General features: G+C 38.3%; 4 protein-coding genes across 11 annotated transcripts; 2 read left to right on the top strand and 2 right to left on the bottom strand.

The window, feature by feature from the left end:
* Positions 1–6,400: 6,400 nt before the first annotated feature.
* On the bottom strand, positions 6,401–12,575 carry LOC121332590 (survival motor neuron protein-like). Of its 7 annotated transcripts, none has more exons than XM_041398170.1 (9): positions 12,524–12,575; positions 12,373–12,444; positions 12,158–12,283; positions 11,686–11,886; positions 11,161–11,313; positions 10,033–10,104; positions 9,408–9,518; positions 8,415–8,500; positions 6,401–6,480 (listed from the first exon to the last, which is right to left on the bottom strand). In XM_041398170.1, exons 1-8 carry the CDS (start codon positions 12,560–12,562, stop codon positions 8,444–8,446), a joined length of 831 nt encoding a protein of 276 aa, XP_041254104.1. In that variant the 5' UTR covers positions 12,563–12,575; the 3' UTR covers positions 6,401–6,480; positions 8,415–8,443. The 7 variants fall into 7 exon arrangements, with proteins under 7 accessions (XP_041254104.1, XP_041254102.1, XP_041254103.1 ...); XM_041398168.1 differs by lacking the exon at positions 6,401–6,480 and adding an exon at positions 7,646–7,797; XM_041398169.1 differs by lacking the exon at positions 6,401–6,480 and adding an exon at positions 7,646–7,793.
* A 1,648-nt stretch (positions 12,576–14,223) lies between these two features.
* Positions 14,224–18,891, bottom strand: LOC121332575 (small EDRK-rich factor 1-like). The gene is made up of 3 exons (XM_041398144.1): positions 18,499–18,891; positions 15,251–15,359; positions 14,224–14,729 (listed from the first exon to the last, which is right to left on the bottom strand). The coding sequence occupies exons 1-3, from the start codon at positions 18,503–18,505 to the stop codon at positions 14,657–14,659; spliced, it is 189 nt and encodes a 62-aa protein (XP_041254078.1). The 5' UTR covers positions 18,506–18,891; the 3' UTR covers positions 14,224–14,656.
* A 225-nt stretch (positions 18,892–19,116) lies between these two features.
* On the top strand, positions 19,117–70,483 carry BDP1 (B double prime 1, subunit of RNA polymerase III transcription initiation factor IIIB). Of its 2 annotated transcripts, none has more exons than XM_041398143.1 (42): positions 19,117–19,292; positions 23,884–24,418; positions 25,107–25,213; positions 26,174–26,233; positions 26,590–26,739; positions 27,576–27,709; positions 28,684–28,778; positions 29,357–29,411; positions 30,113–30,256; positions 31,809–32,093; positions 32,429–32,603; positions 33,664–33,823; positions 34,704–34,780; positions 35,921–36,065; positions 36,225–36,301; positions 36,868–37,027; positions 37,437–37,519; positions 38,683–38,914; positions 40,284–40,465; positions 41,095–41,308; positions 41,805–41,992; positions 42,554–42,725; positions 44,138–44,259; positions 44,912–45,131; positions 45,672–45,859; positions 48,928–49,120; positions 50,160–50,377; positions 51,304–51,694; positions 53,731–53,844; positions 54,114–54,150; positions 54,574–54,657; positions 55,299–55,518; positions 56,478–56,635; positions 57,273–57,414; positions 57,986–58,172; positions 59,447–59,507; positions 61,043–61,232; positions 62,615–62,828; positions 63,727–63,769; positions 64,641–64,935; positions 66,208–66,442; positions 66,804–70,483. In XM_041398143.1, exons 1-42 carry the CDS (start codon positions 19,117–19,119, stop codon positions 66,930–66,932), a joined length of 7,047 nt encoding a protein of 2,348 aa, XP_041254077.1. In that variant the 3' UTR covers positions 66,933–70,483. The 2 variants fall into 2 exon arrangements, with proteins under 2 accessions (XP_041254077.1, XP_041254076.1); XM_041398142.1 differs by having other exon boundaries at positions 62,555–62,828.
* Positions 70,484–71,037: 554 nt separating this feature from the next.
* On the top strand, positions 71,038–107,934 carry MCCC2 (methylcrotonyl-CoA carboxylase subunit 2). Its single transcript, XM_041398165.1, has 17 exons — positions 71,038–71,252; positions 74,568–74,634; positions 77,974–78,058; positions 78,318–78,419; positions 79,021–79,148; positions 81,424–81,536; positions 86,465–86,578; positions 92,314–92,378; positions 93,268–93,367; positions 94,279–94,374; positions 95,564–95,636; positions 95,835–95,911; positions 97,349–97,415; positions 97,690–97,846; positions 98,558–98,672; positions 99,939–100,024; positions 107,505–107,934. Exons 1-17 carry the CDS (start codon positions 71,121–71,123, stop codon positions 107,620–107,622), a joined length of 1,695 nt encoding a protein of 564 aa, XP_041254099.1. The 5' UTR covers positions 71,038–71,120; the 3' UTR covers positions 107,623–107,934.
* The last annotated feature ends 3,003 nt before the right edge of the window (positions 107,935–110,937 follow it).

Raw genomic sequence — 110,937 nt, 5'->3', positions numbered from 1 at the left:
TGCAGTTTTCCTCTGACAGTCCAGTGGTGGTGTAGATGGGCCTGTATACTTCTGGGAATTCAGAGGGAAAAGGCTGCTGTGGTGTTTGGGATCTCAGATGATATCCAGATAGTAATGCTTGGCTCCTTCCCCTGGGCCAAGCATCTCCCAATGGGATGATGGAATTCTATCAGTCATATGGTGAGACTCAATCACCCACTAACAGGATATTTCCTGGAGGGAGGATTGGTAGTGGAAGAGATAAAGAAAACTTCCCAATTAACAGAAGATAACTGCCCCACTTCTAGCAGATGGCAATAGAATACACACCCCCAGCCACATCTTGCATTTGCAACCTAAGACAAGATCAAAGTACTCTTTTGCAAGAATTTAAAAGATGTTTTTGAGCAATTAATTGATGGACATTTAATGTATTAGTTCCAAGTACTGAGTATTCACCTTGGCATTTGGTAAGGCAGCTCAAATACAGCTGTTACAAATGTGCTGAAAACATATTTTAGGTTGTAATGGTGCAAATCAAAGCTAACTTAATTCTATTACTCCTGTGTCTGCATTAAGTTCCAGGGTTTTTTTTTTTTTTTGGAGGGTATGATTGCTGAAAGGTAGTGAGCTTGGAAAAGGGCAATACCTGAATTAATACAAACTATTGTTTGGTGGACTCAGTATTGAAGACAAAAAGACACGCTGTTTGGTTCTGAAGCCACACTGAACTGACAGTACTGCACGACCTCTTCTCTCCTTGGCTAAACCCCTGGAGCAACAGACAGTAAGGTGGGTGCAGGAGAGGAAGTGTCCATCCTTACCTGTACTTTAGAGTAGAAATTGAGGCAAATGCAAGACTGCTATTTTGCAGTGTATGTTCAAAGTGTGTTTGCAGTTTGAACCTGTGAGAATTTTAATGTGCTACATCTCAGCAAAAGGAATTTACATGTGCAGTGTCTGAAGCAATACATCACAATGGGTTTTCTTGAGTCACCTTGTGATGATTGTAAATACAGTGAATGAGTTGCTCTGAGTGTGTATGACTTAATCTTTGAGCTTTGCTTTTTGTCAGATTAGAAATAGCAATACAGCAGCTGAAACTTAACACAGAAACAAGCAAGAAACCCAAACCTCTCCTCTTATGTTAGTTCAATTTTTCATGCTCACCTCATATAAATTATACATGCTACTTTTCATTTAGGCAGTTTTCATTAAATTGTTAGTAAGCTGTTTCTATGCTTTTTTCTACTGATAGGGCCTCCATGCTGGATAGAGTGCAGTCATTCTCTTGTGTTGTCAGAAAAATGACTGTTGAGCTTCTGCATAGCGTTTTGTCCTGAGTCAAACAATCCCTATAAACCCTTTGTGCTGTCAGGTGATTTCTTTGAAATGGAGGAATTAAGATTGAGCGGTGTATTGGTTCACTGAGGCCACTCTAGGTTTTTAAGCTACAGGTTGAAGTTCTTGGGATCTGCTAATTGCCTGTGTCATCTTGCTCAAATCTCACGTCTGTCTTGTCTAATGTTGACTTTCCCTCCATTTTTGTTGTAACACCTTCTTAATAGTTGCTATTGTCATTGTAAAGGCACCAGTCAATTGGAGTTCACAGCAATCTCAATTTGGCCAGTCAGATTTAATAATACACCTGTTGATACCATCTCTGCAGTTACCTTATCTCTTCTTAGTAAGCTAAAATCAACTTTTTATAACCTGTAGAAACCATGTTATTAAGGAAAGAGAGGTGATGATGAATATTTTCTAAAAGATACATATACTGTAACATAGTAGTCTTGTTTTTTTAAAAAATGTCAAAAAGATAACAATTAAATACATGAGCTGTATCTTTCTGCTTCACACTGATTCCCACATGTAGTCTTTGGTTTTCTCAAGTTAGGCCAATGCATGGAGACAGATTTCCAGGATGTCCATGCACAACTGCAGAAGAGTTAAAACTCTACTATAAAAAATGAATATGATAAAGTCCTTTTTGTCCTATACATCTCTTTCATCGTGGTCTTTGACAGAAATGGCAACTGCTGCTTTTTTTTCACATACCCTTCCTTGTTCAGTCTAGTGTGCAGTGTTTTTGCTGTGGGTTAGTTTTATTTACCATAATGGTTAGATGTACCCCATGTGAACAGTGCAAGAAATTCTGTCCCCCTTTTGAATGGTGGTTAGATGTACTCCATGTGAACAGCACAAGAAATGCTGTCCCCCATTTGAATTTGCCCTGAGCAAAAGTGTGGGTAATATTTCAAAGTATGATGTCCGTGTTCAGAGGTTGCAGAACCCAGCAGAAACACTTACAGGTATAGTGTGCAGGATGCAGTCCTGTGAGAGATGGCTGTTTTATGCCAGGAGAGCAAACCATGATTTACTTGCCAGAGCTGGGCTTTTCTTCACAGGTAATTGAAAGCAAAGCTGGGAGGCACTGTTGATTTATAGAATGGCACAAGTCTACTTACAGCACTTGAATGAGTACAATTTTATTTTCATGTATCATTTGGCAATACACTGTATCCTCCGTAAATGCTCTCATCCTCATGATGAAGAATACAGGCAACTCACTTGATCCTCAGGCAAAAACTGTTCTACTTTATCATTCTTGCTGTGTTTCCTGCACCTTGTCTTGTTCTAATGCAGTATTTTTTTGAGTTGAGGGCTCTTCTTTCAAATGCACTGTTTAAGATGTGGATCAGTTATGGGTTTTTACAGTGACATAATTATATTTTTTCTGTTTATTAGTCTGTAACAGATGCCAGGCTTACAGATACAATGTCTCTTCCTCTAGCCCAGAGGTGCAGACTGCTCTTGAAAAATGGGCAATATATTTTCCCCATTGAGCCATAATTGCTTTGATTTTGGATCTACCTTCTGCTATATGCTCTCCCCTTTTCTGATTTAGACAATGCGAATCTCCCTGAATTTGTATGGAGTAGACATTAATAAAATTATTCCAGAGAGTGTTACTTCAAATCCTCTGCAATTGTACTGTCCCTTTGGAAAGGTTCCTTTACAGCCTGGTTAGCAGATGGCTTTGCAAGCTCTCTTCACGGACTTTTTATTCCTGCTATCTGGAAGGTGGTTTAAATTACTTTAGCTGTTCTCATTTTATTTTTTTACCGAACCTGATTTTATTTTACTCACTTCATTTGCCAGGAGTTTTGAGCCTTTTTTCTTTGTTAGAAATGCTTCAGTTTTTTGAATGATGCTTTCTGTCATGGTCAGAATGGGAGTTTCAGACAAAGTTTATCACGGAGACCCTACCATTGAGACATGAAGTGCAAAAAGGACCTGCTTACCTTCTAAACTCCTTCTGAGAAAGAAGTTCAGGTGTGGCTGGATCCACCCTCAGCCCCAGATTTTGTTTGTTTTCCAGTAAGCCCAAGATGCTAGCAATCCAGTTCTGCCCCTGCTTTTGAGAATGTGACAGCAGGCCAATGATTTCCTAACTAATCAAGTATCTTCGATTGCAAAGGCAATCTCACCTTGAGCATCTTTGAGGATGGAGGAGTCTGACCAGCCTTTTTTAAAAAACTTGGCTTGCAGAAGCCCATGTGGAAGCCACTGCTCTTACTAAGTTTGAGCTGGATAGCTGTATTAACACAGGACAAGTAAAAGATTCACTTTCCAATGCAAGTGGGACAGAGGTTCAGTACAGTCCTGGTGCCTAGCTAAAATCTTGTCTTGGCTTTCCAGTAGGAGAGTAATGCAGCTGAAAAATGAGAATGGCTTTTGCATAAGTTGTGACAAGGAAATTGAAATGAAATTGCCCTAGCCCTCTCTGAGGTGAAAGTCAGAGCAAAGAGTGGCAAGGAGGGTATGTTTTTAGCAAGGATTTATCTGGACTCTTACTTATCTGCCTGGTGTTACTAGGAAAATACCACTGAATCAGGTCTCATAAAGCAGATGTGAGGAGGAGCCTGTGTTCAGGTCCTTCTGAGAGGGATGAGCTGAATGCATGTCCTCCACTAGAATCAGAGGTGCTCAGAACCTCTGAAAGCCAAACACGGTCCACCTGCAAAAAACATGTTTAGAGGGAACAGGGGAAGGATGAAATGGATTGCATTTTAAGAATGGAGGATTACCCTTTGTTTCTGCCCTGCCCCCCTCCCCTTCCTTTCCTGTGGGTTCCTTGAGTTTGTCAACAGAAAATTCCTTGTATCTCTCAAGTACTCATGAGACCTCTTACATCCTCTCTGGAGATGTAGTTTGTGTTTTCTGTTTATCACCTTTGTAAGCTACTGAGTTACAGAATAAACAACAACACCAGGGGCAGACCTGAGAAAGGAAAGCAAATAGTAACCTATTGCCCAAAATATAAATTTTAATGGATTTTTTTACTTGTGTCTGCTGCTGTCACTCCTTGGCACAATATTCAGGAAATATATAGTTGTTTAATCTTTAACAGGAAAGGTCATCTTGTCTCTGAAGCATAAAATTTTGCTGTTTTTCCTAATCTGAAGGAGCCATTCCTTCCTGCAGGGTAAAACAATAAAGTCTGCAGCCAAACTGATGGTTTAGCAGTGTCTACACCTCCTGTACCTCAGATGCTTCCCATTTATCCCGTGAGTGCAAGATAACAGCCTGTTAGAAGTAGGTGAATTTAAAGGAATTTCAAATGTAAAAAAGTGTCTGAGTAGAGAGGACACTGCTTCAGGATATATTAAACTTCTGTTTGTATACTTTACAACAATTGCAAATTGTCATTTTTAATAGGTATTACTTCTTCCTGTTTGTTTTATACACAACTCAAAATGTCTTGCTCCTCAAACTGTATTCAGCCTGCTTACATACTAGACTTTGCTGAGACCTCTATTGAAACGCCTTCTTAGTTCCCCTTCTACAAAGCAATGGAAATTACAAAGAAATAACCAGTGGAAAAATAGGCTGACTTAAAATAGTTTCGTAAATTTGTTTCTAGTTATATTAGCTTATATGCCCTAGCTGTTAAAACTCTTGTATTTTCCAATGTTTTTCGAATGTTATTCTTTTCTAGTATAGTCTTAAAACTACCATGTTATGCATAGGCCAGGGAAAATGTTTTGGGGTTTTTTTTCTGCAAACAAATGCCAAGTTTGTCATATTATCTTCCTTTATTTTTTACATACATTTCAGTATATATAGTGACTTAATTACAGGAGTCACATCTTGTAAGTAGGGTGACCATAATGCAAGGCTGGAAAGCTCATGTGATGGTACTCAGGCCTGAGATTGTTATGCTTGGTGTCTCAATCTCTGCAGAGCTGATCTGATGTCTGATCTCCAGTGGCTGCACAAGTGGGTGTTCTATTTGCTTTGTTCTGTAAGAGTGGTATTTGAACACTTGTAAACACACCAGTATCTTATTCTACTAGGCATTGGTATGCCTGCTAGAGTATCCTTTATCAGATAGTCTCCTCAGTTTGAGTATCACAGTGCTCAAATGTGTAGTGTTCAAAGCTGTACTATTTTTTTCAACCTAGCAGCAACAACCTTTATTTTTAATGTACCAGACCTCAGCTTCACTGCTTATTTGTTCATGTTTCATATAGCTTTAGAGCATCTTTAAATCCTTGATGCCTGTTTGATTTTGCAGTGAAAGTAGCAAACTATGGAGGCTTCCAGAAGCTTGGAAAGCTGTTAGCAAATCACTATATTACAGAAATTCCTTTAGAATACTTTGTAATATGTCTGCTTTAAAAGAAGTAGCCATTATCTTCTTTTGAAGATAATGGAGCACATCGGAGCACAGCCAGAGCAGCAGTAATGGTGGCTTTTCATCACTGCTCCTTGATTGTCCGGTCCTGTGACAATAGCAGTGGTGGGTTGGCTCCTTGACACATAGGCCCTTAAAATGTCTAGTATCATGATGGAGGATCCCTAGTGTAGGAGTTTAAAATTACCTTGGCAATGGGTTTTGCCCCTCTCACCGATTTTTCAAGCCTAGAAAAGTTTGAAAGTGTTAGGGTTTGGGTTTTTTTTCCCCTGTCTTCTTGTGTTATTAACTATACATCCCCATTGCAAATAACCATTGTCCTGGTTCCAGCCAGGATAGGGTTAATTTTTCCATCAGCCAGGAGAGGCCATGACTAGGAATCCGAGATTATTCTATACCACATCACATCTTTGATGGGGATGGGAGAAGGAACCTTTCCAGGAAACATCCTGGGAGTGGCCAGCTGTTGTTGGGAATTCTCAGTGTAGTCAGCACTCATGTGTGAATCACTTGCCTCTTTCTTGTACATACTTTTGTTAATATTCTATCCAGTTGTTTTGCTTGCAGTTAAATCAATTACATGAATAATTTGTTTAAAACATAAGCCCCTTTACTGAACTCAGAACTGCAGTAAAATTGTTGTATGCTAGATTTTACAAGTGTTTAAAACTAATGAAGGCCACTTTTTCTAACCATACCAGGCACCAAGACAACTGATTGAAGAGTTCTATCCTCTTCAGCAATCTGAAAAGATTATTTAGAACCTTTGCTTCAATGCAGTCAGTCTTAATTTACATCACCTAGACAATTAAAAAAAAAAAAAAAGCTTTCAGAGTAGCTTAGGTAAGTTATGAATAAGTCTGGTTTTGCTCAATTACTTGTGGGAAAACTGAATTTTTGACACATGACCACAGTAGGAAAAGGAAGTGAATGCAGTAAAGTTCACACCTGTATTTCACTAAAAAGCAAACCACTGGCTTTAACTAAATTACTGCCTGGTTTTGTGGCTGCAGCCTCTACTAAGAGTAGAGCAGAGTAAAATTCAGCCCTGCATTGTAAGGGCTGAAACCTACGTCCACACTTATTTCTCCACAGGCTTTCCCTATTTTGCTTTCAGTAATGGAACTCAGAAAAAGGCAACACATCAAGGTTTTCCGCTGTATTTCAGCCATTCATCCAACCAAGAGATGCCGATGGAAGCTCCAAACAAAAACCACCCCAAAACAAATTACATCCCTAAACTCAAAGTTTAAGAAGTAGAACTTTATTCACACATTTGAAACAAGACAACAGCCTTCCTGAAAAAAGCTGTCATATTTCATGGTTCTAATCAGACCTGTAAGATGTCCCTCCTACTATGACAGTACACTGTTTTCCATGCCAGTGCCACCAGTGGCCACTGTAACACACATTGCTGCCATAGCTCTCTCCTAAGAGGATACCATAATCAATTGTTCTGGTGCTGCCACTCAGACAAAGTCTGAGGAATGCAAAACATGTTGAGAGATATAAGAAATCTATCACATGGGGTCAAAAGAGTTAAATCTATCATGTGGTAAGAAGACTTAAAACTGACTCAGGGAAATAAAAAGTATTTTGTTGCTGCAGTGTCGCCCTGATTTTGTAAGACTTTGTTAAGCCTTCTGATGTTTACATTCTTTCAACAAACTTTCTCACACACAGTTCTGTAAATTACCTATGTTTTGCATTCTTTCATGGAGGTGGAGAGAATTGATGGACCCTTGGTCTGTCCAGTGGCATTGGAGAGGTGGCACTGTCACCCTCCAATCCACTGTCACCTTTGGAAAACTATAAATGTTGGAGTCAGAAAATAAAGTTTTTCTTTTTTGCTCCCCTCGAGAGCAGCAGTGTCTGTGTCATCATTTCGTGCCTTATCACAACACTGCAGTACTTTGAAATACATTTGACTAGAGGTCTTTAAGAAACAGCTCATTTAAATGCACATCTGATTGCTAGTCTGAAGTTATTTATTTGTTAACAGGGACAGGTCAGTGTTAAAAAAATTAATTAATTGTCTTGATAAAATTCAGTTCTTCACCATCAACCACCAATGCATAAGTGTTACACACCTCTCAGTGGAAAAGATCTGTACCTGGCTTTAAAAAAGAAGCAAAAATAAGTATAAAAGAGCCTTTTTGTTTTAAACACACAAAGAACTACTAAATTACACAGAAATTACATGTTGTCAGAGAAAATCAGAAAACAATTCCCCAGGAGAATATAGTTTTGTTTTATAAGGAAGTGAACAATACACTGGAGAATTCTGGACAAAACATTTCAAATAAAAGCATAGATACTGAAGTACTGAGAACAGAACTGCTCAACATTACCAAACTGAATTTGTCCTGAAAACAAAGTTTAGCTACAACCCTCCCATCTGTGTAAGGAAACACAGATGAAAAAACTGCATTTCACTTACAACCTTTTATTCCAAGAACAGCCCACTATGAACCATTAATAATTCAAATAAACTGCACTGTTAATTGTGATGTAGACAGATGCCGTAGTTAAAACTCTCATCAGAGCAATGAATACTTTCCTTCATTCTAGCTACAAAAATACAATTCCACAGCTGCAAAGAAGGGATTACTACTGGCAGAAGTAGTCTTTTCAGAGAGCCGTAAGAATGGATGAAGTCCCAAAGACAAGAGGTTTCTGAAGGGAGTTCAAAACTTGACTGTATCTTCATTTACCCCAAAGCCGCAATACTTACAATCCCTCAGAACAATGGTTCGTACGTGGTTACTTGGCATGTGTTTGTCTCTCCAGCGCTGCTTCCATCCGGCTTTGTTTTAAACCCTACAGGATACAAGTTAGTAAAATCTTGGTTTGGCCAACGTGTAAATAAAAGCTTTAGTTGCAGAACAAAAATATTTCTGGACAATCTTTTTCAGTCCTCTACAAATCACAAACAGTTTTAAACTTTCTTTGGAAATCAAAATGGGCAGTTTAGAAACAATAAAAGCCAAACAACATGCCCTCTTTATAAACAGAGGTTATAAAAAATAATTTCAAATATATACTTGTTCAATTGAAAGTAAATTAAAGCAATCCACAGTTATATGTAATCTGAAGCACAAAATCCTCCTTTTCCACCTTCCTCAGTGCAAAGAATTCATCACATCATTTTCTTTCTTCATAAGTGCACAGATGAAAATATGAATCAATAATACAAGTCACAGATTTTTCACAAGTACGGTGACAGTTTCTACTGGACCTTCACAATGACATGAAACAATTATTGATGAACAATGTCTGCAAAAGTGACAAATCTGATCTACCACCCATACTGAAAAAAAATATGTAGAAGACTACTGAAAAATAATTGTATTTACTCCATGTGTCTACAAAGACAGAATTGGTAGTTTTAGAATGGCTGTAAAACAGTGGCTATAAAAGTACCTGACATGACCCCTCCAGTTGAACAAAGCACTAAAACATCAACTAAATATATATATATATATATTAAACTATAACTATATATATATACATATATATAACTATATATATATAGTTATATATATATATGCTGGCTCATGTGAATTCTACTCAACTCAGTATTTACACAATACAAAACAACCTTAAATGTAGCAACAGTAAATCAGGATAAAAAAGCAACGCTCCCTGCATGGCTTCTTGCTGGAAACAGGAGCACCAGCAGCAGTGCAAAACTACCAAGACACTTCAAAACCACAGCAGCACATACCAGGTAATATCCAGTGTGGTAACCACTCATGTACCAGGATATCAGCATGCTCCCCAATGCTTCGTCGTCCTCAGCAGAGTCTGGCCTCATGGGTGGTGGAGGAGGAATCAACTAAGGAATCACAAAGGAAATGTCTGTGTTTCAATAGGGTATTTCCCAGATTAGAGAGCACCTAATTCTAAAAGATTAAAACATATAAATGAAAAATAGGAACATATGCTCAGTTTGTTCTCTGAATAGGAGTCAGAGATGCTGCTTCCTGAACACATGTAATTTCCAAAGCCTAGGAGAAACAAGACTCCTGTAGCTTCACAGGAGTACTGTACACAAAAAGTGTTACTACGGGAAAATACTATCTTCTTCAGTGAAATGTTGTTAACTTATAGTTTCTTTAAATAATTTATCCCTTGATATTCTTACCAACAGCTTCACCGTCACAGAAATGAGTGCAAAGCAGACCTTGTACGTTAGATTATCATTCTATTTGGAACTGAATGTGTCAACAAATACATGAAAAATACAGGCAAACAGAAAAATTGTGTTCTAAAACCACAGGGAATGAGCACATTCAGTGAGAAAACCTGAGATCACCAATACTCATCTTCCCTGTTATTTTGTCACTTACTGGTGGTCCTGCTGGGAAGGGCGGGGGCCAGCAAGATAAAAATGATGGAGGTGCCTTGAATTTTGATCCAGACTATGTAGAAAAAAAAAAAAAGAGGAAGAGTATAAATTAAAAGGGAATGTGGTGTATTAGCATTTTACTTAAGAGAATTATGTGAAACAATTCACGTCCTTGAACAACAGACAACACATCGCAGCAATTTAATGAAAATACAGACAAGTACATAATCACGAAAATAGCTATTTCTGAGGCACATTCCACAACTTGGGAAGTACAACTTAAGATTACTCATGTCACTCAGGTAAACACTGCTGAAACAGGGCTCTGGCTAGAAGCATTTCTAGAAGCATTTTCAAAAGGCTTTCCTAGGTGGAAGTCAATGGTCACACTCTCAACAGGAAGAAACAGATCAAACATTCACACAGGAAAATAGATAATGTCTCTGCTCCTATGCAGATGGGGCAAAAGTTGACTAAATTCCATTGTGCTAGTGAATGTCCTTAAATAAAGTCTAGACACGAATCTACTTACACAACAGAAAAAAGATAAAATAAAACCTTACAAAGAAATCTTGCACAAACAGTAATATTTAGAAAACATAATGCCATCTTTCAGAAAACAACTGCACTATTGTTTAGACTCCTACACAATAGGAAAACTGAAGGGTGTATCAATACCCCGTTCACTCCTAATTCAAGAGAGCAGCTACAGCTGAGAGGCTCTACGACACTGGACATCACCTTTAACGCCTTCAATGTCCTGTGAAGTGAAACATACCAATTGGCTAGAAAATGCAAAATCTTAAAACATCAACAGCACTGCCACTAATCTCACCACCAGGATCCAGGGAACAACATCCCTCTTTTAAGCTAAAAGGCAATTGGAAGCAAGTGTTAGCTAAGGACCAGAAGGTTCTTGTCACAGCAGCACTGCAGAAGGACTTCACTGTGGCCAGATAACTACAAGATGGCAGAGCAACAGATATTGACATGCATAATCTGTACATCCATTCTCAAAATGCTGCTAATTGAATTCTAGACAATGATAAATATCATATTGTCTCAGGATTCACAATAATACCACGCTTAGCAATGGTACATAAATTATTTCAATTAAGGTTGAGCTTACCCTTCCTAGGCCTGGGGCTGGTGGTGGTGGAGGTGGTGTGGGAAATCTCAAGCTTTGAGGGGAAAATCTTGCTTTTGTGCAGTTGTTTTTGTTTTGAGGTGACTGGGAAGATTTTTCACTTTCATCTGTTGAATATGGAGTCTCATTTTCATTCTAGAAGACAAAGACATTTTTATGACGTGCACGAAACAGGAGTCTACAAAAGCAATTTTAATAAGAAAAAGCTTGGAAAGTCTGATTCACATCCTTCCCTCTCTCCAGCCCTCCCAGTCCTACACAGGAATAACTTTATCTGCCCATTATTTTAGCCATGCTGTCTTTCACTGGTGGATTTCTTGTTGTCCACTTCCTTTCTTCCATGCTGAGTTCAAGAAGTAAAGAAGTTCCCTCCATCAACTTGTGTCTGTTTACAACAGAATTGTGCATCACTTCTCACTCTGAACACCAGCACTACCACCAGGCATACTACAAGAAGTTGATTCTCCCACCTTCCCAATTCTTTATAGAAGAGTAAAAGTCCCTCACCTCCCCAGAATGCCCCATCCCATTTACTGTTTCATCGCTGGCTGGAGGAAGTAAATCAGACAAGTTCTGCTCCTCCTGATTTCCATATCCTGTGTAAGTGACAACACAGGTGCCTCTCTTCTGGTTGATGGAGGCAATAGTTGCTAGATACAAATTACCATCCTCAGACCAAACAGCACTGCAGCTGTCACCAACTTTCCACTGCAACAGAAGCAAGAGAAGCATGTAAATACCTACACCGCTGGACAGAACCTATCTTTATCTAAGCTACTTTTTGTCCAGAAAGATGGATCCCACCTACAGTGTTTCCTTTGTATTTGCTGAAATTCCTCTATGTAACCTAAAGTTTATAATGTTATCACCCCACACCACCATCCCTAAATGTTACTCTCAAGGTGATGAAGCAGCAGCTTCTGAGTAGGGAAGTACAACACGCAGTACAAGCACCACTGGCATTTACAAGTGAGACGACCTGTTTCAAAGGCGTTGTATTGCTCTTGTTTCTATTTCTGTTCTTTTTATGGTTTTTTCTCTTTATCATCAGGCGCTGCTCCTGCTTGTCTGAAGGCTCCGAGCACTCCCCATTTTTTAAGGCATTCTTAGAGAAAAGAAAGGAGAAAACAAATAAATGCCGACCTCAGCGGCCTCGGCCCCAGCATCCAGGCACGGCCGCGCCGTACCCCTTACCTTGAAGGAGGCCACCGCCTTGTCGTACGCCTTGATGAGGGCCGTGTCGTCCCAGATGTCCGAGTCGTCGCTCTGCGGAGGCCACACACCCTTTAGCGCCATGGCAAGGCCCCGCTCCCGGCCCCGCTCCCGGCCCGCCCGCCGTTCCCACCTGCCCGGTGCCGCGCCGGAACAGCACCGCGTCCGCCATGGCCGCGCGCCCCCCGCCGCGCACGCGCCGGCCCCGCCGGGAAACCCGCCCCGCCGGGAAACCCGCCCCGGGCAGCTGCCGAACAGGAGCCAGCAGCGAGCCGGCCACAGGCGAGCGAAGGAATTGGTGCAGTGCTCAGTGCTGGGCTCCTCAGTCCCGGAAAGACAAGAAGCTGCTGGAGAGGGTCCAGCAAAGGGTCACAAAGATGTTTTGGAATCTCTCTTACGGTCAGAGACTGCAGGAGTTGGGCCTCCTCAGTCCAGGGAGAGGATCTCATCAAAACACACAAATATCTCGAAGGCAGGTGCCCAGAGAGGATGGTGGCAGACTCTTTTTGGTGGTGCTCAGTGACAGGGCAAGCAATAAAGGCCATAAACTGAAACACAACAAGTTCCACCTCAGTGGGAAAGAGAACTTCCTTACATTGGGGGTGGCAGAGCACTGGAACAGGCTGCCCAGGGAACTCATGGAGTCTCTGTCTCTGGAGTTATTCAAAACTCACTTGTGGCATGTGTTCCAGGTGATCCTGCCTTAGTAGGGGGCTTGGACTGGATGATCTCCACATCTCCAGTTAGATGGTCCCTTCCAACCCTAACAATTCTGTGATTCTGTGAATTTGCTTAACTTCTAACTACTGCAGGTGTTACATTGCCAGCACCAGCTACATCTTCCTTCCAGCTCTCCTCAAGCTGTGCCAAGGGCCTGTTACCAGTGAATGAATGTACTTAGACAGAACACAGTTTAAAAGGCAAAGGCTTCAAAATCTTTCTCTAGGGACTGGATCACTTGCAGAGGAACACATTCAGCGCAGGCAGTTTGGGGTGCAGCTGCAGTGGGAGCCCAAGGCTAGAGGCCAACCCACTGCACACCGAAGGGCACAGGCACTTGTGGCACCAGCTGGGGAACTGAGACACAGCAGGAGTCACCACCTACCCCTAGACTGTGAGGGTATAAAAGCCAGAGGTCCCTTTGTTTAGGTTCCCCTCTACAGAGGCACCAGGTGGAGGTGTGACTTTGTTATTGCATCAAGATTAAATTATATTGAACATCAGGATATATGACACTCTGCTATGGGAAACCTGGGGTTGAGATGGGAAGGAATCCTGGTCTGAATCTGAGTGTGAAGTGTGTAGCTGGAAGGGGCTTCATCCCCAGCTCAGGTGATGCGAATGTGGCCATCAGAGTGGCTCCTGGATGGTCAGACAGGAAGTTTCCTCAACAGTTTTCCCCTGGTCAGTATACAATATACTCAAGCATGGCTGTGAAGCAAGGGCCGAGTTTTTCCACACCAACTTTTATTCCTGAGGCAGGTTGAAGCAGTAATTTCAAATAATTTTAGGGGTGTGACAATTTCAAGATTTGCTTGCATTGGAACTCATTAACATCAAGCCTGCAGATTATTTAAGTTAGTATCAGGACTCGATTAAGTCACTTGTATACCAACAAAGTCTGCAAGTCAAGAGGTATTTTTTCCTATAGGGCAGACTTAAACTGTATGTAACAGTGCTTATAATATGCATTTCTTATAAACTTCACTTATACTTTTTATTGCACTTATGTTCTTATACTGCATTTCTCCACAAGATTATCCATTCCTTATGTTCTTGGTAACCTCTTAGAAATCAACTAATTATGAAGCATAACTTTCAGATTAGACAGTATTTCATGCAACATTTTATTGTAAAAATATTTTGAGATTTACAGTTCAGACCTCTGCAAGGTTAAGCACATTTTACAAGTGTGTTCCATTCTGAATGAAGCTGTACTTTCAAGAATTCAGGCAACCAAATCTGGTCTAACTGTAGATTCAGAAATTCTGTTACTGGAACCATTAAGTAAAACTAACAAATGCAGCAAAAGCTAGAATAAAGCTATTGCTTGGTACTTTTATTCACAGACATGCAGAAGAGTGTAGTCAGTTTTGAAAGAGCACTGTAGACAACTAGGCTTATAGTAACCAGAAAATACTCTAATGATAGTTGAACAACTCTGCATAATAAACGTTTAATCATTTAATGGCTGGACTCTTTTATGAATGATCTTCTAGGTCCTTCTGCTTCATCAGTGCACTCTTATCTTCTCCATAGCGGCAGCTCATTTTGCTCCTGCCTGCAGAGACTTCCTTTCATTAGCTGCTTTTTGCTTTTGCTGCATGATTTCAGTGTCCCTGTGAAGAAAAAACAGTTGGATATCAGATACTGGCTCACAATTTTTTTAAGCAGAATTCCTTCCCTGTAGTAACCCCCACCTGAAAAAGAAAAAAAGAATTTCTCAGTTAGTCACAAGCACAGTGTTTTGATTACTCTCTTTTTTTCAGTGCATGCATCACTCCATGAGGCAATTTACTTGATTAGTAGACCTCATGTAATTCTTTCGGTTTTGGAAGTAAAGGACATAATGGATCAAACATCTTCAAGAAAGCATTACACAATCTTTTCCTGTTTGCAGTAGGCAAAAAACTGGTCCAAAAAAAAAAAAAAAAAAGCTTTACAGGGTGTAATAAAAATACATCATCTTAATAGCAGATACAGCAAAATTTCATCAACAGTTTATGCTCTGGCAAGTGATTAGCCAATGGATAAAAACAAAGTATTCAAATGCTGTGTTAGCTAAGACACTGGATTCTTTCTGACCCATCTCGCTCTCCTTTTTCAGCCTAAACATTTACTCAACTTTACTAGATCTTACCTTTGTTTCCTCTGAGAAGCAGACAAGCTATCTTCTTTCCTCTTGCCTTTGAGGATCTCCTGAGTTTTCTTCAGGTTCTTTTGGCGAGCAAGTTCACGCTGGTTCCCACCTGCAAGACAATATACAGTTAAACAAGTACTACCACTTGTTTTTCCCCCACAGTGTACCTGTGCAAAAAGGTACACCTGCTATAAAGGCAGTACAGTCTGGCACAATGTGTAGAGGTGGTATGGTCATATCTTCTATATCAGCATCCTCTCCCAGCATACAACAGGAGAAATTAAAGTCTTATAGTAGTTACTTTTTCAATTCTATGCGTCATGTTCAAGAGATTACCAAAATCCTAATATTCCTTACAGAAACAAAATGTAGTTTGCCATAAAAGGCTGAAGGAAAGCCATCACACCAACAGGCTGAGCAAAATCATGTCAGTAACTCATCCAAAGAAGAATCATCCACTCTCAAACATATTCCAGCATTCAATATAGCTTACAAATTAATTTTAGACCAAAAGAACCGCATTGAAATTGACTGCACTCAAATACTATTGAAGAGATGACCTCAAAAGGTTTTTTAAAATTTGAAATAAAGTGCAGAATGTAAGCCTGGGCCTTAGCAACTCGGTGGCATTACTTCCAACAAAAGTGAAAAGAGTAACATTACTTTTATATGCATATAAAGACACAAACCCACATCACTGTCAGTAGAGAGGACACTTCTTAGGGGAACAGACAGCTTTCCCCACAACTATCAACACGACTGGAATGCAATCTCTTTGATCACACAAAGTTCCTGAGGGCCCAACATCAAAACTATCCATCTAAATATCAGGAGTCTTCCAGGCAATGGCCACAGACTGCAAACTCTTCTGCATTAGCTGGCAGTCTCTCCTCAGTATTCTCTTCCTTAGTTCTATTCTACTCCAACCTGCCAGACCTGGTTCACTGGCTTGGTACTTCTTGCTCTACTTCTTTTGGTCTGACAGTGTTCCAGATATGCTACGCATAATCATTTGTTTTGTTGAACTAACACAATCACATTATTTTATATTCAAAAATGACAATTCCATCTCTCCATAATTTCTGTTTTCTCTCTTTTTAGTCTCTCTACAGTTTTAAGACTGTCTATGCCTTCTTTCAGTCTCAATGCCAGAGATCTCAGTCTTGAGGTGCCTGTAAATTCTGGTCAACAAAAGCATCTTAGGACTAGGTCACTTTTAAACAACAACCTGCTGGTATGATCCACCACTTTGTACCCACACCATTTCTAAGCAAAGGTACCTGCCATGTCAACAAGTAGACAAGATCAACGCTGCAGAAGCAGAGGTTTGTGCATTCTTCACTACAGCCTATGGACTGCCTGGTAAGTAATGCCAGAAGCTCAAGTGAAAACAGCCCTGTATGACTGCTGCTTCCCAAGAGCTGCTCTTGTCTTGAAAGACAACTTTTGTCTGTGACAGGACATAAATACTACCTTTTGAAAAAGCTAAGAGAACTTATCATCCTCACTAGCATCCTGTCCCTGAAGTCCATCTAGAAGAAGGGCAGCTGTTCAGAGACTGAAGCAAATCAGCTGTCTCTGGCAGTACTAGTGTTGATTAGAACTTGATGACTCATGAGCAGATGACACATTCCAGGCCATAAATGGTTCCTGAGTTTTGTGGTGCTCAGGAGGCAAGAACGTTATATGAAGGACTGGGCAGCAATAAAAGAGCTCTTCTAAGGTGCTTTAAAAAACCCAAAAGGCCAAACCCAAAACCAGAAGTATCTTCTCTTATCATGAAGAAAACAGAGACAAAGTAAAAACGATCTGCTAAATCCAGAATTACCCTCCACCCCAAACCTCACTACTTCCTGATGAGCAGTTACTCTCCACCCTTGAACTCTGGTTCTTCCTTGTTTTCCAAGCAAACACTGAGCACGGGTTCTGCAGTTTTTCCATTCACATGGTAAGGTTTTAAATTTAGGAACAGAACTCAACTGTATCACTAAAAAGCAGCTGGCACAGCAAAGCAGAGAAGGCAGAAAAGCTGGGCAACACAGAATGCACACAAAGCATAGAACACCAAACAACAGTCTGAAGAAAAACTTACTTCTACCATCAGCGCTTCCAGGAAAACACTGTCAAGCACTATTTGGTCCCGTTACTTCATCTGGGATGCTGAATAAGTGTCCCCACCTTTAAGGGAACCACTGGTGTTGTCTACATTCTATAATATCAACCTAAATCTTCCATGAAATTGTCAACAGAAGACAATTCAGCTTCCTGAAATTCAAGCATGAGCTACCACAAAAAGAGCAGTACATGCTTCCTGGTTATACATTTCTATACATTCCTTCTCAAGCATCCCCATCCTGGCCTGCTTGTGCAAGACATACTCCTTGCTTCAACTTGTCCTTGCTCTTCCAACTCCAGGAGAAGAAAAATGCCAACAAAAAACCTACACGCGTTTCTTTATTATGTCTGTGCACAAACTGTTTACATGCCAGGTCTTCAGCTGCACTTCAGCAGCAGTGTGCCCTAGTAACTGTGTATTTTCGGGATGAATGTGAAAGCAGAGCCTCAAAACTGTGGGTTTTTTCGAGTGAGTGTGAAAGCACGGTCTCAATTAAACACAAGAAGTTTCTGTATCGCCAGACATAACAGGCACAAGGCACAGGAGCACTCCGAGCAGGCAGGGGAGCCGGAGCATCCTGGGTCCCGTTCAGGTCTCCGCCATTTTAGAGCGGCGGTACGAACACCGCTGCTCGTCAGCACGGTGACGATTTACCCAGTGCTCTCGCCCTTTCAACAACAGCCTCAACAACCACCGGTTTAACAGCATAGTAGTCAATGTTCAGCACTGATACAAAAGTCCTTTATTTCAGTCTGGGCGGCAGCTAGGACTGAAATGAAGTGTGGCTGTTGTTTCAGCCCATTATCACCTTAATTTCTCCCCCGGTGCCGCCACCACCGATACGCCAGAAGGCGGAGGAAGATGTTTTCGCCTACAGCTTCGGACGGCGGCAGGGCGTGGTAAAAAGCCTCCTCCCCACGCACTCACTGCAGACGAGATTTCGCTGGGGTGACGCAAAGTCCGTAAAGAGCCAGACGCGGCAGCGGCCACTCCCAGACCCCGGCCCAAGCATGACCCCCAGCCGGACTGCCCTCGGCGTCGCGCCCATGCCTGGAACCGACTAGGAGAGCGGCCCAAGTGTCACCACCCACTTCGCTACCCGACAGGCCCCAAGCAGCCCCCCGGTACTCACGAGTCATGGCGAGATGCCCAGGCCGCGCAGCACCGCTACGCCTCCCACCGCTACCGCCTACGAAGATACGCCAACCCCGCTCGCTCTCCCGGAACGCTTCGAGGCGCCGCCCGCCGCCCCTTATAGCGCCTCGCTCGCGCTGACGTCACGTCGCCGCGCGGATCCGATCCAATCAGCGGGACGCGCGCCGCTGACTTCCGCCCCGTGGGCGGGAGCCCTGGGACCTTCGTGCGGCGCGTCCGCCCGGCCCGGGTGTGAGCGGGAGGTGTTGGAATTTGCTGTAGCAGCCGGGGCTCGGGGGCAGAGCGGGCGCCTGGAGAGCTGCTGCGAGTCGCCTGAACCGGGGGCTGCGCGGCTGAGGAGCTGCTGGGGTCTTGCCGGCGGCTACGACGCCGTTATTTGTTACCCCGTAGAGGCCCCGCCTCCTGCCCCTCCTCTCCCGGTCTGCGCACGCTGATGACGTCGCAGGGCGCGCCGCCGGGGCGGCACGCCGTGAGCCGGCCGGGCTCGCGGCACCAGCGGGTCCCCGCCGCCACGCGCTGCTGACGCCGCCGAGCTCGCGGGCGGGCGCGCTTCTCCCGGGAGCGCCCGGCGCGCGCCTCTCCCGGTGGCGTCGCCATGTTCCGGCGGGCCCGTCTCACCGTGCGACCCAATGTGCGGCCCCCGGGCAGGGCCGCCGCCACCGGCGCTGGCGGCGTGGACCCGGACCCTCCGGAACCCCCAGGTTCGGACACCCCGGCGGCGGACGGAGCAGGGACCGCGGCGGGATCGGCGGACGCGCGGCGGGCAGAGAGGTGAGTCCCGTCGTGGCAGGGCAGTGTGTCGGGCCGCCGGCGGCACTGGGCCGCGGATCCCCGGGAGCCGGACGGGGCTGTACAGGGCGGGACCCGGCGGATCCCAGCAGGTGGCGGTGGCTCCGCGTAGCGCTGGCTGTCGTGGCCTGTCGCCGTCTGGTTGTCAGTGCTGTGATACGGCGCTGGCTCGTCCTGAAGACCTCGTGGAAAACGCGTGCGGTCCGTGCGCGGTGGCTGTGTGTCCGGGGATGTCACACAAGGACTTGTGGGTGTTCGGCGCGTCCGCAGCCTAAGATGAACCCGCGTTTCTTCACTGGCGTTCTGCAGTGCCTGGAATAACATTGCAATAACTGCCCGGGGAGTCACCATCCTTGGAGGTGGTTAAGGAAAGACTGGACGTGGTATTTAGTGCTGTGGTCTCGTAGACAAGATGGTGGTGTGGCATAGTTTGGGCTCGATGATCTCGAGGTGTTTTCCAGCCCAGTTGCTCGTGTGATTTTGTAAGTGAAGACTGCAAAGGAGGCGCCCAGTGTGGTCCGACACTAATTATTTCTGGCTCTACAGCAGCCAGGAACCCTGGTTTGCTCTGTGCAGCAAAAATTCTTTGTGCTTTGTAACCAGATGAGTTTGTCTTTGCATTCCTACAGCATTTGCATAAAGAAATATGTTCATTTCTTTATGCATTGGCAAGGGAGGACTTTCTCTCTTTTTGCAGGGTTTTGCCTATGCTTTAAGGTTTTTAAGGGCTTTTTATTAAAGCACGTGGTAAAGTTAGCCTTAGGACCGGCCCTCCCTGAGGACTTCCCTGTTGTAGGTTAAACCTGGCTGGTTGCCAAACCTGACACAGTTTGTTGATTGCTTCCCCACACCCCTGCCTCTCCCATCCTCATGGGATGGGCAGAAAATGAAAACGGCAAAAGTGCAAGAAAGGGTGTGTCAAGATAAAGATAGTTCAATAGATAAAGAAGTACCTGGGCACATAAGCAAAGCAGAATTGGGGATTCATTCACCACTACCCGCAGGTGTTTTTCTATCTCCAAGGAAGAGGGAATCGATGACTCATAACAGGTACTTGGGAAGGCAAACGCCATAACTCCAAATTCCCTTTCATTCTTCCTCCCCTGGCTTTTACTGAGGAGCATGATTCCACACATTGTGGGATAGCCCTTCAATCTTCTGAGATGAGCTGTCCTGGCTGCATCCCCTTCCAGCTTCTTGCTGATCCCCAGTGTGGTCAGCGATGGTGCAGTGTGAGAATTGACTCTGGTGCTGCATAATCATTGCTCAGCATTAGCTGAAAACATGGGTGTGCTGTCAGCAGTGTTGTGTCACCAATCTGAAACAGCACCATGTGAGCTACTGTGAAGGAAGTTAACTCTGTCCCCACCAAAGGCAGTACAGATCAGTGTTTCAGGACATGTCCTCAGTCTGATAATTGTTCTTCAGAACAATATTCACACTTCTTTTGTACAGTTGGGTTTGAATCTTTCATAAATACCTTTATTCTTTTAGTTGAAGCTTGCCCGTTATGACAGTATGATGAAACAGTGTTAGTGTCTTCTGTTTCAGTGTCTGGAAATTCAGGTATCAGACTAGTTGGCATGGCATGTCTTTAGGAAACCCATACTGCCTTTTATACAGCTTGTATCTTACATCTTTACTTGTTTTGCATTGTTCTTCAGAATTTCTTTCTTTCAAGTTGTATTTATAATTTTTTTTATGTTACAGGGATCACATTACTGGATCTTTTGCTATTTGATTTTTTTTAAATGAAAAAATTTTTGCTATTTTTCACTTAGATGCTACTGTTGCTGTTTCAGCAGATTTGTAAAAGACTTTTGTGTTTGTAATTTAACAGGTGCATCAGTGTAATATAATTTTAAGTTTCAAAACTAGGTATTGCTGTGACTCTGAAAGAGACTGTGATCTATTCTCATGACCTAAAACCAGGCCTTTGCCATATAGCCTTCTGACAGGGTAGCCCACCTAGATGATCACAGCAAGCCAGTTCATGTCATCTTTTTGGATTTCAGTAGAACTTTCCATACTGGCTCTCACACTATCCTTCTGGACAAAACATCCAGCACACACGTGGATGAACACGTCATGTGATGTGTGAGCAACTGGTTCATGGGTTGGGTTATAGTAAATGGGTGACATCAGACTGGTGACTGTCACTGGTGGGGTTCCACAGGGCTTCATCCTCAGCCCTGTGCTCTTCAACAGCTTCATAAATTAACCTGGACACAGGTTTCAAAGGTATATTAAGTAAGTTTGCACATGATACAAAATGGGAGGCCCTTGTTTGTGGAGTTTGGCGGGAGAAATGCGGCACGCAATATGAGTGATCAGCAAGTCTCAGAAATCTATTGAATAGGCACACATATTTATAACAGTGTTAATAAGGCTAATGCATATTGCAAAAAGCGAGCTCATTATTGGTTAGTTGTTTATCAGTCAACTACGCCTACGTTTACATTCTTGTGTCTACCTTGTTGTGGCTTTTCTTATCGTTTCTTCATTCTTGCTAGCTAACAAACCTCTCCCACAACCTCATATTTCGGCAAGGGCACAGTGACCTTGCCGCATTTGGACACTGATTCCCGACTCTCGTCTCCTTCTTGCTTAACTAACAGTATTATTCCAGCATGACCTTTGTGAGCTAGCTAACTGTCCACAAAACCCTTTACACTTGTTGACTCCCTGTTGACTCCCTTGAGGACAGGGAGGCCCTGCAGAGAGACCTCAAGGAATTTGAGGGCTGGGCAAATACCAGGCATATGAAGTTCAAAAAGGAAAAGTGCCAGATTCTGCACCTGGGGTGGGGCAGCCCTGATAGTATAGACAGACTGGGGAACAAGAGATTGGAGGAAAATGACCTGGGGGTCCTGGTCAGTGACCAGTTGAACAGGAGTCAGCAATGCCTTGGCACCCAGGAGGGCCACCCGTGTCCTGGGGTGCATCAGGCACAGCATCACAGCCAGGCGAGGGAGGGGATTGTCCTGCTCTGGTCTGCACTGGGGCAGCCTCACCTCCAGTGCTGGGAGCAGCTTTGGGTACTTTGGGTACCACAGTATAAGAAAGACATTGAGCTGTTAGAGAGCATCCAAAGAGGGGCAACAGACATGGTGAAGGGCCTTGACGTGAAGCCGAATGAGGAGTGGGTGAGGTCACTTGTTCTGTTCAGCCTGGAGACCTCATTGCAATCTACAACTTCTTCATGAGGGGAAGTGTAGGGGCAGACACTGATCTCTTCACTCACAGCTGCTCAAGTCTGTGTCTGTGGCATCAGTCACTTTACATTGTTTTGTTTTCTATATACTGAATAAATTTTGTTAATTATCAGGGAAGCGAAAATTTTGTAAGACAATTCTAATTTTTTAATATACTTCCTGTTAGATTATATTTAACTGTTCAGAAACCCAGTGCTGCACTATGATTAAAAACTCCACATAATATAGGTGGTATGGAGAAGGTGAATAAAGAATTACTTTCCTTGTCTCCTGCTGTACCAGGAACAGTGGATGTTGAGTGGAACTTGCAAGGATCTCATTCAAAACACCTAAATAGGCACCATGTAATAAGCCGTCTGAACTCTGCCCAAGGACGTTCCGTACTAAAAACGTGTATGAACTCAAGAGTGTGGGGCAGATTGAATCAGCCATTTAACAGAAGTTGCTAAATGCAAACATATCATCTGCAGCATTTGCCTGATTCACAGAAAGTAACTGGAGAGAATTTTGAAAAGTTTGACTGTGTGTTTATACTTTTGTATATTTCTTGCAAAGCATTTACTTTTGACCATTTTTAAAAATGTGTAAGTGTCACCTCCATGGATGTGTTTGTCCTTACATACAGAAACAAGGCATAGTTCCAATATAAAATTAAAAAAATTCTCTTTATGACACAGTTATAATTACACTGCAGTCTTACTATGAGCAACAGCCATGAAGCTAAACACTGGTGGAGTCAGCAGATTTGGGATGATCATAATGGTTGGCAATTTTACTTGTACTTTGAAAATTATTTCTGCATAAGTGATAGAAAAAGTACTTACATACAGAGTTTTCCAGGGAAGCTAAGAGCTATTGATGTGTTAAGTGTGAGCAGCAGTTTGACTGCTGAAGTTTTTCTGGAACTCACAGTTTACGTATCATCTACTTGCAAATGCTTAAAGAGGAATGCTCACTTTTGTTGTAATAAAAGTCATCAAACCACTGTTACATACAGCTTTGTTGAAATGTTTTTAATGTATCACCTATGTTATGTGGGTAGTTTTTTATAAAGCTTTATGGTACTGGTATTTTCAGCTGAGAGAGCTTTTCAAGAAAAGAGGTGGGGTGTGAGAATGTGACACTGTTGCAAGCTTGCAGATCAGTGATTAGTATTAGAAAATAATATGTCAGTTCTTAGAGCTGATTGTTTGATGAGGAAGTACCAGCTACATGTTGGTCCTCGCATAGCTTCTTGTGTATAGCTGCTTTCCTGTAGCCTAATGTTTATACTGGTTGGCCCATAAGCACATATTGAAAGTAAGAGTGACAAATCTATCACTGTAAAGAACTTCAGAATACTTTCTTAAATTTTCTAGTGATGACAAGGTGGACAATACAAGTGGCACTGGGAAAGCTAGTAAACCTTCAGAGATGCTTACACAGAGAAGAAAACGTATCTCCACCATGCCAAATCTTGTCAAACCCAGAGCTGGACCATCATCTGCTCAGTGTTCTGCACCAAAACCGCAGAGGCGAACATCACAGACTTCTGATGGCAGTGCTTCACTTCAGAAGGATTCCTCCCCATCAGAAAAGAGTAATGTTGAAAGCTCTGTAAAGTCTCCTATGCTTCCTGAGAAGAGAACACCTGTGCCACAAGTGCCACAGTTTTCACCACTAAAAAAGTCTGTGAACAAAGAGCAAACTGTTGGTGTAACTACTCAGAAAAATGATGATAGCTTGCAGAAGAATGTACCCGCTCCTCTCAAGGAGAGGCCAACACAGGAGGAAAAGCTACCTGTGAAACCTTCTCATGAGAAAGTCAAACGAGCATGTTCTGACCGTGAAAGGATCCTCAAAGCTCGTAAATTAAGAGAAATGCTTAAAGAAGAGCTGAAGAAAGAGCGGATGGTAAGGCCTCTGTGTTGAGCAATGCTTATGTGTGAAGGGCAAGAGATTTGATTCACTCTGCATACATTATCTCTTTGCAGTAATGTTTTCTGATGATTGTCAGCTGCTTACTGCTAGTCATCTGTCATACCTCATAACTCTCTATGTGTTTATTCTGTTTATAAGTGGTTGCAGCACTTTGTTCCCTAATTTTGTAACAGATTTTACAAGGAATTTCCCAAGTTTTTCTTTGATTAGACTACAAGTCTTTTTGGCATGACACCTGGTTTTATTTTGTAGTCAGCATTCCAGTTTTGAAAGTTTCACAGGTTGCAATACAGCAGGGAGATGTGCTGCAAAAAGCTTGGATTTGGGATATTTTTTTGGTGATATTTTTTCAAGCTGATCCTTGTCAGAGTTCTGTAATTTTGAATAACTTTTAACTTATTTGTGTCAGGTATTGAATGCTTCTGAATGGGTAAGTGGCTTAAGGGTCTGTAATGCCCTTGCTGAGAAAGGGACACTTTTAAGATAATTTTGTTTTGGTTCTTGGGAGTGGTGTGGGTGTGTGTGTGAAAAACAAAATTCCATGGATGGGGTACTTCATAAATAACCAAAAGTAGTAATAATTTGTGAAGTATAAAATATTTTCGGAGTGAATCTAAATGTTTATTGTTTTCTTTTGTTGTATTTTTGGTTTATATGAAAGAAGTTGAAACACAGGCCTCCAGTAATCGAAGGACGTTCTCCACCAGATCGTTCTAAAATGACCATGAGAGACTTAATATACTATCTGCCAGAAAACAATCCTATGAAGTAAGTATGACTTTTTGTCTCTCTCCTTATGTTAAATCACTTTTTGACCTCTATAATACTTAAATATGGTGTATTAGCACAGATGCAGTATTGTTGCAGTGGTAACAAAGGCTTCTAGACTAGCTTCTAGTTTTCTCATCTGCTTAATTCTAGTACAGAAGTGAGAATGGAGCTTAGTGTACTTGTTGAAATACACAAACGTGAGTCTGTCCCTAGTGTTGATTTATCTCTGCAGAAATACAGACTAGTAGAAATTTTTTTTTCCAACTCCCTGCTTGTGAAATTTTTAGTTGTGGCTGTTAGGGATGTTATAATTGCCCACCAGACCCAGGGGACTCAGGAAGCTAGGCATTTCTTCTTCTAGGTGCTGAAGTGCAAAATGCACTGCAAGACCCTAGAGGTGTTTAAATTCCTTGTGGATGAATGTAGCTGCTGCTGCTTCACTCACATATTTCACTAATGCAGCTGACTGTACAGACTGTCACAGACAGAGCAGAGCAAGGCCTTTTTCCTGCAACTACCAAAAGCAGTCACATGAATGGAAATTCAGTTATCCAAGTTCTGGCTTTCAGTAGTAGATGAGTTTTCTGGTATCATCTGTTATCACTTGCTTCTTAATGTTTGTGTGCTTGTGTGTTTTATTTATCACTTCCCTTATTTTTTCTTTTACACTGAATAGTCCCGAAGGAGGTAAAAAGCAAGATGCTGTCATGTTACCTGTATCCATACAATGGATTTCTGCTTGAAATATCTTTTTTTTTTGTCCTTTCTTGTACAAAAAAGGGCAAAATTTTACAAAATTTACTAAGCAGGTGGTTGTGTAATTCAATCTGGATACAAAGAACTGAAAAAAAAGCATTGTGTTTCTTTGTCCATTGCGCACTAAAAGCCAGTTTTGTGGAAGAAAGCAGAAATATATCTGTACAAACAATCATCTCTAGTTTTTTTATACCATTCTAGGTCTTCATTGGTAGAAGAAAGGAGAACAGAAAGAAGTTCTGCACTGAGTCAAATGAAAGAGTAAGTCTTGATGGTGAAGTATAGTCAGAAAGTTTTCTAGCTTAAAAAAACCTGCATTTCTGTGATAATACTAACAGTGGAGGTATATTTTTTTACTGTTCAAATATCACAGTCTAATTTCTAAAAATTGCAAATTTGGCTGGTATGGTGGTTAAAGAACATCTTGCTTTCAATGTTAAGTTTTGCATATTTTCATTTTACAGTAGAAGGAAAAGCAGGTTTCAAAGTTCATGCATTGACTGATTTCTTGATGTGTTGTATTGCTGGGTGGTTCATCTAATTGTTGAATGTCTATTGAATGAGGAACAATTCAAAACACTGAACAATATTTTTACATGCTGTCTTAAAAATTGTAGACAGGAAGAGAAAAGTACTCCTGATCATGAAGAAGAGGAGGAGGAGGAGGAAGAAGAAGAAGAGAATGGGGAAGAGAGTCAGGATGGCCCACTTCTCGTTCCTCGTGTGAAAGTAGCAGAAGATGGTTCAATCATTCTGGATGAAGAGAGGTGACAAATTCTGTGCCTGACTTATGGACAGTACTGCATTGCAGCTCAATTTGTAAATAGAGGACTACTTTGGACTGGGATGAGTATGAGTGTATTTATGTTTGAGAGTTGAGCTACAGTGACTTAGGAAACTGTGCAAGGATGTGGCAAAATACAAACAACAATAGACTGCATCTCTGTAGTGGCATACTTTATGAGAAATGTTTTTGGGGAAGGAGGTAGAGAGGAAGATGACATTTTATTACTGTGAATGAACACTGAAGATTTGTCAAACTTCCAAATGTCTTCTGTTTAGCTGACTCTCTTGCTTCTCATAGTTAACATGTATCTGCTGCCTGTTATTTTGATATCAATATGATTTGCTCTAGCTTTGCTTCTTGCCTGTTGCTGCTTTATTCTTCTGTTAGTGTTTTCAGTAACTTTGCTTAGAATATGATGTTTAAAAAGTAGATTAGAAAATTTCTGAGTTCCCCAAAGGTATTAACGTGAAATTTAGGCCAAGGTTTAAGCATAAAGGTGGCCTGGTAAAAGAATTTGAAAGTATTGTAGAAGGATATTGAGAGGCTGTCATGGTTTCACAAAGTAGATTTCTGAAATGTTAAAAAGTCTTGTTTTTTTTTTTTAAACAGAAAAAGGAAATTTATTTACAGAGGGTGAATAGGGTAGTGTTTTCTTGCTGCATTCTCCTATTAAAGTATGTGTTAGTATAATTATTAATTACACATTAGAAATGCTCACTTTTGGAAAAAAAATTGAATAGCTGTCTTATAAACATCTACTATATGGTTTCTTAGCAATATTTTGAGGTGAGTCTTCTTGTGTGTTTTCTTTCCCAGCTTAACTGTAGAAGTTCTAAGGACAAAAGGTCCATGTATTGTTGAAGAAAATGATCCCATCTTTGAGCGTGGCTCTACAACTACATATTCTAGCTTCAGGAAAAGTTTTTACACAAAACCATGGTCAAATAAAGGTGAATATATTTTTTGTTTCAAGCTTTGAGTCTGAAGAAAAGTTGTGGTTTTCACCTATGCTTTATACTTGACAGTTTTCATCCCCAATGGACTAAATGGATCTACTTACATGTCTCATGTAGTCTCAACCCTCCACACTCTTACAACAGGCAGAGCTGTGGTATTTACTGTGGAAACTGACATTTTTTAAAAAGCCAGTGCCTTTTAATGTGCAGGCTACCTGTGCTTTTTTTCTGCCATGGATGTTTAGATGCTGAGGAAATGCTAGTTTACTTTACCAAGAGCATAATTTTGGATTCTGGTTTACAAATATTTGAGTTCTATATGGTACTTAACTAGGTTCTTCCAGCATGGGCAAGAACAGATTGTATTTCTGTGTGCCCCGATTTCAGTGCAAGTGGACAGCTGTGTTCTTATGCGTGGGTGGGTTGGGTTCTTCTCTGCCCCTGCTGTGAATTGACTATTATCTCTAGGTTTACAACACTGTGCAAGACTTTTTACAATTGGAAATTACTTTTTATCGCTATAGATGGAAAAATTGGCTTCAGAATTCACTGTGGTCTCTTTGGAATGCTCTCTTTTCCTGTTGGTAATGGAGACAGTAGATTTACATTATGTTTTTCTGATTTCTGTTTGTGCTTGTGTCCATAGTAAAAATGGACATAGACAGTTTGGGGTTGGTTACCTTTGATTTACTAGCTTTAGAAAGCACACTCCACATTCTTCAGTTTTCCGATAGTTTAGACAATTCTTTCTGTTGATAGTTCATTCAGCAAATGTTATTAGAGGGACTTAGGTAAAATAACAAACATGCTCTATACATACTCCTCTGGACTTGCAGCTGCAGTAGGCATTCTCAAAGTTACTGATCTTATGACATTAAGTTTGCAAGTTGTTTTTATTTCTGATAGCAAGAAGGATGGCTTAGTAAATATTTAAGTGTGTGTAATTTTGTCTTTCTTTTCTCTTCTAGAAACAGACATGTTCTTTTTAGCTATCAGTATGGTAGGAACAGACTTCTCCTTGATTGGGCGGCTGTTTCCTCACAGAGCCAGAGCAGAAATTAAGGTAAAAATTAAAGCATTCAATAAAGAAATTAAACATCTGGATTTACTCTTCTTTTTCTTATTTGCATTCCTGTGCTTCCTCTACTAGTGTTGATAATTTTGGTGCAAATTTTCTCTACAGTAGTGCTTGTTTTCTGTTTCAAGAAGTTGTAAGTGTCTGAAACATTAAAATGCTGGTTGAATTTCAGTGAATGTATCTAGTAAATGTAGCATCCTTATACACACTTCGTTTAGTTAAAGAATGCTGATAAGCCTAAATGGCTGTTTGGCGAGGGGCTTCTGTGTTACCTTTTTTGTTGTACACAGCTGGGAAAGTCTTTGGTATTTCAAACCTTGCTCAGATTAAAAGTCAGGAAAAGGTGTAGAAAATAATAAAAAACGTATCACTGGTGATAAGCTGTGGTAACAGATTTTATATTTAAAAATTAGTTGCAAACTTGTGTTCTGTGGATATGCATGTGAATTTTAACAACTGTAGTTGGTTTGTTGCACTGAAGGCTTAGCTTGTGCTGCCATTTTGTACAACATATTGTTGCATTTCTTGCTTAATGATAAACACAACTGTGCATTTGCTTTTAGAACAAGTTCAAACGTGAGGAAAAAGCTAATGGATGGAGAATAGACAAAGCTTTCAGTAAGTAAATATTCCCTACCCTACAATGGGTCATTAAATGGTGGTCATCTATTCTGATGGTAATTTCTGTGCTTTGCCTTGTTTGAATTACTTACAAGAAAGTTTTTGCTCATAGATGAATCCAGAAGCTGTGAAATCTTAGGTTTTGATAACAAGCATAGTTCACAACAATGATCTTTAGGTTTGTTTTCTATCTTTTCTGGATGTCTGCTAAATGAGATTAATATTCTGCTAAATAAGATTAATGTAAACTTTCTTCTGTATATTCAGTGAAAGATAATTGTTCTTCTTAATGGGAATTTCTAGCACAGTTATTTATTGTAAACTGCTTTGAGACTCCTTAAAGACTTTCTTTGCTGGGGGAATGAGTTACATATGTCCTACAGCAAGTAGTATGTTCATATGTTATTTGGTACTATGGTATAGTTTGTGTATTTGTCAGTCCTTAAATTTGCTGAAGTACTTACTTACTTTTATAACTTGTTTTTTAAAACCAAACTACCATAGTCCAGTCACCTTTATGTCAACTTCAGCCCCTGCTTAGGTGATATAGAAAATACTTCCAAAAACTCTGTATTTAAATGTATATGACCTTTGCTTTTTATTATTATGTCATGTATCACTGATTATTTTACAAAGATGAAACTTGAAAAAATAATCAACTTTGAAATCTGTTCTATTTCTTTGCTTTAATCTTACAGAAGAAAAACGACCCTTTGATTTTGAATTCTTTGCCCAGCTTCTTGAGAAGGTCTTAGCTGATGAGGGAAAGAGGAAGCAAAAGACTGTTAAAAGCCAGAAGCCAAAAGAAAAAAAGTCTCCAAGGCCACAGAAGAAGTCAAAAGGTATATTAAAAATGTGCTTGAGATGGCATTACAGAGCAGTGGTCAGTAATGTGTTGCTAGCAGAGGAAAAATTACATAGGGCATCACATTTTCCTTCCCTGTTGTAGTCAGGACAAGAAGATCTTAGCTTCATGGTGGAACATTTTCAGGTGTAGTTTACTGATGTACAGGATGGTAGTAATTAGTAACAGAGCAGAAACATGATACCATGGTGAAAATTGTGTTCTTCCACAATCTGAAGTGCTGATACTCTCATTTACCAGTTGATAAGTATCTCCGTGAGTTGCTAATGAATCCACTTGTAGAATTTTTGGGCCAAAATCACATTTTTGGCAAACTCTTCTGTGATGAAAGTTTTCTTGCATTTTAAATCCTCTTCTTTTAAGGGTTCTGTTTCTCTTTTGGTAGTAGTTTAATTTCCTCAGTCTGAGCAGTATGATTATTTTCAGAGAACGATGTAAAAGTTGATTTATCTTTCTGGTCTGTTCAAAATAAAGATTATGTTTAATTACTGTTGATCACCACTGTGTTTTACTACCTCAGTATCTGGGAAAGGAGCTTTGACATATGTGCTTTAATTAAAAGCAGTTATACTGATACCATTTCATACATTTCTTGCTACTTTTGTGGCACTGTTCACTTGTTTGTTCCACAAGGACCTATCCTTTTGTAAGTGGTATTGTGAAACAAACAAGTGAACATCTTTTTAAAAGGGATGTTAGCTAGGAAACAAGATCTCTTAAAATTGAACTAGTTGCTGCTTTTCTATACCCTTGGTTTTGGATGTGACTAAGTAAAATATCCCATGTATTAGGACTCAAAACCATGTAGAGAAATCTTGTTTCTACACTTTAGTGGTAGATTAAAGGCATGCCTGCATAAAGCAATGTGAGTATGCTTTTCTACCTCTCTTGCATTTTGGAGTTCTTAATTACAGATAAATTAGTTCATTTCAGATGAATAAAAAGGGAATGAAAGGTTCTGGTGGTTAAATAGAGGATAAAGACAAAATGTCCTTAAAGTTGGGGGGAGGAAAATTCTACTAACTCATGAAACCCAGAAAATAACTTGTTAAATATTAGCTAGATAATATTTCAGCTTCCTTATGTAAGCTGGAAGGATCAATTCTTAAACATTTGTTTATGAAAAATTGCTTTTGTATGACATACATTCTGTTACCCTGATCACCTATTTCTGCAGACATAAAAAAATTCTTTACAGGAGTAGCAATGTCTTTTTTTCCTGAATCCAAATGTGGCTGCATCAACTGCAAAAAAGCACAGGGACAATAACGCTTACTAAATTTGCTTTACATCCCATATTGACTTTACCTTGTTGAAGTGTTGTTCCATGTGCAGAGTGCGTTTTGTATTAAATGCTGACGCTTTTCTGGCAAGTCAGTGACTGATGTTCCCCAGTCCTGCTCGTACAGCTGGCAGTGTATTGGCAGTGATACATGAGTACAGAAATGTTTTTAGTAGAAATGCCTTTGCTGTTTGTGGCTCCTAGTACTCTACCAGTCTATTGACCAAGAACCGTATTGTGTCATTAGCAAAAGCTGCCAGCACAGAAGCTGCTAATAATCAAGATGAACTTCAGGAAGCTGGAATTTCTGATGCAGAAACAGAAGCAGATGGTGTGACAGCTGAGAAAGAAAATGAGGAATCTTTGGGCATTTCTGAACAGGCAGAAGAAGAGGTTGCATTAGAGCCAGCATTAGCAAAAAAGAAGAGAAAGAGGAAGAGAAAAGGTGATCTTGAAGAGGAAGTGGAGAATATTCCTAAAGAAGTGCCTGTTCCTTCAAAAACTGCTGAAGAAGGGAAGTCCTCTAATAAAAGTAAGATGCAAAAATGCTCACTTTCAAATGTTCAAATAGAAATTTTATAGAAAGTCATTGCTAATGTTAAAGTCAGATTTTGGTCTTTGATTTATGTTGCCGGTCTGCCTTGTGGGAGGTTGTGGAGTGATGTATTTTAAAATCAGCTTTCATTCTAAATCTAAAGATACTTTGTTTTAAATGAGAATAGTTCTCTTAAATCTTAATACTTACACCATTTCTGGTGGGATTTTAGTCTTATATTAATTCTTCTTCACTGTAGATAGGATTTGATTACTGGAATTCCAGAATGTTCCCAGAATGTCCAAACTGATTTAATTCTTATTAATTATCAGGGAAAAAAGTGATACATGATGCAAGCAGTGATGGTGATATCACCTGTGGAGAAGAAGTGGATTGTGCTATTGAAGGAAAGCAAAGTGAGACTGCTGTTACAGAGGAAGAGAGATCAGAATCCTGTTCACCAGTGAATAACCAAATGGAGAGAGAAGGTGGTGTCAATTTATGCAGGTAATGCCTATAATGGAAAGCTTAGGCAAAAAAAAATAGCTTAAAGTTTTAATATTGGTTTTATTTATTCATGATTGCCACCATTTAACTGCCACAGAATATGCAAGTTTCTGAGAACTGTCCTGGGGTTTAGTAAGCTGTTTATGATTTATATACTCAAAATATTGGCTGCCCTAATTGGCTGCCCTTGCAAAATTAATGTACATAATTACTAAAGTAATTTCCAAAAGTTATATCATTTTTTAAGAGTGTTTAGGAAGACGATTGTTTATCCTAACTTCTAATATTTCTCTAGAAGCAGGGGTTGATAATGTTGCTAAGTTGAGTTACTATATGCTTGAAATTTTTATCTGTAATAAAATTATTCTTGTGGAAAAGGAATGATGCTTAGATTTTATTTATGGAGAATTTGGGTGAGATCCAAGCTGTTGGGTTCAATTTTGGGCATACTTTTACTAAAAAAGATTGTTTATTACTAAACGCTTGTTTATTAAACTCATTATATGTGAAAGTAGCGAATTGAAAAGTTCATTATGATACTGTGAGTGCTGCTTCAGAATTTTGTGTGTTAATTTGTTGTATTCAGTTGCATTGTAATGTTTGTTATTTTATACATATTCCCGAAACTTCCATTTTCTTTTGTAGTTCATTAGAAGCATAGGAAGGGACAGTAACTTGCCTTTGGACTCAACCTAGATTGTTATGAAAGATTATAGGAAAAAAACACTGGCATGCCGTTGTTTGTGTTAAAGTTTATTTTCTTAAAAACAATCAGTCTAGAATAATCAGATGAGATTTTTACATCATCTTATAATTGCAGTGCAAAAGTACAAAAGTTGTTTTAAAGCTCTGCGAGTATTATTATTCTGCAAAAATACAAAAAATTAGTCTGCAAAAATAGTCTGCAAATATTATTAAAATTTCATGACATTCTCTGAAACATGGGTAGTTATTTAGTGTCAAAATTGAGGCGTTTTTTGTGCAACTTCTCTGTCTGTAAGCAGAAACCGTTTTTTCCTACAAGTACACTAATATTCCTGTATGCTTTTATTTATTTCAGCCTTGAAGATAGCAATGATGTTATACTAGAAGCAGAACCTGCTAAATTGAGAACCAGAGATGCTAGAGATAATGCATCACAGGAAAGCCAGATTCCAGAGTTACCAGTTTCAAATATTAGAAGCAAGGAATCAGGATGTGTAGAAACTACAGAATCAAAGGTATTACTATTTTTCTGTGTAGTTCATCTCAAGATCTTGCCCTTGGTCATTAAAAGTGTTTTGTAAATCAAAGCCATTTTTGGATTGGTTTTGGGATATTTTCACCATCAAGTGAAAAACAATCAACAGGCCTGAGAAAACCATCAAAATTGAAATACTGTCATTTCTTGTGGACTTAATGGGCTGTCCCTTAACCTGAATGTATTCAAAGAGTATACTGTGCATGCCTGACTTACTTCATAGATAATTTACACAGCTGAACAGTTTAATCATTCAAAAGTGAATGACTGCTATATGAATAGCTAGGCCTAGGAGCAGGATTTTGCTGGCATGTGCTTACTGGTACAGTATTGGAAACTGATTTGAGTGGAACGCACATTGAGTTGTTTGTGCTGCTCCATGAATGATCTAGATAACGGAGCAGAGAACCTCATCAAGTTTACAGATTAGACAGATCTAGAAGGAATTGCTTCCCAAGGACAAGGCATGCAAAGGTTAATTCTTAAGGATTTATTTTACTTCTCATTATGCTGCTCTGATTTTTTTAGTAATAAATTCATGTTGTATTTCTAAGTTGAGCCTGTTTTGCCTCTGATGGTATTTAGTGAGTGATCTCTCTCCTGGTCCTTGTCTCGAGCTGTGAACCCTGCATTAAATTTTCTCTTGTCTGTCCAGCTGCAGAGAGGAGTGAGTGAGCAGCTTTGGTGGGCACCTGGCCCAGGTTAGCCCACTACACTTGATCGGGGGGTTGGACCAGCGGACATCTAGCAGACCCTTCCTCTCTCAACCACTGTGGCAATCTTGTTACTGCTTTTTGTTACATTACAGTAAAAGATCGTCTTAAGTTTATTGTTTCTTCTCTACAACATTTCTCCCTCAGAGTGAAGATACCCATCACTCACAAGAACCAGATGGAAAGCAGAGTGCATCAGAATGTGGTTCACAGTCTGAAATCATGTAAGTAGAATTATTTTACTTTGAGGTGGCACTTGAACTAAACCTGTATCTACTCAATTTGAAGATAATTCCAATTGACCATAGCAGGTTGAACCAGTCAGGAGATGGTGATGACTTTTTTCCATATTCAGTGAAGCTTTTTGGTAGAAATTTTGATTACTCAGTAGCAATGCATTAGCCAAGATCTGAATGGTAGATAGGAATAGGGAGAAAGACTTAGCTCAACTTTGAGGAAAAAACCCTAGCCTTTCTACAGCCAGCAAGAGCAAGAGAATTATGAAATTCTGCCACATTTTGGGTAAAGCTTGGCTGTGAAATTTAATTTTTGTTTTTTTAGTAAAAGGGCCTCATTGAATTCATAGACATTTGTGGTTGTCCATCAGAGATTATTAGCTGTACATGTCATGTGTATGGTGTATTTATTTTTTCCTATTTGGAAACTGTTCCTCTTAGGAACTTGGTGGAAGCTTCTAAGATAAAAGATACTCCAAAATGTCTGTCTTATCTGTACTCCTTTATGAAATTAATTTTGGTGACTGTTTCTTACACTGAGAAATGATATTTGAAGTAGTCTGTGCCTAAGATTTCCATTTTTGCATGATCATCACCTTCTTATTTCATGATACAGTTTTCTAAAGGTGATTTAGATATGGGGTACTAGTTAATGCTAAGTTGGTTTTCATACTTCTATCTTTCCCTTTTTGAAGGGCAGCTCACTCTTATTATAAAGACTGTCAAAGCTTTATTTATCCTGTTCTAGGGAGAATATAAGAAAAGGTAGTAGTTCCCAATCTGAAGATTATTATAAGATGTAGGGCTGTGTCAGTGTGTGAATCCCAGGACATGCCATTGCAGTGGTTAAGGACAAAGAAAGTGACGTACGTACCTTAAAGTATTTTGAAATAGATTCCACTGAAAGCCAGCAAAGTTAAGGTTTATTTGATGCTCTTTTCATAACTTTGTAGCATGTCTTTTAATATCAGAAAGATGCAATAGGGGTTTTTTTTCTGTTTATTGTCTTGCTACATGCAATGTCTTGACCCATGCGGTCTGTGATGCTCTTGAGGTACATCTTGAACCATATAAGACTTCAAGTTTCTCTTTGGTAATAATGTATACCACCTTTCTTTATATCTTAAGGAAAAGTGAAAAGTCATCAGACAGAAGGCGCTTGCAAAGACCTAAACCCAATTTAGTGAGGTCATCTGGAAGGAGGGAGACAGCAACACAAGACAAAATGGAAGCCAAAACTTGTTCTCCAGCCCTTGCAAATGCAGGTGAAAAGGTCAGAAAGAGGAGTGTTACTTATTATGTTGTTCTTGATGCTGCATCTCTTTTGCTCAATGGGGATACTGTGGGCCAGCCACAGAAATAATGTTTTAGGAACTGCTACTATGATACCTGCACACTTGTCTAAGACTAATATTCCTTGCCTCTATTCCAGTGCTCTGAAGAGGAGAGTAGAAGAAACAAAAATGAAGCCACAGAAGTAGAGAACAGCAATTTGGATACTGCATCTCAGTAAGTATTGAGATCACTTTTCCAGTCTCCTGGTATGAGCTGACTATAACTGTTAATCTATTCCATATAGTTCTCCTTGAAAAAGATAGCAATAGCTGTAAAGCTTTACTGTAAATTTCAAAATTGACTTTAGCATTTTTTTGGATGATATCAGGTGTTACTAAGATAGAAAGTATATACTTCGTTTCTGGAAAGCATTGAAGTACCAGCAATGCCTGTAATTTGAGAGGGGGAGGGTGATAACTGTGGCTTTGCTTTCCTGCCAGCCTCAGTTACCAGGTAATGGCTCTGCTTCTGGCACTTGCAGAAGCAGCTGTAGTATGAAATCTAGTTAAATTCCTCACCTGTGTGACAAATTAATCTCTTTTTAATACATAGATAAATTGAGTTTTCATGCATTGTAAGACTAAAAAAAAGCTCGTTTCTTGTACAGCAACTTGCATAAGTTTGGGCAAATCTTTCTGAATACAACCAAATTCAAGTAAAGAAATCTGTGCAAGATTGTGCGGTATTGATAGGCTTGAATATTATGTAATAAATGTCACTATTGTGAATCCTTTGTGCAGAGAATCTGAAAAAACTGCAATTGTAAAGACAATAGGTAGAGGATTTCGACAGAGATTTAAACCTAATGTTACAAGAGCATCTGGAAGGAAAGAAGAGCCTGAAAAAGATAAAGGAAATGATAAAATATCCCATCTACAGTCTAAGGGGGAAACTGAGAAGGTATTTAATAAAGTAACAACTGTAGATAATAAGCTGCTGGATACAACAGTAATGTTATCTTTTTTTTTTCTTTACTTTTTTTGCTCCTGAGCATGAACAGGAATTAGCCACTTACTTAACCTGCTTTCAGTGATAGCTTGGTATAGCTTAGTAACCTCAGCTATGGTGAGAGGTTGTTATACAAACAGTAGATACCAATAGTCTTTCATGTCCTGCAGCAAATACAACTTCAGGTGTTTGCTGTAGTTTTTACTGCACCTGTCTGACTGAGAAATTTATCCTGTAATTGTTTGTGTGTCATAAGCAATCTATTTTGTCTCCTCTTATGAACCGTTACTTGGTCAGTTAGGTGATGGTGTATTTAATGAATGTAAGACAGTTCATGTCATAATGCTCTGTTTTTGTTCAGAATAATGACCAAGGTAATAGATCTGATGGTACCAGTGAAGATACTGCAGAAAAAGATGACAAAGTCCTGGAGACAATGTCTCAGTAAGTATAAGAAAAATAAGAAGATAAGCACTGCTGTCCTGCAATTTACCATTCTTGTCACTTCTGGTAGTATTTTGTAGTGTGGTAATTATAGAAGTTTTTGAAGAAACTTCTGCACTACAGAAATTGAGGGGAAAATAGGAATCTTCATTAATTTATGAAACATATATTAAGCATTTTCATTTTTAAAGTTGTACTTTTAAATTATAAGTCAGTCATGGTAAATGTAGAAAAGCTGAAAATTTAGTCCCTCAAAAAATAAACAAGCCTTAGCTACTCACTTTTAATGCTAAAATGTATCCATTCCAGTGGTTAAGTATTTAAATAATAGAATTAAATGTTCTTAAAGTGTAGTTAAGTGTTAGATGTCAAATAAGAGAAGAAAAAACTCAATGTGTGGACAGTATAATGCATATGTTTATTAAGTGTTGTGTTTTTCTTCAGTGAAGTGGTGGCTGTAGTGTAAAAGGAATAATATGTTTTATAGAGGAGATTGTAAAAAATAAAAACTGGAAAAAGCCAACTTTCCCCCAAATACTCCCCAACAAAAAAAATCCCAAAACAACCAAAACGAGAAATAAAAATCCAAAACCTCAAGCTTGTCTTTTGAAGGGAGATAGTTGAAGAGGATTGGTGGGGATAAATTGGGTGTGATAATCTGCCAGAAAAAAATTTCAGTTACTGCTTTCATTAACCTGCTCTGTGACTTGATGCTCAGTGTAAAAAGTTGTAGAAGAATCTGACCATTCTAGTAACGCACTACTGATACTTTTACATTAATAAGATAAAAAAGTTACTTATGTAGTTTCTGAACTCACTAAAGAAAAACTCTGAATATTTACATATTTTTAAACTCCTTATTATATTAGGTCCATCTAGACTAGATAGGAATACAAAGAGGTCCATTATGGATCAGAAAGGTCTCTCTAGTGTGATACACTGTCACCAGTGGGAAGAGGAAAATAGCAGGGCACCATAAGTTTAAACTCTCAGTCCCTAGTAGATACATTTCCAATTTTATCCTTTCAGGAGCCTAGTAATACATTTTAGGTAAGTGTATGTTAATAACTATTTAAAAGAAAGGGGGAAAAAAGCACCTGTTCTCCAAGTCTTCCCACTTTCAGATGTGGTATGTACTTCAGGGATCATATATGTTTTTCCAGGTCTAATGAAACAGCTGGTTTAAAAGAAGATACCAAACGGATTGTGTTGAATCAAACAGCTCTAAAAAGAGGTAGAATACAGAGACCAAAACCAAATCTAGGAAGAACTGTTGCAAGGCGAAAAGAACTGATAGATGAAAAAGATCCTGAAGAGGAGACAACTGAAGGTGAAGAAGCAGTAAAAGGTGTCACACGCCATCAAGATGAAAACAATGATCCCTGCCTTAGAAGTGTAAGTTTCTTGAGCAACTGCTTATGCACGATGTCGCCTTGATTTTGTAAGACTTTGTTAAGCCTTCTGATGTTTGTATTCTTTCAACAAACTTTCTCACACACAGTTCTGTAAATAACCTATGTTTTGCATTCTTTCATGGAGGTGGAGAGAATTGATGGACCCTTGGTCTGTCCAGTGGCATTGGAGAGGCGGCACTGTCACCCTCCAATCCACTGTCACCTTTGGAAAACTATAAATGTTAGAGTCAGAAAATAAAGTTCTTCTTCTTCTTTTTGTTCCCCTCGAGAGCAGCAGTGTCTGTGTCATCATTTCGTGTCTTATCACAACACACGCTGTTTTGTTGGGTCCTTAATAGAAGCCTTGGTACAAAGACCTAGGTACATACTACATAATTTGTAGGGATAGGCTTTGCATGCTTTATTTATTATTTCAGAAAAAAATAAATTTACAGTAACAAAATTTCCTCATTTTTGCACTTGGGTTCTGTTTTCCATGGTGTTAGGTTTAAGCACAGTCAGCAACCAAGTACCAGCTCACTTGCTCACTGCCTCACCAGCAGTACTGGAGACAGAACTGGAAGGGTAAAAGCTGGAAAACAGGGGCTGAGATCCCCTGAGTGCTGGTTAACCCTGAATAAGGTTTAGTAGGGAAAGCAGAAGCTATACTCATGTGCAGAGCATAACCAGAAACTCTTCTACTACTTCCCATGAACAGGCAGGGTTCAGTCACCTCCAGGAGAGCTGGGCTTCATCACACTTAATGATTACTTGGAAGACAAAAGCCATTTCCCCCCACTTTGTATACTGAGCTACCTGTCCATGCCTCAGCAGGACATGGAATATCCCTTTGGTCAGTTTGGGTTACCTATCCTGACTGTGTCCCCACCCATCCTTCCATGCCCCTCCAGCTTCCTCTCCAGCTTGGCAATATGAAAAGCAGAAAAGGCCTTGGCTCTGTGTAAGCCCTGCTCAGCAATAATTAAAACATCTCTGTATTATCAGCCTTGTGTGCAGCATAAACCCAAACCACAGCCCCATACTTAACACTGTGAAGAAAGCTAACTGCCCTAGTCAAAACCAGCATACATGGAAATGGAATATATCTGACTTGGTTGTATTGTGATACCAGATCTGAAAAGAGAAATGCAAAGAAAGAATGCCTCAGAAGATGAACCACTTAAAAGAGAAAGTATAAATATATTTTACTTTTATAGTAGCCACTGATATTAGTTGGATGATAAGAAGAAAGAGAAATCTTAGTGTTTCTGTAGAAAATATTTAAACTTTCTCATTTTCCTCCTGCTCTACTAGAAGAGAGGTGGAGTAAATATTTCGTCTTAACAAAGTGGAACTTTTATTTGTTTTAGGATTTAACAGTTCTTGAAGCCACACAGCCACCCAGTGTGACATTAGAAGATGTTTCTGCAGATTCTGAGATGAACTCAAATACAAGACAGTGTTTCCAAGAAAAGTCCTCAGAAGCAGAAAGCAATGAAAGTGAAAAGGGATTGTCAGATGTCTCCAAACAGGTTTCAGATTCTAGTACAGGGTAAGGTTATTTCACTTCAGTTGAGACAAGGAATGGTTCAAAGCTATCAGTATCTTTATGTATTATACTATATTACATTCAACTCTGCCATTACAAACAAGTTTTAATCAAGACAATGCTAGACTTCAAGTAACAATGCCCCAAGATCTTGAAAGCATTAAAATTATATGCTCTTGGTTGTTAATTTGATCTTTGGACTATTGGCCTAGTTTTAAAAAAAATGCACTTTTCTAATGTTCAGTCCCTGTGATTGTCTTCTCCGTGGTGGTTTCCACTGTGCATTTTAGTGTGCTTATATAGATCCTTAAGTACAGAGTCTGGTTTCTAATTAAAGCGCCTCTTAAAAAAAATAAGTCAACCACAGGTATTCTGTAAGTCTTTTAAACATGATTAGAGGAAGGTATTTGTGAAATGTATGTATCTCAGTAAAATGTCTCAACTTGTCTTCCAGGTCTCAAGTGGAAGTGGCGGTTAACTTCTTTGCTTTCCTATTTATAAGATACAGAGACATTTAGTGGTGATTTTATATTGGATCTTTTTGATGTCACTAATGTTATTGTTCTGAGAGCTGTATACAAGTATGCCATATTGTCCCATGCCTTTGATTGTTCTTTTGCTTGTTTTTGCAGGGAATCTCGTCCTCAGAAGGAAGAGGAGAAAACTGTCGTATCATCAGCTTGGCTACTGAGGACGCGATTCCAGAGACCAAAGCCAAATTTAAGAGCAGCTAGTAGAAAGGAAGTTCTGGATGTAAATAATAAAGGTGCATCACAGAAAGATAGCAACAAGGAAGAAAGTTTGACACAGTGTGGTAGTCAATGTAGCATCCCTCCTGACACAGATGTAAGGCTTTTGTTTTTTTCCTTTAGTTATATGTGAGCTTTTCATTTTGTGAAATGAAGTACTGATGATTTTAAAAAATACTGAGTTAGCTTTTTGAAACATTTTTTTCACAAGCTTAAATTTTCTACCTTAAAACTTGTGTACTTTTAATTTGGTCATATGTGAGGAGAAGAAGATGACTCACATATGATGATATGATGAATCTCCTGTACATGTCCCGATGTCTTTCTGACCCAAAGTGGCATTATAGAGATGACAGGGAAGAAAAAAAAAGTATTAATAGAAGATGGCACAGATTTCAGGCTTTTTTGTCGTAAACAAAAAGGTGTGTATTTGTCCTGGAAAGACGGAGAAATCATTAGTGAGCAGTTTGTAGGAGAGTGCAAAAAACTCTGAATTTTTCAGAGAGTGGTGAGTACTAAACTTCATAGACATCATAGTCTCCTTTTGGTTTATTATTACAGCTTTTTCTGGTTCTTGTGTTTACATTTTTCAGAAAGCAGGAAAATGTGAAGTCTTAAATGCACTAGAATCCTTGGGAAAGGAGAAGTCACTTAGCTCTCAGGAAGTTTCTGAGAGGCCAAGTTGTAAGTCACCAAAAACATTTCCAAGATCAGAGGATGGTGAACTGGAGTTCTGCCTATTTGAAATTAGCCAAGATGACATTTCTACTACTATTGCTGGGTAAGGGCTCATCTACTTTTCATCCTTGACTGTAACAATGAAAGAATTTTACAAGGAAATCATTGTGCCAGTGGATTGCCATCTGGCAAAAATAGTCTAATGAAAATACTGCACAAAATTTCCATTGTCATAGTTCAACACAAGTAATACTACAATTTCAGTAGCTTCTATGCTAAGCATGACATTAATGAGCATTCGCTTTATAACTGTTTAATCATCTGAAAGAATGGATTAATTTCATTTAAGCAGGGAAATACTTACTTTGCTTATCAGAGAAACCATGTGAAAATTGCTTTGGTAGCAACAAATAGTCAGTAAGTCAATACCTTCAGTGAGTTAGTTAGTTCTGTTGTTGGAAGTAATTAGGAGACCGGTACTTCAAAATCTTCTCTGGAACAATTTGTTGTTTGTAATTTAAACTCAGCTGAACTTTTAGTTCACAAGATTTCTTCTCAAAACTCAGTGGTTTTTGCATGTAATACTAATGGACCTGTGTTTGTGTTTGTACTAAGTTTTGGATGATTTTTTTCTGTCTTAACTTTGCATTGATGACGCAAACAGCACTCAAGAAGAATGTCAATATGCACCTCTTCCACCTGTTCAGCTGGCATGGAACAAGAGATACAAGCCAAACTTGGTAACAACTGTTGGAAAGGAGTTACAAATATCAGAAAATGAGAGCAAGAAAATGCCTGAAGCAGAGCAAAAAGATGAGTTTGACAATACTGTCATGGTAAGCTTTAATAAGAGCAAGGCTTTGCCTTCAAAGTTGGTTTGAAGTGCATGTTCACTTTTATGAAGTGAAGTGAAAACACTGAAGTTGCATTGCCTGAAGCTGAGACAATATATTAAATTTTAAAATTTCCAAACCCTGGTAAGCTGAGGTAATGTAGGTATGAAATCAGTGAGGTCTACAACTTGAAGTATTAAGTATTTTTTTTTACAAAGGATCTACTTTTGATTGAAATGCAGGATAGGAAAAAATTATGCACATTTATACAAACTAGAATCAAAATGCATAAGAATTACCTTTTTTTTCTCATTTCATCTTTCCTGTTTGGATGAATCAAGTCTGTGTTGAGCAATCTAGTATAAGGTCTCAAGCAAAGGCCGAGGACAGCTATTTTTATGAAAAAAGGGTTTTTTTAAATTTGATAACTTTAACTGGCTTCATGAGTACCTGATACTCCTCTATTTCGTACAAGTAAATGACACTGTGTATCCCCACAGACACTTTACTAGGGACTTGAAAAGATGTGGAAATCCTCAAAAGTAATTTACAGTGTGATGTGTTCTCTGTAACTGTTTTGTGGGTTGCACATGAATCATGTCATGGATGTAGGGTTATCTGTGTAGACTTGCCTTGGATTTGAAATACGGCTAAAATTTGCAAGAGTGACTGATGTTTTGGAGTGGTGTTATAGCTGGTTTTGTTCTTGAGCCTATGAGAAGTACTTGTGTCCTGCATTCATCTCTCATCTCCCATCAGTGCCACAGTTGGCTCACCCCTAGTTGAGATAATTCCTTGTGGTTCAGCTTTGGCTTCTTTTGACCTGTGGCCTGTGAACCGTGCACATGCATCTGCTCTGTACTGGGCAAATCTGTAGAACCAGAGCAGGTCTGATGCTCTTCTTTACTAATCAAGCTGTCACAGGCCTGAAGTGTTGAAAGATATGTTTGAGGGGCTTCTTTGTGGAACCAGTGTGGCAAATACAGACATAAAGCTTATTAGGCCTTCTGGATCTTGAGGCTATGTTATTGTGGCTTGGGTATGTCTGTGCTGCCCTCTGCTGTGTCCAGTTTTCAAAGGTTTTCCATTTGCTGAAGTATCTTGTTCCACAGTGCTCCATGTATTAGGGAATTGATTGAATGCTAAATAGACAAGAGTTTCCCATAATGCTTGGGTGCACATAGTATTTAAGAACTTAACTCTAGTTATCCCAGGAGTATGCAGATTTCTGTTTCTTTTTGGGTATAAATTTAATTATGATAACATGATTCTTTCTTTTTGGGTATAAATTGAATTATGATAACATGATTATTACCTTTACTCCAATTGGGAAAATAGCATAGTTTCTATTTTTGTATTTTCTGTTTTAGAAACTCACATACTTTTATTTTTCTTCATGCTTCTTTTACTTTCAGTTAAAGGGTGAAAATGAAGTTGTATTGTGTCAAGCAGATGTATTGAGCAAAGAGGAACAGGAACAGCAAGAGGTGCCTCAGGTCCTCTCTATTTCTGAAACCTTATTGTCTGAACAAAGCAGGTGAGGTTTGAGTTTAGCAGAATAGCATTTGAAAAGCTTTTGTCTGTCATAATGAGACACCTTTTCAAATGTCAATTCTTCTGTTCCTTGTCTTTTGTCATCCTACAGTCTTAAATTTTCAGTGCCTACAAACAGCTTCTTCCAGTGTTTTCAGAGCACATTTTTTTTAGCTGCACTCTTTGTCATAATTTATCTGGTACCTACTTGATTTGTATGAGCTCATAGGTCTACTTGGTCTGTATTTGCTTAAGTAGCAATCACACGTATAAGATATGTAACAGAAATTTTGCAAAATGTTAGAGACTTGACTTTCATTTGTCCATCCATGTGCTCTTCTATTTTACTGCCACTCTTGTTAAAATAAGATCTTAAGTATGTGTTAAAGTGTTTATACTTTGATGTTGGTATGGTTAGCAACTCAAATAGTTTTTTATGTTAAGAATGCCTTGACAAAGACATTTTGATATTTCTGCTCCAAGGTTAACCATGAATGAGAAATATATTTGAAAATATAATTTTATTAATCTTAAACAAAGCAGTCTCTTGTGTAAGTGTTAATTCAAAACTTGACTGCAGAAGTGCTTTTTTTCCTCTCCCAACCAAAGTCAAGTGTGTATTTTCTGTTTTTGTTTGTTTGCTTTAAATTCACCAGTACTGAAAAACTTACCTCCCAAGAAGGCAAGCTGAGTGCTCTGAAACCAGGACAACTCGTAAGGATTGAGTCTCCAAGAGCTAGACCAAACCTAGAAAGAACATACAGCAAAAAAGGATCTCCAGTAGTACAAAAACTTGATGCCCCAGATGAAGAAGAAATGAATCATGGAGAGAATCTGCCTGTGGTAGAAGAATCTGAAAACCTTTTCTCCTCAAAAGTGAGATTCTATTTCTGACTACACTTACTCATGCTTGGTTCCACACTAGCTTTTTTTTAAGGCATCTAAATAAGCTGTTGTAAATGCATTAGTTAATTTCAGCCTAGTAAGAATTCCTGTTCAGTATTTGCATGCTATTACAGGGTTTTCCAAAATTCTGCCAGTGACACGTTGATAAGACATACAGAGACTTCACTTGAATTTTGACATTTCAGTCATATTCATGATACATGAATAGTTACCTGCATGTTGTATTTCTGTTGCTGGGTTTCTCCCGAGCTCCTTGATTGCTTCTCATAAAGGACTATATTGGTTTTAGTATCTGTTTTTATTAGCTAAATGCCTTCCTAGAGGAGCAAAGAGCAGTGATGGTGCCATAAACTACTTGTAAGTTTTTAAATGAAGTTTCATCTCAGGTTAGCAACATGATCATAATTTGCAATACTTTATTTTACAGGCGATACATTTTGTTACAATAATAAATAAAATATTTTATATACTTTGCTAATATTGTTGTTTTTTTTTTTTCTCAAATCCAAGGATGACATGAGGGAATTGTTGCTTGTGGGAAATTTGGCCGATAATGACAGTCTAGACATAAATTCAAGAAGCATGACATCAGGAACACTTTGTTCTTCTAAAAAATCACCAAATTACAACAGCAAAAGAGAGCAAGAAGAATGTCTATCTGCAGATGCTATAGGAGGCATTCAGGATACCACAGAAAGGTAAATTACCTGTTTCCAAAGTAAAAAATCTTTCATTTTGGTTTCAGCTGGGGTAGAGTTGATTTTCTTCTTAGTAGCTGGTACAGTGCTGCATTTTGGATTCAATATGAGAGTAATATTGGTAACACACTGACATTTTAGTTGTTGTTGAGCAGTGCTTACCCTAAGTTGAGAACTTTTCAGTGTCTCATGGTCTACCAGTGAGCAGGTGCATAAGCAGCTGAGAGGGAACACATCCAGAACAGCTGGTGTGAACTGGCCAAAAGGATATTGCATACCATGGAATATCATGCTCACTCCATAAACTGGAGGGACCTGGCCAGGAGCTGCTGAACACTTCTTGGGGATGGGCTGGGTGTCAGTCAGAAAGCAGTGAGCAGTTGTGCATCACTTGTTTCCTTGTGTTTTATTACCCTCTGTCTGTGTGTCTGCCTCTCCTTTTCATTATTTTATATTTTATTTTGTTATGATTATTAAACTGTTCATCTCTAAACCACAAGGTTTAACTTTTCTTTCCAATTCTCCTCCTCCCTGGGGTTTGGGGACTGACTGACTTCATGGCACTTACTTGTCTGCTGTGGTTAAGCTGCGACAGTACTTTAAAAATTTTGTGCATTTGTCCAGTTATTTTTATACAGCACTTGATTTTGGAAGCACAGGCTCTGTACTAGTTGTTATCTACTATGTGCTGTGCAAGTCACTAGGTGGCGTTCTTAAGTAATAGAACAGTTTTTAACAGGATTAGGGTTTTTTTCCAAGGCTGTTTTCCTTTTTAGAAGGTAGTTCATGGGTGAGAGTAGAAGCAAGTAATCAGGGTTTAGCTGTCAGAATTGCTCACTAATAAATGCTTATAACTGAGAACTGACAAGAAGACAGCAAGCTCACTTTATGTTTCTGTAATATATATTCTGAGTCTCTTCAATTTTTCTTTCCAGTAGTAGAACTCCTGTGATGATGCTTGTAATGTATGTGTAGTATGAGGCAGATAGTGCCACTTACATGCAACAGCTCTGGGTTATGTTATAAGCTACTTTTTGCTCTGTCTTTACTTACACAGAGCAGCCCCAAATTATTTTAAAATTTTGCTGTTTTCTGGAATTAACTTCTGGTTTGCATCTGTACCTAAAACTCACTAAAATCTCTTCCATAAATTATGCTAAAATCATGTCCCAGAGTCTTTGTGCTGACAAGACAAGGGCCTTACTTGACAATCTTCTTGTCTTCTATGATAGTGGACTTTCACAGACTCACAGAGTGGTTGAGGGTGGAAGGGTCTGCTAGAAGTCTTCTGGTCCAACCCCCCAGTCAAGGCACCTGGAGCTGGTGGCCCAATAGTGTGTCGAGACAGCTGCTCAATCTTGCCAAGGATAGAGTCTCCACAGTCTCTCTGGGCAGCCGGTGCCAGTGCTTGCTAACCCTCCCAGTGAAACAGGATTTCCTGGTGCTCAGAAGGAACCTCCTGTCCTGCACTGTTTGCCCATTGTCTCTTGTCCCGTCACAGGGCACCCCGGAAAGAACCTGGCCCTGTCCTGTCTGCAGCCTCCCCTTAGGGTTTTGTGGAACTGCTGAAGAGGGATCTCTTCAGATCCTTCAGAGAAGGCTCCCCCTGAGCCTCCTCTCCAGGTTGAACAGTTCCTGCTCCTTCAGCTTTTTGTCTTGGCAGAGATGCTTCCAGCCCCTTAGCATCTGTATGACCCTTTGAGGGGCTGTCTCCAGTGTGTCCAGGTCTCTCCTGCCAGGGAGCCCGGAACTGGTTCAGTCCTCCAGGCGCAGCTTCATCAGTGCTGAACAAGGGGCACGGATCACCTCCCTTGGCCTGCTGGCAACACTGCTCCCGCTGCAGCCCAGGCCACCATCAACTGTTTGTGCAGCCACAGCACTTTCCTGGTTCATGTTCAACCCAGAGACCACCAGGACGGCCGGGTTCTTTTCTGCAAAGCTGCTTTCCATCTGGGTGGTTTGCAGCATGTGCTGGTGCTTTGGGCTGCTCTTCCTCTGGTGCAGGACTTTGCATCTCCTCATGCCGAACATCCTGAGGCTCCCATAGCCCACTTCTCCAGCCTCTCCAGGTCCCTCTGGAGGCCAGTATAACCTTTGCATGCCTTGTCCTTGGGAAGCAATTCCTTCTAGATCTGTCTAATCTGTAAACTTGATGAGGTTACACTCTGCTCCATCATCCAGATTATTTTGTGGAGATACTTTACAGGACTCAATACAGTATTAACCCGTGGGGTACAGTGTTGGTTGGTCTCCAGCTGGACTTTGTGTCATTGATCACAAACCTCAGAACCTGACAATCAGTTTTTAATGGACTTTCAGTCCATACTTGATGAGCTCAGTTATCAGCATGTTAGAAGAGACAGTGTTCTACAGTGTTACAAGACTTACTGGAGTCCAGGTAGACACTATTTACTGCTCTCCCTTCATTTATCGATCTGGTCATTTCATTGAAAGATGTTATCAAGTTGATTAAGCATAACTTCCCCACTAGTAATCCATGCTTACCAAGTTAGTTTTTCATGTGTCTGGAAGCAGTTTCCAGATTTAGTTGTTCCATCACTTTCCCAGGGACTGAGACGAGGCTGACGAAATTGTATTCTTCTTGATTACTCTTAGTCCCCTTTTCTCAAACCATGACTTTAGAAGGCCAAGATTTCTGTTTTACCAATCTGAACGTGTTTGAACCAGTATAAGAATTGCATCCTTTTTGAAAGTAGTAGAACCTTGAGCACTGGGATTAGTGAATGTAGTGTTCCTCTGGCTGCTTAATTTTGGAGACCTGTGTTGGTATAGCAGATGCTTTCCAGTCTATCTGACTTAATGTTCTTTTCTTTCTTAAGGTCTTTCCCAAAACTAATCAGGAATGTTCAGTGCTGCAGACGAATTATCTCCCTTATGCAGTGTTTATTTTTCTTCTTTTATGGTTTTTTTTTACATGTAGCCAACTAAGCAAATAAAAATTCGAAACACAAGTTCATTTCGAATTATTAAATATCTGATAGTAAGCCAAGGTTGTAGAGTGTACTTTGTGGTTCTTCAGAAGTAAAAGTTGAAACATATTTTTGTAGGTCCAATGATAAATTAAGTTCTGGAGAAGAAAGTGAACAGAGAGGAGGGGAACCCCATTGGAACCTGAGGCCAGACCTAATGAGACTTACTGGGAAAACAGATTATCCTGAAGAGTGTGGAAACAGGGAAGAGGACAATACTGAGAGAAATGAAGAAGAGTTTTTGGTGTTGTTAAAAACAGGTGTATCAGGGGTAAGTGCTGATCATGTATTTTGAGCCAGTTATACCTCGATTCTTTTGCCCAAGTTTTTAGAAGGATAGGTGGCACAGAAATCCAGTATGTGGCTGGAAAATGTTAATGTGATTATTTGATTTTTTTAAAAATTCACTATTGGAAACTATGCTGAATAAATGGAATTAGAATTTAAAAAAATTCTAATTTTTTAAAAAAATTAGAAAAAAACCTGTGGAAATACCTAATATACACTGTTGTCTTAAGTTTGATGGTTTATGTGATCAGAAATTTGCATTATAATAAATACATGCTTATGCTGTTGAAAAATAATTTACTGTTTTGTTATTCATTGAACAATGGAAATTAAGGCAGTTACCTTAACCTCAGATATTACCTTAAATCTGTTATTATACTTAGAAATTAAAATGAGTGCGAACAAAGTTCAGACCTTCTTAAATTTGCTCAGCAGGCCTAACTTAGCCCAGACTAGTTCCAACTCTGTCTAAAGCTGTGATAACTGAGTCAACTTTGTCTGGTGTTCCCTATTTTTTATATGGATCACTAAACTTCTAGTTAACATATTCTTTTAGCCAAGTATCCATTGTTGACAGAACTGTGGTTGCTGATGTTTGTCTACATATATGTTGAATAATATTTAAATGCTTTTATATAGAGTATGATAGCTTTTTTCCCTATCTTGTTCCCAAGGTAGAAAAAAATTTTCATTCCTGCAAATTGTTCTTTAAATTAATAGGTAATTTTAGAAAATTATTCATCTTTCCAGCTTCTAAAGAATTGTTCCTCTTGATAAATTGTGCATGGTGTTGGTCTATTAACTACCAGCAGCACTGGGAATTCAGGTATCATAGATAACACCAGTTAATAACACCTCTGCTATAGAACCCAAAATTAAAGACAGTGAGGAAGAGTATGCTAAGTTATCAGAGATGACAGCTGGGCACATTCTCAAGATCCTCAAACTAAGTTCTTTAAGTCACCAAAACCATTTACAAATGTTTGGCATTTAATACGGTAATAATAATCTCCTCTGTTCAGGAAAACTTCAGTAATACAGTGGAAGCTGGATCCTTCTCAGAAGCTACAAGGAAACACAGTTTTGCGGAGAATGTTGAAGAAACATGTTGCAAGAGAATTAGGCAGGACACCACACTCCAGTCTCCAGAGATATTGTCAGAGAGTGAGAGACACGTAGAACAAGATAAAGATTCTCAGCTTTCTACCTCACAGGAAAAGCATTCAGGAAATCTCACGAGGTAAAACAACTGTTTTGCTTTATAAACCAAACTCAGTTGATTGAGAGTTATTGACTATAGGTCTGCCGTGAGTAATGTGAGTGCATACAGCATGTCAGCTTTTGTGTCTTCCATCTGAACTTAGCAGATGTTCCTTTGTCTCTTACTCTGCCTGTATTCTCATAAAATGAACACAGCCAGCACTCTCACCAAGCTATCTCATGGTTTCAACAGAAATTCCTGATTTTATAGGGGAGGACATGAGAGTACCCATTTTTGGGGGCACAGGGATTGTGGGATTAACCTGAAGAGAAACTTTGTGCTGGTAGTGTCCTCTGGTACCATTAGCTTCCACTGTCCACCAGTTTACCAAGGAGGATATTTTGGGGGGAAAGTTTGTAATTGCTTTTGGTACTCAGAGTGGTTGTGCCCATGATTTTGAAGAAGGAATCTATAGGTAACTGATTATTGAAGAGAATGTTGTCTGAGAAACCAAAGCAGGTAAGTAGTTACCACCTAACAGTTTCAATTTGTAAACAATAGTCTGATCAATTAAGGTATCATAGTTTGGGGCTTCTAGTCTAGCTTTAGCAAACAACAACTGGAAGTGTTCCTATGACTTAAAAAGTATGTGTCTTCCACATTCCTCAAAATTAAATGATTTCATACTTTTCTAATCAAAGAATTGTGTATCTTGTAAGTTTAATTGTGAACATTTCTAGCATTTTGAAACTGCTTAGTACGTATTTGCAGTAAGTACCTTATGTACACAGGAAGAAATTAAATTTCTGATTAAATATTTATTTGTCACTATTAAGTTAAGAAGTAAATAGTTTGCATTGTTAGTCACAATGACAACTTATTTTTTTTAATTTAGTTTATTTTGATTTGTAGTCTCCTTCTCTTTGGAAGGTCTTGGATTTCATTGTTTTTGTTCTGTACTTTAGAAGGCAGTTCAGGAGATCATCAAAACAGACAGCGCTGCCACAACATGTGTTGGAGCCAAAAACTGCTACTTCTGCCTCTGAATGTGAGGCTGATTGCAGTGAGAAGGGGAGTCAAAGGCAAGAAGCTAAACTGAGTGTTACCAGAGACAAAAGTTTGAAGACTACACAGAGAAGAAAATCTGGGAAGGAACCCAGAAGTTCGAAGATAACCTTTGTCACTCTCCGGGCTTCTCAAGAGGAGGAGGAGGATGAGGAGGCAGATGACTTTGAGCTTGATGATGAAGATGAATGCTTTGCATCAGAGGAAGTAAACAAGGCTCCAGTGTTTGTTCCTATAGGTCTTCGATCTCCAAAACCAATTCCTATGCAGATACAGGAAACCGTGGAGGAGGTATTGTGTAGCTGGGTTCTGCAAATGTAATTTTATTCTGATTGTTTGAAAAGATTTTATTCTAATTGTATCTCTGGGTATTTGGGTTTTATCCGAGTTCAAGGTAAGAATGGTGTTGAGAGTAGCAGGGATGTTACTTGGCACATACATTTGGTTTTGAACTTAAAACTGCATAAGCCTAAAATCCAGTTATGTAATTATGTTTGCAAGCTGTATATAGGTCTGCAGGGAACTCAGCAATTTGTTTATTGGGATTGAATATAGGCCCAGACTTGATGCTCATCCATGTGTTTTGGGGCCCAAGATGGGTCAAATGGAGCACTTCAATTTCATATTTGAATGTTAGGAAATGAGGGTATGAGGAAAATGTTTCTGTATGTCATGTCCCCCTTGCCAAGAAACTTTTAACTGTCAGCAGTTAAAACCTGACCTGAAGCCAGACACACACATCTGCTTGCTTACTCCCTTTTCCTGTGGGACAAGGAGAAATTAGGAGGGCAAGATTTCTCTGTTGATATAAAGACAGTTATATACATGAAGGAAAAGCTGCATGTAAATGAAAAGCAAAATAAGGAATTTGTTTGCTGCTTTCCACTTCTTGGAAATCAGGGCCTCAGTCTGTGTAAGAGTAAGTTGGGAAGACAAATGCCCTAATCACAAATGCCTTCCTCTTCTCCCACCTTGCCCTGGGCTTTTATTGCTGAGTGTGTCATGACAGGATACAGAATTCCCTGTTGATCAGCTGGGGTCAGCTGTGCTAGCAGTGTACTCTCCTGACCTCTTGCTTACCCCTGACCTCCTTGCTGGGTAAAAGAATAGGAATAAAGCTTTGACATGATGCAGGAATAGCAAAAACACTGGTGTGTTACCAACTGTGTTGTAATTAAAAATCTAAAAGACAGCATTATGTGGGCTGGTATGAAGAACATTAACTTCATCCCAGTTATGGCCAGTACAATCTTCATCCTTTATTTCATACCATTTGTATCATGCTTAGGTCTTACACTATCCAGTAGAAGACATTTTTCTATTATTTTCCCCATGATCACTATTTTCCTTTCACTTCAGTGCTATTTGCTTTCTAGTGGTTTTTTGCATACCACTACTGTAGTCCTCTTCCTCTCTTTGTCCATTGAAATCCTGCTTTTTATTGTCACCTGAATGAATCACGCTGTTTCTTTCTCCGTGTGAAACAGCAGAATAATTTAATGTTCAGTCAAAACACAGAGGGATTTCTAGAACGATAATTGGCAGCAAAGTTGCTGTATGGAAACTGTTGCTGAATCCTTGATTTCAGAGATGTGGAATGTATATAATTTGTGGGGATTACAATCAAGTTGCCTAGTTTAACGCTTAGGAGACACGAGTATTAGTGAGGAATGTGGTTAGATACCCAAGGACCTAGTTGTTGTAAAATTTAAATAGGTCAGTCGAAAGTCTGTAAAGTGCAAGTCTTTGAGAGCAACCCAGATGGAGCAGTGTTTTCTGTAAGAACTTCCCTGGAAATATCATCGACTTCCTGTAAAATTTCAAGTCCTCATTTCTGAAAATGTCAAATGTCTGAAGTTCTCAGTGAAAACACATTGCTGAGGAAGAAAAAAAATAGGTGAAATAGTGAGTGGGTATGTTCCTGTGTGTCAGCATATTGATTCCCTATCTTGCTTTGGAAATAAGTCTGTACTGTTTTTCCATCCTGAAGACGTGAAAGGCAGAAAAAGAGTAAAACTAAGAAAATCCATTTGAGGTAAACAGTCACTATAAAAGATCTCAGCTGCATAACTTAGTTCAGTGGAGAAGTGAGTGACTAGAAGCAAGGCCGTAGGTTGTCTGATGCTTCCACTTAGCTACAGGTAGTGGTACTTGTTCTGCCTTCTGTTCATACCACTGCTTCCTTCTCAAATCAGAAGGTATGATTTTTGCAGAGGATTTCTCTAGATGCTGAACATCTGTTAAATATGTGAGGTTTATAAAAATTTGCATTTGACAGATTTTCTTTTGCATTTGATGAACTGAAATACTTGTAATTACTTTTACAGCTGGAAATATCTGTGAATATACCAGATGTGCAGGTGGCTACTGATGCTGAAAGTCTTACTTGTGCTTCTATCCAACCAGTAGTACAGAGGGAAGGAGAAAGCACCTCAACAGCTGTAAGAATGTCTTTTGTTTGTTTCATTGGTCATACAAGGCTATTTCAGCAGTCTCTTGTTGCTGGGTCTGAATGTAACTGTATAGCTTATTAGATTGGTACCTGTCCCACACAGATGTGAGGCATACCTGTGGGAAAACTGTGTTAGTAAATATTGTAAGCCTTAAAACCAGGGTAACTTGTGGGCACAGAATTTATATGTAAGCATTAAATAAAAATTACGGGGTCATTTTATATAGAACTTTGATATTGTTTTTCTTTGTATTTAAGGAAACAATCATACATGAAAATCCAGATGTGGACAAAGGTAGATATGAAACAATCTTGCTCATGTATTTCCTGTTAACTTGCTACCAATATACATATTTTCCCCCTTTCTTAAAATATGTTTCCAAAGGTGCCACCATCTTGGCTGACAGGCTCAGCTGTGTCCTGCAGTGGGTCAGCTGGAACTGGCTGTGTCCAGGGCAGGCCCCTGCTGCCAACACCTTGCCACCTGTATCCAGTATACCCTTAAAGGCAGTCATGTTGCTGCTCACTGTTTCAACAGTAGTTTGAATTTGCTGGATGAGAATGTCTGCTTGTCTACAAGCATTTTAATTCATAAATAAGGTCAATTAAAAAAATACGTACTTCACTGTAGTGGTAGTAGCGTCAAATTTTGAAAATGGATAAGTGGATTTCTGGTTAATGTGCTTGTGACTTTTAATGTGTGTGAACAACTTCACAGGAATTAATGATGGAAGCACTGAAGCTGCTATGACTTTACTTGCAATGGGTGATCCAAATTTCCAGTTAAAAACAAGCACTGAAGGTATGATCTGATTTATGGGACAAAGCCTTGCTCTCGTGCTTTCTGGGTCCACCTAAGGAGGGATGGAGCAGTGGCTGCAAAGTTCTTCCACATGCTGCTGCATAGCAGGAGGTCAAGAGTCTTTTATGCTTTTAGTCCTGTTGCATTGTAGCATGTAGTGAGTCCAGCCAATACAGGCTGGCTGGAAAGAGGCAGGCACCCTACTGAATACTGCCAACTGTACCACTGCTAAAAAGTTGTTTCTGTGACTTGTTTTAGAAAGCACATGTTTAAATTGATCTGGGCACATAAACTGGACAGAAGAGAGGGATCAAGCTTAAATGAGTGTAACTTTCAGTGATCTTTTCAGACTTTTAATGTGAAGCATAGCCTTTTCATCCTAACTAGCTACAACCTGAAATTACCTGGGTTTGTTACAGATTTTGCATAGCATTTATTATCTACTTCTGTTTGCTGAACGTTAGTTTTTGTGTTCTTACTACAAAAACTGTTCTCTTAGGACTGTGTTTATCTGGGATTTTAATCTGTCTTTGGAGAATACAAACTTCGTTAAATGAGGCTCGAAGTTATATAGCTTTATATCTACGCCAAACCTGAGTGTTTTAAATGAAATTTTCCATTCTGTTTATTGTTATAACCAGAACAGACACATATGTTACCTGCTCAAGATGACTTGGACATGGCTCATAGCCTGGTAATTCACGCCTACTCCAAAGAAAATAGAACTTCTAGTCAGTATTCACTTGCTTCAGATACTTCTGTCAAGGAATTGCTGCCTTCTGAGGATGGAAACAACATCAATGTAGAGCATCAAATCACTGGCACAAGAAGAGGTGTAGAGATGGATGCTACTGATACCAGGTTATATTACTACTTCATTTACTTTAGTGGGAGAGGTCTTCTGGCACTACTTACTTTTGCTAGGTTCTGTCTGGCATTTTTATTGATTTGCAAGCAGTCTTGCTTAAGTAAAGGTTTTTCCGTTTATGTAATTTAATATGTAATCTGCAAAAACTCTCGTCTGTTTCTTACTACTTTCATGAAGTGTTTGTATGTAATTTTGGGTATCTACAACTGTTTTTCTCTCATGAAATTATGTTTACCCAGGGAAGAGGGGGAGAAAAAAAATCAAAACTAATGATGTACTGGATCACTCTTAATTATCAAGCTCTTTCTTGCAAAGTTCTCTACAGCTAATCAGACCAAGGCAAATTGCTTAAGTGTTGCTGCTGTTGTGGGGATGTAGAGCAAAGATTTAGAGCAAAGGGATGGCAAGAAACCAGTTGATCTTCTATCATTATGGTTTTAGTGAATGGTCATTAATAATTTTTGCATTTGTGAATTACATGACAGCTTAGTGGGACACTTTCCCAGAGAAACATCTGCTGGTGATCATGTATTATTTGAAAGACTATTTAACTTGTTGACCGCTTGAGCAAAGTATGAGATTATGGTCTTTGAAAAATCTTAATCAAGATAATTTATTTTGCATCCAGTTTAATTGTATTATTAAACCAGAACTTAGTACCATGTCATATGTATCAGATTTCTGATCTTCTCCTATTATTCAAACATTTCAATTTTTTTTTTTTCAATTCCTTTGCATTAGAAACATACTACTTGGCAGCACACCTGCCTGTTTCAATTTGGACATGATTTTTAGTTTTTTTGTCCTACCAGGTAGTTCTGTCTTCTCTGCCAGTTGCAGCCTGCATTTCAGATCTTCATTGTCTGATCTACCCCATATCTATTATATCATCTCTTCACTAACTGTCAAAAGTTAGGGACTCTATTGATGACGTATTTCCTTTTACTTGTAGTGGCAGCTCTTTGCCTACGGTGAATAGTATGAGACTGACAGGAGGCAGACACCTGGAGCCTGAGCCAACCTCTCCAATACTGAGGTCCAATGAAAACATAATGCAGGAGATACTTAATGCAAATGTACTTGTAGAAAAACTAGAGCAAATTCAAACTGGTAAGCCTATTTCTTATCATAAGGCTCTGAAAATGGTTATTTGATAGATTCACATCTGTTTATGAAGTGAAACAAAGCTGAAAGTCTTCACTTTCCATTCATGTTCACAGATGATACATTGCCATTGTAATGAAGGGTACCCATTTGTGATACTGTTGTATACATGAGAATACTTTTCAGTATGAAATTAAATGAAATTTGAATAGCAGGTTTTTTCTGCAGGTATTAAAATACCTGGAAGGCACTTAAATTACTGGACTGCCAATTACAGAAATACAGTCAAATACAGGGTACTTGTTTTCTATTATTACTGTCTTTTCCTTCCCCATTAAAAGTAGAAGAGGAGATAGGAAAAACTGGCTTTCTATTCTTAAAGTAGTTGCAAAAAAGGTAGTCTTCAAACTCTTAATTGTCTTCATACCCCTGGCAAAATAGGAAAGGCAAGATGAGATATGTGTATGTGCCTTATTTATATAAGACACAAGTATACGTGTGCATATTAATGTATATATGTCTATATAAACATACTACAAAACTTTAATTTATACAATATTATATATAAAAAGTAATACAAATATATATATACACCCACAGACTGAAAAGACAATATTTTAATTTTTATTCTTATAAAACTTAGATCCTACAACCTTGAGGGATAATGCAGAAATGAAGAAGGTGGAACCAGAACCAGTCAGACCAGCTGCACGTGACTCTTCAGACCTTCATGACTTTGCATCTGGAAGTACAGAACTTACCAAGCAAGTAGAGAAAACTGAGAGGTAAGACAACTCATCATTTAATACTGACTTTATTCCTACTGTCTCTTAAAATATGCAGCTAAAATTCAGGTGTAGTGTGTGACTGTAATGGAAAAAGTGTGCTCACAGAAACTGTGTATGTGTTTATACAGGTAGTGTACCGTTCAGGTTTCAGGTTTTTCTCCCTTACATATTGTGCTACAGCTTTTGGAGATAGAACATTAACTTTTGTTTGCTATTTCAGAGCTTAGTAATTACCTTGCTGCTTAACTGTCTTCCATGAAACTGCAGGAAATGTTAAGGAGTTGATTAATTTAGAAATGTTAATGAGCTTATAAGGCTTCCTTCTTGATTGTACTTTCAGTAGGAATGTCTCCATCAGTGAAGTTACAGAGGCCTTTCTGTGAAATTCTTTATGTACATTTGTTCAAAGATTATGTGTTCTGTTTAGTACAATGATGTAGTCTTTAAACAGGCGCTTTGTTTCCCTGTAATTACACATTATTCATGTTAAATACATTGTAACACAGAATTTAGCATTGCACAGGGTATCTTCATCTGGTTTTTAATTAACTAGATATATACCTTGCAGAACAGAAAAGCAGATAAGAGATGCTTGTGGAAATTCAGGAGATTTAAGACATCTAACTGCATCACCAAAACCTGAAAAATCACACCTTGGACTAGAAGATTGTCCAAATCCAAGTTCTGTGGATGAACTTTCTGAGCAGAGTCCTTGTCCTCTTGAACACCATATATGTAGAGTCAACTTTACTCAGGTAAAGAACAAGAACTTAATTACAGTCCATAAGTGCCCAGATTTTGAAATTCTGTAAAGAGGTTTTCAGTGCAAATATACTCACCGGTTCTAAACGCCTGGTACTTCAGCTGGTACATGAAACTTTCTGTTTCACAGGGGCATGTCCAAACAATCTTCCGGACGAACTTAATCTTTGCAAACTCTGTTTAGAACGTTTCAGTAATAAGTGATGCACATTAGCAAAATTGTGAAGAATTTTTAAGAAGTCTTGGTGGAAGAAGTTACCTAGGATTCTTGTATCTGTTCAGTGTGACCTCTTACTGTTATATTTGTTTACATTAAAATGAAGTTTAAATGTTACTGCTTGTATGGAGCATGTTCTTTGTTTAAAACAAACTTCATTCTTTTTTATGCTCTTTCTCGTTTATTAAAAAAAACCAAGAGCTTTACATGCATGTTATTATATGACATACACAAATTTTGCATATTTTTACATATATCTATATCATTTATATCATCATCATGTATGTTGTTATGGGTACACAATATGTCTTTCACATCCATTTCATTCCAGCGGCTGGTGTGTCCATGTTCTAGTATAAATGAGAGTTACCTTATTTTTGTCATGAGGGAAAGGTTCATTCGCAGTTCCCCGGGGTTTCTAGTGTTGTCTGAGATCAGTGAGCACAAAGTTAGATTGTAATGGCTGATCATAGAAACTTGTTTCCTGAGTGCAGTGGGTTGCTGTGTCAAGGCTGATTTCATATTAGGACTACCTGCAAGAAGGATGTTGCTCTTACAGGCCTGGCAGAGAGAGTATGAGAAAGGGCAGCTTGCAGTAGAGCTGGTTCAATTAATTCCTGGTTTTAGCAAAGGGACAAGATGTAGAAGTGAAGGGATAGATGAGCTGTAGATCTTCATGTTTTTATTTGGCACTCAGTGGTTTGTTAAGGGTTGTAGGAATCTGCTTTCTTAGTGCTACTGAACAATTTATTGTGTGAGTCATCTCTGACAGAATTGTGCTGTAGGAAGTATAAATTTTATTTTGACAAAATATCAGTACAGACAACAAGCTTCATATAAGTTTTATATTGCCCTAGTGTTTCTTGTCCTTGTTAGGCTAATGAAACTCTTCAGCCTAGAACAGCTAGAAGTGAAAACTGACAAATGAAATAATGATGATGTGATTTGATTTTTTGGATCTTCAGCATTTGACAGCTCTATTTCTTCCTGTTTCCTAGAGTAATTTCCCAGATTTATTAAGTTGTTTTATTTCAACTGTGTTGTTTCTAGAATGAAGCTTGTACTCAGGATGCTCAACGACATTGCATAAGCAGCACAGAAGAAACATCAGGTATAATGTGCTAATATTCAAAGTTAACAAAAGCCCACATTTGTTTATCTTGTGCTTACTAAAAGAAGAATAAAACCCTAAAATTTTCATTAAAAAAAATTAAAATTTTCATTTACATGATTAATCAATCTATTCCATTAACACAAATAATGATCCACAGCATAATGACATTCCTCTCCCTAGCCTCTTGTCTTTACATTTTGTTAATGGAAATGAGACTTGGGAACTATTTGAATAGCCCTTCATTAAGTTTAAGTATCAGTGGAAGGGAAACTTGCTCTCTTTGCCCTGTTGAGAGCTCCTGCTGCTTACCCTGTGGTAGGTATAGTATATAGTTTTTAGAGTCTTTTATGCACCTCTGACTCACCCAACAAAAACTGAACATGATAGAAGGCGAGAAACTGTAGTTTTCCACTGGCTTAGTGAGCTATAGTTGCTCATGAAGTTATCAAGTGAATGCTGTTGTCAGAGTTCTGTGAGTAGGAGGGCTGTACTGAGCAAGTGTGGAGCAGACAGAAAGAAAAAGAGGGGAAGTGTAAAACAATCACACTTCCTTCTTTAGCTGTACTGAGTCAACAGATTAATGCCTAACTGATCAAGTATGATGAAAGTTGTGAAGGTGATGTCTGCTGTTCCCTAGAACATATTGAAATGGTTGGTTTCAAACCACTACTTGTCTAACATATGGGATAGTCACAGTGACAAAAGCCCAGAATACTTACTTTACATGGAAACTGTAGTCCAAACCTGTAACTCATGAGCTTCTGCAAAAGATCAGTCTAATACTTCTTTTTAGATGTCTGTTGCTATGCTCTGTTATTGCAAGAATCTTGGGGTGAAGCATCTTAAACCCTATTTAATCCAAGCAAGCTGAGATTGGATTAACAGCTTTACCTCCTTGAGAGCTGTCTTAAATAATGGAGTACCATTGTTGTTTTCCATCTTTTGAAAACTTTACAAGTGCTTGTTCCTTAAATTCTAGCAGATGGCAGCTGGCAGTTATCTGTTAATGTCTGTTGACTAAATTATCTCTGTTTTTCATCTTATTAAATTCAAGACTGTGCTTCTCAGATCCTGTTCTGCCAGTCTGCAGTGAGGGGAAAAATCCTGTGCTTACCTTCAAAATAGCAGACATCTGCCATTTAAAGAAGTAACTCTTAATAACTGAGAGTTAAAATTGAAGACAGAGGGCCACTTAACCACTATGACATAAGTTTAATTAAACTGCAAATTGCTCTTTAATGCTAGAACATCCTTTTAAAATCTTCATCATTACCAGGCATTTTTAATATTCCTCATTCTAAATGGTAATCAGGATTCCTCTGCAGTGAATAAGCACCAGGAGATGATGATGTGTATCTCATCGGGGAGGTCAGGAAGCTTATTGTCTCAAGAACATGCCCAGTGCCTTTTTCCGTGGATAAATGAATGCCTAAAATTTCAGTACTCTGTGTAGGGAGGACATGAAGAGAACAGCATAATTTCATGTTTGATTAATAGGTTTTTTGTTATTTATTTCCCTGAAAAAACTATAGCAGTGAATGATGATCATAGATGTCCAGAGGAAGAGCAGACATTCATTTTAACATTGGTGGAAATCCCAGCTGGCTCAAAAGAGTTTGATGCATCTGCTGTGGTGGAACAAACTTCAGAACCAGTACTACCAGCCCCAATACTTATCAGCCCAATAAATGCGAGTCAAACAACTGTGACTGAAGTGGAGAGGTAAATGCTTTATTTTTTGTCAGAGTGAAACAGTTTTTGTATACCTTGATTGTTCTCTGACTGTGTAGTACTGATTAGAACTTCTTAAAAGAAGAAGTGCAAGAGGAAGTAATTTTGACGGATGGCTAGAGAATTAAGAAAGCGAAAAGGGCTCTAATTCAATTTGAGGAAGATTCTATACGTGTTTTAAATTTAGTGTTTTGGTTAGCTGGGATATGGTGTCATCTTAATTCTGATTTACGCTTTAGAGTAGGTCTTCCTTTTTAGTAGAAGTCATTTGTCCAGCTTGAGCTTTACTTTGCCTTGTGGATACTTACAATGCAGAGCAATTGAAATTAAAAAATCTAAGCATGTTTGCATTTTACAATACTTTAACAGTTTCGTAGAGTAGCTGTTTATTAATTGCTTGTCCAGATTTTTCATGTAGATGGTTTTCTGGAAAACATTATAAACAGTAGATGTAAATTCTTGCTGTCTTGAGTTTGCTGTTCAAAAGGCAGACAAGATGAAAACACAAACTAATTAATTACTCCGAAGAATAATAGCTGGTTTGTCTACTGTAATCCAAAAGGGTTTGAATTTCTTTTACAAAGAGTACCTCTGCACACAGTGTAATAAAATTTTTATGTCAACATTACAGTTGAACTAAATCTCTTAGTCCATTTGGGAGAAAAAAAAAGGAAAAAGACATTATGAAAAATGAAATTGTTGCAAAGTAGTAAAAAAACCGCAAACGCTAATACTGTAGTAATGAAACTACTCAGATCATAACTAGAGTGTGATGCAATTCCACATAATTGTGGAGAATCTTGCCCTGTGATATCAGATACTGATATCATTCCTTTATTGAAAGGGTAGGTCTTTGAGTGAATGTTGGCTACACAGTGTAGTAATTCTGACTCCCATGGAACTACTTATGATAAACAAGTCATGACAGGCTAAGTTAGAGTACATGTTCTGTCTTGCTGTCCCTGTGCTGCTTGACCATATTTTCCTAGTCTCTGCTGCTTCTCTGTATGTCTTACATATGTCTGTATGTCTTTTGAGATCATACAGCATGTGGGGGCTCAACTGTGCAGATAAGTAATACTGCATTATAGCATTTTTCTAGGGCAGTTAATAAGTTGCCATATTTTTGCATTGTATGAAAAGACCAAGTGGAGTTCAAATAGAACAGCTAAACTAAGTTCAATATGACTAGAAAAACTAACTCCAGATAGCACAACAAATTGTTTCTTGGTAGTAAATAGTACATTTGTAGTTAATATTGACATTAAGCAAGAGAGAGTATCACCAGAGATTCATGTGTAATTTCCACACAGAAACTTTATACAAGTTGGCTTCTTGTACTGTCACAATAATGACTTTATATATATAAACAGTATTGGATCCTTGACAACTGCAGCTGGTAAGGTTGCTGGACCTTTAAACAGCAGTATGGAAACCAAACAACTAGAGAGTGCAGTAGACCCTGTTCCAAAGCTGCAGACAGCTCAGAAACGGTTGGCTGCGGAACTTGAAGAGCATGATTTTCCTCCTTCCAAGAAAATTCCATCTACTGTTGCAGTGGAAAATAATCTGGAAACTACTTACAAGGTGAGATCATAATTTGATGAGTTTTCATCCATGGGGTAGATGCATAACACATAATAGAGCATTTTAATTATGTTTCTTTTTTAATGGCGTCACTTGCTTAAATATGTACTATATATGCCTATACAACTTAAAGGAAAATCAACACTATGGATTGCTTTTAGTTTTTAAATCTACAACCGGTTTTGGGTGCTTGTTTATTTATTGTTAAGGTTTTTTGAGAATCTGTAGGCTCTCAGGTGTTTTTTAATTAGACTTCCTAGTAGACAGACTGGTAATATGTCTTACTTGGTTCATTCTGCATCACCCTTATGACAATGGCATTGCAGGAGAGGAAACTGCAGGTATATTGGGAGGCTAGCAGGATGTCTACGTTCACTGAATGATGTTTTGAATCTGCATTGTGTCTGTTACATGAAGAAGCTCTTCAATATATTCCTATTGATTCTTAACATAGCAGGTACTAGTTTAAAAGAGCAAGCTGCCAGTGAAAACAAGCCACCATCTTTCCAGCATCCTTCTGTGCTTTTTTACAATATGACCAAGCTTATGGCATCAACTAATTGATTTTTATAAGTGGGCTAAGATTGTGTAGTGTACCTTGGTGTAGGAATGGGTGGTAATTCCCCAGATGATTCAGAGAGCTTTTCTAGGAAGTGATGGATAACAGTCTTCTTCTTTGATCTCTTATCTCAATATCCTTGTCTTGAGTAATTTGTCTTAAGAACACCTTGAAAAGCCTGTTTAGGAAATGAGTTAAGTGATGAATGATGCTGCAGTGTCTTCTGTATCAGTCCTGCTCTTAGAACTGTGCATGTGTGATATGAGTTTATCAACTTCATTGTCTCTTCTGTACTGAGAGTAATAAAAAACCCTCTTTTTTTTTCTTTTTTAAATACAGGATTATTCAATTAAATCCACAGAGGTGCCAGAGGTAACTTCTGGTATGTGCAGTATGTACACTTAAACTTGTAAACCGAAGTATAATGAATGTAAACACATCACAACTTAATAGTGGTTGTCATGCTAAATAATTCTGTCTGAGGCCATCTAATACAAAAGTAGAAACAAGTTTTCTTCGTACTACACTAATACCACCATTCCATGCTTTCTGCTGTAAACTAGGTGTGCTGAACTACATAAATGTTGATTATTTAATAATGGTTTTAAAAGCATTGCTGTAGCTAGTTTATTGGTGAAATTTGAGAGGTTTTTTTGACTAAACATGTTATCTTCTCTTAAGCAAATATTTCCACCTGTTAAAAAGCACAAATAATCAAAAGTATTAACTGGCATTTTAACCACACAATGCCAAAATAGTTTATTTTTATTTTGTTTTGAATTTTTACTGAAAAAGTATGGAACTGTTTAGGAGTCTAATCTGCCTCTGAATAAACAGAGAATAAGCAGAACTACTGATAATGCAATCTTCATTGATCTGAGCCAGTGAAGGGCTTGGTGAACTATAATTTTGGCTCTGAAAAAGACTTCTAAGGGAAGTTGTAGAAGGTTAAACAGCTAGGTAACTAAGTTCTGTGGTGTGTTATAAAGGATGGGGGGCAGGGGGGGAGTGTGCTGTAAAATTTGAAACCACAATTCTACCAGCTTTTTCCCATAACATCTCTATGATCTTACAGGCTTTAAAAGTAGACCACGAACTTTTAATTTGTAGTGGTGACTTATGAATATAAATGGACAAATAAAACTAAACAAAAATTCAGCCCTTCTGCTGTAATGGTTCAAACCATTTTAATATCACATTTTTTGGGCCCTTGTATTATGACTGAAGTCTTTGACTCTCAACTCCTTTTACAGGGAATCCTTTTCAAAAAATAGAGTCTTCAGCAAAGGGAAAAGTACTTACTTCTGTATTGGTGTCTGAGTCTATCTCACAACTGGCTGACAGAAGCCAGCTTGAGACTTTGGAGAGCTTAGGGAAAGCACCACTTGAGAATGCAGCATCTGAAAAGGAAGAGGAGGTTATGTCTAGGTTAACCTCTAACAGAAGAGCAGAAGTAAGTGGACAAGGAAAGCAGGAGAATGTGCATGATTCTGCACAGTTGGAACATACTAGAAGCCCAGCATCATCTTCAAAAACTCCATTATTCAGGTATCCAGTAATTGCAATAATGTTTTGTCAACTTGTTCTGTAAAAAAAGATCATGTTTCTATATTAACATCTTTTCAGTACCATTGTTTGTGACCTGCATGGCTAAGAGTTACAGTATCTATACTCTCCTGCAAATCAGAAACCATCAAACTGTCTGCTTTGAAATTTGTCATATTATACTCATTAAATGAGTAGATCAACTGAAGGGCACTATTGGCATACTGTGTGTCTGTTCAGACATGATAGATTCCTTTTGTCAGGCAGGCATCCATTAGCTATGATAGGAACTTAGGATAATTTGTTGTTTTCCATAGGTAAGTCTCATGTTGTGAGATATTTACCCATCCACTTGTTTTGGTATTTGTCCTGCCAGTAAGATTTGTTACTGGTACAGTAGTGAGCACACTGAATTTTTATGACTGACATAAATAATTACCCTAAAGGAGTTTCAATCTTGGCAGCTCAGAGGATATTCCTCTTACCTATATGCTGGCTTGATTTTTTAAATATACCTTTCTGTACTGTTTGTTTAAATGTTTTGAATTCATGTTCTCCGTTGCTCCTGTGTTTAATTATTTTGAATGTAATGCTCCACTGCCCTCTTCTAATCTGTCATTTACTTTTTCATTATGCTTGTGTGAGTACCAATATTGTCTATTTATATTTGGGACATCCACAGCAACTGGATAGTGATGCATTAATATGAGAATTCTTGCCTTAAAGTTTACTTTCTAATTTGTAAACTCTTAACAACATGGAAACTTAATGCTTTGTGTATCTCCCTCAGTGCTGTGACTTCCAGAAGCTCACTGGTCTGGGTTTGCTGCTGTAAATAGGCTAAAACCCTGCAGCAGGTAGTCTGCTGTAGCCCCATCCTTGGGGATTAGGTTGTCCATTGATTACATGAAGGATGCTCAGAATTTTCAGTTTGTTCTTCAGAAGTGTGCCTCCATCCTTCTTGGATCCACTCTCTGAAAGTCTGGTAGCTTGTTAGGGGCTGTGGATTAGCAGCAAATAATAGGTTCCTGTTCTCAGGCTTAAAAATTGTCAAGACTCTCTGTGACTGTTCAAAAAAACTTTTGTACCAGAATATTCAGTAATACCAAAGCCTGTCTCAGAATGACTTTTTGGGTTTTTTTTCCTTAGAATTTTCATATGTCCTGTAGGTATATGTTTGTTTCCTGTGTATAGAATTGGACTCCTGCAATGCTATTTATATCTTCCTTTTATGGAGCAGTCCTATGACATGCCGACTATATTTGTTTTGAACAGGGGTGGACGAAAACCGTTGGGATTTTTATCTTTAATTTGCAAAAAAAGTAATTCTGACTCTGCAGAAGACACCAAAGAGAATAGAGGGAAGATCCAGAAGCCACGAATTGTGACTCCAAAACGAAGTCTAAAGAAACCCACTCCCTCCACTGAGGATGAGAGGGAATCTTGTTCCTTTCCCTCTACTTCTTCATCTGTGGAACATGAGCATGTAGCTGCTGATGCTGCAGTTACGGTATGAGTTTACTTTTGAACAACTATGCATTTCTGAGATGTGAGGAACAGAGAATTAGTTTCAGGAGTGAGTAGATGGGTGTGTATCATTCATGTTTTGAGTCCAGTATCTGTTCCAGTTGACAAATTCTGACTTGTGCATGTTTAGGAAACTTGTAAGGGAACTAAGTTGATTTTTCTGTGCATGGATATCTATTTATTTCTCATTTTCAGTGAACTCTGATTTTTTTTTTTCCTTTGGTCAAAACTTCCTACATAAACAAAATACCCTTACAAATAGCTCACATGCATATATGTGTAAATATATTTACACATGCACACTGATGAAGACTGTTAAGAGCAACTTCTTCTTGTTTTATCAGGTTCCAAGTAACAACTCATCTGAGAAGCCACCTCTCTGTACTAAAGATCAAGAGAAGGAAGGAGAGCCAACCAAAATCTCTGAGTACTTTTTCAGTGACATCTTTATGGAAGTGGATGATTCAGAATAGCAAATGGGTTTTATAAAAACTAGGATCACAGAATATACTGCAACAAGAAAAGAGTATTTTAAAAGTTGCAATTTGTTCTGATATTCGTTATGCCACACTTTATGTCAACCAGTAATAACAGTACAGATAAAATACCAGGAAAGTGATCTCTTTAACATTCAGGGGAAACTGAACGTTCTCCAAAAGTGATGTAACAGATTCAAAGGAGAAGATGGAAAGGAAAAGCTGAAAAGCCTCATCTCCTGCTCCTCCTTTAACAAACTGGGTGCAATTACTAAAGCCCTGAAACATGCTATTGGAACTGGGACGCAGGGTTGGACAAAGAAACCATGAACCAAACATACCTTTAACAAGCTCCAGTACCTATGTAAACTCCCTATAAACCATTGTCACCGAGCCCAGCACAAGAACAACCCAAATCTGTGCCCCTCTACTGTAAAAGCTACATGTTAGGGACAATACTGGATCTGTCTCCAGATAAGAAAATAAGCCTAGGGACCAGAAGGGTATTAAAACCTCAAAACAACCTAGGGACCAGAGACAGGTAAAGGCCTCCACCCAGAGAGACATTGTGAATTCAAGCAACATGGCTACTGGCTGTTTTATCTCAATACAGAGTAAGTAAAACCAAAATGCAATCAGTACAGGCTTTTTTCACTTTTTTGAGCCACATGTTGGGCACAAAAAACAAAAGTATTTGTCCTGGTTTAGGGCACATTTGGAAGGAAGCTTTCAAAGGGGTCCCTCTAGAAAGCAAATTCAAGTGGGCCTCCCCTAACTGGTTTGTAAAGATTTCCTTGGAGAAAAGTGGAAAAAAATGTTTATTTAACGAAGTATTCACAAGCATAAAAAGTGAACAATACTAAACAATAAAACCTCTTGTTGTTCTGAAGAGATGGCACATTCAGAAAGTCCTTTTCTTGGGGTGTAGCTCAGCTCACTTGGTCTGTTACCAGTTCCTCCTGTGCTGGAAAATGCTGCGTCCTGGGCTCCAGTGGGTCACAAGTGTGAGGTGCTTGTGTTTTTCTGGGTTTGCAGTCCAAAGCAAGGCTGATCAGTTCCCGAAGAAAGAAAGGCCAGTCCAGGGAACTTCTCTGCTTCAGCTGGCTAAAAACTAAAAGCAAAGGAGAGCTCTCTCCTGCCCTCTGTCTGTTCTTCAGAGAACACAGTCTGTGAGAGAGAATGCAAAGGAGCAAGTGCAGCTTCTGATCACAAACTCTGCGCTTCTTCTCTCCCTCTGGTGCAGAACTTAATGTCCAGCATAAACAGAGCAGACAACTGGGGATACGAGCATCATGTTGTTAATTAATGCTGTGAAGATGAAATGTATTCTTTCTGAAGCCACCCAGGAACTTTCAAAATGCTGGCATAGTCTAAACCACTGCAATGATGTCATAGGACCAGACTATTTGCTGACTGCCAGCTTATGGTTTCCCTTGTTTAGACACTGATAGTGAGTGCATGACTATCCTACAGAAAAGTGCAATGAAATAATGTTTAATCTTGGAAAAAGTATCCTTTTCCATTTTAATGCTAAAGCTTCTTGGTACTGACTATTCAAGTTCTTTACTTCTTTTTGTGAAGTATGTTACGTTAGAAGGAGGAATTAACTTTTTGGGTATAATGTAATATCTGAAGATCAGAATACAAATATTGGAAGTGGTGTAGTGAATACATACCTATATACATCAAGCACTGCAGGTGTTTTTATTTAAATTTCCAAATTACATATTTTTGTAAGAGTTTTTTAACCACATAATTTAAAAGATCGTAACCTGAAAAGCCCATAGGATTGGTTCCTTAAAAATTTGTTGAAAATTTAAAAACACAGTTTACTAGAAGATGATAGATAACACAAGGTTAATGTTTGCAACTTTTTTTATCACTTGGAGGAGGAGATTGCTGTTTCCTAGTATAAATGCTAATTTTCTTCTAAATTGGAAAACAAAGCTAGAGATACAATTTATTTTCCTTATTTTCACGTGTCGTTGTTTGTATATTTACTGACTTCCTCATTTTCCCTTGTGCACAGTAGCACAAAGAGATTGGATTTAAACCATGATTATAAAATGTCACTTTTGAGGATTTGCTGCTTTGAAGCACTTGAATTAAAAGGGTTTTCTTATGTGCATGTCTGCTTGTACTGTAACTTGCCATAAAATTCTGGTTTAGCTTTAGATTTTAGTTTTAAGTTTTTATTTACCTCATCAAGAAATATATCTGGGTGAGGTAATTAGGTTTATGCACTCTCAAAGTTAGGTGGTTGCTGAAAGAGTCAATATTTAGTCTGAAACTCCTGCTTGCAGGAGCTTGAGTAGTCTTAAAATTTTTCCCATTACTTAATACTTGCAGGTACTTTCGTAAAGCAGTTTATTATGAAGCTGAAACTGATGTTTAAATAGTATTGTTAATGCTCTCAAGAGACCTATCATCAGGTTTGGACTGGGTAATCCTTTACTGGCAGGAAAATTATATAAATATGTAGTTAATTTTGAAATAGTTGATGAAGTTTGACAAACATTTTGATGGCAGGTAAAGAATATAAATATGTAGTTAATTTTGAAATAGTTGATGAAGTTTGACAAAACATTTGAGAATGTTTTTATTTTCAGAAGTTATTGGCAAGGCTTCTGAAGGAACCTTTAAACTTTTGTCAGAGAAGAGACATACAGAAAAAAAGCTACTGTTACTGCAGATTGGTATATTAGCTCTGCCAGTGAAATGTCACTAGCAGCAGTATTCCTTGAGGCGATGGAAAAGGGACTAGTGGTCCCAGTGTAGAGTAACTTACTTGAAAGCATCTGATCAACCCACCTCACTCCCCCAAAAAAACCGTCAAAAATACCAACAACAGTTTCTGTTCAAATGGTATCTTGTGCTTTGCCTAATCCGTTTAACTTGAAATGTTTATCTAAATATTGTTTTACTGTAAACATTATGAAAGAGATTAATGTATACATGTAACTCTATGTATTGTATGTCTTGTAGATATTAAGCATGCAAGTGTTTACTTCCTGATATGTCTGGCATGTTTATATCAATTGCACTCATAGAGCCTAAAAATAGATTCTTGGGGAGTGGCTATGAAATAATTGCTGTGAGTACCTTCTGAGTGGGTTCTGAGGGGATAATCATTCTACATTTAGTTGCATACATTTTAGCTTGCATTCATGTTACAAAGGGGAAAAAAAATCAACTATTTCATTACTAATATTTATGGTGCCTTATCTGCATTGTTAATTGGGGCTATGCTTTGTATTTCCTTGCAGCAAATACCATGCACTTTGTTAGAGGAATTTTTTTAAGAACAAATTTAATTTGAATAGAAATAAGAGAATTTTGTGTTTTGTTTTGTGTGTGGAAGTTTTATAATGATGAAGGATGTAAGAAAATATCGTTGAAATCTCAATACGTATGAGTAGCATTTTACAAAGAAGTGGCATAAAACTGCTTTGCTTAGAGTTGTCTGATGCCCTGTATGATCACATATAAGATTTCTGTGTCAAAGGAAGTAGTCCTATTCTGTATGTAAATTATGTGAATAAATTATTTTCTTTTACATGTGTTTCTGTTTCTTTAAGTATCAGTTGCAGTTTTAAAATACTTGGAAGTCCACAAAGCTAATAAGTGTGAACTAAAGGAAAAGCTGAAGTTTGGGCTGCACAACTGGGGTGCACACAGACCTGCTGGTAACAGGCTGATCATGGTTTAGCAGGGGTGTTGTCACTATTCCCTGGTTTTGTTTTAGAATAGAGCCTATTTTACTTGTTATCAGACTCCCCAGTGTTGCCTTTCTCTAAAGATAAGAGCCTTGACTTAAAGTAAAACTGGAATACTGAGGAATAGCAAAGTTTTCATGGAAGGGAGAAACTCGGCCAAAGATGGTTTGCATTTTAAAAAGATCTGTCCCTATTACTGTATGACAAGTTTCTAAGAAGGGCAAGGGCTTTCCTAGGCTGTGCGTGAAAACATGCAATTTTCACATGTGGGCGTCCCAACACAATTCTTCCAAAGGGCGTTCTACAGCATTAGCTCCGGAGGCCCGGGCTAGGACTCCGCGCCCGGGCCCGGCCCCGCTGTGCCCATTGGCTGCGCCGGGGGGAGTGGCGGCGGCGGCGGCCTGGGACGGCTGCCTCGGCTCGGCTTCTTCGGCTCGGCTTGCCCGGCTCGGCCCGTCCCAGCCCGGTCATGCTGCTGGGCGCCCCGCGGCTCCCGGGCCGCTGCCTGGGGCTGCTGCGCCCGCTGCTTGCTCGCGGGTACCGCGGCGAGGCGGTGGCGGCCGTGGGGTCGCGCCCCGACGCGAGCTCCGCGCTCTACCAGGTAGGGCGGCAGGGGCGGCGGGGCCCGGGCGGGCCGCGGCAGCGCCATGGCGGAGCCGGAGCGGCCGGGGCCTGCGGACGTGGCGAGCACGTGCCCGTGCACGGTGCCGGTGCCGGCCCCGCTCCCCGAGCGCCCAGGCCTGTCCATTTCTGCGGGCTGAGCCTGCAAATACCGTGTGAAAAAACAGTGGGTTGGTGCAGTCGTCTGGCTCGTCGTGGATATTTTTTTCCCTTTTAAATCAGGATGCCAGCTCTTGCTGCGTTTCAGGCTGATCGGTACCATGCTAGTGAGGTGGAGACGGGGTTTGTACACAGTGGAAGGTGGAGCCTGATGATTTCAAAGTTCGATGGTTTTATGTTTGCAAATTCATTCCCGAGCTGAAATCAGGTGAAATAGCTGTACAGAGTCATGGACTTGCGTCCTAAACCATCATCTTTTGAGGAGGAGAGCTAGGTGTAATTCCAGTTGTCTTTATGAAGAGAGAAGTACTTCCATCTGATATAAATACATTTCTTTTTAGTGGGGCATTATTAGCGCCATCATAGTCAAAAATTGTGTTTACAGTTAGGCTGAGAAAAACATGGCTTAAGTATGGATCAAGGCTGATAGGAGGGCTTGTGTTTGTTTTCATATTTGTTCTTGTAAAATACAAAACAGTGTGTGAAGAAACAGCATGTATTCTTACTGAGATAGGTCCATTGGCTCTGTGTTTGGTTCTCTGATTTGTTTTGCAGAAACTAAATTTGGGACAGAAATAGGTGGCTGAAGCTTCTGTGTAATCTCGGAATTTGTCCGTATGCATATTCTTCATATATATGTACATATATATATATGCACATACAAAGCTTGTGTATGTGAAGTGTGTATATATATATGTGTACAAATTCATATTTTGTGTACCAGAAAATGATAGTATTTTAATAAAGGTGTTCACTCATCTGAGCTGTCCCCAGATTCGCCCTTATGTCTGGGTACCTTTCAACCTCAAAAGAAAAGCAAGGCTTGGCAAAATAGCTAATAGTGTTAGTATTTGGTAGAAATAATTTATGGAACACTCTAAGTGCAAGCACTGCTTTACTAACACAAAGAGCTGAGTCCCTGCTCTGAGGCACTTCACCATCTGAAAAAAAAAAAAAAAGTAATACAAGGAATAACAGTGCAAACACAAGAAGACATTATGATAGGTGATGAGGGTCTTGCCTTCTTTGGCTACTGTTTACCTTTCTGGCTGTGAATTAAAGTAGACAGGCTGGCCTTGATGATGCAAACTGTCTCTTGAACCAGATAGGCAAAAATGTAATTTAAAGGTGGGTGAGTCTAAATTCTGGAAAATGAAACAAAGTCTCTTTGAAGATTCCAGGCACTATCTCTTACATACACTTTGGCGATGTAGCAGTAATTCATGGAGCTTGTGCAGTAACTGTTGGATTGGTGTATAGGGTTTGCCTCTTAATTTTGCATTGAAATTTGTAGAAATCCTTGTATTAACAGCAGAACTTTACACAGCTTGCTGGCGCAAGGACCAGTTTCCAGAAAGAACTTGATGCCAGTTCACTGACTTTTTTTTTCATTATTTAATGACAATAATGAGGAGCCCACAAATACATGGTAGAATTAGTGCATTTATTTCTGAGAGTAGTCTTTTCTGTGTGTATTCAGAATTATTTTAAAACATCCTTACATCTCTTTACTAAAGTATAACAGTGTTCTATTCTGGTTTAAGGCATGAAAGATCGTGATAGAAGTTGAGTGAGTTTAAGCAACTCAGGTGTTTTTGTGCAGTATTTCTTACAGTTTATCTAAAAAGTCCTTTCACTGTTTTCATGTAGAGTAGATAAACTAGCTACAGTGAATCAAAATCTAATGAGAAGTCTATGACTGTGATTACTGTTCTTCTATTAATATCCTCTGCCATTTTAGTTGCTTCTTTGGTTTTTTCCTATGTTAAAGGTAGTTTCTAAGCACAGTATTGTGTGCAGAAGGTGAATGTGTTTAGAGAAAAAAAGACTGACTGAACAAGGAGAAACAGGAAACATTTTTGGTGTGTAAAGGTGCAAAATGACCCAGCTGGACAAGCTAAACACTGAGGCAAAGTAATATTGGGTGTTGTGACAACCACAGGCTTTTAAAAGTATGGAATTACAAGATACATTTTTACCTTTCAAGAGAGTGTGTTTAAACTGTTTGTGGCAGTTACAAAGGCTGAAAAATACATTGTTTCAAATGTCACTCTACAGCCAAAGTACTTCAAATGCTAGCTGAATCTGTTAATGTTTTTATTTTATTTCTGCTTTGTTTCTTTGCCTTTCAGTGCCTAAGTGAACAAACTCAACTGCAACATTTGCAGCTTCTTCCTGAGGGAAACCTTAAGTCTGTGTGTTCAAGTATATATGAGAGTTATAGAGAATTAGCATAGAGTTACCAGCTGGTTTTTTTCTGTCAAAGTAGACTCAAACATCATATAAATGAGAATTAGACAAGGCAATCAGATCTTTTTGTGCAGCATGTTCTTTTATTGCAGTTGCACTTTTCAAAAAGATAGTAAATTTCTTAATGTGTCTCCAAAAAAAACCCAACAAATTAAGCTTGACTTATACCTTTAAATTCATAAGTGACTGTAAAAAAACCCCAACCTGCTGTAATGTGCACATGGAGTTTTGGATAATTTGAATGAAAATGGTGAGCTCAGTACTGATTCAGTCATATTCAGATTATGAATCTTCATTTTTCTAGAAATATAATAGCAACAACACCAGCTTAAAAAAACCAAAAAACCAAACAAAACCAAACCAAGACAAAACAAACAGAACCATCTTTTGTTTTATCTTCTTGTTCAACCTAAACAAGAATCTAAAAAGTGTTTACCAAAATCTGTTTGACCTAGGTCATTCATCCTTTAGTACAAGTCATAAGAGCACTTAATTAAAATCTGTGGTTTTTACAAAATTAGATATACAATGCAAACAAACCTATGCCAAAGGAAAAAATCTAAGAAAAAAGCCCTTCAACTCTGTAGTGACTAGTTAAAATATTTAGTAAACCAAATATTTTAGTTTATTAAATTCAGAACTAGTCTTTTACTATCCTAACACTATAAGATTTTTTGTAAAGCATTTTGATTAAATGCTTTGGGATGCTTGAGAGAAGCTAGTACATAGGTAGGAATGTTACTACTTTAAAGACAATATAGAGATGGTATTTAGTAAGGTAAAATTAGAATTGGAAGAGAAATTGTACTTCTTGTGTTTGTTTATTAAAAAATTTAATATAGTCACCCTTGGTTGAATTTAAAATTCTGTTTTGTTCCCCACTTAGGACAACTATGAACGAATGAAGGCACTGGTAACTGAGCTACAAGAAAAAGCAGAAAAAATCAGGTTAGGTAAGTATGATAGTCTAGATTTTAGAATAATAACCTGGCACTTGGCCTTGTTGAACCTCAAAGAGTTGGCCTTGCCCATTGATCCAGCCTGTCCAGATCCCTCTGCAGACTCTTCCTACTCTTCCTACCCTGCAGCAGGTCAACACTCCCATCCAGCCTGGTGTTGTCTGGGAGATTACTGAGGGTCCACTCAATCCTCTGTCCAGATTGTTATTAAACTTATTAAACAGGACTGGACCCCAAACCCAGCCCTGTTTTTTTTGGCCCCCACTAGCTACCATGCATGAGCTGGATGTAAATCCAACACCTCCACTCTCTGGCCCAGCCAGAGACAGAGCCCAGCTGTCCAGACAGAGTCTTTTACCCAGCCAAGAGTGCACCAATCCAAGCCACGAACAGCCAGGAGAAAGCTGTGGGAAGTGGTGTCAAATGCTTCATCAAGGTTCACAGAGACAACATCCGCAGCCTTTCTCTCATCCACTAAGTAGGTCATCCTGTTATAGAAGGAGATCAGGTTGGTCGAGCAGGACCTGTCTTCCCTAAACCTTTGCTGGCTGGGCCTGACCCCCTGGTTGTGCTGCATAATGGCACTCAACAAATCTGCTCCATGTGGCACATTTGTTGAGTGCCCTTATGGCACATACAGGACAGCCTGGCACCACTCCCTGGCACCACTGGCAGACTGACAGGTCTGATTGACAGGCACTTCCCTGGATTGTCTCTCCAGCTTTTCTTGCAGATGGGTGTCACACTGACTAACTTCTGGTCACCTGGGACCTCCCTCTGTAGCCATGCCTGCTGCTAAATATTGGACAGTGCCTCTGTGAGCTCTTTCACCAGCTCCCTCACTACCCTTGGGTGGATCACATCTGCCCCCATAAACTTGAGTGTGTATAAATAGTGTTGCAGGTCACTAACCACTTCCCCTTGGATTAAGGGAGCTTCAGTTTGCTCCCTGTCCCTGTCTTCCAACTCAGTGGGCTGGTATCCAGTTAAAGACTGAATCAAAGCAAGTGTTAAGTATCTTTGCCTTTTCCTCATCCTCTGTCGCTGTATTTCCCCATGCATCCAATAAAGGAAGGGGATTCTCCTTTGTCCTTCTTTTATTGGTTGATCTTTTCTGAGTTCCTAGCTGTAATTGAGCTGGCAAGGAGAAAGCAGGTCTGTAGTAGTTTAAAATATCAAAATCTCTTTCTTCTTTTTGACTTGTAGGGCTATCTGAATGAATTGCAGTTGACTACAATTAATGGAAACAATAAAATGAAAACACTTAATAAATGCTTAATTATGTTGCTAGAGACTGAGCATGTAACTTTAATTTAAAATGCCCTTTTTGTGCCTCACGATACTGGTTTTGTCATTTTATACACTCTTTCTTATATGATGCAGTTTCTTTTACAGCTTTGGAATAGAGCACAGTTAAGATTTTGTGCTCAATGCGTTTTGTTTCCTGCTGTGAAACAGCAGTCCAGAGTTTCCTGAGAAAATGTTAAAACTCATGGGCTACCTCTGTCTTTTATGGGTGTAGAGACTGTTCAGCAATTAATGAACTAATGATGTGTGCCTCATGAGCTAATGATTATGGCCTTCCTCCTTGCTGCTTGTTTGCCTGTTCTTGCCTGTTACACAATGGCAGAACAAGACCACAGTGTTGTTCATCTCTTCTTCATCTGAGCAGCCTCTACCAGGATGTTAATACACAGTTTTGAGTGACATTGATTGAAATTGCTTTATATATCGTTTAAGTATATAAGAAAATTTAGGTGCCTAGGTTGAATACTTCTGAAGCATATGTGCAACATCTTTAGATTTCACTGTAAAAGCTGTCAGAGGATGAGTTCTTGTTTGAGGTCTTTGCAATGAATGCTTCATTTGTTAGCTGTTATTCAGTGTGTAGGATTTTTCTGAACCCATTTCCTATCCTGCTGAGTAATCCCCAGCTGTGCAACAGGAAGTGGTCCCTGCCCCTTTACAACAGGTGGTTTTCTGACAGGAAGCACGATAAGTAGGTGAGGTACCTTTAATCTCCATGACTAATTGTAGGACATCAGCAGTTACAGTGGTGTAGGCATTGTTGTAAAGGAGAAATCAAGAAGAAGTTTCAAATTAAATGCCTCCATTTAGTTAAGGACACTAATCTCAGAATGGAGGTTAGTGCAGGGTAGAGTGTCTTGGTATTGGAAGAAGAATGTTCAATGGAATGGCTACTGGGCCTGGGAAGCAAGCATGTGTGATGCACAGAGATGACAAAAATCTCAAGATGGAAATTATTTTTGCAGCATCACACAGTATAAATGAAAGACTTCAGAGGTCGGACATAGTCTAGTTATGATGTACTGAGATGTTGAGAGTATGGATAAGAGTACTATCTCTGTAAGTGGATATGAGAGGTTGTTTTTTTAGAAACTTGTACAGAAAGAATTTACAAGATTTAGGCTTAGGCTGGATATATAGACCTAATGAACTGGCTGAACTGAAAATAAATTGTGGGCTTTCTGGCATGCCTGACAGGTAGGAAATTATGTGTGTAGTGATCAAGGAAGAAGGTGGGAAAAAGGACTTCAAGGGAGGCTTAGAAGCTCTGTTTCAGTGATGCCTAGCTGACAGAGAAATCCTGGAGTCTCAGGAGAAATGTTAGCAAAACACACCTTCTTTATTTTAGACTGGGAGACAATTTTAGAGTGATGAGGTGGATCAGTGATCTGTCTACACTGAGAGACAATGTTTGTATAAGTTGTTGTTACAAAGAGACTGAGGTGTGTCAACAAATCTTGAAGTATTGAATGACACAAAGCTCTAGAGAATGAAAGATTTAGGGTGATCTCTAGTGAAGGGTTGAAATGAAACAAATATAAACTTGATATTAAATGCTCTATGTCCTAATTCTGGTTGCAGTTTTGGCATGGTCTAAGGAAATTAATCCAGATGGTGCTGGGTCATTCAAGATTGCATTCACTGTAGCTATTGTGAATGAGTTCTAGGGATTAGTATTTCCTGTAGTTCTACTGATCTGCTTTCTACATATTTATGTTTTCTGCCATTGTGTTTATTGCCAAGCAGCGGGGAAAAGTTTCAGACAACTGTGTTTATTAAAATCTTTGCCTCAAGACTAACTGTAAAAAATGAGGTGGGAAATAAAATAGATTCTAAAAAGCAAGCGTTTTTATCAATGCCTTAAATCTGTTTGAAATAGAAACTATTATTTATTAAATTTATTATTAAGGTTCATACTTCAAAAACTGGGAACTCATCAGCATTGCCATTTGAAGTTTTAATATAACTGACAATTTATCTTATGTGCATCTGTAGAAAATATGACAGTTTACTGTTGTATCACAGGAGGTGGAGAAAAAGCTCGCAAGCGCCATACATCAAGAGGAAAGCTGTTACCCAGAGAGAGAATTGACAAGCTTATTGATCCTGGGTAGGTACCTCTTTTTTTCTTAAACATTTCAGGTGGTCCCTTGCAGGTAAATATTGCAACAGGATTCTTTTCTCTTTAGCTTCCATAAACACTAACATGATAAACACTAAATAGCATTATTGAAATTTTACAGAAGTGTTCTTTGAAATACTGATCTCCTTTTTAAAAAAATCTTTTAAAATTTAACCTTTTAAGTAAGATTCAGTGGCAGATAGAACTAGTAATATTTTACAATTTTGTTTCATTTGTCCTTATTTAGATCTCCATTTTTGGAGTTCTCCCAGTTTGCTGGTTACCAGTTGTATGGTAATGAAGAGGTACCTGCAGGAGGCATTATCACAGGCATTGGACGAGTGTCTGGGTGAGAGATTCCAGTCATCTACATTACTTATGATACGAAAAGGAAGAAGGTATAATTTTATTCAGTTTCCAGTATTAAGCTGTTAGCATTTTTAGTGTTTTGTTTTGGACACTCAAAAAATCAACAAAATCAGTATCTCAATTTTTTTGGCCATAGCTAAAAGAAAGTGAGGTTTTGGTTTTGTTTTTTGTTTGTTGGGGATTTTTAGTTAGTGTATCCCACTAACTAAACAAAACATACATGGAGTTTCAGGTGTCCAATGAAGGAAAGAGATTAGTGCATTTGGAAAGCTATTTTAAAAAAAAAACAGGGTGGTATTTTAACCTAAAAGTTAGTTTTGCTTGCTCAAAGTACCTCCAAGACTGTTCTTGAAGTTAATTATGGTGCTATGCAGGATTATTTTACTCCCTAAAATAATGGAACAGGACATTATAGTACTGAGGCTGCTGTTGCAATGTGCCCTTGAGCGAATGCAGCTGAGAAGAGCTCTCTTAGAGCATCTGGGCTTCAAGAGTCCTTGACATGTTGCACTTCTTAACCGACATACATATTTACTCATTAGAAATACTTTTCTCTCTCATAAACCTTTTTTTATTTTTAGGACGGAGTGCTTGATTGTTGCCAATGATGCAACTGTCAAAGGTGGTACCTATTATCCCATCACTGTTAAGAAACATTTACGTGCTCAAGAAATTGCAATGCAAAATCATCTCCCTTGCCTTTATTTGGGTAAGTCCCATTGCAGAAATAGCCAAGGTCCAGTGTTAAGGGCAGCTGATCTGTCTGCAGATCTGACTAACAAGAAGTGTATTTAAAGCACACCTATTCAAATTTATTTTCATCAATACTGTATTATCTCTACAGAGAGATAGCACGTCTTAACTGGAGGGTGTGTACAGTTCTGTGGTAGGGCTGGGTTCATAAAATATAGATGCAGCTGTTAACTCTATCACTTCTTTCTGTCACAGATTAGCAATATTTCCTGTAGACTCATCCAGTCAATTCAAATTACAGTTTAAAAAAAAAAGTACATTCTGGTGGAGGATGTATCTGTATGAGAAAAGATACCAAGGAAATAAAAATAATAAGAGTGACAAAATTGTCAAAAATAGTTTGGATTAATAAATTTTTAGTATTTGGGATGAATTTTTTTGAAACAGAAATTTAATTGTATTTTTTTTACGTTTTGAGTTTAGCCTATTAGATCAGTATTTAGCCAAACTTTCATGTAAGTTTTACTTGCATATGCTTTCATTATAAAAGATTAACAAAGTGACAGCTATCTGCAATGTATTACTGGTAGAATTTTCTTATCCTGGTTTTATACAAATACAAGAGGTTTCTGTCAATGTCTTCCTTTCAGCCTGAATTCCCAGCCTAATGACTTTTGACCCTATTAGCCAGTTTCAGTCAGCTTTGATAGAGTTGTAAGAAAATGTGTATTCCTGTGGATTTTGTGTATGTCAGCATCAGAGGAGAAAGGCTTTCTACTCCATTTTAAAAAATAGTGCAGGTTACTCCTTGTCTGTTCAGCTTAGTTTAGCAACTTAAATATCAGCTGTTTGCCAGTCTGGATGCTTGTACTAGTTAAATAGTCAACATAAATACTGGCCAGCCCAAGTGTTTGAAGTTTCTTGCCCTGCTGGTAAGTCAAACATGTAAATATGACCACTAGAAGGATTAGGAGAAGTGTGAACTTGAAACTGTTGGTGAGATGGATACAGGGACAATGTGGGTGAAGATTTTGTGGGATTGCCGTAGCAAGAGTCCTGGAGGGAAGGGGAGGACTAAATTTTATCTTAGTTGTTAAAAAACCAGAAAAATCTTAGCTTTGCTGTTTGCAAAGCAGCTGTTAAGATTTTTTTTATCAGCAAATTCTATCTGTTCAGAGAACTCTTTTTTAGTCAGTGTCAGTGAGCAATTGTGGGTGATTCTACTGTTTTAAGATCTTATGGAATGAGGAACTGTGGGACCCAGCTATGCCTTTGAAAGAAAAGTTTATGGGTTTTATTCCATCTTTAAGAGGTATAGTCCTTGAATGTACAATGTCGTTCATACCTGGTGAGTTACTTTAGCCTTGCAGTTTCTGTACCTGGACTTGTTCCAGTTGATTTGAGCAGTGCAATAAGAGGGAGCACTTTGTAGTCAGCACTGTGCTGACCATGTAGTTTTCATGTTGTTTGAACTGCCATTTCCACCGGTGATAACAGCTGCCTAGGTGCTAATTCTCATGTGGACACCTGGTGCCATTTGCCACTGAATCAGTCACTGGTGTGGACATTTTGTTTTGGCTGCAGTCATGTAAGATGAGAGTGTGCACACAGACTGGTGGTTGTACATAAAAATTAATTACCAGGAGCCAGAGTTCTCAGAGATGCTTTATCTCCCTGTGCATTTCCTCATAGTCTTCTGTCCTTTGGATACCTCTCATGACAGGTTGTATTTTCATTAATTGGGAGCAGAGAGGTAGCTGCTGTTGGAGACCTGTGAGCAGGAGGATGTATCCTGAGGCAAGGGCACATAATAAATGAAGAATCCTAAAGATTGTTTAATGTCTTTGTTGTGAAGTTTAATCAAGCTATGAAAGAATAGAGGCAGCACCTTTTGAACTTGGTGGTGATTAGCTCTGCCTTTTCCTGGAGCTTGTGACAGAATTGCATTAGAAGAGTCGAGTTAAAATTGTACATTAAAAGTGTTCTTAGTTTAAATATTTTGCAGCAAGATGAGTTTAAAAGTTTGTTTAGGGAGGGATGGTTGCATCTATAAGCATGTCTGAGTTTATTTTCCATGAAAGTCATTGGGATGGATGTTATTTTGGAGAGGAGTGTTTACTGTTTTTCTTCTTTGTTTTTCTAAAAGGAATGTTCTGTTATACCTACATTCATGGAAATATATACAGTATTAGTGATAGTAATTGCTGTATATTTTAGGTAACATGCAGATACTTTACCAACAAGTATGTAACACTGTTCAAAGCATGCTAACATAATTTGATTCATTCTAGTTGATTCAGGAGGAGCAAACTTACCTCGGCAAGCAGAAGTATTTCCAGATCGAGATCATTTTGGCCGTATTTTCTATAATCAAGCGGTCATGTCCTCACAAGGAATTCCACAGGTAATTTGCTTTCATCTAAGAATTAATGTACTAATTATTTTTTATGCCTGCTGCCCTTACCTCTTTTCAAGGCTTTTCCCCATGTTTTGTTTCTGATGGCATTGTGTTTTGCTAACCTGATGGCCCAGTCTGGGGCTTGGAAGCACTGAAAACACAGTACCTGTCCACAAAATTCATTATAGTTTTGAAGAACTTGTCTACTTTCTTAGTTTTAGTGTTAATGATTTGACCTACCTACTCCTATCTGGGAGTAGGGGAGAAATGGACTTGGGAACATAGTATGAAGGGCCATTTGAGAAAGCACTAGAAAATCTCTTGGAACAGTTCTGCATCAGCACTGCAAAGGTGAGGACCCCCTTGAGGATGGCTAATAAATGAGACATATTTTCCACTAACAGGGGTATGTGTATATTTATAAATCCATTTTATACTCTGATGTGCTTTATGCTGAAACGGCCCTAATAATAAGGTTATTTTCTAATGCATTAATGATGCACTGAATTACTGTTAGTCACAGTTCCTGGATTTAGAAGTGCTTTTGTGTCATGGTTCACTCAGTAATACACAGGGATCAGTTTTTTGATGCAGATGGTGTGCTAGGGAAGCAAAACCACATGTTTTGCTGAATCTGTTACTCATGAGGAATGTAAAATATTTGAAAATTGCTGATGGGCAGCTATGGCTGCAGTGACAATGAAGGGTAGGATGTACAGTCCCAATGGAGTTGAGAAAGACAGGTAACAGTATAAAGACTCTAAGGGAATTGTTAGCAGGGACCTCTGAGAAGCTGCCAGGGAGGGTGGAAAAATCCATGATCTTTGAAGATAACCTACTGCAAATAAAGGAGCACTACAGAAGAGCAAACAACTGGGTAATTCACAACCTACAGAGCTGCTGTCTACTCAGTCACCCCCTACCTCTTTGTGTGGTTTTTGTAGTCCTCTCTTATACTTACCTTATACTCCCTTTTGCAGACCAAAAAATTCAGGCTTACTTAGCTGTTCTTCCTGCAGTTCCACACCTTTGATGATCCTAGTTCATCTTCTTTTCCCGATCTTACTGCATCTTTTTTAGCATGAAGGAGGCAGACCGCACCGACAGTCCTTAGAGCAAGTCAAAAAAAAAGTAAATTGTGTGGAACTTCTTAGAACTAGAATTCTGAGCATTAGTTCTCAGAACTAGTCTTTTTTTCCTTTGATCACAAGGGAGAGCAGACAGCTTTCTCATTTAGCACTGAGGCACAGCAAAATTCATTTGAACTGCAGTACTTTCTCTTTACCAGGGGAAAGTATACAACCTTCCAAAAAAAACCCATAAATCAATAGAAGAAATAAAGACATTGTTTGAAACCTGTATTCTTTATGGGCATCTGCAAGTGGTCAGAGCAAAAAGAAGTTATGGTCATAAATCCAGGTTCTCTTTTAGACCTGTGATCTATATCGTCCTGACTAGATTAATCTATGGCTAATTACAGTAAGAGCTGAGGAATGCAAAACATTAAAAAATTATTCAGCCTCTGTTGAGAACAGCAAAATCTATTCTGAGTGAGAAACAGGTCACACATACTGTGGAACTTGTGACAATGTTTATTTTCAAGAATTTATTTTCAAGTTCTCTACCACACTTTGAAACCCTGAAAAAGTTGATCATTATCTTAGCAAAGGACTGGGATACAGTTTAATTTGTAGGTGTCTGCAGTGGAACCTGAGGTTCTCCCAAGTTATATGTCAGAGCAGTTATTTCACTCCATGTTGTCTGAGACTGGGCTGTCACACAACTAGAGCCCATGACACAAATCCCACCATAATACCATTATCCAGTGTTCTTTTTCAGAAGGAATACAACCCTTGAGAGACGATTGTTACTGGATTCTGCTACCCTGAGGTTCAGGAGCACATGGTTCTGACTACTCACAAAAGAGACTCCACTGGAGCCTTGGGCAGGGTTTTTTTTTTTTTTTTTGGGCAGCGGGGCGGGAAGGAGTTAGTAGAATCCAATACTTCGAGGGTGAAGCAGACGCACCAGTGAAGGATACAGTATTCAGTCTGACTCCTTACATAACAGATACTGGCTCTGCAGGATTTTTGTCGAAACTGCCTGTGTTACCTTGATACCTTTTTGGCACATTTTGGCAGCAAGTAAGAGTTCAAATCTTCAACCATCTTTTACTCTTCCAAAGAATCCTGCAATCCATTGCCTCTATAAAAATCCAAGGCTGAACATTTCAACAATGCACTAAGTCTCTTTAGGAAATATGACATAATTTACCTTCTGCAGTTTTTTCCAACAGTAGAAGTGGACCAGTTATAGTGATTAGGTAGGTGTCTAGAGAAAAGCAGTGTTTTGTTATAACAAAAATGCTTAGGAGAAAAATACATTTTGTCATCATATAAGACTCGCTGATAGATCTAGATTGGTCCTAGTGTTTTTGTGTAACAGCAAATGCCAAAGGAGTGATGTTTTGCTGAATTACCTTTTTTGGAGAAATTTTGGAAAATCTTATTTTTCCTAGAGACTTCAGTCATGATCTGCTTTGGGAGAAATGATTTTTAGATGTTATGTCAAAGATAGATGTGTATACCCAGCTTGCAAGGCTGAAATTACTGATGTTGGGCAGAACCTTTCTAGAAATGCTTGACCCTCCAGTCATGCTCTTGTTTCCAGCATATCTTGAAATGTATTTTACATACTTGTAAAGTTGCATTAATAAATTGAATTTGTTTTTCTTTCAATTATCATATGGTGTTGTATTAGGAGTAATTGCATTCCATATACAATAAGAACTAAATATAAGAAAGATTTGTCTTTTAATAAAACATATTTCTGTTTGTTATGACACTAATGAAAGTTACATTTTCCAAGTAGGACACTGATGAATGTTTATCTTTCTTTAAATATTTATGAAAGACTGAGAAAAATGTTTTACTGAAGCACTGTCTTTATTTAAAGGATGTGATAAGGGTGCATTTTGTTTGGGAGATATATCTGCTTTGTTTTATTTCAAAGAGGCACTGTTAACATTTGTAAATCTGTTATTGGTCCTGTGCTAACAGACTGTGGTAGCTAGAACCATCTTCCCTGTCTGAGAACATGTTTCTTTAGAAAATGGGATTAGGAAATTATGCTCTCTCTGATGTCCATTCTGGTCAGTTCTTCCAAGATGAGAGTCTGGATATTGTTAGTTTGCTACCTGGTGGTCTATGCTCTGGCTTGCTTGAAGTTCTGTTCATCAGTTCATTAGTTCTTCTCAATTTGACCCTTAAAGTTCTTGCTTTTTCCCCCCTCTTTTTTTTTTCTAGTTGCTGATAGTATTTTTAATTTCCTCCTCCATTTTTACCTGTGACTAATTTATTATTCACCCACTACAGCTTAAATTACGTTGTTGTCTATATAGGTGTGAATCAGATAGCTGTGATTAGCTCCTCATTAGCTGCTTCCTGAGCTCTCTCACACTCATATGCTGCATGGATGTAATGAGGGATGGATGAGTGGATATGAAATAGTATGTGCACTCAGGACTGTTGACTTTTATTGAACACAAGAATTTCTTTGCAGCAATTTAGAAAATTAAGTCAGGATGTAGGATATTATTTGGAAATTTAACAAGTAAGTTTTATTTTTTCCAGTAGATACACATTCCAGTTTTTATGTTGGAAAAAATTAACAACTGAGTTAAAGTTTAAATGCTGGCACATTTTATCAGTGTGAGCATGGTGAAATTAAGAATAGAAAAACCCCAGAAATCCTAGGGGGAAAAAAAGAAATAAACTTGTTTACACCAAATTTCTCCCATTTCTAGAGACTTATGTTATTTTTCAATTTGTCAGGAGTTAGTTATTAAATACACTAGAGAAGTACTGCAGATTAATCATGTGACTCTGAATAGATATAGTTTCAAGATCCTGAAAACTGTTTCCTGAAAAGGCTGTTTAATTTGATGATAGCAGATTGACATAGTTCATGTGGTCCTTCTTTAGATATGCGTAATGTGATTTAGAAGTTTTACTTTTCTATATACTGCTTTCTTCTTCTAAATTATCATGTAACAGAGAACACTAATTGATGTCACCTTAGAAATATCGTGAAACAAACAACATAAAATAATGTTGTTTTCTGAGGTTTTTTTAGTGGTGTGTATATGTGTGGTTGTGAAAGAAACTTTGCCTTTTTCATATGAGTATTCCTTTTCTTCTGCTCTACAAGTGTCTTAAAAGGGTCTTTGAAGATGCTCCTATGAAAGAGAAATTGAAAAACTTAATTTCCATTATTGTCTACAGCTACAGTATTCGTCATATCTGGGGTCAAGTTAGTTTTATAAAAGTATCACCAAGGTATTAGTGGTAGAAAATTTTCACTGGGTAGGTGTTCCATTCAAAATTAGGCAAAAGGATGAAGCAGAAATTATTCATGTTGAAGCCTATAATGAGGTGCTCAACATATCTCGAAAGGGCAAAATTAATTAGTTGATCCATTGAAGACCTGAAGTAGCATACTAAGAGATGGGAGAAATTTCCTTCAAAGGACGTTAACGTTGGTGCAGTTACTTCAGTAAGCAGTACCTGAAGCCCTGACTTAAGTGTAAATACCAGGAGAAACCTATAGCTTTTAACTTTTACTGTTCATGAGTAAAACTAAATTCCATGGTAGAATGTGTGTCTCTTCAAACATATCACATACCTAGATCATAGTACTTCATATATGAGTTTTCCAGCAGAGTAGTCTGAAGATCATAGTTCTACAGACTGTTGAAAATGGAAGATTCCTTATTTTTTAAAGAAATGCTAAAACATAAAATGTTTGCTCTATTAGACAGAAATAATCTTGCAGTGCTGTCAAATGACCTGTATTAAAATACATAATGTCATGTGGCTTTGCTATTTTTAAGGGTAGGACAGTTCATTTTCTTTTGCTTTTTGTTTTCCTGACAGATAGCAGTAGTCATGGGATCCTGTACAGCAGGAGGAGCATATGTACCTGCAATGGCTGATGAAAGTATTATTGTTGGCAAACAGGGAACAATATTCCTGGCAGGACCACCTCTGGTAAGGATGCAGAAGTTTCTAGTGACTGGCCTCTCTCCTCCCCCTCCCCCCAAATCATGCTGTGATAATTGTACGTCTTAAACAATTGAGTAATTTCTTGGTGAGGTATTTCTAGATACTCTGTAGCTTAGTTTGTATTTTTAAGTATATCTGAATGTTTCTATCCTAAATCAAATCTCTTCTGTTCATTAGAGGTGTATATATATAAAAATCAGACTGTGTCCAGGTGTTTTTATAGTACTGTTTTTAGATTGCTGTGCACATTTTAAAGAATAAAAATTGTTTCTATATTCAATTATGTACTCTTTAGGTTTGACACAGAATTTGAAAAAATCACAACCATGTGTATTGTATCTCAAAGTGAAGATCAAAGAACTTCTGAAGCAGGACTGGTCTGCTTCTGTATTTTTATATCAGTTTACTGCCAAAGGAGGCATGCTTACAGTGGAGTTTGTCCTAGTTCTCTCTCTCTCTCCTTCTGTCCTTCTGTCCTTCCATCCTTCCTTCCTTCCTTCCTGCAGTCTTTTGTAGGGAAATTGTTTCTAAGGAAACTGACCTGACAAATTCCTGTGAATTAAACCTTGCATTATTGTGGCACTCATAGTGGCATTTGTGACTGTAAAGTACTACAGTATAAGAGAGCTTTAAAATTACAGTAGCTTGGCACAAGAAAAGGAATGCTTGAATGTGACTTGTTATTTTAGACAGTCTAGGCTCAGTTCTATACCAATATAAATAATAATACTATGTTGTCAGTCTTTTGCTGACAAATATTCTACTTAATAGAAGCTTTATGAGAAAAAATGAACTTTTAGTAATAAATGTTAGTGCTGGAAGTAAGAGAGCATCATTCATCACAATTATTCAAGTCTCAATGAAACATGGCTGGATAAACTTCCTTTTTTGAAATAGTCAAATATGTGTCAAATTTACTATACAAACGGGTCTGAGGCAGCATGATGGCTCTGTTTTGGTTACAGTCTTTTGGGAACTTTAGGGTGTTCTTCCTGTGACAAAGCCAAATGTAAATCTAATGTCTTTCAAGAGTCCTTCCATCTAGAGCATGCCAAAGTAGAGAAATTGCTTTGTAACAGCATTGCTAATGAAGACACTGCTCCAGTGGTTCCTCTAGTAATAGAGGAGGCAAAGTCTCTTGGAAGTCACTTCCTTCAACACTTAAAATACTAGGAAAATGTGGTGTGTCCCATTAAATTGTGGGAAAACAGATGCTGACAGATTTATTTGTTGACTAGTTCCTAAGGCATGATTGTGTTACTCTCATTAAAAGTATGAAGGACTCATCCTTTAATGTGATTTAGTGTTTACCTGCATAGCTTTTCTCTCATTTCCACAGCATATTTTTGTATTGCTTTCTTTTCCTTTAAAATTAATTTTTTCCCCATTGCATCATCTTGTTTATGAAAGTAGATTTGGCATTCAAACTTCTTTCAAAGTTCAGTGTATAGATGGCTTTTAAATTCTTGTGCAGTTAAAAAAAAAGGAAAAGAGAAAAAAGGAAGAAAAAAAGTCTTACATTTGTACATCTTAAATAAATTCAGAATTAAACTGGAAGGCAGGGGCATGGGACATGCACCTGAAAGTACAAGGATACTTTGTTCCCCACCCTAGTAAAAAAAAGGCATTTAATTTGAAGTAATTTATTATTTTAGTGGAGGCTTTCCAAGTTGATAAGAAGAACAAAGTAATCAGGAAAAGCAGATGAAGTAATGAATAGCAACTATGCAATGTAATGGTAATTTATTTACTGCTCATTAGGATTTTGTTGTTAGACATTTGACAGTAATTGTTTCCAATGTTCTACCTAGGTTTCTGTTCATTTTTATCTTGTTTGTATTAGTGTTTTTCCACTTGTTTACAGGCAAACATAGACAAATCATCTTCAAAATTAAGCAATTCTCTATAAATATATCCCTGTAATTTAGATATTTGGAGTTTCTTGCTGAAAAGTGGCATAAACATGAAGGAAGATACTATTTGAAAATATTTGTTGAGTAACGTGATTTATACATCTTTCCTTTGAGATAAGAAAAGTAGTGTGATTGTACATCGGAGTGTTAGTAGGTTCGTTAACATAACTAAGAGCAACTGCCCTGGTTGCAGGAACACCTGAGCTGTTCAAGTACAAACCTTTTCAAAATTTCAGTAAGTCATCTAATACCCAGTATGACCCAGAAAACTGGATTGGAAGATTAAAAACAGAGAACGAGATGCTGGGAATGGTAATTGTTTGACATCACAAGGCAATTTAGATCATATGTGTGTGTCACTGAGATGTAGCTTGTGAGATTTTTGCCAGGATAGATATCTGGAAAAGAATGACCCAAGTCAGGCCTCAAGGGGAAGACTCGACTAGGCAAGTCAGTGACTGCAGGGGTGCTGTGAAGTTAAAAAGTTTTAAACTCTTTTCCCATTTTCAGAGGAAGATTTCACAACTATCCTCCAATTTAATTTGTTTCTTAACAACCTGCAGATGTAATGATCCTTATCTTTGTGCGTATATGTCAAACTTTATTATCTCTACCTGTCAGCCTTTTTGTTCTGTAAAGCTTTTCATATTCTCACTGAAAATACTCTATTTGCCTTCTTCTAAACATCAAAACTACTTCAGACTCCCACAGAAACTCCCATTCCGTGCTGTAGCAGATATTGTAGTCGTTATTGAGTAAGCTCTGTTCCCCAAATCGTCTTTCCTATATGAAGGAAATTGGATTGGATTTTATTTCTTACCTGCCTAAAACAAAACATCCTGAGGAAGTGAAGAAAGAAATATCCCTGATGTTACTTATAATTAGTCTTGAGATGTGTATGATAAAAAACATATGAGTTGTACGTACAGTCCACCATCTAAAATGGAAGTTTTCTTGGCCTCCTTTTTTGGAAAGGTGAGGAGTAATGACTACATAAAAATACAGATCTCAGTAGAAGAGGACTGTAGTCCTCTTCAATAGAAGTGTCACAGTAGCAGTAATATTCAGGGCCATTCTTCTGGATTTGCTCAAGTGGAATGTCTGTATCCTTATCTTTGGCAGTACTGCTTGGTAGTTCAGGCTGTCATGTAGACCTATAGGCTGTTTTTCCAGAAACTTCTTACTGAGGTAAAGTTGTTCCAGATTCTTCCTTACTGAGGTAAAATTTGCTACTTTCTGTGCTCAGATGTGAAAAAAGTCTGGTAAAAAGAGGGAATAAGTTTTTCAAATGCATGTGCATTTATGTACTGGGGAGTTTCCTGCATATTGACCTCATCTGTTGTGGAAAATACATATTATAGCCTAAGCTTATGTTTATAGCTTTCAATAATTTCTAGCTGAAATATCTTGATCAGGTGTTTCTTAGAAAATGCCCACATGTATTTTTGAGACTCTTACTTGCAGTCTGTTAGAATTTAAAGAACTTAAAGGTAACTTCAACCACTAACTCTAAGTAACTTTAACTGTTACTTAAAACTGCAGTTTGTAGAATGCTCTGCTCCACTGCTGTATCTGAAAAGGTGATGGAGCAAATACTAGTTGTCACCTACTCTGACAGAGTAAGACACATTTGGGCTGCAGGGTGCAGCTCTGGGCGCTCCAGAATGAGCCTGAGTTAGCCAGTGAAAACCCATTAAGATGATGGAGTGGAGCATCTGTAAAATGAAGAGGATGTGAGAGAGATTAAACTTTTCGATCTGGTGAGTCGTAGGGCAAATCTATGCCAAGAGACCAAACCTTGCAAGAGGGAGTAAAGATAGCAGAGTGAAGCTTCTTGCTGGTACCCTGTGCTAGGTCAAGAGGCTGCCAGGCACAAACTGAAATACAGGAAGCTCTGTTTAGTTGTAAGAAGACATTTGCTGCAAGGCTGGTCATGCCAGACCAAGTTGTCCAGAGGGTTTATGGAGTCTCCATTCTTGAGCTATTCGAAACTCATGGTCATTACATAGTCATTAGCAACCTTCTCTGGTTGACCCTGCTAGGAACAGAGGAGTTAAACTTTGCAATCTCCCATGGTGACAGACAGAGTCCACAGCTCCAATATTGTGATTTGGAGAAGGAAAACTTCACCTCTGTGGAAAAATAAAAAAGCTGTTTTTGAAAAATATTTTAAAATTAATCTCTGGATTTCCATGCCAGTGGAAATGATTGCACTATTCAGCTTTGTGCCAAGTTCTGCAGTAGTTAATAGTTTGTTTTAACTGGTTGCATAATGACAGATGTATGTAATTATTTCATAGAATCATGGAAAGAAATCATATAATCAAATGGTGGAATCACTTATCTTATAATACACCCTAAAGGTCATTGAGTTTGGCCATTAACCTCACACTGCTAAGTGTACCGCTAAACTGTGCATTAAACCCTTAAATGCCATGTCTATAGGCATTTAAATACCTCAGGGATGGTGACTCAGCCACTACTCTGGATAGCCTCTTCCTATGCTGCATAACCCTTCCAGTGAAGAAATATTCCTCACTTCTCTTAAAAGTATCTTATGTTCACTATTTAATGAAGACTCAAGTTAATTATGTCCCTGACAAAAACATTCCATTAATTAGTATGCCACATCTTCATAAACCATGGGTAATTCAAATTTCAAAGCAAGAATCCACTGTTGAAGAAATATGTATACTTAAATTTGCAAACTTGACAGTTTGGAAGTGTGTGTGAGAATATGTATTTATATAATTAGTGTGCTTTATTTTTAGATATGAAACTTGGAAACTGAAATCTGTTTTGGTAATGATGATAGTTTTCCCTTCCCTTGCTTGTACTCTACCTCTGTAATCTCTGTGGGTGATGAATGGTTTCTCCAGCTTCCAAGGAATCCTTTTCAAAGCACTTACTGTAGAGTAGAAATGCCTCAAGAAGTCTTCTGGGTTTTTTTTTTTTTTTAACCCCAGTAGTTAATGATACTATTTTGTTTAAAAAGGAGACCATTCACTTTTAAATTACCCTTTCAGGTCTAAGATTACACAGATCTAGGCTTTGGATTCTGCAGTCCAGGTACTTTTGCAGAGACTTTGTACTTGATCCAAGCAGTTACATACCACTCATATGCTCTTTTAAGGAAAATTATTGTTACTTAATTATTGTGTATTTACTGGAAGGTTTAGAAAATAAAAACTTCTAATGGTTGTTTAAACTACTAATGTTAGTATTTAATAGCAACAATAGTACTATAGTATTTAAATTAATAGTACTAATAGTACTAATTAATTCATTATTAATAGTAATAATAGTACTAATAGTATTTAAATTACTGTTTAAATTAGTAAGTTAAAATTCACAGAACTGTGTATGTAGAGAGAGCAAAATTGAAAAATCCTAGGTTTCTGGTGTATTGTCTGCTTGAAACAATGCTTGGAAATATCCCATTTGAAATATCATAATAAGTGCTGAGAAAATTTTTGTGACAGAGCATATTTATGAATCTGAAGGATGTGTCAGTGTATGCACACAAATGATGAACACAGCAGTAAGTATAACAGTGGGGAGTATCTTTGTAAATAAAAACTACATATTAACACTAGAAGAAGCATGCAAAGACAAAGGAAAAAAAAGAAATTTTTACAAGATTCAGTGCTGTCATATTTTGATGCTCTGAGGGAGAGTAGACAGGGAAATATGATTAATGAAAAAGTATTTTGCAAAGATCTCTGTTATTACTGTACCTAATATGATATAAATAATAATGCATGACACATGTCAACTGTGAAGCTCATTTTCCTTTCCTTGTGTTAGGTTGAAGCAGCAACAGGTGAACAGGTATCAGCAGAGGATCTTGGAGGGGCAGATCTTCACTGCAGGTTTAAAGAAATATTTTCCCAGAGTTAATTTCTTCCATATTGTAGTTTTTCCTTTTCCCTTCCCCTGCCCTTCCCTTCTTTTATTTTATTTTGGGTTTAGGTCTTTCTTAAGCTGTGTTTACCTTTTGAAAATTATTTCTGTGTTACCTGATGCTGACTGATTGTTTTATCGTTAGAATATCACAGTTATTTTGTGTTATTCTAGTTAGCATTTTTTCCTTCATTTACTGCTTTAAAATGCTCACATGTCTAGTGTACTTCAGCATCGTGCATAATATGGAGGACTTCAATGAGTGTTAACAGAATAATATGTATTGAGAAAGATAATACATTTTGCAGATTGTATCTTTCTTACTGTCATGTAGAATTTACTACAAGCAAGATCAAAATAGCTTGTGCTTTTTGTAAAAAATACTTCTCATCAAACCCAAAAAATATGTGCACTTTCAAGTTCTGCAACTAATAACAAACAAAATTAGGTATTATTGCACAGTAAGTTAGGCTGTGCAATTGCTTATTTTTTACTTCAATTTGAAGTGAATAAAGAATTATTTTGAAGGGCAGTTCATGCCATTTTTGTAAACATGTTTTTCTTTATAATTGAAATTAATTTTTGCTGCATATGAACAATGCTTGTTATATTTTATATTGCCATTTAGATTTTTTATTTCCTACATTTTATTTCATGACTGATAACTTGAATGTACTATTTTGAAGAAAAGGTCTGGCATGGGATTTATTTTTAAAGTAACTTCATAATAAAACACAGCTGAATTGTTTCATCTATATTGTCAAGGTCTTAGAAGCTTTAAAATGTCAAGTTTTCATTGCCTAATTTATGTTGGTTTTCTCCCCCAAAATATTAATCTTGCTATTGTTGTTTATGCAGAAAATCTGGTGTAACAGATCATTATGCTTTGGATGACAATCATGCACTTCATCTGGCAAGGAAAGTTGTAAGAAGTTTGAATCTCCAGAAGACAGTAGATGTAAGTCTGCAGAGTCTGAAAACACTGCACTGTTGAAATTAAGAATGCTTTTCTTTGCCTGATTGATATAACACTTGTTTTATAGAAGACATGTTTGTCTATGACTTTACAATCTGAAAATGAAAATTATGGTCTTGTCCTTAAATATTTCTCTGATGCTTCAATTCTGCAATTATATTCCTGCTGTATTATTCCTAGTAAAACTACTGGGATTAAATGCAGGAATGAAGCAACTGGAAGAGTGCTTCAGACTTGTAGAATTACACTTTTAGATTAATCCAGTCTTGCAAGATACTTCATTTTAAACTCACATGATCGTTTTATGTGGAGTTAAAATTAGATACCTGCTGAAGCATCTTTTTGAGTAGACATTTTCTGGGATTATTAAGGTGTTGAAACCAAGGTGATAGACCTGTATCTTGACAATGAATTGTATTGATTTAAGAATTCCTTGTCGTAAATAGCATGGATAGCATATGGGGGTGGAATTGCTGTATTTTATTATGGTAGGAGGTATGAGAGGGTGAATGGAAGTTCAAGGAAGGCAAGATACTGCATTCAGTTGTGTGACAAAATCTTCACCCATTTTTCAGAATACTGCCTGCCTTAGAAGGCACAGGGGGAAAGTAAGCAAATAGAAGGACATGCCTAATTTTTTTATAACATGGAAGAAGTGGAGCACATGTGGAGATATATGCAGGAGTAGGAAAAAGGTAACAGTAAGTGAGAAACTGTTATCAACCTTCAGTTTAGGGAACTTGGTCTTTATGCAAAATGACAAGCCAGTACAGGCATTTTAATGTTGTTGGTGAAGAGAAGTCTGTGCTCAAGGAAGTTGACAAATTAATGGTTTGAATTTTTAAATCATAAGGTGAACTTTGTTGTGTAAATTTTTTGTTAAATTGCTGTAGGTGACTATAGAACCATCAGAAGAGCCTTTATTTCCAGCTGATGAAATATATGGAATAGTTGGTGATCAGCTAAAAAGACATTTTGATGTCAAAGAGGTATGAGTATTGATGCAAGATCCCTATGCCCATACATACATGTATCCATTTTCTTGCAGGAAATCACTCTTTGTGTTGTCATAATGGATAATATCTGATTTGGGTACTTCTTTATGGTTTTGTCCAGCAGATGCATTGCAGTAGCAGTGACTTGTTGAAAATATAATTGGTTTAGTTATACTTTAGAGGTGGATGAGCAAGTATGAGAGATTGGTAACATTCTGAAAAAGATGACAGAAATGGGAACTCCTCATTGGCAAAGCATTCTATAGACTTGCCCAGGGATATGATGGTTTGCTTTTTCTGTCAGTCCTGTGAAAGATTGCTTAAGTATTTATGGAGTATAAGCACACCAAACAATTGAGCCTTGTCTCAACTGCGTATAAAGACTATTGTACCCTGCTGCAGGTTTAGTGTAATTATCTGCCTTGGAACCTTCATGTGAGCCAACAGGCTTTCTCATATTTACCACAAATCTCACATTTAGAGCTTTTTTCACTACTAGCCAAGTATGTATTTTAGGAAGAGTCTTAATAGGTACCTGTCTTAAAATATTTGGCAGAAATTACTAGGATTTGCTTTGCATTAAGGGGAAAAAGAGATAAACAATTTCATTGAGTTTCATACTTCACTCTGAAAAGTTTGAAGAGTTTGGATTTATGTTCTTTTAAAGTGGAAATAAGTGCCTTCTGGCAAATCTTGCTAGCAGTGCATCTGTATTTATAACAAATGGCTCCTTTGCATCACAGAGAAACCTCAAATCATATCTTCATTATTTTTGTATGTTGCAAACTCAAGCAAGCCTAAAAATAATCATATCTCTAAGAAAGTGACTCATTATTGTACATGTGTTTTTCTTTACAAATGAGAGGCTATTGATTAATGTTTAATATAAGCAGGGGTTTTTCTTTGAAATTCAACTAATGAGGAAAACGTTGTTCCTATGTAATTTGGCTGTTTGGTTAGAACATTCGTAATCTCGAAAATCCATTTTTTACAAACATGTGAATGAATCACACTTAAAAAACTAAATGGGCTTTGCCTGCCATCCAAACTGTTTATATGGTGGGCTGCTTGATGTTCTATAAATGGAAAGTTTTAAGTTATATGTTGTCCTGGATGTCCTTTCTAAACAATTAAAAACCTTGAAGGATTAGGAATTTAATGTTATTTTCCATTTATTCTTAAGGTCATTGCTAGAATTGTAGATGGAAGTAGATTTGATGAATTCAAAGCCTTGTATGGGGATACTTTAGTTACAGGTAAGTAGAAATATAATTATTCTGTATATGTTCCCACTGGTTTTATAGTTGGATTTATTCTGGCTCACCACTGATATTTTTAATGATGTTTATTTTCAGAAGAATAGCAGTTTCTGTTACCAGGAGAAAGTCTTACCTTTACATGTTATGGAAAAATAAATACATGTAGAAATTTACAAATTAATCTCCATCCTTTAGGATTTGCAAGAATTTTCGGTTACCCAGTAGGAATTATTGGAAACAATGGAGTTCTTTTCTCAGAGTCAGCGAAAAAGGTAAATAGATAGATTGTTAACTTCTTTGTTAATATTCTTTGTTTGAATTTTAGGGAATGATGGTGATAAAGAGTATCTGGGTTTTGCAAAGTGTTTACTTGCTCTGTGTTGCTTGCTTTAGTTCTTTATTTTTTCAAGAAACAGCTGTCAGCTGAAGTTTTGTAATATCAAGTATATATGCTAGTTTTATTCTAACAGTCTTCTTGAGCTAATGGTGAGGAAATTGGTATTGAGAATATACAGAAAAAGGAAGCATTGATGAGAGAGGTAGAGAAAGGAAGTAATTTTACTGGATTTATTGCTGTTATAAAATAATATACAAAATTGAGTTTCATGTGCTGAAGGAATACTTCCAACTTGAAGCACTGTACATGACATTTTTTTTCCATCTGATTTAACAGTTACGTCCAGGTAGAAAATAACTCTTGCAGTATTTCTAATAGTTTCATTATTTTTCTACAATTTAGTTCTAGAACTTTTTTCCTAACAATGAAAATTCATTGTTTTACTTTTACTGGCATATTGCTACTGTAAAAGGAAATTCACCTCTAGAGAAACAATTGTCCATGATGTTGGTTCTATAACCAACATGCCTTAGCAGTACTCCTTTCTTTTCTTGCATTTTTGTAATGAATTGTTGCACATTTTTCCCATGATCATCACTATGCTATTCACGTGTTTCTCTGAAAATTATACCTAATTATTTTTCTCCCTTTTTTTCTTTTTTTAACCTTTGCAGGTTTTATATAGTAAAGAGGTTAGATATTTTTTCAGTTGTTATGCTACATAGCCTTGTTTTGTTTTGTTTACAGCAAGTGTATAAAAAAGCCGAGAAACTTTATTGATTTAGATTAGTTGAAACAGAGGCTTGGAATCTACTATTTGTAACCTTGCTAGGAAATTGGTCTGCTAGTAAATAGGGAGAGAGGGCATCTGCCTTCAGGAAAGAGAGAAAATGTTACAGCAATTGGCAGGGCCATGGGTAAATAATGTATATGGGCCTTTCCCAGTTTTAGAGAATACATTTATTTTGTACAGAAAATGGAGAGGTAAGTTTTTCTGACTGACTTGATTTCTCTGACAGACTCTTACCAAAGTTGATGTCACGTGCCACACTGGCGCTGTCCATGTTTAACTGCATATTGGCTGAGCCACAGCCGTTGAGCTTCTCAGTATTAGTAACAATGCTTTTTAAAGATATTATTTGTTTTACCCACGGTCTCGCACAGTTTGGAAGATCTCTTACTTCTACTACAGTGAATGCGTGTTTTGCAGTTAACTTTGAGTGAAGCAGAAGTAGTATAGCTCTTCCTGATGGAAATACTGTGGTGGGCTTCAGTGGAAGGATTTAGCACAGGCTTCAGAAAGCTGATAGTGATAACTTCATTTTTCCAACTTTTAATGACTTACTCTTTTCCTTTTTTCTCCTCTCTGCAGGGTACACATTTTATCCAGTTGTGTTGCCAGAGAAATATTCCCATTGTGTTTTTGCAGAATATTACAGGTAAGGTTTTTTTGAGGTTTCACTTTCATTTTTTTGGCAGTTTTTGAGGTTTCACTTCATTGTAGACTTCGCTGTTAATTGTTGAGGCTGTGTTCTAGACAGCCTCCTGTGTGCTTTGCAGTACCTACATCTCCAGTCTGTCAGCAGCTGGTGGAGGCCTTGCCTTATGATTTGCTCCTCAGCTCTTTCTGCAATGTGCTGTGAAGCACATTGTATGACATAGGGCACAGTATTATAAACTGGTGAGCCTTTTGTTCTTGTTGTATTTCTTCAGGTTTCATGGTTGGCAGAGAGTATGAGGCTGGAGGGATAGCAAAAGATGGTGCCAAGATGGTAACTGCTGTAGCTTGTGCCAATGTACCTAAAATAACCGTCATTATCGGTGGCTCTTATGGAGCTGGAAACTACGGGATGTGTGGAAGAGCATACAGGTAAGTGTTCCTTCAAATTGTTACAGCAGATAGAAATAATTTAAGAAAATATTGCCTTGAGTTCTTAATGAATATGTTCATTAGTAAATAACAGCCTGAAATTTGTAGAGACTGATAAGGCTTATGATTAATCTTGAATTAGGTGACAGAGGAGACCTTCTAAAAGTAAACCTGTTCACATCCTTTTCTCCCATTTCAGTTTTTGGTGGAAAAATTGTAAAGTCTTAATCATTGGGCAGTATAGACTGGTCCTTTATTCTGCATTTATAGGAAAAGTATATCAGCTTGTGTAAAAACTCCTTATTCACTTTAGCCTGTTTTTATGAATAAGGTTTGTATATAACCCCTAAAGATTTTTTTGTTGACCCTTTGACATGGCTTATGTGATTTTTTAAATTTAACTTTTCAAGGTTCCCCATACTATTGAAGTTAGTTGGGATGTTTAGGAGAAAAATTCCTGTGGGTTGGGAATGTGAGCTGAAGAGACTCAAGAGAGAGAAATTTTTTAAAAAAAGGTGAATAATAGAAATTAACAGAATTTTTACATTTTCAAATGTAATGCTGCAAGAATTGAAGTATGTTAATGTACCTTTTAAAAAGGGTTATATTGTAAAATTGTCGTGCATAAAAATATGTTCTTAGTTGAGTGAAAATTCTTCACTAGGAGATGTGACAATGTCTTACCTTAATGTTTAATATGTATTTTTTCAGTCCAAGATTTTTATATATGTGGCCAAATGCTCGCATATCCGTGATGGGAGGGGAACAAGCTGCAGCTGTTCTAGCTACAGTAGCTAAGGACCAAAAAGCAAGGGAGGGAAAACAGGTATATCTTTCTTCTTTCATTTCTGGTAAAGTCATTACCACTTACTCTTTTACTGGAATTGGTCACTTTGTGAGCTAGGAAGGGGTGGAAGAGAGTGAGACACCAGTGAATTATCTCAGTGCCAACTAGTGCAATGACTAACATTAACATTTCTGAAAGGTTATTGCTTGCTTTTTGAAATGTGAAGATTATTCTTATAACATTTCTTATTTTTGCTTAAAAAGAGGAGTTTTTCATACACCATCGTATTTTTGTACTCTGTACAACAAGTTATTAGTTCTACCTGAAATAAGAAACCAGGAATCCTCCTTGGTTTGGGAGTATGAAGAGGAATGTCAGGAAAAAGTGTCTTTCCAATTATGAAGGTGGCAGTTTTAGAGAAGGTTAATCTTCAAATGATTCACGGATTGAGAATTATGAAATTTGTAGCAACGGAAGTCCGGCGAGGTTTGGAAAAGTTTTTGCTCATTTCAATATTTTAATTGAAAATTAGAGGTATATTGTTTATATAATAAACATATCTTAACTAAATCTTATAGTAATATTTTATAGTTTCACTGCACACTCTTTTCTGCTGAGTTGGGTTTTTTAATTGCAAGGTTTATGGTTATACTGCTGCCTTGATTCCATAAGAAGTGGTTTTAATGATGTCTAAAAATTGTTCATATTTATCATGAATAGTTAATCAGAATAATGAAGCAGTATGAACATGTTATCTCAGTTGTTGTTACATTTCAACTCTTGACTTGTTCTTTCTGTGGGTAGAATACACTCACCCTTATCTCTGTCTGTCTTAATTTCCCAAATCCATGATACCTAGAAATAAGGTCAAGAAAAATAATTAGTAGTAGTTAAATGTGAGTCAAATGTGTTAGAAACTTGAAAGATTTCTGAATTACTGTGACCAGTCTGGATCACACTGGATCTAACCCAGTGTTAGAACAGTGCAGACTTGCTTTATTAAAAAGTCTTGCCAAAGGCAACCCAATTTTTTTTTTTCAATACACTCAGTAATTTTTCAAGTGCTAGTCACCAATTACTCTTGCATTCAATTAAGTATATGTTTGTTCTCTTTTTTGCACCCACTTGATTTGGAAAGTGCTATTTGAATTTGTTATCAAACATGCAAAATTACCAATTGTGTGCTAAAAGAGTAAAAAAACCTTTGGGCAGATAATTTAGGCATTTTCTTCAGGTTGATGCTGCATATAAAACTCTACTATCATTGGAGAAGAAATACTAAAGTATATTTTATGTGTTTTTTAGTTGTCTGAAGCAGATGAAGCAGCTTTGAAGGAGCCAATCATTAGGAGGTTCGAGGAGGAAGGAAACCCTTATTATTCCAGTGCAAGGTAACATACAAGTAACTATTCTAAAACTTAATTGTAATAATGCAACTTGACTTCTAATTCTTGGTATTAAAGAATAGCAGAACAGAGCAATTAGAAGCAAAGATTGTGTTTGATGTGCATTCAAACCAATGCCTTGTCTGTCTTGTCTTTGGGACCTGGTACCATGAACTGTTTCAGAAAACAGCATGCACTTGAAGGAAGTACTCACTGGTTCTGTAAGAAATTCTATGGTAGCATGGAATTTCTATGTTACATGTTTTATTCTGGATGAGTTTTATATCATTCTCCCCAGTGTAGTATCTGGTCAGCTTTCTAAAGCTTATTGAACAATATAATGAGCGGCTGCATGTGTATGAGGAGGAATTCATTTTAGTGGGGTCCTGCAAGAAGAAGAGGCCAGTGGAAAAGGAGGTAGCAGTTTCAAGAGGACCTGAAGCCATTGGGAAATTTCAGGTCGTGGTCATGGTAGGTAATTGTATTGGATGATAGCAGTGATGGTGTAGGGCTTTAGCTGGTGGGTGTTGCATACTCATGTTTGCTGGGAAGTCCTTTGCAGCATTTCATGCTCAGGCTGACGCGATATTAGTAAATGACCAGGAACTAGTTAGGCTCATGAAACAAGATGGCATCCTGAAGTAATCCAGATACATCTGGAAAGTAGCTTGGGGGGCTTTTTTGGCCTCTGATGGTTATTCTGCATTAGTTTCATCCTGTCAGTGCTAATCTTCCTGAATATGTTTCTTCTCCTTGTGATATCCAAAAGCTAATTTTCCACAGGTTCTTAGCTGCTAATGATGGCAGAGGGTAGCATATTTCAGTGACCCTTATCTCAGCTGTGAAAGCTGCAGAGCTGGCAGTGAACACCCCAGGAGACTCATGGAGTATGTAGAGGACAAGTTCCTGGTGCAGGTATGAGGCAAGCCAGCCAGGGGTGCGGCATTCCTGGGCCTGGCACTCACCGGTGCAGAGGGGTTCACTGAAGAGGTTGTAGCTGGAAGTAGCAGGCACAGCCTGGTCGAGTTCAGGATCTCAAGGAATATGAGGCAGCAAAGAGAAACTCCAGACCCTAAAATTTGGAAGCGTGAATTTCCAGATGTTTAAAGAGTTAGTGGATGAGATTGCCTCGGAAGCTCCTTAAGGACAGAGGGGCTGATTAGAGCTGGCAGTTCTTTAAACACACTTTTCTTAGAGCACAAGAGCTCTTTATTCCTGAGTGTAGGAAATTGAGCATGGCAGGGTAGCAACTGGCACAGCTGACCAAGGATTTTCTCCTCAAACTGAAGTGTAAGAAGTGTACACACTGTAGAAGCAGGGGCAGTAACCTGGGAAGAGCTCCTTCTTCATGATCAGTAGTAAGATACTAAATGACTGTTAACTTTTACTCTTTTGTATAGGGATAGTGTAATATACTTAACTGAGATATTTATACCTGAGAAATCAACATTAATTTTAATGTTTCATCAAATAAATGCCTTTATCAAGCTTGATCTTCTATGGGTAGTAAGAGAAATAGCACAAAAAATTTTAACAGCTGACCTTTAACAGTTGACTTCGTGCTCTAAGGCAAGAAGGAAAAATGAAAAAATGTGTATCATTTTTTATAACTGGATTTTAAGGAGAAGAATATTCCACTTATATAATAACATCTAAAAACGAGTCAAACTGTCCATATTTAAAATTAATTCCTACCCCAGAGAAGATGAATCATGTGATTTTTTTATGTTTGCTTTTTTTTATATGTTCACTGGAAATAGACTCTTTTACTCATGATTTATTTAACATTCAATATATTAGATATATTAGCAATATAAAACCTTATCCTCTCCCAAAAACCAACAGATGATTGTCAGTATTTACAACAGCAAGTTACCAATCTGCAAGAAAGCTGTTTTACATGTTAAGAGTAATATTAAAAAAAATCACATTTTGAATTTTTAATAATGTCTGATTTTTAGACATGAAACTTGAATGTTTAATGTCAGCTTTCTGCTCTCTGATGTCAACAACGTTTACCAGTTTATGTTTTCAGAATATCTGGCCATTTTGTGAAGTTAAGTTGTTAATCTAGTAGTCACCCCAGCAAATAGCTTAAATTTGCCCAGCCCAGGTGTTAGAAAGTGCTTTTAGTGCTAAGTGACGAGTCATTTTTTTGAAAAAGCAGGATAGTTATGTGCTTCTTACTGTTTCCTTTTGGAAAGAAAATGTGACGTGCACAGATGTGAGTTGACTGAGAGCTAGCGTAGGTCTCAATTGCATGTGGTTGGGTTCGTGTGATGCTTCATTCAAGATAATAAGCCCAGCTGAGACATGAAGTCAAATGTCAGATCTGAAATCCCACTGAGGCTTGCCTGGCTATAAGCAATGAAGGTAAAATGCCTCTTTTCACAAATGAGTGCTTTTGACAACAGTGTATGAGTGGCTCTGGTCAAAGCAGTTCTGGCTGGTTTCTCTCACTTTTCAGTTCAAGTAGGTGCAGTCTGCATTGTCTAGGAGCTTTTAATTGCTCTCTTGTAGAGTTAATTGGGTATTTCAGTGGATATACTCATGTTTCCTGCCCTTTCATGTTTTGCATTAACTAATTCCTAAGTAAGATCTCAGATCAATAGTTCAGAAGTTTTCATTACTGTGGAGTAGGATGTCCAAGCAGAAACAATGAGATGAAGTGGATTACAATCTTTGCAGCAAGTGTGCTGAGGGGGAAGGATGTACAACTCACCTTGCACCTTGGAGACAGCCCTTTCCAATCAGCCAATATCAGCAGCTGCTTATTAGCAAGCATTTGCTGTAATTCAGGAAGGAGAAACCTATCCCTTTTCAGCCCATGCCTGTTAGGTTCCAAGCATGGTAAAAACCCAGCTGATTGTCTATCAAATGTCAGGGTACTGTAATTGAAACGGAACCCAGATGGCCTTTGTTTTGTAAGAGCCTTCCACCAAAGAGGTCAACAAGGAAACTCTAACAAACAGCTTTGCATTTCTGAGAGAACAAAAAATGATAAATGGGCACAAAGATTGTTGTCTGTATTTTTGCTTGTGTGCAGCTGGTTTGGAGGCTCCCTCATGCTGTACTCCTGCCTAATGTCTGCCTCGCCCTTAATAGCCATTAAGATTGATGTGACCCTTCCACTTGACTTCATTAGGCTTTGAATCAAGCTTTTAGCAGTAATAAGGAGAGAGAAGGAAAATGCCCTGATAATCTTAACAGACAAGAAAATATCCCTGTTTATTCTGTTTATATTGTTTTGTTTATAAGTGATAACTTGCTATACGTACAGGATGTCAATACTGTTCCCTGCAGTTGTATTTTCTAATCAGACTTTAACCAATTTTTTGATTAAAACCTTTCACAATGAGCCGTCTTAATTAATGGCAGTCATTAGGCGGCACCCTTTTTAATGAGTTATATTAATCTGCTCACAGGTTTCTTAAAAGATTTCAGTGGTTTGCATCTTAACAAATTGCACAAGCATTTTACTTCAGGCAACTTCATTTCTTTTACTCACAGTGTGTCAGTTACAGATATTTTATGAGTGCAATGTGACTCATGTTCCTGCAATGGGGTTTTAATAGATAGTTTAATTATTAATGTTACATCCCAGTAGAGAATGCAGTTTTCTTTAAACAAAGAGAAGCAGAAGCCGGGGTGACCATATGAAAGCAGCTTGACTTCCATGCAACATAAAATTTCTGCAGTTGTCAATTTAAGTTAATTGTGTTGTTACAAAAAAGGAAAAATAAAAAACAACCCAAATCTGCCATTGAAATGTTCTTCATGTTTGGCTGTTTATTACAGCAGTAATCACTATGAAGTTGTGTCTTGCAAGGTACTGCACTGAGTTGGTGATTCCTTTGAGTCAGTTCTTCTCTGCCCTTTTCAAGCCCTGAGCAGATGTGTTGAATACTTTAAGCATTATTAATTCCCTCATTCTGTTTCAATGTGTTTCATAAATAAGAAAGTTAATTGCAGGTATTTATTAGGAAAAAAAAAAGTTTATGTAGAGAGCAAACAAAGCTGTAGCAGTCAAAAAAACAAACTTTGCTTAAAAATAGAAATTAATGTGTTTGAGATTGTTCATAAATTTGGGGGTTTTTTTCATAGTCTTAAGAAAACAAAAGGTTGGTATAGATTTGACCTCACAGAACTGCTTTATTTTCACTATTAAGGAGCATCTTCTCCATTCCTTTGTCAGATTAATCTGACTATATTCATCATAACTAAATCAAAACTAATCATATAAATACAAGATGAAGAAAAAACGCATGCATTAAACTTTGGTAAGGCGCACACTATGAAGTTGAAAGTATAGAAAATGCTGTCTTGGCCATTCTGTCAGGTTAGATTACATCAAGAGCTGCAGCCATTGTCTTGAGAAAAATCAAGAAAATTCAAAGATCTCTTAAGTAAGTATCTGTAAAACCAAGTTACAGTTTTCTTTGGGTATTTTGAACAAAAAAAGCTTCCAATTGCTTTTACTTTTGTATGGTAAGAAGCACTTCCTCTGAGTTTTTTCAATGGAGTATTGCCCAAATAAACCCAAATACTTTAGTACAATTAAAGTTACTAATTAAAATTTAATTACTGGAGTTACTAATTAAAATTTAGTTACTACTTAAAATTTAAAAATACAGTTAGGAAAGAAGTTACTCACAGGAGTCAGACAGCAGGAGCTTAGACCATGCAATTTACCCAAGTTATGGTACAGACAGCTCTTGTGTCATGTGAAACAGAATTTGCTGTTAGTACACTTCCATGCAGTACAAGTGTGGCTGTTAGAATATTCAGTGCTTGGGTGCTAGGCCACTAGAAGGGAGGTACTAACTGAGAATCCCAAAACGAGAAGAAGTTAGATAACGCTATAGTTTACTTATATTTTTATTTTGGGTTTATAGCAGCGGGGATGTTTTGCCATGCCGTAAGTTTTTCTCCTTTTACATTTGAGGAAGTTCTTTACTGCAAGGGTGTTGAGGCACTGGCACAGGTTGCCCAGAGGAGCAATCCTTTGCCCCATCCCTGGAAGTGTTCAGTGCCAGGCTGGATGGAGCTCTGAACAGCCTGGTCTAGTGGAAGGTGTCCTTGCCCATGGTGGGGGGATTAGAACTGGATGGTCTTTAAGGTCCCTTCCAGCCCAAACCATTCTATGGTTCTATCATTCTCCCAGAATTCGTTCTCTGATTGTTGGGACCTGGCAGACAGGTCAGTGAGTGCCACAACTGCTGTAGTAAAAGACTTCTTAAACCAAAATTTGATTTTCTCTCCCAAAAAAGAAAGGGCCTGATTTTTGCCCAATTAGCAGCAGTCTTCCCTTCTCCAAACCCTTTCTTCTTCTGTACTTCAATTTTACCCTTGTGCCCCATTTAGTTTAAAAGTTTGGGAAGCTGCACTGTGATAAGATCTATTTATAGTAGAGTATTCTTTCTGAGCTGGGTATCCTTTTTCTTCTCTAATGTTGGAAACATGCTCCTAGAGCTGAGCCTGAACCCTCATGCCTGGTCTCGTTAAAAGTGTCTTCTTCTGCAATTCCATTTTGTGCATCATAGGATAGATACACCTTGTAAAATGAAAAGCATATATTGTTGGTCTCTCAGTATATTTATCTGATTTGATCAATATTACTTTCACAGCAAATGACAAAATAAAGCAAATATGGAAAACACTCAAGTGTCTGCTGCTGCCTTGAGTTTATCAGCATGTATTTATGTACAGCTTGCAGTCCTCTTGGACTTTTAGGATTGAAAGAAGAATGCAAAATATCTTGTTTCCTGTCTAGTAGGTTTTGCCAAAAATTATCTCCAAACAATATAAAATTTGCAGATGGAACTTCAGTTAGAAGGGAAAGGCTGTGTCTTGGTAGAGTCACTCTTGGCTCCCTGTTCATGAGTGCTTTTTGTATTTTTAAATTTTCCACAAAGAATTAAGCATTAGCCAACACTGAAGTAAGTTCACAAAGAATGCAAAATAAGTCTCTCTTGGGGAAGTTGGGATGGAGGAGGAGCATCCCTCTCTTAAACAAAGATGCATGTGTTCTGCAGATGCTGATTAAACTATGTGTTTGTTTAAGTGAGACTGGGTTTCAATGAGCAGTGTGGTATCTTGTTTAAATATCTTGCTGGGGAAATAACAATATTTACAGTTTCATTTCAACATGGGAATTTCAACATGGATTTTACTTTAGGTAGGGTGGAGCTGTCATTGAGAATTGATGCCACTTAGACCTTAGTTTTTGGACAATATCAAAGAGACTATTTACAAGTGTTGTCCATTTTGGGGACCTGGGAATTTGACAATTGCTCATTTATAATTTAATTGCCTTCAGTCTTTGGTTAAGGAAGGTAGTGTCTTCCAGTTGTTTAGAAATTAACTTAATGGTAAAATAAATGAAAGAAATTGTATTGGTCTTGCTGAGGTGGAGTTTATTTTTCCACAGCAGCCCTCATAGTGCTGTGCTTTGCATTAGTAGCTGGAAGGGTAGTGACAGCACAGCAGTGCCTTGCTGAGCAGCGCTGGCACAGCACCAGCCTCTCTCTCCAACATTTCCCCCCCAGCAGTATTCTGGGGTAGGCAAGATCCTGGGAGGGGACACAGCTATGCCTGCTGACACAAATAAACCAAAGGGATATTCCGTAGCATATGGCTTCAGCTCAGTTCCAAAAGCTAAGGAAAGGAGGAGGAAGATGGAACGTCGGTTATTTACAGTGTTTGCTTTCCCAAGCAAGTGCCATGCATACTGAAGCCCTGCTTCCTGGGAAGTGACTGGACATTGCTCGCAGACGGGAAGTAGAGAATAAAGTTATTAGTGTTTTTTTTCTCTTGGTGCACATGTAAACTTTCACTTATGCTTTGGTAAACTGACTTATCTCAACCTATTGTTTTCCATCTTATTTTCTGTCCTCTGTCCAGCTGGGAAGGGGGAGAGATAGAGTGGCCCCTTGGGCACCTGGAATCCAACAAAAGTCAACCCACCACAGAAATTCTGAAAATACTTGATTTTTTTTTTCTGGCTTTTTAATGATGAAAGAATAAACACTTGCATCATCCTCATCTGGCAGTTGACTTAACCTGAATAGTGTAAATAATGATGTGACATAATCCTTGAAGTGCAAGCATTCTTAATAGAATCAGATAGGTCACTGACAGATGGTCATTCTCCACATGCACATTAACAAGCAAAGAGGGTTTTTCTTTCTTGAAGGAGATGATTAAGTATGAAGAATCTATTTAAAATGTGCAGGTCTGACATTCTTCACTTACCTAAAATGTAAACATTGCTCTAGAAGACAAATTCCATGGAGTAATGCACACCAGTCTATTGCATTGATGAACAGTGTGAATTGACTCTATTAAGTATAATTTAGCTCTTTACTCCTCTTTCTTTTTCTGAAGCATTTCAAATGTCATGGATTTGAAAGTATGCCAGTTGTATATGTTGATTTCCTTTAATTATTAAAAGTTTTGGTTTGTTATGTTTTTGGCTTTTCTCTAGATTATGGGATGACGGAATTATTGATCCAGCTGACACAAGACTGGTTTTGGGCCTCAGTCTCAGCGTGGCACTAAATGCACCCACAAAGAAGACAGAATTTGGAGTTTTCAGAATGTAAACTTAAACATGTGATCATCAGAATTACCTCTGTATATTTTGTTTGGGGCTGGACAGCATACTAGCTACAATATTGTGGTGATTAAAAATAAAAATTTCTAAGATGCTATTTTTAATGAAATTTTCATCATTATTTTCACTGACATTATCACACAATTCTTCAGTTTTTTGATAGTGATTTGAGATTAGTCATTTAAGTGCTTATATAACCGCATTGCATGAATAAATTGCAAGTTCTAGCATTGTTCTTTGTGTTACATGAAACTATTGATACTATCTCTTATATAAATAAATGTACAAAATAAGCAACATATTTGGTGCTTATCAGCTCTTGTGTTTATTTTAATTCTTTTTTGTATGTCTCCTATAAATGCAAAGTACTTTTGCAGTCCAACAAAGAAAAACCCATGTTTGCTAATAAATAAATTTTGTGAAAGGGAAGTGTTGTAAGAGGCAGCCAGGGATTTCAACATAGCATGAAATTTTAGATTTCATGCATTTGTTGTCATCTGGTTTTATCTCTGGCTTTCACCCAAAAGGCATTGCTTTTCTGTGTGGTTCCCTGAAGTCAAAACAACTATTGAACCTGAGGGATGCATAATGTTTTCTGGAAGAAATGGGAGGTGTGCGCTGGTATCTATGAAATCAGCAGGTTGCTGAGGGGACAGGGACTGGCTGCAAAAGTGTTTAAACATCTTGGCATGTGGTCCTTCTGGTAATTTTTGTTTCACAAAGACAGAATGTTCTCTCCACAACGATCAATGCTTCGCTCAGAGCATTGTGCCTGAAATCCACTGACTTGAGGAGTTCTGTTATGCTGGAGTGCTTTCTGATTATTCTGATTTATTTAGGGTAGCTTTTTGGAGTGTAAAGTTTTGCAAGAACTCAGTGTCTGTCATTTAATTTGTTTTCTTCAGAAACATTGCACCTTGAAGAAACTACATACTGTTCTAGCTGGGAGGTGATTTCAATTTATCTAGCTTTGCTCTACAGGTGCCCGGATGGCCATTGCCAGAAACATCCTTAACTGAGAGTCAAGCCCAAAAAGAGCCAGTGTACATGATTAGAGGTCCTCTCCTGGAGGAAAGGGCTGGCTTGTGGGGAGAGGAAAGACTGCTAAGAGGAGTGATCACCCGGGGTGAGGTACTAGCTGTAATCTTCCTAGGCTTGTGTGGAAAGGAATTTTCCTTGGGTCCAGGAGGAGGATGGAAGGTCTGCTATCTACCAGCCTTTCCAGTTGGGTCTCAGACAGATGCAAAAAATAAAATGAAATAATTCCTCATAATTGGGATCTTCAGTGTAGGATACAGACAATGTAGACAGCCTAGAGTATGTTGAGCTGTGTGATCTCTGGCACACTTGCCAAAAATTGCACTAAAAGAGCAATTTTCCCCCTCTTTTTACTGAGATGAAATGTATCCAAAGCCTGGTGTGTTCTGCACCACTAGAAAGATTACTTCTGTGGGTCTGCATTCTCATGTTTACTCTTAATATATTAAATAAATATTTAACAGGGAATAATAGTTTAAAGTACTGCCAACTGGACACAAAGCCATGCTTTTTTGCAACTTGTCTCACTACACACATATGTGAACATGTCTGGCATAGACCCAAGATTTATTGATCCTGAAAGCAAAGTGAAATTATTTATGGTTAGTAGGCTTCTGACATGCATTTAAAAATACCCCACTTTTAAATACAATTTATAAAATATGTAAATACATACATACATATATATATATATATAAGCACAAGGAGAAAAAGAGTTCCAGACCCTGAAATGCTGTTAGTGGCTTTCAGTAAGAAGAAATGGACTGTATTTTCTCCTACTCCAGTTGAATAATCATTCTGGCACTTGACTTTCTGTTCTTAATTATGGGGGTCAGTTTTACCTGTCACTTCCAAAGCCATGAAGATTACTGCCTGTTTCTGCTAAGAAAAGTGATCTGTTCTGAATAATATTTTTATTTTGAATACATTATTTCAGTTACACTGGTAATTAAATCATGCCAAGTTGGAGACAGTAACAGATAATCCTGGGATACAGGTGACAGAAGCAGGTATGTTTGGAAAGATACTTCTGGGAATGGTAATTCCCTGTTGCTTGTTACATCTAAAAAAGACAGTTCTTTACACTTGTCAAAATTTCTTCCTCTGAATATGTATGCAAGTAAAGTCAAAACACATGTCTAATTAAATAACAGTGTTCTGCCTTAATAATACTTAGCTTTGGAAACATGTTAAACAAATGAAATTAATCATTACAGGTTTAGCATCCTATCAGCATGATCTGGTTAGCCGTTGCTACCGAGCAGGATCTTCAGTGCAGAGCAGTTCAGAGAGCCACTAGTGGTTATCACTCCTCCACTACACAGCTATTTTGGAAAAGCTTTTGCATGTTACTGTGCTGCATACTGAATGGGGCACTGACTGCACGCAGTGCTCCTTGTGTGTGATGGTGTTCTGATTGCTGAGATGATGTCTTGCTGCCCAGAGGTTTGCTGAACAACATTGTTTTCTGTGGAGTCAGCAGGAGTGAGGAGTTGGACCCCATGCTTGTACTACATTTGATGATGTTGGTAGATCTATTCATGCTGTCTCAAAATAATCACCCAGAGCTCTCACATTTTGTCTGCCACCAGGACTCTCATGCTTTTGCAGCAGCAGCTCCTTTTTAGGTTTAACATGGATGCCATTACAACAGTAATTTTCAGTTTTCACTGGCACTGTGCTACCAGTAGGATCTCGTTTGGAGTGAAAGGAAATTTTAAATAAACCTAGATTAAAGGTAGCTGCCACTGTAAAGATATAATATTTGTGCTGGCAGAGGCAATGTAAAAGCTGTGGGTCACCATTTCAAGACTTTTCCTACTTGTCTCAGGTACATGTAACCTCTTCACTGTGGTATTGAAGTAGCTCACAACCACTAATCTGTTTCCTTACTGGAAAGGGTGGTACTTGGGATGACACTGATTTTTCAAATGAAGGTTGAAGAATAAGGGAAATAGCTGTGCTATATCAAGCACACAAACTGTGGTGGACCAGAACGCCACACCAGGTGCTCAAGATTTCTGGGGACCTTTGCTTCTATCTAGTCTTGCCTTGGGCATAGCTCTTCTGAGCTATGTGCCTCCCTCCAGCCCCTGAGAAGAGGGGAGACCAAGAGGTTACCTACTTCTGTTTCTCCGTCACAGACATGTTCTCTTTAAGAGGTTAACACTTAACTGCAAGGAGTTTGAAAGAGTCAATACTGTGACCTTGATGGTGTTTTCAAACACCTCTACAGAAGGAAATGGGAAACCATGAATGAGGTGGG

The sequence above is a fragment of the Onychostruthus taczanowskii genome, unplaced genomic scaffold (assembly GCF_017590055.1).
Source record: "Onychostruthus taczanowskii isolate IOZ18803 unplaced genomic scaffold, ASM1759005v1 scaffold141, whole genome shotgun sequence".
Taxonomy (NCBI): Eukaryota; Metazoa; Chordata; class Aves; order Passeriformes; family Passeridae; genus Onychostruthus; species Onychostruthus taczanowskii.
The sequence above is the reverse complement of the archived record's forward strand: the minus strand, read 5'-3'. Positions and strand labels throughout refer to the sequence as shown.

What these genes read in the sequence shown, in the direction of transcription:
- MCCC2 (XM_041398165.1), top strand. Translation starts at nt 71,121, where the DNA reads ATGCTGCTGGGCGCCCCGCGGCTCCCGGGCCGCTGCCTGGGGCTGCTG. An exon ending in GGGGCAGATCTTCACTGCAG is followed by an intron (nt 92,379 to 93,267) that starts GTTTAAAGAAAT and finishes TTGTTTATGCAG; the next exon opens with AAAATCTGGTGTAACAGATC. An exon ending in GACATTTTGATGTCAAAGAG is followed by an intron (nt 94,375 to 95,563) that starts GTATGAGTATTG and finishes TTTATTCTTAAG; the next exon opens with GTCATTGCTAGAATTGTAGA.
- LOC121332575 (XM_041398144.1), bottom strand. An exon ending in GCTTCTCAGAGGAAACAAAG is followed by an intron (nt 14,730 to 15,250) that starts GTAAGATCTAGT and finishes TTTTCTTCACAG; the next exon opens with GGACACTGAAATCATGCAGC.
- BDP1 (XM_041398142.1), top strand. Translation starts at nt 19,117, where the DNA reads ATGTTCCGGCGGGCCCGTCTCACCGTGCGACCCAATGTGCGGCCCCCG. An exon ending in GTTTCAGATTCTAGTACAGG is followed by an intron (nt 40,466 to 41,094) that starts GTAAGGTTATTT and finishes TTGTTTTTGCAG; the next exon opens with GGAATCTCGTCCTCAGAAGG. An exon ending in TCAAAAACTCCATTATTCAG is followed by an intron (nt 64,936 to 66,207) that starts GTATCCAGTAAT and finishes TGTTTTGAACAG; the next exon opens with GGGTGGACGAAAACCGTTGG.
- LOC121332590 (XM_041398170.1), bottom strand. Translation starts at nt 12,562, where the DNA reads ATGGCGGACGCGGTGCTGTTCCGGCGCGGCACCGGGCAG. An exon ending in ATACAACGCCTTTGAAACAG is followed by an intron (nt 11,887 to 12,157) that starts GTCGTCTCACTT and finishes CTTCTGTTGCAG; the next exon opens with TGGAAAGTTGGTGACAGCTG. An exon ending in CAGCCCCAGGCCTAGGAAGG is followed by an intron (nt 10,105 to 11,160) that starts GTAAGCTCAACC and finishes TTTTCTACATAG; the next exon opens with TCTGGATCAAAATTCAAGGC.